General features: G+C 50.2%; 1 protein-coding gene across 3 annotated transcripts; it reads right to left on the bottom strand.

Moving 5' to 3' along the window:
* Positions 1-10,072: 10,072 nt before the first annotated feature.
* On the bottom strand, positions 10,073-121,413 carry LOC137325565 (uncharacterized protein KIAA1614-like). Of its 3 annotated transcripts, XM_067990814.1 has the most exons (11): positions 121,042-121,406; positions 117,271-117,413; positions 115,134-116,225; positions 107,093-107,165; positions 68,895-69,035; positions 64,332-66,334; positions 50,098-50,317; positions 26,756-26,996; positions 18,789-18,910; positions 15,481-15,674; positions 10,073-11,207 (listed from the first exon to the last, which is right to left on the bottom strand). In XM_067990814.1, the coding sequence occupies exons 3-11, from the start codon at positions 116,170-116,172 to the stop codon at positions 11,002-11,004; spliced, it is 4,239 nt and encodes a 1,412-aa protein (XP_067846915.1). In that variant the 5' UTR covers positions 116,173-116,225; positions 117,271-117,413; positions 121,042-121,406; the 3' UTR covers positions 10,073-11,001. The 3 variants fall into 3 exon arrangements, with proteins under 3 accessions (XP_067846915.1, XP_067846916.1, XP_067846917.1); XM_067990815.1 differs by lacking the exon at positions 117,271-117,413; XM_067990816.1 differs by lacking the exons at positions 10,073-11,207; positions 15,481-15,674; positions 26,756-26,996 and having other exon boundaries at positions 18,802-18,910; positions 121,042-121,413.
* Positions 121,414-144,179: the final 22,766 nt, after the last annotated feature.

A 144,179-nucleotide genomic window follows, 5' to 3' on the forward strand; every position in this document is an offset into this window, starting at 1 on the left:
CACTATTACTCTAGGTCCCATTAATCACTATTACTGTATGCAACTGTGTCTATTAATCACTATTACTGCATACAATAGTGCTCATTAATCAAGATTATATTTCACAGTGCCCATTATTAACAATTACTGTACACAGCAGTGTCCATTATTCACGGTTACTATACAAGGCAGCATCCATTAATCCTGATTACTGTTCACGGCCATGTCCATTATTTACGTTTACAGTGCATGGCAGCATCCATTATTCTTGATTACTGTTCACAACAATGCCCAATAGTCACGATTACTGTACGCAGCAGTGCCCATTAGTCATAATTATTGTACACTGCAGTGCCCATGATTCACGATTACTGTGCACAGCAGTGCCCATGATTCATGATTACTGTACACTGCAGTGCCCAATTATCACTATTACTCTAGGGCCCATTAATCACAATTACTGTATACAACAGTGTTCATTAATCACAATTACTGTACACAGTTGTGCCCATTAACAATTACTGTACGCCATTGTTCATGATTATTGTACACTGCAGAGCCCATTATTCACGATTACTGTGAATAATGCAGTGCCCATTATTCACAATTACTGTACACAGCAGTGCCCATTATTCATGTGTACCGTACACAGCAGTGCCCATTATTCACGATCATTGTACACAGCAGGGCCTATTATTCACGATTACTGTACACAGCAGGGCCCATTATTCACAATTACTGTACACAGCAATGCCTATTAATTATTTCTGTATACAGTAATGCCTATTAATCACTATACAGTAGTGCCTATCAATCACTATTACCATATACTGTAGTGCCCATTAATCACTATTACTACATACAGGTGTGCCCAATTATTATTATTACTCTAGGTCCTATTAATCACTTACTGTATACTAGTGTCTATTAATCACTATTACTGTATACAGTAGTGCTCATTAATCACAATTACAGTACACCGTGGCCATTATTAACAATCACTGTACACAGCAGTGTCCATTATTCACGGTTACTATACAAGGCAGCATCCATTAATACTGATTACTGTTCACGGCAATGTCCATTATTCACGATTACTGTACACAGCAGCATCCATTATTCACAATTACTGTACACGGCAGCATCCATTAATCGTGATTACCGTACACGGCAGCGTCCATTATTCACAATTACTGTACACAACAGGACCTTTATTTACAATTACTGTACACAGTATTGCCAATTAATCACTTACTGTATACAGTAAACACTTTCTGAATACAATCGTGCCCATCAATCTCTATTACTATAAACAGCAGTGCCCAATTATCACTATTACTCTAGGGCCTATTAATCACTATTACTGTAAACAACAATGCCCATCAATCACGATTACTGTAAACAGCAATGTTCTTTAATCACTATTACAGTATATAGTAGTAGCCATTAATCACTATTATGTGTACAGTTGTACCCATTAATCACTATTACTGCATACAGCAGTGCCCATTAATCACTTATATACAGTAGTGCCCATTAATCATTATTATTGTATACAGCAGTGCCCATTAATTACTATTAATCTATACAGCAGTGTCCATTAATCACTATTACTGTATTGGGCAATGCCCGTTAATCATAATCACTGCATACAGCTGTGTCCATTAATCATGAGTACTGTATACAGCAGTGTACATTAATCACTATTACGTGTACAGTAGTACACATTAATCCCTATTACTGCATACAGTAGTGCCCATTAATCACTATTACTATATACAGTAGTGCCCATTAATCACTATTACTATATACAGTAGTGCCCATTACTCACTATTATTGTATACAGCAGTGCCCATTAATCACTATTACCATATACAGTAGTGCCCATTAATCACTATTACCATATACAGTAGTGCCCATTAATCACTATTATTGTATACAGCAGTGCCCATTAATCACTATTACTATCTACAGTAGTGCCCATTAATTACTATTAATCTATACAGCAGTGCCCATTAATTACTATTAATCTATACAGCAGTGTCCATTAATCACTATTATTGTATACAGCAGTGCCCATTAATCACTATTAATCTATACAGCAGTGCCCATTAATCACTATTACTATATACAGTAGTGCCCATTAATCATTATTATTATACACAGCAGTGCCTATTAATCTATACAGCAGTGTCCATTAATCACTATTACTGTATTGGGCAATGCCCGTTAATCATAATCACTGCATACAGCAGTGTCCATTAATCATAAGTACTGTATACAGCAGTGTACATTAATCACTATTACTGTATTGGGCAATGCCCGTTAATCATAATCACTGTATATAGCAGTGTCCATTAATCACTATTACTGTATTGGGCAATGCCCGTTAATCATAATCACTGTATATAGCAGTGTCCATTAATCACGAGTACTGTATACAGCAGTGTCCATTAATCACGAGTACTGTATACAGCAGTGTCCATTAATCACGAGTACTGTGTACAGCAGTGTCCATTAATCACGAGTACTGTGTACAGCAGTGTCCATTAATCACGAGTACTGTGTACAGCAGTGTCCATTAATCACGAGTACTGTGTACAGCAGTGTCCATTAATCACGAGTACTGTATACAGCAGTGTCCATTAATCACGAGTGCTGTATACAGCAGTGTCCATTAATCACGAGTACTGTATACAGCAGTGTCCATTAATCACGAGTACTGTATACAGCAGTGTCCATTAATCACTATTGCTATAGACCGCAGTGCCCATTAATTACTATTACTGTACAAGAGGCCAGAATTGGAGGAGCGCATAGATTGCGGAGAGTTGTTGGGCTGGAGGAGGTTACAGAAATAGGGAGGGGCGAGGCCATAGAGGGATTTGAAAACAAGGATGAGAATTTTAAATTCTTTTAATTCACAGGGGTGATGGGTGAACGGGACTTGGTGCGAGTTAGGATACAGGCAGCAGATTACGATTCAGTGACTTCAGGAGAGCTGGGGAAGGGAGTGGCGCACTTACACCCATCAATACAGCAATACTAGGGTAGTTCACGAGCTTCCTCACACCAGGCCCAACACTGCTCCTGGAAAGGGCCCAATGTCTTCATGACAGGATTGAGCTCCCGGACTATGGTGTACGCTTGGACTCACCCAGTCTCCAGAGAACCAGACATCAGAGGCGGACGATGGGAATCTGCCAGACCTGCTTGAAGCCCATCTGCGTGGTGCGGAGCAGGCACCGTCTGGTCAGCTCCTGTTGGCTCAGTGCCGCCATGTCAAAATCCTACCTCTTTGACCAAGCTTTTGGTCACCTGTCCTAATGGCTCCTCCTTTGGCTCAATGTCAATTTTTCTCTGATTACGTTCCTGTGAAGTGCCTTGGGACATTTTACTACGTTAAAGACGCTTTATTAAGAGTGTTTGCGTACACTATTTAAAAGAGCGTTTGTGTGCACCATTTAATGGATATCTGCATGTACACCATTTAATGGAGAGTTTGTGTACATTATTTAATGGATATCTGTGTGTACACCATTTAATGGAGAGTTTGTATGCACCATTTAAGAGAGAGTTTGTGTATACTGTTTAATGGATATCTGCATGTACACCATTTAAGAGAGAGTTTGTGTACATTATTTAGTGGATATCTGTGTGTACACCATTTAAGAGAGAGCTTGTGTACACCATTTAATGGATATCTGTGTACACTATTTAATAGTTTGTGTACACCATTTAAGAGAGTTTGTATACATCATTTAAGAGAGAATTTGTGTACACCATTTAAGAGTTTGTGTACACCATTTAATGGATATCTGTGTGTACGCCATTTAAGAGAGAGTTTGTGTACACTATTTAAGAGAGAGTTTGTGTACCCCATTTAAGAGAGAGTATATGCCCACTGTTTACAGAGAACATAGTTGTTTCAACAATTTCTGGGATTTACAAATGCTGCAGGGATCTTGGAACAGCAGCACGCGAAGGGTTAACACTGAACCAAAGAACCATGGCTTCTGCCAATGACATCAGTGCCTGAAATGAAAGTTCCTCTGACAGCAGGTGAGGGCGGATTTGAAAAGCATCAGGACCCTTTAATCCCCCTGGGCGGAATCGACAATCGGCAGCTGGGATTCAGAAACCCCCCCTCCCTCTCCAGGGACAGCAAGACAAGCTGTCAGACCAGCTGGGTTCATTAGCATTGCAATGCAGTCGGAGGGGGGAGGCTCAGGCAGCCTGCATGGGATTAGCTGAGGGGCCTTTCACTGATACTCAAGCCTCTGACCCTAGGACATTGCCAGTGTCCCTTCGCTCCCTGCACCTGGGGCTCTGCACATCTGTCACCCACATCCTTTTCATGATTGGGTGTCAATGTACCTGGACCAAGAGAACTTTAATCATACAATTGCATAGAATGTACAGCACAGAAACAGGCCATTCGGCCCAACTGGTCTATGCCAGTGCTTATACTCCACACGAGCTTCCTCCCTCCCTACTTCATCTCACCCTATCAGCATATCCTTCTATTCCTTTCTCCCTCATGTGTTTATCCAGCTTCCCCTTAAATGCATCTATGCTATTCACCTCAACCACTCCTTGTGGTAGTGAGTTCCACATTCTAACCACTCTCTGGATAAAGAGGTTTGTCTTGAACTCCCTATTTATTAGTGACTAGCTTATATTTCTGGTCTCCCCCGCAAGTGGAAACATCTTCTCTACGTCTACCCTATCAAACCCTTTCATAATCTTAAAGACCTCTGTCAGGTCACCCCTCAGCCTTCTCTTTTCCAGAGAAAAGAGCCCCAGCCTCTTCTCGGGTCTTTTAATTATTTCCAAATAACGGCATATGCATGTGAACTTTAACCTTTTTGTGCGTTTGTTGGTACAATGATCAGATGAAAAGCAGAGTGTGTGAGGGGTGACCTGATCGGGGTCTTTAAGATTATGAAAGGGTTTGATAGGATAGATGTAGAGAAGATGTTTCCACTTGTGGGGGAGACCAGAACTAGGGGCCAGAAATACAAAACAGTCACTAATAAATCCAATAGGGATATGGGGATCTGGCAGGAAAGTAGAGTTGAGGTCAAAGATCAGCCATGATCTGATTGAATGGCGGAGCAGGCTCGAGGGACCATATGGCCTACTCCTGCTCCTATTTCTTCATGTTCTTGTGTTCTTATGAGTATTTTTTGATCGTTCAGAGTGTTAAGTTCCTTGGTTACTCCTTATTGGTTATCTGCTAAAATGGTGTGTAACACGGGTGAAAATGGTGTGTAACACGGGTGAAAATTCCGGACTACAGCACCATGGAAACACAAACACCATTGGAGAGAGCAGGGGTCATCATCGCCAGCTTGATCAATCAGAATAACCGCTCCGGGCCAGCAGAAGAAAGCAAGTTCAACCAACAATGAGCAGCTTCAACAGGACAAAGGACAAGGAGCAACCAATCATGTTCTAGAGGGAGAGTGGGGTCTGGAGGGAGAGCGGGGGTAGAGGATCTGGAGGGAGATCTGGAGGGAGAGCGGGGGTAGAGGATCTGGAGGGAGAGCGGGGGTAGAGGATCTGGAGGGAGATCTGGAGGGAGAGCGGGGGTAGAGGATCTGGAGGGAGAGCGGGGGTGGGGATCTAGAGGGAGAGAGGGGGACATCTGGAGGGAGAGCAGGGGTGGGGACATCTGGAGGGAGAGCAGGGGTGGGGATCTGTGGGGAGAGCGGGGGTGGGGATCTGGAGGGAGATCGGGGGTGGGGATCTAGAGGGAGATCTGGAGGGAGAGCGGGGGTGGGGATCTGTGGGGAGAGCGGGGGTGGGGATCTGGAGGGAGATCGGGGGCGGGGATCTAGAGGGAGATCTGGAGGGAGAGCGGGGGTGGGGATCTGGAGGGAGAGCGGGGGCGGGGATCTAGAGGGAGATCTGGAGGGAGAGCGGGGGTGGGGATCTGGAGGGAGAGCGGGGGCGGGGATCTAGAGGGAGATCTGGAGGGAGAGCAGGGGTGGGGATCTGGAGGGAGAGCGGGGGCGGGGGATCTGTGGGGAGAGCGGGGGTGGGGATCTGGAGGGAGAGCGGGGGTGGGGATCTGGAGGGAGAGCGGGGGCGGGGATCTAGAGGGAGATCTGGAGGGAGAGCAGGGGTGGGGATCTGGGGGGAGAGCGGGGGCGGGGGATCTGTGGGGAGAGCGGGGGTGGGGATCTGGAGGGAGAGCGGGGGTGGGGATCTGGAGGGAGAGCGGGGGTGGGGGATCTGGGGGGAGAGCGGGGGCGGGGGATCTGGGGGGAGAGCGGGGGCGGGGATCTGGGGGGAGCGCGGGGGGCGGGGATCTGGGGGGAGAGCGGGGGCGGGAGAGCGGGGGCGAGAGAGCGGGGGCGGGGATCTGGGGGGAGCGCGGGGGCGGGGGATCTGGGGGGAGAGCGGGGGCGAGAGAGCGGGGGCGGGGATCTGGGGGGGAGAGCGGGGATCTGGAGGGAGAGCGGGGGTTGGGATCTGGCCTAGCTTCACTAACATGGCCTGGCCAGTGTGAACTGGCACAGGGAACGATCCTTACACCGGAACAGATCGGCCAAGGGCCCACCTGATATTGGGCCTCATTTACATCAGACCAGCGAGCTACAAACACCTTCTCGCCTTCTCCAGGGATTTGGGCGTCGCTGGCCAGGCTGGTATTTATTGCCCATCCCTAATTGCCCTTGAGAAGGTGGTGGTGAGCCTGCCTTCTTGAACCGCTGCAGTCCGTGTGGTGAAGGTTCTCCCACAGTGCTGTTAGGAAGGGAGTTCCAGGATTTTGACCCAGCGACGATTTCAAAAGCCTTGTCTTCATCTGCTGGTCCCACCACGGCCTCATCCCTCCCTTCCTCTGTAACCTCTTTCTTGCCCAATGTTCCTGCAGGCGTTCTCACTCTGGCCTCCTTTGTATCTCCCCCTCCCCTCCGCACTCCCACCTTTGACCCCCGCCCCCGGAGCCTTTAGCTGTTTCACCCCCTCCATCAGATAAGCTTCTTAAAGGATAATTGCATGGGTTTGTGTCGTTATGGACACAAACTGAGATTGATAGATTTTTGTTAGGCAGGGGTATTAAGGGTTACGGAACCAAGGCGGGTAGGTGGAGTTAAGATACAGATCAGCCATGATCTAATTGAATGGTGGAACAGGCTCGAGGGGCTGAATGGCCTAATCCTGCTCCTATGGCCGTATGGCTCTTGTGTTGTATGAAATTACCTCAGTGGCCAATGGAGGGGAATTTCAACAAAGTCTTCAGCCCAGGTTGTTTTGGGAATTCTAGAAACTTCTCAACACTTGGGAACAAAAACTCCCCAATACAAAGGGGTCCATTAAATAACCAATTAGCTGAATAAGTATGAGGAAGTGGTCCATTTATTGGTGACCTGATAGAGGTCTTTCAAATTATGCAGGGTTTTGATAGAATAGACGTAGAGAAAATGTTCCCACTTGTGGGACAGACCAGAACTCGGGGCCATAAATATAAGATAGTCACCGATAAATCCAATAAGGAATTCAGGAGAAACTTCTTTACTCAGAGAATGTGAAACTCACTACCACAAGGTGCAGTTGAGGCGAATGGCGTAGATGCATTTAAGGGGACGCTCGATAATCACATGAGGGAGAAAGGAATAGAAGGCTCGTGTGGAGCACAAACACCAGAATAGACCTCTTGGGCCAAATGGCCTGTTTCTGTGCTGTACATTCTATGCAATTTATAGACATGAACAGGCTTCTGCTATTAACCTCTCCTCGCTGTGCTGATACCTCCACTTAATCAGTCACTGCCAACTATTGCTGTGAGATTTGGCTGCAACTGGTAAATTGGGGCGCAGAGTAACACCAGCGGAGGCTGGCAGCTGATGTGAAAATGCACGTGTGTTAACTGCAAGCACAGTCTTCCTGCACTGACCCAAAGCAGGCCAAGTGTAGACGGCGCTACTGTACAGCAACGGCACCCTGTGACGCGAGTGACTATTGTACCAACAAACAGCTCTGGCTCTATGAGGGGACTCCATGATTCCATACTTCCAGCAGGAAGCCGTGTTCACAGCGAGCTGAGCTCGGAGATAAAGCTACAGAAAAGTATAACCCCCTTCCCTCGTGGGGTTGCCATCTGCAGTTGGGTGAATACCTGGAGGTTTCATCACGTGACTTCCTGCCTTCAACCGCGCCCCCCACCCCCACATTCCCGCCATTAGTCCGTCCTCCAGGCCCACTGCCTTCCCACGGCCAATTGGAAAGGGAACGGACTCTTGGTTACCCAATTGGATTAATCTTGACTGTTAATGAAACAGCCTTTTTGCCCCATCTCCAATATTTTTATAACTAATAAATAAAAAGCGTTCGAAGAAAATTTAAAAAACCCACAGTTTTATTTAACGACCCTGTGATTTTTCTCCCGGGTTTTTGCTCGCAGCAGGAGATTAATTTTCAATTCCTGGAGACTCCAGGTCAATCCTGGAGGGTTGGCAACCCCACCCTCCCGTCGTGTCTGCTGTGTTGGCTCTTTACTACAGAACTAATCCCACTGCCCCGCGCTCTCCCCGCAGCCCTGTATCGTCCGCTTCAAATGTTTATCTACCCATCCCTTAACAAATGCAATGGTTTCTCCTTCAACCACTCCATGCTCCAACAAACATCTGTGGGAAGAAATGTCTCCTAACCGCTCTCCCCACTCTGCTAGCGACAGTTTTAAATGGAAGCACCCACCTCATCACTGACTTCCCCAACCAGAGGAAATAGTCTTTCCCTATTCACTCGACTAAAATCCTTAAAAACCTCGATTAAATCTCCTCAGCCTTCTCTGCTCCAGTGGAAGTATAGAATCATACAGCACAGAAGGAGGCCTTTCGGCCCATCGTGCATGTGCCGCCTCTTTGAAAGAGCTATCCAATTAGTCCTACTTCCCTGATCTTTCCCCATTAGCCCTGCAAATTTTTCCTTTTCCAGTATTTATCCAACTCCCTTTTGAAAGTTACTACTGAATCTGCTTCCACCATCCATTCCACTCGCGGTGTAAAAACATTTCTCCACATCTCCTGCCTGGCTTTTTTGCCGATGATCTTAAATCTGTGTCCTCTGGTTACTGACCCTCCTGCCAGTGGGAACAATAGTTCCAGTATCTCAAGTCTCTCCTTCTATCAATAGTTTCCCATCCTTGGCACCATCCTGGTGAATCTACGCTATGCGCTCACTATGGTTTTGATGTCCCTTCTATAATGGAACATTCGAATCTGTGCACAGTACTCTAACCCTGGCCTAACCACATCCTTTCACAAATTTACCATTACCCCTTTACACTTGGGGGGCAAAATTGGCAACCCATTTTACACCCCATCAATTTTCTTTTCCGTTGACTTCAATAGACAAGTAAATTGGGTGGTGTGTAAAATGGTCTGCCATTTCACTTTCACCAGTTTTGCACTACTGCCCAAACCCAGTTTCACTCTCTTGTACTCAATGGCCCAACTTATAAAACCCAAAACACTATTAGCCTTTTTTTATGACTTTATCTATCTGCACTCGCACTGTCGAAGATTTACGATGTTTGAACCTCAAGGTTTACTCTCTTCGTCCACTCCCTTCATTGGTTTTCTAATCCTGTTCCTTGCTTTTCTTCCCAAAATGCATGACCTCGCCCTTCTCCACATTAAACTGCACCTGCCACCTGTCTGCTCAATTCCTAAGGTGTCTATGTCCTCCTCAAATCTTCTACAGTCCTCCACCTTGCTTCTCAAACCTTCTACTTTTGTCTTGTCAACAAATTTGGATATCGTGCTTCCTACGCCCGAGTCCAAATCATCTACATGTACCAAGAGTGCTTGGAAATACCAGTAATAGGTTTGAAGCCTTTCAGAAAGGTCCAATTCAGGGTTCAGTTAAGCAATATAATTTTTGTCCATGGAACTCCATGTTACTAGGGGAGAAAACTGAAAGGGGGAATGAAGGAAAAAGACCAGCACTGATTAGGGTTTGTGTAAATCTCCCTACATTACAACAGTGGCTACACCTTTGGAAGTCCTGAGGTTGTGATAGGCACTGTATAAATGCAAGTTTTTCTTTCCTTTCTTTAAATAAGAGGCTGTCGCCTGTGCCGTTAAATAAATAGTGATTTTATTCCAGGAGTAATGCTTCCGTGATGAAATTTCATAAAACATTATTGTGAAGGAAACACAGGTGAGGCAGTTCAGTTAATGAAACCTCTCCAACTGCAGCTGTTGTTGGTGTCAAGGAGCAAGGTTCGAAGATGAGAGTGTGAGGAACTCCGATTTTATCATCATTTTCAAAAGGGTGGCACAGCGACGGCTCGACAGCAACTCAACGACCCTTACTGACCGGGTGGGAGCCCGATACTTCGGTCCGGCTGTAAACCCCCAATTAGTTTGGTAGTTGGTGCCGAGTTTCACGCAGTTCGTGAGGAAATGACAATCCCGGTCCGTGCTGCGTTTGAGACTCTCAGCATATTGCTTCATGAAACTCCCCATATTCAACCATCTACGCTTCCGACAAGTGCCAATCTCCTGTGCCAGGGAATAACAGGAGGTTTGCTTGGTAAATAAAAGGGCCAGAAAAAGCCCAATTTCTACAGAATCAGAGAAAGGTGTCCAACAATCAGAACCGTCAACTCAGAACTGTGTCCAATCAGGCAGATGTTCAGGAAGGGAGTCACTTCAGCTACCTGCGTGAATGGAGGTTTTACAACTCAGTACCACGGCGACCGGGTCGCAGATGGAGTTTGGTTGACAAACAAAGTCATACGTGACAAGGACACTCAGCATTGATACCACCCAATGACCTCGCCTTTGATAGGCCACCAAGACAGGCAACTGTTACTGTCCTGTGCCCACGTCCTGGGCATGTGATTTAATGCACATAAATATCGGATCTAGAACACCACAATGCCCAGTCTGGTCCGAGGAGCTCTTGTACACTTGTGAGTCTGCGAGTCGTAAACACTGAAAGTACTTTGAACGAACAGCTGGCAGTGTCTGTGAACCCGATTCACGGGCCGGTGGGTAACGGCCGTTAGCCTTCCTGTTGCCGCGTGGTGCTATTATGTCTTCTGACCCTAATGGACACCGTGCTGCCCTGTAACATCATACTGCTGACCTCATTGAAGCTGAGACCATCAACACGTTTCCCGTTTACCTCCAGAATTTCATCCCCCAGTTCCAGCAATCCAGCGTAGAGTTTCTCAGCGTTCCTGTCTGCCATTTGGTGAATAAATATACCTAAAGGCAAAAGAAACAAAACACAAGTTAACTTTGTAAAAACAGTTAGTCCATCTGTGCCTCATACTAGAGTTTGGAATGCTCCTGCTTGCCTGTGTCATGGTAAACGTATCTGCAATGGAGATTGATGACTGGATTGAACTACGAGATCAATTCAATAAGAGCCTGATGAAAATCTGGTTGGGAGCTGAATTTAAGGGTTATAAGGAAAAGTACCGATCGCTAATACCAAATGGAATATGGTGCCTGAATTCCTGGGTGTATTACAATTTCACACTATGGGAGGCAACCAGTCAATAATGAATGGCTTTAGATGTAAAGGTAGATAGATAATCACGGACACCCAGATGAAAATTAAATGGTTAGTCTAGAGTTCATGATAGGGGAGAGTGTACATGGTGTGTGGAGGGAGATTAAATGGGTGGGTAGAGTCCATGATAGGGGAGAGTGTACATGGTGTGTGGAGGGAGATTAAATGGGTGGGTAGAGTCCATGATAGGGGAGAGTGTACATGGGGTGTGGAGGGAGATTAAATGGGTGGGTAGAGTCCATGATAGGGGAGAGTGTACATGGTGTGTGGAGGGAGATTAAATGGGTGGGTAGAGTCCATGATAGGGGAGAGTGTACATGGTGTGTGGAGGGAGATTAAATGGGTGGGTAGAGTCCATGATAGGGGAGAGTGTACATGGGGTGTGGAGGGAGATTAAATGGGTGGGGAGAGTCCATGATAGGGGAGAGTGTACATGGGGTGTGGAGGGAGATTAAATGGGTGGGTAGAGTCCATGATAGGGGAGAGTGTACATGGTGTGTGGAGGGAGATTAAATGGGTGGGTAGAGTCCATGATAGGGGAGAGTGTACTTGGAGTGTGGAGGGAGATTAAATGGGTGGGTAGAGTCCATGATAGGGGAGAGTGTACATGGTGCGTGGAGGGAGATTAAATGGGTGGGTAGAGTCCATGATAGGGGAGAGTGTACATGGTGTGTGGAGGGAGATTAAATGGGTGGGGAGAGTCCATGATAGGGGAGAGTGTACATGGTGTGTGGAGGGAGATTAAATGGGTGGGTAGAGTCCATGATAGGGGAGAGTGTACATGGTGTGTGGAGGGAGATTAAATGGGTGGGGAGAGTCCATGATAGGGGAGAGTGTACATGGTGTGTGGAGGGAGATTAAATGGGTGGGTAGAGTCCACGATAGGGGGAGGTCATTGGATAGCTCTCAGGAGTGGATACGCTGGCTAATTTTTCCCTTCCTAGCCCAGGGGCGGTGTGGCCAATGTAGGCTCCAACAACATTCCTGGCTAAGATCAACTTGTTCACCATAGACTGGGAATCAAACACAGGATCCTTCTGGTCTTGTGGCTCAGTTACACATTCCCTTTACCAACTGGGCATTGGGGGAGTTGCACACTTTTAAGTCTTATTTTTCCACACACCATACACTCCCCCAAAGAGCTGTTGAGACTGGGGGTCAATTGAAAATTTCAAATCTGAGATTGATAGATTTTTGTTGGGAAGGGTATCAGGGGAGATGGAAGCAAGGCAGGTAGATGGAGTTAAGATACAGATCAGTCACAATCCGATTGAATGGCGGAATAGGCTCGAGGGGATGAATGGCCTCCTCCTGTTCCTATGAGGCACCTGGTAGTAAAGGGCACCTTGTGGAGTTCAGCATAAGCGAGCGCCTTTGGGAACAGAAGGGAGGAAACCGGAAGGGAAAGAAAATAATTTTCAATCGGGTATTTCTGCTGACTGAACACAGCAAACTCAACAGTGGCTTCACCTGTAGCATGGCGTAGTCCGTCGGCTGGATTTGAGGGACACAAACGATCCAACGACATTACTGGGAGAAGAGCAAGGAGATCTCCAGTGTCATGGCCAACATTTCTCCCCCAACTAAGACCACCAAAACTAGTTTAACTGGTCATTAGCCTCAGTACTGTTTGTGGAGTGTTGCTGGTGACACATTTGCCTACATCACCACAGTGACTTCACTTAAAAATAAATTGATTGTGGTGAGCCCCTTGAGATGTTTCTATGTGAGGTATATAAGTTCAAATATTATATACATTCTCGGGCTGTGGGCGTCGCTGGCGAGGCCGGCATTTATTGCCCATCCCTAATTGCCCTTGAGAAGGTGGTGGTGAGCCGCCTTCTTGAACCGCTGCAGTCCGTGTGGTGAAGGTTCTCCCACAGTGCTGTTAGGAAGGGAGTTCCAGGATTTTGACCCAGCGACGATGAAGGAACGGCGATATATTTCCAAGTCGGGATGGTGTGTGACTTGGAGGGGAACGTGCAGGTGGTGTTGTTCCCATGTGCCTGCTGCCCTTGTCCTTCTAGGTGGTAGAGGTCGCGGGTTTGGGAGGTGCTGTTGAAGAAGCTTTGGCGAGTTGCTGCAGTGCATCCTGTGGATGGTACACACTGCAGCCACGGTGCGCCGATGGTGAAGGGAGTGAATGTTTAGGGTGGTGGATGGGGTTCCAGTCAAGCGGGCTGCTTTGTCCTGGATGGTGTCGAGCTTCTTGAGTGTTGTTGGAGCGGTACTCATCCAGGCAAGTGGAGAGTATTCATCACACTCCTGACTTGTGCCTTGTTGATGGTGGAAAGGCTTTGGGGAGTCAGAAGGTGAGTCACTCGCCGCAGAATACCCATCCTCTGATCTGCTCTTGTCGCCACAGTATTTATGTGGTGGTTCAGTTGAGTTTCTGGTCAATGGTGACCCCCAGGATGTTGGTGGTGGAGGATGCGGTGATGATAATGCCGTTGAATGTCATGGGGAAGTGGTTAGACGTCATTAAATGGTCATTGTAGCAAAAGGCCTCACAAAGATCTGGACAGATGCAGGTTGATTTGGACCATTCAAGTTCCTCCCCTCCCGTCACGGTTCCTTGCCTGTATTCCATGTCTCCTCATTCAGGGCCACATAGTCAAACACGAATTCCAATGCCAATATAACTCTGTGCTCCACTGCAGGCAGCACCATTGTCCCTGAGCTGAGTTGAAGTACCAGCTTTCCCAGTTCAATAGGACACGTGAGCAATTGAAGCACAAGGAGAACTTTGAATGTTTAAATGCAAGGAATATTTCCACCAAGTTCTAAGAGTGGTGAGTATATCCAATTGTTGTATGAAGTTTATGAGACGTTAAACCGAGGCCTCATCTGCCCTCTCAGGTGGGTGTAAAAAATCCCACGGCCACTATTCAAAGAAGAACAGGGGAGTTCTCCTTGGTGTCCTGGCCAAATTTATCCCTCAACCAACATCACTAAAACAGATTATCTGGTTATTTATCTCATTGTTGTTGGTGGGATCTTGCTGTGCACAAATTGGCTGCCGCATTTGCTACATTACAACAGTGATTACACTTCAAAAGTACTTCACTGGCTGTAAAGCACTTTGGGATGTCCTGAGGTCGTGAAAGGTGCTATATAAATGCAAGTCTTTTATTGTTTGTAACTGACTGTGTACATACTCCCCCTATCTGCCTTGACAGATCTGTGTCAGTTAGCACAAGGGTAAGGTTGCATGTTACGAACTGTGTTATGTTTGATATGATGAGCATGGATTCCGCACAGCTTTAGAATGTAGACTTGGTACTCAGTTCTTTAAAGGCAGGATAGGCAGGTATCCCAGGGCGCAATGAGGCCCATAGCTTGGCGTTGGGACATGCCCACTTCAAGAAGTGTCAGGCTGTGGATTTTAGACCTTGATTCCCCTCAAAGCAAGGTCCTGATCTCAGCCAGGTCAATCAGAAGAGGTACTTCCCATAAAAGGTGGGGGGTGGTGGTGGTGGGTGGGGGGAGAGGCCAGAATCATATCACGAGCCAAAAAGCTGAGAGATTCTGGGAGGAGGTCCTTCTCTAGGTTGGGAATAGTATGTGTTACAAGGCGACCTGAGAGAGAAGACATAAAATAACCAGAACAATGGTGGCGGGTGGGGGGGAGCGGGATGTTAGCGGGGGCAGACTTTTACCCGAAATTTCCTCGGAATGTTCTCAGAACTGTAAACTTCGCTGGAAGAGATACGGAAACCCCATTTACGCATGTTCTAATTGAATGACGGAACAGGCTTGAGGGGCTGAAGAGCCGTAACCTGCAGGGCTACGGACCAAGTGCTGGAAAGTGGGATTAGACTGGGTGGCTCATTTTCGGCCAGCGCAGACACGATGGGCCGAATGGCCTCCTCCTGTGCCGTAAATTTTCTATGATTCTATGGTGAAAGCCGAAATAAACCCTTAGATCATTAACCGAGACTAAACTCCTGATCCAGTACTCACCTCCGCAAGATTTGCCACTCTGTCGGGAGATGAAGAACCCAAAAGGTCCATGGGCCGGCTTGGACAGTTCAAGCATGAAGCTGGCATCAGGGAATGTCTGACTTACACGACCAATAACCCTGGGCTGATTGGGGCACCCTATGTCTTCCACGCTGAGGGATCTCATGGGCCTACGGCCAAAAGGCTTGGACTCACTGCCAACAATGAAAGAAAGAATGTTGTACAGAACTTACACATCACGACGCAACTGCGCAAACCTCCATTTCCCCAAGACGATAGTCCCGACTAAACACTCTCTTGTTGTGAGACAGACCCACACACAGGTGCTCTTAGAGCATTCCCGCAGTCACGTGGATGGAGGACGCGAGCTCACTCTACCACAGTTTCTCTCACGCCTCAACCCTGCCGCTGGAATTCCAAGGGGACAACGGGGAGGAACTGTCAGACGAGCGACTGCCCCTTATCCAATTCCCCAGTGATGTTAACAGCAGTCACTGGGCAAAAAATCGACAGAAAGTCAGAAAACGTAAATCCTTACTGCTCAGGTTTGGCTCAGTGGGTATCACTCTCGCCTCTGAGTCAGAAGGTCGTGGGTTCAGTCCCCACTCCACGACTCGATCACATAATCCAGGCTGACACTCCCAGTGCTGAGATGAGATGTTAAACCGAGGCCCCATCTGCCCTCTTCAGGTGGATGTAAAAGATCCCACGGCCACTATTTGAAGAGCAGGGGAGTTCTCCCAGGCGTCCTGGCCAATATTTATCCCTCAACCAACATCACTAAAAAATTATCTGGTCGTTATCATATTGCTGTTTGTGGGATCTTGCTGTGTGCAAAATGGGCTGCCGTGTTTCCTACTATAGGAGAAGTTATTAAAGTGAATAGTCATTGTGAGCTGATCAGGGCTGGGCTGCTCCTGCCTTTCATTAAATAAAGGGACTTTCTGAGAGTGTCAGCTGGGTGCTGATTTTACCAGAGTCCTGTACCCAGCCTCACAGACAGCAGCTGGGGGCTCCTCCAATCTTTATGTGGAGGCAAGATCCCACAAACAGCATTGTGATAATGACCAGATAATCTGTTTTTTTAGTGATGTTGGTTGTGGGATAAATATTGGCCAGGACACCGAAGGGGGCCTCAGTTTAATGTCTCTGAAAGGCAGCGCCTCCGACAGTGCAGTGCTCCCTCAGTACTGACCCTCCGACAGTGCAGTGCTCCCTCAGTACTGACCCTCCGACTGTGCAGCACTCCCTCAGTACTGCCCCCCTGACAGTGCAGTGCTCCCTCAGTACTGACCCTCCGACAGTGCGGCGCTCCCTCAGTACTGACCCTCCGACAGTGCAGCACTCCCTCAGTACTGACCCTCCGACAGTGCGGCGCTCCCTCAGTACTGACCCCCCTGACAGTGCAGCACTCCCTCAGTACTGACCCTCCGACAGTGCGGCGCTCCCTCAGTACTGACCCCCCTGACAGTGCAGCACTCCCTCAGTACTGACCCTCCGACAGTGCGGCGCTCCCTCAGTACTGACCCCCCTGACAGTGCAGCACTCCCTCAGTACTGCCCCCCTGACAGTGCAGCACTCCCTCAGTACTGACCCTCTGACAGTGCAGCACTCCCTCAGTACTGCCCCCCTGACAGTGCAGCACTCCCTCAGTACTGACCCCCCGACAGTGCAGCGCTCCCTCAGTACTGCCCCCCTGACAGTGCAGCACTCCCTCAGTACTGACCCTCCGACAGTGCAGCACACCCTCAGTACTGACCCTCCGACAGTGCAGCGCTCCCTCAGTACTGACCCTCCGACAGTGCAGCACTCCCTCAGTACTGACCCTCCGACAGTGCAGTGCTCCCTCAGTACTGCCCCCCTGACAGTGCAGCACTCCCTCAGTACTGACCCTCCGACAGTGCAGCGCTCCCTCAGTCCTGACCCTCCGACAGTGCAGCGCTCCCTCAGTACTGCCCCCCTGACAGTGCAGCGCTCCCTCAGTACTGACCCTGGACAGTGCAGCGCTCCCTCAGTACTGACCCTGGACAGTGCAGCGCTCCCTCAGTACTGACCCTGGACAGTGCAGCACTCCCTCAGTGCCGACCCTCCGACAGTGCAGCTCTCCCTCAGTACTGCACTGGGAGTGTCAGCCTGGATTATGCACTCAGGGCTCTGGAGTGGGACTTTGAACTCATACCTTTCTGACTCAGAGGCAAACTCGCTATCCACTGAGTGACGGCTGACACCATCACCATGGAGCACTCGGAGGAGGAAGGCAATGAAGGCACTGAAGTCTCAGTCTAACGGAGCTTGAATATACTCCAGCTAGATATATGCCAAGGAAATGTACCCCCAGTTAATATGTACCTCAGGGACATACACAACTGGGAAATATACCTCAGGGAAATTTCCCAGGAAAATATCCCTCAGGGAAATATCCTGCTCCAAGTAAATATCAAGTAAAAAAGATCAAAGAAAATTCCTCCAGGGAAATATACTGCGAAATGTAAACCCCGGAGCTCAGGTGGAGATCCTCCTGGACTCACAAAAATAAAAGTTGGCGGTTTCTGAGCAGTCCCTTTAAGGACCGTAGGTCACGGTCACTCAACGCCGGTACAGACGGGCGGAGCGCACGGCGTGTTACGACTCACCTCTCGCCTGATACAGGCAGGCACTCCGGGCACCCATCCAAAGGACCCCTATGCAAGATGGTGGCGGCTGTAGCGATTACATTACGGGCACAGCAAGTGATTCAAATGATTAAAGGATTTGACAGGGTGGATACGGAGAAACTATTTCCTCTGGTGGGGGAGCCCAGACCTTAAAATTAGAGCTCGGCCGTTCAGGGGTGATGTCAGGAAGCACTTCTTCACACAAAGGGGAGTGGGAATCTGGAACTCTCTCCCCCAGAAAGCTGTTGAGGCTGGGGGTCAATTGAAAATTTCAAAACTGAGATGGATAGATTTTTGTTGGGTGAGGGTATTGAGGGATATGGAGCAAAGGCAGGTAAATGGAGTTAAGATACAGATCAACCATGATCTAACTGAATGGCGGTACAGGCTCGAGGGGCTGAATGGCCTCCTCCTGTTCCTAATGTTCCTAAAAGTCGTGCTCACGACCCTATCATTCCGGTCATAGACTTTCAGGGGACTGACCGACTGACCCGAGATGTCATTGGAGCTCAGTACCCAAGCCCAGCCAGAATCGGACCGCAGAGCCAATGGCACTTCACTTGTGCCTCTGGTGGGCTTTGGGTCCCTGTAAGGGTCCTACTTCAGCCCATCCGCCCTCCACCCCCACTGCCCTGACTGCCATCACCGACCTACCTGCCTCCCGAGCCCGTCTCTGCCGTCTCCCCTACCAGGTACGAGCTGCAACGCTGCTTCTTCTTCTGGGAGTGAAGAGATTGGAAGGACGAGGCTTTCCTCAACTCGGCCAACGGGGACACCTAGCAGGAGATAACGGAACTGCACTTACCAGGCCGTCCCATGCAATTTCACTGTTGACACCAAAACTCTTTTCTGGTTACATATATACAAAAAAAAAAGGAGCCCCAGCCTCAATAATGCTTATTATCCACTCGACAGTGAAACCCCCTCCACCCCAGGTCTCCACTCGCTAGTGATGCTAATTCTTCGGAGCGACCACAATACAAAGAGAAAATCCCTGTCAAGAAAAGCTCTGGCAAATTCCTCCTTGACTCGCTAACTTAATCAAGCAAGACTCCAGGAGACCTTGGTTACCCATCACAAAATGCACATAAATTAATACCCTTCCTCCCTGCCCCAAACGTCCCCATTTCCTTTGGAATCAGAGACTGCACAAGACCAGAGGTGACCATCTTCATTCATCGCTCATAGACTTCCCACTTTACCTCTCATAAAACAAAGAAAGGATTTGCATTTTTATAGCGCCTTTCACAACCTCAGGACATCCCAAAGCACTTTACAGCCGTTGAAGGACTTTCGAAGTGTAGTCATTGTTGTAATGTAGGGAAAGGCAGCAGCCAAGCAAGATCTCACAAACAGCAATGTGATCATAGAATCATGGAAAGTTACGGCACAGAAGGGGGCCATTCGGCCCATCGTGTCCGTGCCGGCCGAAAAAGAGCTATCCAGCTTAATCCCACATTCTAGCACTTGGTCCGTAGCCCTGTAGGTTACGGCACTTCAAACACACATCCAAGTACTTTTTAAATGAGTTGAGGGTTTCTGCCTCTACCACCCTTTCAGGCAGTGAGTTCCAGACCCCCACCACCCTCTGGGTGAAAAAATATCTCCTCAGCTCCATTCTAATCCTTCAACCAATTACTTTAAATCTAAGCCCCCTGGTCACTGACCCCTCTGCCAAGGGAAACAGGTCCTTCCTATCCAGTCTCTCTAGTCCCGTCATCATTTTATTCACCTCAATTAAATCTCCCCTCAGCCTCCTCTGTTCCAAAGAAAACAACCCCAGCCTATCCAATCTTTCCTCATAGCTAAAATTCTCCAGTCCTGGCAACATCCTCATAAATCTCCTCTGCACCCTCTCTAGTGCAATCACATCTTTCCTATAATGTGGTGACCAGAACTGTACACAGTACTCAAGCTGTGGCCTAACTAGTGTTTCATACAGTTCTAGCATAACCTCCCTGCTCTTATATCCTGTGCCTCGACTAATAAAGGAAAGTATCCCGTATGCCTTTTTAACCACCTTATCTACCTGTCCTGCTACCTTCAGGGATCTGTGGACATGCACTCCAAGGTCCCTCTCTTCCTCTAACCTTTCAGTATCCTCCCATTTATTGTGTATTCCCTTGCCTTGATTGCCCTCCCCAAATGCATTACCTCACACTTCTCCAGATTGAATTCCATTTGCCACTTCTCTGCCCACCTGACCAGTCCATTGATATCTTCCTGCAGTCTACAGCTTTCCTCCTCACTATCAATCACACGGCCAATTTTTGTATCATCTGCAAACTTCTTGATCAAGCCCCCCACATTCAAGTCCAAATCATTAATATATACCACAAAAAGCAAGGGACCCAGTACTGAGCCTTGCAGAATCCAACTGGAAACAGCCTTCCAGTTGCAGAAACACCTATTGACCACTGAGCCAATTTTGGATCCAAACTAGCCACTTTCCCTTGGACTTTTACTTTTTTGACCAGATAATCTATTTTTAGTGGCATTGGTTGATGGATAAATATTGACCAGGGAACTGGGGGGGAACACCACAGCTCATTCTTTGAATAGTGCAATGGGATCTCTTGTGTTTCTGGCCTTAGTTTAACATCTCAGCTGAAAGATGGTACCTTCAACACTGCAGCACTCCCTCAGTACTGCACTGGAGTGACAGCCTAGATTTTGTACTCAAGTTTCTGGAGTGGGACTTGAACCCATTACCTTCTGACTCAGCAAGCAATAGTGCTATCCACTGAGCCACGGCTCTAATCTTTCAATCTGCCAAAAATGTATCCATCCACCCCTTGAAATTTACAACACCCTCCTTTTCCACTAGCTCCACATATTCACCCTCTACATGCAGCAAGTTAGATTTTAACTGTGTATTCACCTTTTCTGATCTGAGATTGAATCCCATTGTCCTTGAGCTTGTGTTAATATTGAACATCTTTCTGGGATCCAGTTTGCTTGTTCCCTCAAAGATTTCCTCTAAGCCCTCTTTCCCCAAATTCAAACACCGAACAGCCTTGGCCTTTCCTCACACCCCTAGTGCCCAGTTCTACTCAGCAACTTAGTTGCCCTTGTTTGTAGCAGGACTCGAGGACATAATCTCGGCTGGCATTTCAGAGCAGTACTGAGGGAGATGCTTTACTGATGGATGTGCCATCTTCCAAATGAGACACAGAATTACATAGAATCTACAAAACAGAAACAGGCCGTTCGGCCCAACTGGTCCATGCTGGTGTTTATACTCCACACAAGCCTCCTCCCACTCTAATTATCTCTTCCCATCCTGTCCCAGAATCCCTGTACTCCCTTCTCCCTCATGTATGCATCAAGCCTCCCCTTAAATCCATCGATGCTATCTGCATCTACCACTCCATGTGACAGCGAGTTCCACATTCTCACCACTCGCTGTGTAAAGAAATCCCTCCTAATTTCTTTATTGGATTTATTAGTGACTATCTTAAATTTACACCTCTTTGTTCGGGACTCACCCACAAGTGGGATACATCTTCTCTACGTCTTCCCTATCGAACTCCTTCGTAATTTTAAAGACCTCTATCAGGACACCTCTCAGTCTTCCCTTTTCCAGCCTGCTCAGTCTTCCCTGATTGTTGCATCTTCTCAATTCTGGTAACATTCTCGTAAATCTTTTCTGCGTTTTCTCCAGTCCTTCTATATCCTTTTTTGTGGTATGGAGACCCGAACTGCACACAGTTCTCCAAGTCTGACCAATGCTCTTTATAAATCTAACATTGCCTCCCTGCTGTAAACTGTGGCCCCTGCCTTCTCAGGTGCACATAGAACAGGGTGCTATTTGAAGAAGAGCAGGGGGGTCTCTCAGTGTCCTGGCCAACATTCTCTCCTCAACCAATGCCACCAAATAAGAAAATACAGATTAATTGGTCATTTATCTCACTCGCAGTTTGTGAGATCTTGCTGTGCTCAATGAGCTACATTACAACAGTGACTTCGCTTCAAAAGTAAGCCCTGGAGTGTTCTTAGGGCATGACGGGGTGCTATATCAATGCAAGTTCTTTCTTTCTTTACTTCTCCAAAGTCAGGATGTTTTTCCTCCCCCTTCTCATGGTACGATGCCCAGAGCTATACAGCACACCCAACATGAAGGCAGACCAGAGCTTTGTACTAGTCACTTTCTGTTGCTTTATCCCTGGAGCTCTGCATCTGACAACACCAATGGCCTTCAATTCTATTTGACATCGATAACATCTCAAGGTACTTCACAGAGACGTAGGGGGAATAAAATGGGAGCCCGGACAAAGAAGGAGACATTAGGAGGGGCGATCAAAAGCTTGGTCAGAGGTGGGTTTTAAGAAGAGTCGGAAAGGAGGAGAGGGAGCTGGAGAAGTAGAGTTGTATAGGGAGGGAATTCCAGAACATGATGCCTAGGCAGCTGAAGGCACGGCCGCCAATGGTGGGGCGAAGGGAGGAGGGTTTGGGGAGGTTCCAGAGGTAAGGACAGAAAAGGCTATTTAAACACAAGGATGAGAATTTTAAAATCGAGGCGTTCCCAGACCCGGAGCCAATGTAGATCAGCGAGCACAGCGGTGATGGGAGAACGGGACTTGGTGCGAATTAAGATACGGGCAGCAGAGCTTTGGATGAACTCAAGTTTACAGAGGGTGGAAGATGGGAGGCCGGCCAGGAGAGCATTGGAATAGTTGAGTCTAGAGGTAACAAAAGCACGGATGAGGGTTTTCAGCAGCAAATGGGCTGAGGCAGGGGCGGAGACGGACGATGTTATGGAGGTGGAAGTAGGCGGTCTTGGAGATGGAGAGGCCTGTCTCCAAATTGACTCAGTTAAGGGTTTGGTGCAGAAATTGGACATTGTTTACTGCCCATCCTTGTTACCCTGAGGGCATAAAGAGTCAACCACATCGTGTGGGACTGGAGTCATGTCGGCCCAGACTGAGTATTGGCGGCAGAGTTCCCTTCCCTGAAGGACCATTTGGGTTTTTACAATGATCCAGCAGCCCACAATCATTAGATTATTGAATTCAATTTGTCGTGATTTGAACTCACAACCTCTAGTTGCCAGTCTAGTGCCATAACCACTACACTATCACACCCTTCTTACAGTGGACCTGCACTGCAACATCAGTGTGGCTGTTCTTGACATACCCACCAGGTGGAGCTCACGTGCTATTTATACACCTCGTTCATTGCTCTGAATGTAACAGGTTCGCCAGTATTACATAGGATTACATAGAATGTACAGCACAGAAACAGGCCATTCGGCCCAACTGGTCTATGCTGGTGTTTATGCTCCACATGAGCCTCCTCCCACCCTACCTCATCTCACCCTATCAACATACCCTTCTATTCCTTTCTCCCTCACGTATTTATCTAGCTTCCCCTTAATTGCACTCCCTGGATAAAGAAGTTTCTCCTGAATTCCTTATTGGATTTATTAGTATCCATCTAAGGTGGGTAGATAGAGTTAAGATACAGATCAGCCTTGGTCTAATTGAATGGCAGAACAGGCTCGAGGGGCTGAATGGCCTTCTCCTGTTACTATATTCCTATCTTATATTTATGACCTCTCGTTTTGGTCTCTCCCACAAGTGGAAACATTTTCTCTACATCTACCCTATCAAACCCTTTCATAATCTTAAAGACCTCTATCAGGTCACCCCTCAGTGTTCTCCTTTCTAGAGAAAAGAGCCCCAGCCTGTTCAATCTTTCCTGATAGGTAAACCTCTCAGTTCTGGTATCATCCTTGTAAATCTTTTTTGCACCTTCTCTAGTGCCTCCATATCCTATTTATAATATGGAGACCAGAACTGTGGGCAGTACTCTAAATGTAGTCTAAATAAGATTCAATACATTTATGCATTTAAGGGGAAGTTAGATAAATACATGAGGGAGAAAGGAATAGAAGGATATGTTGATAGGGTGAGATGAAGAGGGGAGGGAGGAGGCTCGTGTGGAGAATAAATGCTGGTATAGACCCGTGGGGCCGAATGGCCTGTTTCTGTGCTGTACATTCTATGTAATTCTGTGTAACGTAACTTCTCTGCTTTTAGGAACATAGGAACATAGGAACAGGAGTAGGCCATTCAGCCCCTCGAGCCTGTTCCTTTATATAATGAGATCTTAGCTGATCTGTATCCTAACTCCATCCACCCGCCTTGGCTCCATGTCCCTTATTACCCGTGGCTAGCAAAAATATATTGATCTCAGATTTTAAATTATTAATTGATCTATCATCTACTGGAGAGAGTTCCACACTTCCACCACCCTTTGCGTGAAGAAATGTTTCATAACTTCTCTCCTGAATGGCCTGGCTCTGATTTTAAGGTTATGTCCCCTTGTCCTAGACTCCCCCACCAGCGGAAAAAGTTTCTCTCTCTCTACCCTATCAAGTCCTTTCAAAATCCTAAAAACCACAATCAAATCAACCCTTAACCTTCTATATTCCAGGGAATACAAGTCTAGTTTATGTAACTTCTCCTCATAATCTAACCCTTGGAGCCCTGGTGAATCTGCACTGCACTCCTTCCAAAGCCAATGTATCCTTTCTAAGGTGCAGTCCAGAACTGTACACAGTACTCCAGATGTGGTCTAACCAGGGCTTTGTGTAGCTGCAGCAAAACTTTCTCCCCTTTATATTCCAGCTCTCCAGCTCTCCAGATATAAAGGCCTTTTTGATTATTTTTTATGCCTGACCACTACATTTTAGTGATCTGTGTACATGGACCCCTAAATCTCTTTGGACCTCCACTGTTCCTAGCTTTTCATCATTTATAAAATACTCGGATCGATCCTTTTTTGGTCCATAATGGACGACCTCACACTTACCTGTGTTGAAATCCATATGCCACAGTTTTGCTCACTCACTTAATCTATCAATGTCTCTTTGTAATTTTATGCTTCCATCTACACTACTTACAATGCCACCAATCTTTGTATCATTAGCAAACTTGGATATATGGCTCTCTATTGTGTTATCTAAGTCTTTAATAAATAGTGAATAGTTGTGGCCCAGCACAGATCCTTGTGGGACACCACTAGTCACTTCCTTCCAATTTGAGTACATACCCATTATCCCTACTCTCTGTCTTCTACCGCCTAACCAATCTCCTAACCAGGTCAATAATTTGCCTTCAATTCCATGAACTTTAATTTTAGCTAACAGTCTCTTATGTGGAACCTTATCAAATGCTTTCTGGAAGTCCATATAAACTACATCTTTAGACATTCCCCTGCGTCTACTACTTTAGTTACTTCCTCAAAAAATTCAATTAGGTTTGTTAGACATGACCTACCCTTTACAAATCCATGTTGGCTCTCTCTAATCAGCTCAAATTTCCCTAAGTACTCAGACACTCTGTCCTTAATTATAGATTCCAATAACGTTCCCACAACAGATGTTAGACTAACAGGTCTATAATTTCCTGGTTTCTCTCTCACACCTTTCTTAAATAGCAGAGTTACATTTACAATTTTCCAATCTAAAGAGACAATTCTTGAATTGAAAGAGCATTGGAAGATTATGGTTAAAGCATCTGCAATTTCCTCACCTACTTCCTTTAAAACCCTGGGGTGGAAACTATCAGATCCTGGAGATGTGTCAGTTTTTAGTGCCATCATTTTTTCTAATACTGTTTACTTGCTTACGTTAACTTTAGTGAGTTCCAGTCCTTGATTCATTATTAGTTTCCCTGGAATGTCAGGTATATTATCCTTTCTCTACTGTGAAGGCTGACACAAAGTAATTATTCAACAAGTCTGCCATTTCCTTATTTTCATTTCCAATATTACCCACACCTGTTTTTAAAGGGCCCACATTACCCTTGACTGCCCTTTCTCTTCTAATATAATTGTAAAAAATTTTTGTGTTAATCTTGATATTCTTCGCAAGTTCCTTTCCATATTCCCTTTTTGCAGCTCTTACTATCTTCTTTGTCTTCCTTTGCTGTTCTTTATATCTCTCCCACTCCCCTGGATCTACTCTAATTCTTTGCACTTTTGAATGCTCTTTCCTTTAGTTTTATGTTCTCTCACCTCTTTTGTCGACCATGGCTGTTCTATTTGGTAAGAACTCTTGCCCTTAGGGGTATATACTGGGTCTGTATTAAGCTAAATTATTTTTTGAACACCTCCCACTGTTCATCTGTAGTTTTACCCGATCACAGCTTTGACCAGTTTGCTGTCGTCAGTCTTAGTCTCATCCCACTAAAGTTAGCCTTACTGAAATCTAGAATCTTAGGAACTGTATTAAGTTTCTCCTTTTCAAACCTAAACATTGAATTCAATCATATTATGATCACTATTAGTTAATAATCTAACAGTAAGGGAACATATATCTAAGTCTGGCTCATCACTAAATCTGGTATAGCCTGCCCTCTTGTTGGTCCTAGAACATATTGCTCCAGAAAACTATCTTGAATGCACTCAAGAAATTCACTACCTTTCTGACTTGAGCTACTCTGCTCTTTCCAATCTATATGAAAATTGAAGGCCCATTAAAACGACTCTGCTTTTGCTACAAGTCTCTCTAATCTCTGAATTAGACATTCTGCCACTTCATTGCTGCTGTCAGGAGGACTGTAGACAGAATTCAATCCCTGTCGAAAGGAAGCCCAGTAGTTCAGAGTACGCACCAGCCCGAGTGATTGTAGGGAGGGAGTCTTCCTCAGCCTCCCTCGGGTCTGCTCAGACCGCAGTTCCCCAGACGTGTCTGCCGTGGACCGGCTGTTAATCTGCTCCATACTTGACGAGCGGAGTCTGCTCAGTTTACTGACCGCGCTGTGACCAATCGTAGAGAAGAAGGACTTCAGGGAAGATCTGGACTTGTGTTGGCTGCCTCTCAAGTGCTGAGCTCCAGGTTGGCTCTCAGACGCGCTGGACAAGAAGGCAGGATGTCATTCACACTGCGGTCACTCACAGCTCATCAGTATTTTATATTATAGACTAGAAAAGCTGATTCCACAATCCCTTGCTGCCAGCAGAGGAACATACATAGGAACATAGGAACAGGAGTAGGCCATTCAGCCCCTCGTGCCTGCTCCGCCATTTGATAAGATCATGGCTGATCTGTGATCTAACTCCATATACCTGCCTTTGGCCCATATCCCTTAATACCTTTGGTTGCCAAAAAGCTATCTATCTCAGATTTAAATTTAGCAATTGAGCTAGTATCAATTGCCGTTTGCAGAAGAGATTTCCAAACTTCTACCACCCTTTGTGTGTAGAAATGTTTTCTAATCTCGCTCCTGAAAGGTCTGGCTCTAATTTTTAGACTGTGCCCCCTACTCCTAGAATCCCCAACCAGCGGAAATAGTTTCCCTCTATCCACCCTATCTGTTCCCCTTAATATCTTATAAACTTCGATCAGATCACCCCTTAACCTTCGAAACTCCAGAGAATACAACCCCAATTTGTGTAATCTCTCCTCGTAACTTAACCCTTGAAGTCCAGGTATCATTCTAGTAAACCTACACTGCACTCCCTCCAAGGCCAATATGTCCTTCCGAAGGTGCTGTGCCCAGAACTGCTCACAGTACTCCAGGTGCAGTCTAACCAGAGTTTTGCATAGCTGCAGCATAACTTCTGCCCCCTTGTACTCTAGTCCTCTAGATATAAAGGCCAGCATTCCATTAGCCTTATTGATTATTTTATGTACCTGTTCATAACACTTCAATGATCTATGTACCCAAACCCCTAAGTCCCTTTAGACATCCACTGTGTTTAACTTTTTACCATTTAGAAAGTACCCTGTTCTATCCTTTTTTGATCCAAAGTGGATGACCTCACATTTGTCTACATTGAATTCCATTTGCCACAGTTTTGCCCATTCACCGAATCTATCATAGAATCATAGAATCATAGAAGTTACAACATGGAAACAGGCCCTTCGGCCCAACATGTCCATGTCGCCCAGTTTATACCACTAAGCTAGTCCCAATTGCCTGCACTTGGCCCATATCCCTCTATACCCATCTTACCCATGTAACTGTCCAAATGCTTTTTAAAAGACAAAATTGTACCCGCCTCTACTACTGCCTCTGGCAGCTCGTTCCAGACACTCACCACCCTTTGAGTGAAAAAATTGCCCCTCTGGACCCTTTTGTATCTCTCCCCTCTCACCTTGAATCTATGCCCCCTCGTTATAGACTCCCCTACCTTTGGGAAAAGATTTTGACTATCGACCTTATCTATGCCCCTCATTATTTTATAGACTTCAATAAGATCACTCCTTAACCTCCTACTCTCCAGGGAAAAAAGTCCCAGTCTGTCTAACCTCTCCCTGTAAGTCAAACCATCAAGTCCCGGTAGCATCCTAGTAAATCTTTTCTGCACTCTTTCTAGTTTAATAATATCCTTTCTATAATAGGGTGACCAGAACTGTACACAGTACTCCAAGTGTGGCCTCACCAATGCCCTGTACAACTTCAACAAGACATCCCAACTCCTGCATTCAATGTTCTGACCAATGAAACCAAGCATGCCGAATGCCTTCTTCACCACCCTATCCACCTGTGACTCCACTTTCAAGGAGCTATGAATCTGTACTCCTAGATCTCTTTGTTCTATAACTCTCCCCAACGCCCTACCATTAACGGAGTAGGTCCTGGCCCGATTCGATCTACCAAAATGCATCACCTCACATTTATCTAAATTAAACTCCATCTGCCATTCATCGGCCCACTGGCCCAATTGATCAAGATCCCGTTGCAATCCCAGATAACCTTCTTCACTGTCCACAATGCCACCAATCTTGGTGTCATCTGCAAACTTACTAACCATGCCTCCTAAATTCTCATCCAAATCATTAATATAAATAACAAATAACAGCGGACCCAGCACCGATCCCTGAGGCACACCGCTGGACACAGGCATCCAGTTTGAAAAACAACCCTCTACAACCACCCTCTGTCTTCTGTCGTCAAGCCAATTTTGTATCCAATTGGCTACCTCACCTTGGATCCCATGAGATTTAACCTGATGTAACAACCTACCATGCGGTACCTTGTCAAATGCTTTGCTGAAGTCCATGTAGACCACGTCTACTGCACAGCCCTCATCTATCTTCTTGGTTACCCCTTCAAAAAACTCAATCAAATTCGTGAGACATGATTTTCCTCTCACAAAACCATGCTGACTGTTCCTAATTAGTCCCTGCCTCTCCAAATGCCTGTAGATCCTGTCCCTCAGAATACCCTCTAACAACTTACCCACTACAGATGTCAGGCTCACTGGTCTGTAGTTCCCAGGCTTTTCCCTGCCGCCCTTCTTAAACAAAGGCACAACATTTGCTACCCTCCAATCTTCAGGCACCTCACCTGTAATTTTATGTTTTCATTTACACTGCTTATAATGCCACCAATCTTTGTGTCATCGGCAAACTTAGATATGAGACTTTCTATGCCTTCATCTAAGTCATTAATAAATATTGTGAATAATTGAGGCCCCAAGATAGATCCCTGCGGGACTCCACTAGTCACATCCTGCCAATGTGAGTACCTTCCCATTATCCCTACTCTCTGTCGCCTTTCGCTCAGCCAACTTCCTAACCAAGTCCGTACTTTTCCCTCGATTCCATGGGCTTCTATCTTAGCTAACAGTCTCTTATGTGGGACCTTATCAAATGCCTTCTGGAAGTCCATATAAATAACATCCATTGACATTCGCCTGCCCACTACTTTAGTCACCTCTTCAAAAAATTCAATCAGGTTTGTCAGGCACGACCTACCTTTCACAAATCCATGCTGGCTCTCTCTGATTAACTGAAAATTCTCAAGGTGTTCAGTCACCCTATCCTTAATTATAGACTCCAGCAATTTCCCCACAACAGATGTCAGGCTAACTGGTCTATAATTCCCTGGTTTCCCTCTCTCTCCTTTCTTAAAAAGCGGACATGTGCAATTTTCCAATCTAGAGGGACAGTTCCTGAATCTAGAGAACTTTGAAAGATTATAGTTAGGGTATCTGCAATGTGCTCACCTACTTCCTTTAAAACCCTGGGATGGAAACCATCTGGTCCTGGAGATTTGTCACTCTTTAGTGCTATTATTTTCTTCATTACTGTTGCTTTACTTATATTAATTTTATCGAGTCCCTGTCCCCGATTCAATATTAGTTTTCTTGGGATTTCCGGCATGCTATCCTCTTTTTCTACTGTAAATACTGACGCAAAGTAATTATTCAACATGTCCGCCATTTCCCCATTGTCAATGACAATATCCCCACTTTCAGTTTTTAAGGGGCCAACACTGCTCCTGACCACCCTCTTTTTCCTAGTGTAACTATAAAAGTTCTTCGTATTGGTTGTGATATCTATTGGAAGTTTCTTTTCATACTCTCTTTTTGTAGCTCTTACTAACTGTTTTGTGACCCTTTGTTGATCTTTGTATCTTTCCCATTCGCCAGGATCTGTGCCATTTTTTGCCTTTTTGTATGCCCTTTCCTTATGTCTTATACTGTCCCTTACCTCTTTAGTTTTCCATGGCTCAGGGGTATAAACTGATTCTGTATCACGTTAAATGTTTCTTTAAACATTTCCCACTCATCATCAGTCGTTTTACCCATTAACAGATTTGCCCAGTTTACTGTGGACAGTCTCTGTCTCATCCCATTGAAGTCGGCCTTACCAAGTCAAGAATCTTCGCAGCTGATTCACTTTTTACCCTTTCAAACACTACATTGAACTCGATCATGTTATGATCGCTAATGGATAGATGTTCACGCACAGTTAAGCTGTTAACTAAATCTGGTTCATTATTCATTACTAAATCTAGTATGGCTTGCCCCCTTGTTGCCTCCAGGACATACTGCTGTAGAAAACTATCCCAAACACACTCAGGAAATTCACTACCTATCTGACAGTTGCTAGTCTGCTTTCCCCAATCTATGTGAAGGTTAAAGTCCCCCATTAAGACCACTATGCCTTTCTTACACACTTGTCTAATCTCTGCATTGATACAATCTAGCACTTCAGAGCTGCTGCCAGGGCTCCAAAATACAACCCCCACTAAAGTCTTAGATCCTTTCCTATTTCTCAATTCAACCCATAAGGTCTCTGTTGCCTGCTTACCTCTCGTTATATCCTCCTTTATCATTGAAGTTACACACACAGTGAGTGTGAGATCAGGGGGTGGGTGACACACACAGGGAGTGTGAGATCGGAGGGTGGGTTACACACACAGGGAGTGTGAGATCAGGGGGTGGGTTACACACACAGAGAGTGTGGGATCGGAGGGTGGGTTACACACACAGGGAGTGTGGGATCAGGGGGTGGGTTACACACACAGGGAGTGTGGGATCAGGGGGTGGGTTACACACACAGGGAGTGTGGGATCGGGGGGTGGGTTACACACACAGGGAGTGTGGGATCAGAGGGTGGGTTACACACACAGGGAGTGTGGGATCAGGGGGTGGGTTACACACACAGGGAGTGTGGGATCAGGGGGTGGGTTACACACACAGGGAGTGTGAGATCAGGGGGTGGGTTACACACACAGGGAGTGTGGGATCAGGGGGTGGGTTACACACACAGGGAGTGTGAGATCGGGGGGTGGGTTACACACACAGGGAGTGTGAGATCGGGGGGTAGGTTACACACACAGGGAGTGTGGGATCGGGGGGTGGGTTACACACACAGGGAGTGTGAGATCAGGGGGTGGGTTACACACACAGGGAGTGTGAATTCAGGGGGTGGGTTACACACACAGGGAGTGTGAATTCAGGGGGTGGGTTACACACACAGGGAGTGTGGGATCAGGGGGTGGGTTACACACACAGGGAATGTGGGATCAGGGGGTGGGTGACACACACAGGGAGTGTGAGATCGGGGGTGGGTTACACACACAGGGAGTGTGGGATCAGGGGGTCGGTTACACACACAGGGAATGTGGGATCAGGGGGTGGGTAACACACACACAGGGAGTGTGAGATCGGGGGTGGGTTACACACACAGGGAATGTGGGATCGGAGGGTGGGTTACACACACAGGGAGTGTGGGATCAGGGGGTGGGTTACACACACAGGGAGTGTGGGATCAGGGGGTGGGTTACACACACAGGGAGTGTGGGATCAGGGGGTGGGTTACACACACAGGGAGTGTGGGATCAGGGGGTGGGTTACACACACAGGGAATGTGGGATCAGGGGGTGGGTAACACACACACAGGGAGTGTGGGATCAGGGGGTGGGTTACACACACAGGGAGTGTGGGATCGGGGGGTGGGTTACACACGCAGGGAGTGTGGGATCAGGGGGTGGGTTACACACACAGGGAGTGTGGGATCAGAGGGTGGGTTACACACACAGGGAGTGTGGGATCAGGGGGTGGGTTACACACACAGGGAGTGTGGGATCAGGGGGTGGGTTACACACACAGGGAGTGTGAGATCAGGGGGTGGGTTACACACACAGGGAGTGTGAGATCAGGGGGTGGGTTACACACACAGGGAGTGTGGGATCGGAGGGTGGGTTACACACACAGGGAGTGTGAGATCGGGGGGTGGGTTACACACACAGCGAGTGTGGGATCAGGGGGTGGGTTACACACACAGGGAGTGTGAGATCGGAGGGTGGGTTACACACACAGGGAGTGTGGGATCAGGGGGTGGGTTACACACACAGGGAGTGTGGGATCAGGGGGTGGGTTACACACACAGGGAGTGTGGGATCAGGGGGTGGGTTACACACACAGGGAGTGTGAGATCAGGGGGTGGGTTACACACACAGGGAGTGTGGGATCAGGGGGTGGGTTACACACACAGGGAGTGTGAGATCGGGGGGTGGGTTACACACACAGGGAGTGTGGGATCAGGGGGTGGGTTACACACACAGGGAGTGTGGGATCAGGGGGTGGGTTACACACACAGGGAGTGTGAGATCGGGGGGTGGGTTACACACACAGGGAGTGTGGGATCGGGGGGTGGGTTACACACACAGGGAGTGTGGGATCGGGGGGTGGGTTACACACACAGGGAGTGTGAGATCAGGGGGTGGGTTACACACACAGGGAGTGTGAGATCGGGGGGTGGGTTACACACACAGGGAGTGTGAGATCAGGGGGTGGGTTACACACACAGGGAGTGTGAATTCAGGGGGTGGGTTACACACACAGGGAGTGTGGGATCGGGGGGTGGGTTACACACACAGGGAGTGTGAGATCAGGGGGTGGGTTACACACAGGGAATGTGGGATCAGGGGGTGGGTTACACACACAGGGAGTGTGAGATCGCAGAGTGGGTTACTCACACAGGGAGTGTGGGATCGGAGGGTGGGTTACACACACAGGGAGTGTGAGATCAGGGGGTGGGTTACACACACAGGGAGTGTGGGATCGGAGGGTGGGTTACACACACAGGGAGTGTGAGATCAGGGGGTGGGTTACACACACAGGGAATGTGGGATCGGGGGGTGGGTTACACACACAGGGAGTGTGGGATCAGGGGGTGGGTTACACACACAGGGAATGTGGGATCAGGGGGTGGGTTACACACACAGGGAGTGTGAGATCGGAGGGTGGGTGACACACACAGGGAATGTGGGATCAGGGGGTGGGTTACACACACAGAGAGTGTGGGATCAGGGGGTGGGTTACACACACAGGGAGTGTGGGATCAGGGGGTGGGTTACACACACAGGGAGTGTGAGATCAGGGGGTGGGTTACACACACAGGGAGTGTGAGATCGGGGGGTGGGTTACACACACAGGGAGTGTGGGATCAGGGGGTGGGTTACACACACAGGGAGTGTGAGATCGGGGGGTGGGTTACACACACAGGGAGTGTGGGATCAGGGGGTGGGTTACACACACAGGGAGTGTGGGATCGGGGGGTGGGTTACACACACAGGGAGTGTGGGATCGGGGGGTGGGTTACACACACAGGGAGTGTGAGATCAGGGGGTGGGTTACACACACAGGGAGTGTGAATTCAGGGGGTGGGTTACACACACAGGGAGTGTGGGATCGGGGGGTGGGTTACACACACAGGGAGTGTGAGATCGGGGGGTGGGTTACACACACAGGGAGTGTGAATTCAGGGGGTGGGTTACACACACAGGGAGTGTGGGATCAGGGGGTGGGTTACACACACAGGGAGTGTGGGATCAGGGGGTGGGTTACACACACAGGGAGTGTGGGATCAGGGGGTGGGTTACACACACAGGGAGTGTGAGATCAGGGGGTGGGTTACACACACAGGGAGTGTGAATTCAGGGGGTGGGTTGCACACACAGGGAGTGTGAATTCAGGGGGTGGGTTACACACACAGGGAGTGTGGGATCAGGGGGTGGGTTACACACACAGGGAATGTGGGATCAGGGGGTGGGTTACACACACAGGGAGTGTGGGATCAGGGGGTGGGTTACACACACAGGGAGTGTGGGATCAGGGGGTGGGTTACACACACAGGGAGTGTGGGATCAGGGGGTGGGTTACACACACAGGGAGTGTGGGATCAGGGGGTGGGTAACACACACACAGGGAGTGTGGGATCAGGGGGTGGGTTACACACACAGGGAGTGTGGGATCGGGGGGTGGGTTACACACGCAGGGAGTGTGGGATCAGGGGGTGGGTTACACACACAGGGAGTGTGGGATCAGGGGGTGGGTAACACACACACAGGGAGTGTGGGATCAGGGGGTGGGTTACACACACAGGGAGTGTGGGATCGGGGGGTGGGTAACACACACACAGGGAGTGTGGGATCAGGGGGTGGGTAACACACACACAGGGAGTGTGGGATCAGGGGGTGGGTTACACACACAGGGAGTGTGGGATCGGGGGGTGGGTTACACACGCAGGGAGTGTGGGATCAGGGGGTGGGTTACACACACAGGGAGTGTGGGATTGGGGGTTGGGTTACACACGCAGGGAGTGTGGGATCAGGGGGTGGGTTACACACACAGGGAGTGTGAGATCAGGGGGTGGGTTACACACACAGGGAGTGTGAGTTCAGGGGGTGGGTTACACACAGGGAATGTGGGATCAGGGGGTGGGTTACACACACAGGGAGTGTGAGATCGGAGGGTGGGTTACACACACAGGGAGTGTGGGATCAGGGGGTGGGTTACACACACAGGGAGTGTGAATTCAGGGGGTGGGTTACACACACAGGGAGTGTGGGATCAGGGGGTGGGTTACACACACAGGGAGTGTGAGATCAGAGGGTGGGTTACACAGACAGGGAGTGTGGGATCAGGGGGTGGGTTACACACACAGGGAGTGTGGGATCAGGGGGTGGGTGACACACACAGGGAGTGTGGGATCAGGGGGTGGGTTACACACACAGGGAGTGTGGGATCAGGGGGTGGGTCACACACACGGGGAGTGTGGGATCAGGGGGTGGGTTACACACACAGGGAGTGTGGGATCGGGGGGTGGGTTACACACACAGGGAGTGTGAGATCGGGGGGTGGGTTACACACACAGGGAGTGTGAGATCGGGGGGTGGGTTAAACACACAGGGAGTGTGGGATCAGGGGGTGGGTTACACACACAGGGAGTGTGAGATCAGAGGGTGGGTTACACACACAGGGAGTGTGGGATCAGGGGGTAGGTTACACACACAGGGAGTGTGGGATCAGGGGGTGGGTTACACACACAGGGAGTGTGGGATCGGAGGGTGGGTTACACACACAGGGAGTGTGGGATCAGGGGGTGGGTTACACACACAGGGTGTGTGAGATCAGGGGGTGGGTTACACACACGGGGAGTGTGGGATCAGGGGGTGGGTTACACACACAGGGAGTGTGGGATCAGAGGGTGGGTTACACACACAGGGAGTGTGGGATCAGGGGGTGGGTTACACACAGGGAGTGTGGGATCGGAGGGTGGGTTACACACACAGGGAGTGTGAGATCAGAGGGTGGGTTACACACACAGGGAGTGTGGGATCGGGGGGTGGGTTACACACACAGGGAGCGTGGGATCAGGGGGTGGGTTACACACACAGGGAGTGTGGGATCAGGGGGTGGGTTACTCACACAGGGAGTGTGGGATCAGGGGGTGGGTTACACACACAGGGAGTGTGGGATCAGGGGGTGGGTTACACACACAGGGAGTGTGGGATCAGGGGGTGGGTTACACACACAGGGAGTGTGGGATCGGAGGGAGGGTTACACACACAGGGAGTGTGAGATCGGGGGGTGGGTTACACACACAGGGAGTGTGAGATTAGCAGGTGGGTTACACACACAGGGAGTGTGGGATCAGGGGGTGGGTTACACACACACGGAGTGTGGGATCAGTGTGGGTTACACACACAGGGAGTGTGAGATCAGGGGGTGGGTTACACACACAGGGAGTGTGGGATCAGGGGGTGGGTTACACACACAGGGAGTGTGGGATCAGAGGGTGGGTTACACACACAGGGAGTGTGGGATCGGAGGGTGGGTTACACACACAGGGAGTGTGGGATCGGAGGGTGGGTTACACACACAGGGAGTGTGGGATCAGGGGGTGGGTTACACACACAGGGAGTGTGAGATCAGAGGGTGGGTTACACACACAGGGAGTGTGGGATCGGAGGGTGGGTTACACACACAGGGAGTGTGGGATCAGGGGGTGGGTTACACACACAGGGAGTGTGAGATCAGGGGGTGGGTTACACACACAGGGAGTGTGGGATCAGGGGGTGGGTTACACACACAGGGAGTGTGGGATCAGAGGGTGGGTTACACACACAGGGAGTGTGGGATCAGAGGGTGGGTTACACACACAGGGAGTGTGGGATCGGAGGGTGGGTTACACACACAGGGAGTGTGGGATCGGGGGGTGGGTTACACACACAGGGAGTGTGGGATCAGGGGGTGGGTTACACACACAGGGAGTGTGAGATCAGGGGGTGGGTTACACACACAGGGAGTGTGAGATCGGGGGGTGGGTTGCACACACAGGGAGTGTGGGATCAGGGGGTGGGTTACACACACAGGGAGTGTGGGATCAGAGGGTGGGTTACACACACAGGGAGTGTGGGATCAGGGGGTGGGTTACACACACAGGGAGTGTGGGATCGGAGGGTGGGTTACACACACAGGGAGTGTGAGATTAGCAGGTGGGTTACACACACAGGGAGTGTGGGATCGGGGCGTGGGTTACACACACAGGGAGTGTGGGATCAGGGGGTGGGTTACACACACAGGGAGTGTGAGATCGGGGGGTGGGTTACACACACAGGGAGTGTGAGATCGGAGGGTGTGTTACACACACAGGGAGTGTGAGATCAGGGGGTGGGTTACACACACAGGGAGTGTGGGATTAGCAGGTGGGTTACACACACAGGGAGTGTGGGATCGGGGCGTGGGTTACACACACAGGGAGTGTGGGATCAGGGGGTGGGTTACACACACAGGGAGTGTGGGATCAGGGGGTGGGTTACACACACAGGGAGTGTGGGATCGGAGGGTGGGTTACACACACAGGGAGTGTGAGATTAGCAGGTGGGTTACACACACAGGGAGTGTGGGATCGGGGCGTGGGTTACACACACAGGGAGTGTGGGATCAGGGGGTGGGTTACACACACAGGGAGTGTGAGATCGGGGGGTGGGTTACACACACAGGGAGTGTGAGATCAGGGGGTGGGTTACACACACAGGGAGTGTGGGATCAGGGGGTGGGTTACACACACAGGGAGTGTGAGATCGGGGGGTGGGTTACACACACAGGGAGTGTGAGATCGGAGGGTGTGTTACACACACAGGGAGTGTGAGATCAGGGGGTGGGTTACACACACAGGGAGTGTGGGATCAGAGGGTGGGTTACACACACAGGGAGTGTGGGATCAGTGGGTGGGTTACACACACAGGGAGTGTGGGATCGGAGGGTGGGTTACACACACAGGGAGTGTGAGATTAGCAGGTGGGTTACACACACAGGGAGTGTGGGATCGGGGCGTGGGTTACACACACAGGGAGTGTGGGATCAGGGGGTGGGTTACACACACAGGGAGTGTGAGATCGGGGGGTGGGTTACACACACAGGGAGTGTGAGATCGGAGGGTGTGTTACACACACAGGGAGTGTGGGATCAGGGGGTGGTTTACACACACAGGGAGTGTGGGATCAGAGGGTGGGTTACACACACAGGGAGTGTGAGATCGGAGGGTGGGTTACACACACAGGGAGTGTGGGATCAGGGGGTGGGTTACACACACAGGGAGTGTGGGATCAGGGGGTGGGTTACACACACAGGGAGTGTGGGATCAGGGGGTGGGTTACACACACAGGGAGTGTGGGATCAGGGGGTGGGTTACACACACAGGGTGTGTGAGATCAGGGGGTGGGTTACACACACGGGGAGTGTGGGATCAGGGGGTGGGTTACACACACAGGGAGTGTGGGATCAGAGGGTGGGTTACACACACAGGGAGTGTGGGATCAGGGGGTGGGTTACACACAGGGAGTGTGGGATCGGAGGGTGGGTTACACACACAGGGAGTGTGAGATCAGAGGGTGGGTTACACACACAGGGAGTGTGGGATCGGGGGGTGGGTTACACACACAGGGAGCGTGGGATCAGGGGGTGGGTTACACACACAGGGAGTGTGGGATCAGGGGGTGGGTTACACACACAGGGAGTGTGGGATCAGGGGGTGGGTTACACACACAGGGAGTGTGGGATCAGGGGGTGGGTTACACACACAGGGAGTGTGGGATCAGGGGGTGGGTTACACACACAGGGAGTGTGGGATCGGAGGGAGGGTTACACACACAGGGAGTGTGAGATCGGGGGGTGGGTTACACACACAGGGAGTGTGAGATTAGCAGGTGGGTTACACACACAGGGAGTGTGGGATCAGGGGGTGGGTTACACACACACGGAGTGTGGGATCAGGGTGGGTTACACACACAGGGAGTGTGAGATCAGGGGGTGGGTTACACACACAGGGAGTGTGGGATCAGGGGGTGGGTTACACACACAGGGAGTGTGGGATCAGAGGGTGGGTTACACACACAGGGAGTGTGGGATCGGAGGGTGGGTTACACACACAGGGAGTGTGGGATCAGGGGGTGGGTTACACACACAGGGAGTGTGAGATCAGAGGGTGGGTTACACACACAGGGAGTGTGGGATCGGAGGGTGGGTTACACACACAGGGAGTGTGGGATCAGAGGGTGGGTTACACACACAGGGAGTGTGGGATCAGAGGGTGGGTTACACACACAGGGAGTGTGGGATCGGAGGGTGGGTTACACACACAGGGAGTGTGGGATCGGGGGGTGGGTTACACACACAGGGAGTGTGGGATCAGGGGGTGGGTTACACACACAGGGAGTGTGAGATCAGGGGGTGGGTTACACACACAGGGAGTGTGAGATCGGGGGGTGGGTTGCACACACAGGGAGTGTGGGATCAGGGGGTGGGTTACACACACAGGGAGTGTGGGATCAGAGGGTGGGTTACACACACAGGGAGTGTGGGATCAGGGGGTGGGTTACACACACAGGGAGTGTGAGATTAGCAGGTGGGTTACACACACAGGGAGTGTGGGATCGGGGCGTGGGTTACACACACAGGGAATGTGGGATCAGAGGGTGGGTTACACACACAGGGAGTGTGAGATCGGGGGGTGGGTTACACACACAGGGAGTGTGAGATCGGAGGGTGTGTTACACACACAGGGAGTGTGAGATCAGGGGGTGGGTTACACACACAGGGAGTGTGGGATCAGAGGGTGGGTTACACACACAGGGAGTGTGGGATCAGGGGGTGGGTTACACACACAGGGAGTGTGGGATCGGAGGGTGGGTTACACACACAGGGAGTGTGAGATTAGCAGGTGGGTTACACACACAGGGAGTGTGGGATCGGGGCGTGGGTTACACACACAGGGAGTGTGGGATCAGGGGGTGGGTTACACACACAGGGAGTGTGAGATCGGGGGGTGGGTGACACACACAGGGAGTGTGAGATCAGGGGGTGGGTTACACACACATGGAGTGTGGGATCAGGGGGTGGGTTACACACACAGGGAGTGTGAGATCGGAGGGTGTGTTACACACACAGGGAGTGTGAGATCAGGGGGTGGGTTACACACACAGGGAGTGTGGGATCAGAGGGTGGGTTACACACACAGGGAGTGTGGGATCAGGGGGTGGGTTACACACACAGGGAGTGTGGGATCGGAGGGTGGGTTACACACACAGGGAGTGTGAGATTAGCAGGTGGGTTACACACACAGGGAGTGTGGGATCGGGGCGTGGGTTACACACACAGGGAGTGTGGGATCAGGGGGTGGGTTACACACACAGGGAGTGTGAGATCGGGGGGTGGGTTACACACACAGGGAGTGTGAGATCGGAGGGTGTGTTACACACACAGGGAGTGTGGGATCAGGGGGTGGTTTACACACACAGGGAGTGTGGGATCAGGGGGTGGGTTACACACACAGGGAGTGTGAGATCGGGGGGTGGGTTACACACACAGGGAGTGTGAGATCGGAGGGTGGGTTACACACACAGGGAGTGTGGGATCAGGGGGTGGGTTACACACACAGGGAGTGTGGGATCAGGGGGTGGGTTACACACACAGGGAGTGTGGGATCAGGGGGTGGGTTACACACACAGGGAGTGTGGGATCAGGGGGTGGGTTACACACACAGGGAGTGTGGGATCAGGGGGTGGGTTACACACACAGGGAGTGTGGGATCAGGGGGTGGGTTACACACACAGGGAGTGTGGGATCAGGGGGTGGGTTACACACACAGGGAGTGTGAGATCAGGGGGTGGGTTACACACACAGGGAGTTTGAGATCAGGGGGTGGGTTACACACACAGGGAGTGTGGGATCAGGGGGTGGGTTACACACACAGGGAGTGTGAGATCGGAGGGTGGGTTACACACACAGGGAGTGTGAGATCAGGGGGTGGGTTACACACACAGGGAGTGTGAGATCGGAGGGTGGGTTACACACACAGGGAGTGTGGGATCGGGGGGTGGGTTACACACACAGGGAGTGTGAGATCGGAGGGTGTGTTACACGCACAGGGTGTGTGGGATCAGGGGGTGGGTTACACACACAGGGAGTGTGAGATCAGGGGGTGGGTTACACACACAGGGAGTGTGAGATCGGGGGGTGGGTTACACACACAGGGAGTGTGAGATCAGGGGGTGGGTTACACAGACAGGGAGTGTGGGATCAGGGGGTGGGTTACACACACAGGGAGTGTGAGATCGGGGGGTGGGTTACACACACAGGGAGTGTGGGATCAGGGGGTGGGTTACACACACAGGGATCGTGGGATCAGGGGGTGGGTTACAAACACAGGGAGTGTGAGATCAGGGGGTGGGTTACACACACAGGGAGTGTGAGATCGGAGGGTGGGTTACACACACAGGGAGTGTGAGATCAGGGGGTGGGTTACACACACAGGGAGTGTGGGATCAGGGGGTGTGTTACACACACAGGGAGTGTGGGATCGGAGGGTGGGTTACACACACAGGGAGTGTGAGATCGGAGGGTGGGTTACACACACAGGGAGTGTGGGATCAGGGGGTGGGTTACACACACAGGGAGTGTGAGATCGGAGGGTGGGTTACACACACAGGGAGTGTGAGATCAGGGGGTGGGTTACACACACAGGGAGTGTGGGATCAGGGGGTGTGTTACACACACAGGGAGTGTGGGATCAGGGGGTGTGTTACACACACAGGGAGTGTGGGATCGGAGGGTGGGTTACACACACAGGGAGTGTGAGATCGGAGGGTGGGTTACACACACAGGGAGTGTGGGATCAGGGGGTGGGTTACACACACAGGGAGTGTGGGATCAGGGGGTGGGTTACACACACAGGGAGTGTGGGATCAGGGGGTGTGTTACACACACAGGGAGTGTGGGATCAGGGGGTGTGTTACACACACAGGGAGTGTGGGATCAGAGGGTGGGTTACACACACAGGGAGTGTGGGATCAGAGGGTGGGTTACACACACAGGGAGTGTGGGATCAGGGGGTGTGTTACACACACAGAGAGTGTGGGATCAGGGGGTGTGTTACACACACAGGGAGTGTGGGATCGGAGGGTGGGTTACACACACAGGGAGTGTGAGATCGGAGGGTGGGTTACACACACAGGGAGTGTGGGATCAGGGGGTGGGTTACACACACAGGGAGTGTGAGATCGGAGGGTGGGTTACACACACAGGGAGTGTGGGATCAGGGGGTGGGTTACACACACGGGGAGTGTGAGATTAGCGGGGTGGCTATACACACTGATAGCATTTTATTCTTTAAATGTTACTTTAATTTACCTCAGAAGTTTGACAAATCTCTGGTTCGGTTGGTATGTGTTGGACCAATTTTATTATTGCCCAATTGGAAGTGAGACCTGCCGACAGGCCACATACATCAGAAAACAGTGGGATCAGTGCCCACCAGTTCCAGATGTGGCTGGTCAGAGTGCAAAGGTCCCCGCCAGGGAAGGACATTTGCACGATCGGCCCTCTTGTGTCAGTGCATTTATTTTACACGGAAGTGTCAGCCGTGATTCAGTGAGTGTCACTCTCGCCTCGTGTCGTGGTTCTGTTACTGGACTAGCAACCCAGAGAATCATGAGTTCAAATCCCACTGTGGCAGTTTGTGAATTTGAATTCAGTTAAAAACAAACCTGGAATAAAAAGCTGGTGTCAATAGAAGTGACCGTGAAGCTGTCGGATCGTCGTAAAAACCCAACTGGTTCACTGATGGCCTTTTGGGAAGGAGACCTGCCGTCCTTACCCGGTCTGGGCCTATATGTGACTCCAGTCCCACACCAGCCTGGTTGACTGTTAACTGCCCTCTGAAGTGGCCCAGGAAACCGCTCAGGTGAATCATACCCACTGCCAGTGGTTCGAGAAGCAGGCCCACCACCACCTTCTCAGGGCAAGTGGGGATGGGCAATAAACGCAGCCTCGCCAGCGATACCCACATCCCCAGAATGAATGTTAAAAAAATGTGAACACTGGGTGGTGAAATCGAGCGCAGAAACAAAGTGTGTTCCTGTGATCGAAGGCTCTGTACGATATTATTATCATTGGAACATGCTCACATCGAATGGCGCTCTCTGCCAGTGTAATGGAGGCGATAGCCCATTTAAATGACAATAGTTGGGTTCGCCCTTCCAGAATTACAGTGAGCGGAGTTATATGGTCCAATTGCTCACTCGATAACATCAAACAGCATCATTTCCAAGTGATTCACAGACCCCTGATGGAGTCGGTCACTTTCCATACGTTGATGGGGGAGGGATGAAAATGTGGAAGAATTGAGGAATTTCCCATTGTGCAGGCCTCGATTTAATGATTACTTGTCATTCAGATGAGACGTTAAACCGAGGCCCCGTCTGTCCTCTCAGGTGGATGTAAAAGACCCCATGGCCACTACCTTGAAGAAGAGCAGGAGAGTTATCCCCGGTGTCCTGGGCCAATAATCATCCTTCAACTAACATCACTAGCAGATTATCTGGTCATTATCACATTGCTGTTTGTGGGATCTTGCTGTGCGCAAATTGGCTGCCGCGTTTCCTACATCACGACAGTGACTACACTTCAAAAGTACTTCATTGGCTGTGAAGCAAGTCCTGTCTTTCTTTATATCTTTCATTGCCTTTCGCACCTCAGGGCTGGAACTCTGACCCATTGCCTGACCAGAGGAACATGTCTACCACTGCGGAGGGCTACACTGACCAGGGGAACATGTCTATCCCTGCGATGGGTACACTGACCAGGGGAACATGTCTACCCCTGCGATGGGCTACACTGACCAGGGGAACATGTCTATCCCTGCGGAGGGCTACACTGACCAGGGGAACATGTCTACCCCTGCGATGGGCTACACTGACCAGGGGAACATGTCTACCCCTGCGGTGGGCTACACTGACCAGGGGAACATGTCTATCCCTGCGGAGGGCTACACTGACCAGGGGAACATGTCTACCCCTGCGGTGGGCTACCCTGACCAGGGGAACATGTCTACCCCTGCGGAGGGCTACACTGACCAGGGGAACATGTCTACCCCTGCGGTGGGCTACACTGACCAGGGGAACATGTCTACCCCTGCGGAGGGCTACACTGACCAGGGGAACATGTCTACCCCTGCGGTGGGCTACCCTGACCAGGGGAACATGTCTACCCCTGCGATGGGTACACTGACCAGGGGAACATGTCTACCCCTGCGGAGGGCGACACTGACCAGAGGAACATGTCTACCCCTGCGATGGGTACACTGACCAGGGGAACATGTCTACCCCTGCGGAGGGCTACACTGACCAGGGGAACATGTCTACCCCTGCGGTGGGTACACTGACCAGGGGAACATGTCTACCCCTGCGGTGGGCTACACTGACCAGGGGAACATGTCTACCCCTGCGGAGGGCTACACTGACCAGGGGAACATGTCTATCCCTGCGATGGGTACACTGACCAGGGGAACATGTCTACCCCTGCGGTGGGTACACTGACCAGGGGAACATGTCTACCCCTGCGGTGGGCTACACTGACCAGGGGAACATGTCTACCCCTGCGGAGGGCGACACTGACCAGAGGAACATGTCTACCCCTGCGGAGGGCGACACTGACCAGGGGAACATGTCTACCCCTGCGGAGGGCGACACTGACCAGAGGAACATGTCTACCCCTGCGGTGGGCTACACTGACCAGGGGAACATGTCTACCCCTGCGGAGGGCGACACTGACCAGGGGAACATGTCTACCCCTGCGGAGGGCTACACTGACCAGGGGAACATGTCTACCCCTGCGGTGGGCTACCCTGACCAAGGGAACATGTCGACCCCTGCGGAGGGCTACACTGACCAGGGGAACATGTCTATCCCTGCGATGGGTACACTGACCAGGGGAACATGTCTACCCCTGCGATGGGTACACTGACCAGGGGAACATGTCTACCCCTGCGGAGTGCTACACTGACCAGGGGAACATGTCTACCCCTGCGATGGGTACACTGACCAGGGGAACATGTCTACCCCTGCGATGGGCTACACTGACCAGGGGAACATGTCTATCCCTGCGATGGGCTACACTGACCAGAGGAACATGTCTACCCCTGCGGTGGGCTACCCTGACCAGGGGAACATGTCTACCCCTGCGGTGGGTACACTGACCAGGGGAACATGTCTACCCCTGCGGTGGGCTACCCTGACCAGGGGAACATGTCTACCCCTGCGATGGGTACACTGACCAGGGGAACATGTCTACCCCTGCGATGGGCTACACTGACCAGGGGAACATGTCTACCCCTGCGATGGGCTACACTGACCAGGGGAACATGTCTACCCCTGCGGAGGGCTACACTGACCAGGGGAACATGTCTACCCCTGCGGTGGGCTACACTGACCAGGGGAACATGTCTACCCCTGCGGAGGGCTACACTGACCAGGGGAACATGTCTACCCCTGCGGTGGGCTACCCTGACCAGGGGAACATGTCTACCCCTGCGATGGGTACACTGACCAGGGGAACATGTCTACCCCTGCGGAGGGCGACACTGACCAGGGGAACATGTCTACCCCTGCGGTGGGCTACACTGACCAGGGGAACATGTCTACCCCTGCGGTGGGTACACTGACCAGGGGAACATGTCTACCCCTGCGGAGGGCGACACTGACCAGGGGAACATGTCTACCCCTGCGGTGGGCTACACTGACCAGGGGAACATGTCTATCCCTGCGATGGGCTACACTGACCAGGGGAACATGTCTATCCCTGCGGAGGGCTACCCTGACCAGGGGAACATGTCTACCCCTGCGGAGGGCTACACTGACCAGGGGAACATGTCTACCCCTGCGGAGGGCTACACTGACCAGGGGAACATGTCTACCCCTGCGGTGGGCTACACTGACCAGGGGAACATGTCCACCCCTGCGGTGGGCTACCCTGACCAGGGGAACATGTCTACCCCTGCGGTGGGCTACACTGACCAGGGGAACATGTCTACCCCTGCGGTGGGCTACACTGACCAGGGGAACATGTCTACCCCTGCGATGGGTACACTGACCAGGGGAACATGTCTACCCCTGCGATGGGCTACACTGACCAGGGGAACATGTCTACCCCTGCGATGGGCTACACTGACCAAGGGAACATGTCTACCCCTGCGGAGGGCTACACTGACCAGGGGAACATGTGTACCCCTGCGGAGGGCTACCCTGACCAGGGGAACATGTCTACCCCTGCGGAGGGCTACACTGACCAGGGGAACATGTCTACCCCTGCGGAGGGCTACACTGACCAGGGGAACATGTCTACCCCTGCGATGGGTACACTGACCAGGGGAACATGTCTACCCCTGCGGTGGGCTACACTGACCAGGGGAACATGTCTACCCCTGCGATGGGTACACTGACCAGGGGAACATGTCTACCCCTGCGATGGGTACACTGACCAGGGGAACATGTCTACCCCTGCGGAGGGCTACCCTGACCAGGGGAACATGTCTACCCCTGCGGTGGGCTGCCCTTACCCAGGTGTACTAAGGCGATAGTCGCCATTCACATAAACGCCGAGACTCTGACTCAGACTCGAGGGGCTAGATTCAGAGGCCAGTTCCCCGTGAAATTAGAGTGGATGAACTTCAGTACTGATGATGCAGGCCGGTCTCCCTGCCCCTTAGTCCCTCTAGAACTTAGTAAGTAAGTACGTTTGCTTGGGTATACTGGATTCACTGACAGTGGGAAAGAGAAGAAGAAAGACTTGCATTTATATAGCACATTTCATGACCTCAGGACATTCCAAAACGTTTCACAGCCAATGAAGTACTTTTGAAGTGTAGTCACTGTTGTAATGTAGGAAACACGGCGGCCAATTTGCGCACAGCAAGATCCCACTCAGAGGCAAGTTGCTACCACAGAGCTATAGCTGACATAAGAACATAAGAAATAGGGGCATGAGTAGGCCGTACAGCCCCTCGAGCCTGCTCTTCCATTCAATCAGATCATGGCTGATCTTCAACCTCAACTCTACTTTCCTGCTCTATCCCCATATCCCTTGATTCCCCTAGTGTCCAAAAATCTATCGATCTCTGTCTTGAATATACTCAACGACTCAGCATCCACAGCCCTCTGGGGTAGAGAATTCCAAAGATTCACAACTCTAAGTGAAGAAATTCCTCCTCATCTCAGTCCTAAAGGCCGACCCCTTATCCTGAGATTATGCCCCCTAGTTCTGGACTCTCCAGCCAAGGGAAAACAGCCTCTCAGCATCTACCCTGTCAAGCCCGCTAAGAATTTTATACGTTTGAATGAGATCAGCTCTCATTCTTCTAAACTCCAGAGAGTATAGGCCCATTCTACTCAATCTCTCCTCAAAGGACAATTCTGTCATCCCAGGAATCATTCTAGTGAACCTTCGTTGCACCCCCTTTAAGGCAAGTTTATCCTTCCTTAGGTAAGGAGACCAAAAGAATTTTGGTACAGTACTCCAGGTGTGGTCTCCTCAAAGCCCTATAATTGCAGCAAGACCTCCTTACTCATACTCCAATCCCCTTCCAATAAAGGCTAACATACCATTTGCTTCCTAATTTCCTGCTGTACCTGCATGTTAATTTTGTGTGATTCATGCACCAAAATCCCTCTGAACACCAACATTTCTTAGTCTCTCAGATTTTAAAAAATATTCTGCTTTTCTATTCTTCCTATCAAAGTGAATAACCTCACATTTCCCCACATTATACTCCATCTGCCACCTTCTTGCCCACTCACTTAATCTGTCTATATCCTTTTGCAGACTCTTTGTGTCCTCCTCACAGCTTACTTTCCCATCTAGCTTTGTATCGTCAGCAAACTTGGATACATTACACTCGGTCCCTTCATCTAAGTCATTAATATAGATTGTAAATAGCTGAGGCCCAAGCACTGATCCTTGTGGCACCCCACTAGTTACAACCTGCCAACCCGAAAATAACCCATTAACCCTACTCTCTGTTTTCTGTCCGTTAACCAATCCTCAATCCATGCTAATATATTACCCCCAATCCCACGAGCCCTAATCTTGCATAACAATCTCGTGTGGCACCTTATCGAATGCCTTTTGAAAATCCAAATATATTACATCCACTGGTTCCCCCTTATCTACTCTGCTATTTACATCCTTAAAAAGCTAATGGATTTGTCAAACACGATTTCCCTTTCATAAAACCGTACTGACTCTGCCTAATCATATTATGATGTTCTAAGTGCCCTGTTACCACATATACCACATAGATTCTAGCATTTTCCCGACGACTGATGTCAGGCTAACTGGCCTGTAGTTCCCTGTTTTCTCTCTCCCTCCTTTCTTGAATAGCGGGGTTACATTTGCTATCTTCCAATCCACTGGGACCATTCTAGAATCTAGGGAATACTGGAAGATCACAACTAATGCATCCACTATCTCTTCAGCCACCTCTTTTAAAACCCTAGGATGTAGGCCATCAGGTCCAAGGAATTTGTTGGCTTTTAGTCCCATTAATTTCTAGAGTACTATTTCTTTACTGATATTAATTGCTTTAATTTCCTCACTTTCATTAGCCCCTTTGTTCCCCACTATTTCTGGTATGTTTTTTGTGTCTTCTACTGTGACGATAGGAACAAAATATTTGTTTAACATCTCTGCCATTTCCTTATTCCCTATTATAATTTCTCCTGTCTCTGTCTCAGAGGGACCAATGTTTACTTTTGCTACTCTCTTCCCTTTTACATACTTGTAGAAACTCTTACAATCTGTTTTTATATTTCTTGCCAGGTTACTTTCATATTCTATGTTCTCCCTCTATCAATTTCTTGGCCATCCTTCGCTGATTTCTAAAACCCTCCAAATCCTTAGGGTTACTACTTCTTTTGGCAACATTGTAAGGCTCTTCTTTTAATCTAATACTATCCTTAACTTCTTTAGTTAGCCACGGTTGGATCACTTTTCCTGTGGAGTTTTTTATTCCTCAAGGGAATGTATGTTTTTTGAGAATTATGAATTATTTCTTTCAATGTTCGCCATTGCTTACCCACCATCATATCTTTTAATCTAATTTCCCAATCTACCGTAGCCAACTCCCCCCTCTTACCTACATAATTGGCTTTGCTAAATTTAAGTCCCTAGTTTCAGACTTATCTACATCACTCTCAAACTCAATATGAAATTCTATCATATTATGATCACTCTTCCCCAGAGGATCCTTAACTATAAGATTACTAATTAACCCTCTCTCATTACGCAATACTGGATCCAAAATAGCCTGTTCACTAGTTGGTTCCTCGACAGATTGTTCTAGAAAATTGTCTCGAATACATTCCATGAACTCGCCCTCCAAACTACTTTTACCAATTTGGTTTGCCCAGTTTATATGAGGATTAAAGTCCCCCACGATTATTGCATTACCCTTGTTACAATCTCCTCTAATTTCCTGATTAATACTCTATCTAACATTATAATTACTATTAGGGGGCCTATAAACTACTCCCACCAGTGTTTTCTGCCCCTTGTTATCTCTTAGCTCCACCCAGACTGATTCTATATCCTGATTTTCTGAGTTAAGATCCTTTCTCACTGCTGCTGTTATCTCATCCTTTATTATCAGGGCTACCCCCCACCCCCACCCTTTTCCATTTTGCCTATCTTTTCTCCCCCAGTCTTCTGAAGCTGCTCACTTTCACTGAGATGTGTTTCCCACAGGCAATGGGCATTCTCCAGTACCTCGGTCAAGTAGCCACCCTCCACCTGTCAGCGCAGACGCTGAGTGTCAGCAGTCTGTTCAACCATGAAGTGCATCCCAACTGAGTCCACTCCACTCCAGTCCAGTCCAGGTGACCTTTCAGGTGGGGCCACTGAACAGCAATCAGGAACTGCAGCTGGTTATTTCTATTCCCCTCCCTGCCCCCCCCTCTCCTTCCGTCTAACCCAGGGCCAATATCAGCACACCAACGGCTTCCAGGCCGGGCTCGACTGACTCAGGACACACCGGGGATCGAGCCTGAGGCCGGCTGGTGACGCGGGGCTGCAGAGAGTGAACAGAGCTGAGACTCACGCTGGCCCCCGATCGCCCTCCGCAGGCCCGCTCTCCGGGAGGTAGGTGGGCCTCTCTCCGCAACTCGTTGGCAGCAGCTGCTCGCTGTCCTTGGGTCCCGTCTGAGGAGGCCGTGCCGAGTCCCAGTGCTCCCCTGGGGCCGAGGCCGCGATTGGAGCCGGCTGCTCCCGACTGGAAGTGTTGTCCTGGGGCCGTTTCTTCACCGTCTCTGGCCGGGTTTCTTTTAAAAGAAAAGAGGGAGAACGTAACAGCGTGTGACCTGAATCCCAAAGCTTTAACATTGCACAGAATGAGACTACGTCACGGATTGGAGGCATTTTAAAACCGTGTCTGAGTAACACTTGATGCACAAAGTAAACCTCTGGGTCACTTCCACCTCTCACTCGGGGTTGCCAACTCTCGGTGGACATATTCCTGGAGGTTTCATCACATGACCTCCCGCCCCGCCCCGCCACTCCCGCCATTGGTCGCCCAACATGTCCATCCTCACGAAGCCCCACCGTCCCACGGCCAATCAGAAAGCAAACAGACTTTTCAATGCCCAATTTTTTAATGACCCTGTGACTTTTCTCCCGGGTTTTTTTGCTCTTAGAAGTGTCCTGGAGATTAATCTTCAATTCCTGGAGACTCCAGGGCAACCCTGGAGGGTTGGCGACCCTACCTCCTACGTCATTGTGAGTATTTATAATGGCGGATTTCTGGTAACACAGGGATTCTTTTTAAGTGAGCAATTAAGCAAAGTATCAGAAGTTGACTGGCGGTAAAATGAACTGTACCTCAGCCGGAGCCAAATGGGGGAATGGGGGAAGAGATTGAGGGATTTCTGAATCATTGGACACATTCACTCTGTACGTGAATGGGCAGAACTTTCTCTAAAAGACCTCCCGCTTAGAATGATCTGTAGCTGATTAGGTGGACCTGGGACTCTTGCCAGCAATCTGTGCTGTGACTACTTCAGTACTAATTGCAACACAGAATTTGTAATTTAGATTAACATTTAGCAACACTGCCTCAGATGAGCTGCTAATGAAGATTACACCTGTCACATCAGACTCTGTTCTTCATTAAATGTATATACTGCTCGGGTTCACTAACCCGACTAACCATCTGAATACACGATGAGCTTAGTGGCTGCTTTTTATTTCAAAGACATCCTCCCTTTTTACAGACTAAGGCTTTGACATTCAACGGCATTACCATCGCCGAATCCCCCCGCCGCCCCCCACCCCCCATCAACGCCTTGAGGGTCACCATTGACCAGAAACTTAACTGGACCAGCCACATAAATACTGTGTCTACAAGAGCAGGTCAGAGGCTGGGTATTCTGCGGCGAGTGACTCACCTCCTGACTCCCCAAAGCCTTTCCACCATCTACAAGGCACAAGTCAGGAGTGTGATGGAATACTCTCCACTTGCCTGGATGAGTGCAGCTCCAACAACACTCAAGAAGCTCAACACCATCCAGGACAAAGCAGCTCGCTTGATTGGCACCCCATCCACCACCCTAAACATTCACTCCCTTCACCGTGGCTGCAGTGTGCACCATCCACAGGATGCACTGCAGCAACTCGCCAAGGCTTCTTCAACAGCACCTCCCAAACCCGCGACCTCTACCACCTAGAAGGACAAGGGCAGCAGGCACATGGGAACAACATCACCTGCATGTTCCCCTCCAAGTCACACACCATCCCGACTTGCAAATATATCGCCGTTCCTTCATCGTCGCTGGGTCAAAATCCTGGAACTCCCTTCCTAACAGCACTGTGGGAGAACCTTCACCACACGGACTGCAGCGGTTCAAGAAGACGGCTCACCACCACCTTCTCAAGGGAAATTAGGGATGGGCAATAAATACCAGCGACGCCCACATCCCCAAAATGAATAAAGAAAACAGCTGATGGGTAACTCAGATTGCAGGTCTCGGGAGGAAAACATCAGCATAAGAACATAAGAAACAGGAGCAGGAGTAGGCCACAAGGTCCCTCGAGCCTGCTCCGCCATTCAATCGGATCATGGCTGATCTTCGACCTCAACTCCATTTTCCTGCCCGATCCCGATATCCCTTGATTCCCCTAAGGTCCAAAATACTATCGATCTCAACCTTGAACATATTGAACGACTCAGCATCCACTGCCCTCTGGGGTAGAGAATTCCAAAGATTCACAACCCTCTGAGTTAAGAAATTCCTCCTCATCTCACTCTTAAATGGCCAATCCCTTATCCTGAGACCATGCCCTCTAGTTCCAGACTCTCCAGCCAGGGGAAAAAACTTCTCAGCCTCTACCCTGTCAAGCCCCCTCAGAATCTTGTATGTTTCGATGAGATCACCTCTCATTCTTCTAAACTCCAGAGAGTATAGGCCCATTCTACTCAATCTCTCCTCATAGGACAACCCTCTCATCCCAGGGATCAATCTAGTGAACTTTTGTTGCACCGTCTCCAAGGCAAGTATATCCTTCCTTAGATAAGGAGACCAAAACTGTACACAATACTCCAGGTGAGGTCTCACCAACGCCCTGTACAATTGCAGCAAGACTTCCTTACTCCTGTACTCCAATGCCCTTGCAATAAAGGCCAACATGCCATTTGCCTTCCTAATTGCTTGCTGTATCTGCATGCTAATTTTTTGTGTTTCTTGTACCAGGACACCCAAATCTCTCTGGACACCAACATTTAATAGTTTCTCACCATTTAGAAATATTCTGTTTTTCCATTTTTCCCAGTAAAGTGACTAACCTCACATTTCCCCACATTATACTCCATCTGCCACTTTCTTGCCCACTCACTTAACCTGTCTATATCCCTTTGCAGACTCTATGGGCACAATTTTAAAACAAACCTCCGGGTGCGTTGGGGGCGGGGGAGCAAAGAAACTCATGTTTTGAGGAGTGGTCCGAAATCGCGGCTCCAACACGCTGAAGAATGTACACGACCCAGAGTCCCCTGGGCGCACGCACAATTCCCGAACCCGGAAGTCCTGCCATTAATTAAAGCTGGCGGGACGATATTTAAAGCAGCAATTGAACTGGTTGAAGTAGTTTAAAAATGAATAAATGCAATTTACAATGAAGGCGAGTGATTTCAACGCTGCCTCAGCGTGTTTCCCGTGCTGCGTGAAACACGCCATGGGGAATGAGCCGCGTTTCAGTCGGCAGCCATTTGGATATTTCAATCCCTGTTTGACAGATGGGGATAAAAGGTCAGTTATGGTAGCAGGGCACTCAGTTCTCTCAGACAAACTTTTGGCTGGGAGATCTTTGTATTTAGATTGAAAATTCTTGGTTTCCACTCAGAATTAAACTGTTTACACATATTTACCAACTTTTCAGACCCCCTCACACTCAGACCGTCAGGATGGGGGGGCCGCCATGGCTGCATTCATCACTACATCCGAGGACGAGCAACATCACCAGCCTCGCCAGACACTGAGTCCACCTCCGCCACGTGGAGCTCCACAACACAGTGCTGCACCACAGGGACCTGCACAAGAGCACGGAGGGCAACAACAGAGAGAGCGACATCGCAGGAGGCACTACCCTCGCCACAGGGTCTACAGACCGAGGCTCAGCTTCCTGGACCTCTCTGAGGAGCAGTGCATACGGAGGCTCAGAGTCAGTCTCCAGGTAGTCGCAGACATCTGCAGCCTCCTTCATGCTGAGCTGCCCCCGGCTGGCCCGAGTAGCTCTCATCACCTGTCGCTGTCAAAGTCACCACTGCCCTCAACTTCTTCGCCTCCGGATCATTCCAGGGTCCCACCGGGGACATCGCCGGGGTCTCTCAGTCGTCTGCACACAAGTGCATAAGGCAGGTCACCGATGGCTTGTTTCGCAGGGCCTCGCAGTACGTCAACTTCCCCATGGACGACCTCAACCAGACGGAGAGAGCAGTCGGATTCCACTCTGTGGCTGGCTTCCCACGGGTGCAGGGTGCATGTATAGCAATACGAGCACCTCCACACGAGCCAGGACTGTTCATCAACAGGAAGGGCTATCACTCCATCAACACTCAGTACGTTTGTGACAACCGCTAAAGATTCCTTCACGTGTGCGACGGATTCCCTGGCAGCTGCTACGATTCGTTCATTCTGAGGAAATCCAACATCCCGGGCCTCTTCCACGCACCGAACGCACTTAAGGGCTGGCTCCTCGGGGACAAGGGATACCCCCTGCACACGTGGCTCATGACACTTCTGAGGAACTCCATCAGCGAGCAGCAGCGTTGATACAAGGACAGCCACATCGCCACCAGGTCAGCGATAGGGCTGCTGAAGATGCGATTTAGGAGCCTCGATCGTTCTGGGGGAGAGTTTCAATATGCGCCAGTGAGAGTGGGTCACATTATAATAGTGCGTTGTGTCCCGCACAACATGGCGCAACAGAGAGGGGTACCAGTTAAGGAGGCCCCATCCCCTCATCCACCATTCACACCTGCCATCCCCATTGAGGAGGAGAAGAAACCCATGAGCACAGCAGCGGCTCACCTGGCTGCTCGTGAGGCCAGGGAGTCACTGATATGTGACTGGTTCTCATAAGATCAGAAAGTGTGAAGAGTCCAGTCCTCAACCACCTGGAATGACCAGCGCCAACACCACCCCCACCCCACCCCCGATCCCCTGCACAAAAACTGTCCTGCAACTACACATACACCCACTGTACAGTGACCCAATGGGTGGGATCAAGTGTCACCGTTCATGGTGAAGCTCATGAAAGGGCCCTATCACAAAAGCCAGTCAAGAATGGGCAAGATGTGGCAGTAGTGGTGAGAATGATAACATTTAATGTGACTTTAACAAAAACCAAATATAAATGAAAAACTTCACAGTCTGTCAAACACCCTTGTGCAAACCCTTCATGATCACAAAACCTGCGCCTTCCTCTTCTGACTACTCCCACGTGGTGCCTCCCCTGTGGCTGCAGCAGAGGTAGAGGCAGGTTGCTCTTGTTCATGCCCTGACTGATTAGATGCTTTGGGCCTATGCCCTCTGGGTTTTGGTGCCCGTGAGGGCCCCTCCAAAGACTGCTCCACCTGCACCCGTGCAGGGGCAGACTCGGCCACCTGGAGAGGAGGCAGCATTGCGGGTACTGGTTGAGAGGGGGGGCAACGGGTGAGAGGTGGGAGCGCTTTGAGTGGCGTCCCCACTTCCATGTCCCCTTTGGCCATCTTCCCTCCCCTGGGCCAGGCCCACACCACTCCTCCACCCTGCTGGAGAACAGTTTGGAGGACATGTATGATGCCTTGAAAGCCCAGTTGTAAAGTTTCTGTCTACCTGTTTAAGGCGGCAGAATGTTGTTCACCATGAGTCCAAACGGCCATTGTCAGGGCCTGAATGGACTCATTTGTGAGCCGTGCTTGAAGCTCAACAGAGACTAGCCTTCCCTCCATCGCAGACATTCCCGCACTTACCTGCGACACTATCTCAGACATTTTTATTTTTTTATTTTTTTTTTATTCGTTCACGGGATGTGGGCGTCGCTGGCAAGGCCGGCATTTATTGCCCATCCCTAATTGCCCTCGAGAAGGTGGTGGTGAGCCGCCTTCTTGAACCGCTGCAGTCCGTGTGGTGACGGTTCTCCCACAGTGCTGTTAGGAAGGGAGTTCCAGGATTTTGACCCAGCGACAATGAAGGAACGGCGATATATTTCCAAGTCGGGATGGTGTGTGACTTGGAGGGGAACGTGCAGGTGGTGTTGTTCCCATGCGCCTGCTGCCCTTGTCCTTCTAGGTGGTAGAGGTCGCGGGTTTGGGAGGTGCAGTTACGCGCGACACTATCTCATGTCCCAGTCACACTATCTCAGAGATTCCCTCACGTCCCTGTGACACTATCTCAGAGATTCCCTCACGTCCCTGTGACACTATCTCAGAGATTCCCACACGTCCCTGTGACACTATCTCAGAGATTCCCTCACATCCCTGTGACACTATCTCAGAGATTCCCTCACGTCCCTGTGACACTATCTCAGAGATTCCCTCACGTCCCTGTGACACTATCTCAGAGATTCCCTCACGTCCCTGTGACACTATCTCAGAGATTCCCTCACATCACTGTGACAGTATCTCAGAGATGCCCTCACGGTCCTGTGACACTATGTCAGGGATTCCCTCACGTCCCTGTGACACTAGCTCAGAGATTCCCTCACGTCCCTGTGACACGAGCTCAGAGATTCCCTCACGTCCCTGTGACACTATCTCAGAGATTCCCTCACGGTCCTGTGACACTATCTCAGAGATTCCCTCCCGTCCCTGTGACACTAGCTCAGAGATTCCCTCACGTCCCTGTGACACTAGCTCAGAGATTCCCTCACGTCCCTGTGACACTATCTCAGAGATTCCCTCACGTCCCTGTGACACTAGCTCAGAGATTCCCTCACGTCCCTGTGACACTATCTCAGAGATTCCCTCATGTTCCTGTGAAACTATCTCAGAGATTCCCTCACGTCCCTGTGACAGTATCTCAGAGTTGCCCTCCCGTCCCTGTGACACTATCTCAGAGTTGCCCTCCCGTCCCTGTGACACTATCTCAGAGTTGCCCTCACGTCCCTGTGACACTATCTCAGAGATTCCCTCATGTCCCTGTGACAATATCTCAGAGATTCCCTCACGTCCTGGTGACACTATCTCAGAGATTCCCTCCTGTCCCTGTGACAGTATCTCAGAGATTCCCTCACGTCCCTGTGACAGTATCTCAGAGATTCCCTCATGTTCCTGTGACACTATCTCAGAGATTCCCTCCCGTCCCTGTGACAGTATCTCAGAGATTCCCTCACGTCCCTGTGACAATATCTCAGAGATTCCCTCATGTTCCTGTGAAACTATCTCAGAGATTCCCTCCCGTCCCTGTGACAGTATCTCAGAGATTCCCTCCCGTCCCTGTGACAGTATCTCAGAGATTCCCTCACGTCCCTGTGACACTATCTCAGAGATTCCCTCACGTCCCTGTGACAGTATCTCAGAGATTCCCTCACGTCCCTGTGACAGTATCTCAGAGATTCCCTCACGTCCCTGTGACACTATCTCAGAGATTCCCACACGTCCCTGTGACACTATCTCAGAGAGTCCCTCACGTCCCTGTGACACTATCTCAGAGATTCCCTCACGTCCCTGTGACACTATCTCAGAGATTCCCACACGTCCCTGTGACACTATCTCAGAGATTCCCTCACGTCCCTGTGACACTATCTCAGAGATTCCCTCACGTCCCTGTGACACTATCTCAGAGATTCCCTCACGTCCCTGTGACACTATCTCAGAGATCCCCTCACGTCCCTGTGACACTATCTCAGAGATCCCCTCACGTCCCTGTGACACTATCTCAGAGATCCCCTCACGTCCCTGTGACAGTATCTCAGAGATTCCCTCACGTCCCTGTAACACTATCTCAGAGATCCCCTCACGTCCCTGTGACACTATCTCAGAGATTCCCTCACGTCCCTGTGACACTAGCTCAGAGATTCCCTCCCGTCCCTGTGACACTATCTCAGAGATTCCCTCACGTCCCTGTGACAGTATCTCAGAGATTCCCTCACGTCCCTGTGACAGTATCTCAGAGATTCCCTCACGTCCCTGTGACAGTATCTCAGAGATTCCCTCACGTCCCTGTGACAGTATCTCAAAGATTCCCTCACGTCCCTGTGACACTATCTCAGAGATTCCCTCACGTCCCTGTGACACTATCTCAGAGATTCCCTCACGTCCCTGTGACACTATCTCAGAGATTCCCTCACGTCCCTGTGACAGTATCTCAGAGATTCCCTCACGTCCCTGTGACAGTATCTCAGAGATTCCCTCACGTCCCTGTGACAGTATCTCAGAGATTCCCTCACGTCCCTGTGACAGTATCTCAGAGATTCCCTCACGTCCCTGTGACACTATCTCAGAGATTCCCTCACGTCCCTGTGACACTATCTCAGAGATCCCCTCACGTCCCTGTGACACTATCTCAGAGATCCCCTCACGTCCCTGTGACAGTATCTCAGAGATTCCCTCACGTCCCTGTAACACTATCTCAGAGATCCCCTCACGTCCCTGTGACACTATCTCAGAGATTCCCTCACGTCCCTGTGACACTAGCTCAGAGATTCCCTCCCGTCCCTGTGACACTATCTCAGAGATTCCCTCACGTCCCTGTGACAGTATCTCAGAGATTCCCTCACGTCCCTGTGACAGTATCTCAGAGATTCCCTCACGTCCCTGTGACAGTATCTCAGAGATTCCCTCACGTCCCTGTGACAGTATCTCAAAGATTCCCTCACGTCCCTGTGACACTATCTCAGAGATTCCCTCACGTCCCTGTGACACTATCTCAGAGATTCCCTCACGTCCCTGTGACACTATCTCAGAGATTCCCTCACGTCCCTGTGACAGTATCTCAGAGATTCCCTCACGTCCCTGTGACAGTATCTCAGAGATTCCCTCACGTCCCTGTGACAGTATCTCAGAGATTCCCTCACGTCCCTGTGACAGTATCTCAGAGATTCCCTCACGTCCCTGTGACACTATCTCAGAGATTCCCACACGTCCCTGTGACACTATCTCAGAGATTCCCTCACGTCCCTGTAACACTATCTCAGAGATTCCCTCACGTCCCTGTGACACTATCTCAGAGATCCCCTCACGTCCCTGTAACACTATCTCAGAGATCCCCTCACGTCCCTGTGACAGTATCTCAGAGATTCCCTCATGTCCCTGTGACAATATCTCAGAGATCCCCTCACGTCCCTGTGACACTATCTCAGAGATTCCCTCACGTCCCTGTGACACTAACTCAGACATTCCCTCCCGTCCCTGTGACAGTATCTCAGAGATTCCCTCACGTCCCTGTGACAGTATCTCAGAGATTCCCTCACGTCCCTGTGACACTATCTCAGAGATTCCCTCACGTCCCTGTGACACTATCTCAGAGATTCCCTCACGTCCCTGTGACACTATCTCAGAGATTCCCTCACGTCCCTGTGACACTATCTCAGACATTCCCTCACGTCCCTGTGACAATATCTCAGAGATCCCCTCACGTCCCTGTGACACTATCTCAGACATTCCCTCACGTCCCTGTGACAATATCTCAGAGATTCCCTCACGTCCCTGTGACACTAGCTCAGAGATTCCCTCCCGTCCCTGTGACACTATCTCAGAGATTCCCTCACGTCCCTGTGACAGTATCTCAGAGATTCCCTCACGTCCCTGTGACAATATCTCAGAGATTCCCTCACGTCCCTGTGACACTAGCTCAGAGATTCCCTCCCGTCCCTGTGACACTATCTCAGAGATTCCCTCACGTCCCTGTGACAATATCTCAGAGATTCCCTCACGTCCCTGTGACACTATCTCAGAGATCCCCTCACGTCCCTGTGACAGTATCTCAGAGATTCCCTCACGTCCCTGTGACAGTATCTCAGAGATTCCCTCACGTCCCTGTGACACTAGCTCAGAGATTCCCTCCCGTCCCTGTGACACTATCTCAGAGATTCCCTCACGTCCCTGTGACAGTATCTCAGAGATTCCCTCACGTCCCTGTGACACTATCTCAGAGATTCCCTCACGTCCCTGTGACACTAGCTCAGAGATTCCCTCCCGTCCCTGTGACACTATCTCAGAGATTCCCTCACGTCCCTGTGACAGTATCTCAGAGATTCCCTCACGTCCCTGTGACACTATCTCAGAGATCCCCTCGCGTCCCTGTGACACTATCTCAGAGTTGCCCCCATATCCCTGTGACAGTATCTCAGAGATTCCCTCACGTCCTCCATCCTCTGCGTGATTGTGGAGAGTGCGCGTGGCACCTGTTCCAGTACCTCGGAAATGTGCTGCTGCCCCTCCATCATTCTGCTTTTAAAGGTCGGCCCCCAGGGTTCAGCATCTGTCTCCAGCTGAGCAGAGCCTGGAGAGGAGTGCTCCCACCGACACGGACTCTCCACAGCTGCCCCTGCCGCCAGTGTCTGCTCGTGCTCACTTGTGTGTGGTGACTCACCATGTGCGACCCCAACTAACTCACTACTAGGACCCATCGAGGTGTGAGTATCTGCGCTGGTGGATGGCTCACTAAGATGTGACGTTGCCCCCTCAGAGGCCGGGAGCTCCTCTGAGGAATCGTCTTCTGCCATCACTGCGGTGGTTGAAGGGCCTTTAAGAGAACAGAAGGCAATATTAAGCATCATCACAGATGTATCATGTTGCGATGAGCATTCAGAGGTGTTCAACATGCCAATCATTGTTAACGTCAATTCATGTTGTGTGTGATGAATGTTAAAGTTGTGTCACCAGACGTTTGTGGGGTGCCAGTCTCGCTGCCCCCGACGGACAGGCACTCGAGGGTGTGGCTGATCTGCAGCGACTCCTCCTCCATGTCTATGAGGACCACGATTTGTTGCGGCCCCCCTCCAGTCCTCATCCTCTCACGTGTATTTTGTGCTCTCTTCTAGAATGGGAGAAAGTACAGGGAGTGAATGAGTGATGGTGAAGTGGCCAACCGATGAATGCATTGCTTTGGGTGAGGCCGACCGTGAGAGAGATGCATCAGAGGGTGAGTATGAGACTGAGCCATAACATTGTATGAGGATTGGGGTGAGTGGTAGTGGTGGGGTGAGTAATGGGGAGGTGAGGAAGTGCTGAGGAAGTGCAGGTAAGTTGAGGATGAGGTTTGAGTGGGTGCGAGGAATGATGTGATAGAGTAGTGTTGGCAGTGCAGAATGAGCTGGGGGGTGGGGGCGGTGATGTGGAAGACGGAGTGTCGGAGAATGAGTAAGTGTACTCACTTTGACTGACCTAGTGAGGTCATTGAAGCGCCTCCTGCACTGGATCCAGGTGCGGGAGACGTTGCTGCTGCTGGTGACCTCCTCTGCCACCTCGAGCCAGGCCTTCTTGGCGGCAGAGGCAGGGCGCTTCCTCCCGTCCGCCGGGTAAAATAGTTCCCTCCTCCTCCTCACCCCGGCCAGTAGCAGCTGAAGCGAGGCATCGCTGTATCGTGGAGCAGCCTCGCCCCTGTGCTGCTCCACTGGGTCTTCTGGTTCTTTGCTCCAGCAAAATCCACTGGAGCAATGGCCCTTTAAATACAGACACTCCAGCGGACGGCCTGTCATGGGGCGCACAGTCCGCCCACTGCGCAGCGTTCGGACGGCAAACCAGGAAACAAGGTTAAGGAGCACGAGCAATTGCCTGGGGAACGGTAAGATTTTATTAGTTGGGTTTGCCGCGCACCCATTGACCCCTCCCCCCACCCACCGCTGCCATCCCACAGCCCTTTTAAAATCGAGCCCTTTGTGTCCCGCTCACAGCTTAATTTCCCACCTAGCTTTGTATCGTCAGCAAACCCGGATACATTACACTCGGTCCCCTCATCTAAGTCATTAATATAGATTGTAAATAGCTGAGGCCCAAGCACCGATCCTTGTGGCACCCCACTAGTTACAGCCTGCCAACCTGAGAATGACCCATTTATCCCTACTCTCTGTTTTCTGCCTGTTAACCAATCCTCTGTCCATGCTAATATATAACCCCCAACCCCATGAGCCCTTATCTTGTGTAACAACCTTTTAGATGGCACCTTATCGAATGCCTTTTGAAAATCCAAATATACGACATCCACTGGTTCCCCTGCTAGTTACATCCTTAAAAAACTCTAATAAATTTCTCAAACACGATTTCCTTTTAATAAAACCATGTTGACTCCGCCTAATCATATTATGATTTTCTAAGTGCCTCGTTACCACTTCCTTAATAATGGATTCCAGCATTTTCCCGACGACTGATGTCAGGCTAACTGGCCTGTAGTTCCCTGTTTTCTCTCTCCCTCCTTTCTTGAATAGGGGTGTTACATTTTCTACCTTCCAATCCTCTGGGACCGTTCTAGAATCTAGGGAATTTTGGAAGATCATAACCAATGCATCCACTATCTCTACAGCCACCTCTTTTAGAACCCTCGGATGTAGGCCATCAGGTCCACGGGATTAATCAGCTTTTAGACCCATTAGTTTCTCAAGTACTTTTTCTCCACTGATATTAATTACTTTATGCCCCTCGCTCTCATTAGCCCCTTGGTTCCCCATTATATCTGGTATGCTTTTTGTGTTTCCTACTGTGGAGACTGATACCGAATATTTGTTTAACATCTCTGCCATTTCCTTATTCCCCATTATAATTTCTCCTGTCTCGGCCTCTGAGGGACCAACGTTTACTTTTGCTACTCTCTTCCTTTTTACATACTTGTAGAAGCTCTTACAATCTGTTTTTATATTTCCTGCTAGTTTTCTCTCATATTCTATTTTCTCCCTTTTTATCAATTTTTTGGTCATCCTTTGCTGGTTTCTAAAACTCTCCCAATCCTCAGGCTTATTACTCTTCTTCACAACATTATAGGTCTCTTCTTTTAATCTAATACTATCCTTAACTTCTTTAGTTAGCCACGGATGAATCACTTTTCCCGTGGAATTTTTATTTCTCAATGGAATGTATATTCGTTGAGAATATTGAAATATTTCTTTAAATGTTTACCATTGCTTATCTACCGTCATACCCTTTAATAGACTTTCCCAATCTACCTTCGCCAACTCATCCCTCATACCTATGGAATTGGTTTTATTTAAGTTTAAGACTTAGATCTTAAGTATGTCACTCTCAATTTGAAATTCTATCATATTATGATCACTCTTCCCCAGAGGATCCTTTACTATGAGAATACTAATTAACCCAGTCTCATTAAACAATTCATGATCTAAAATAGCCTGTTCCCTGCTTGGTTCCATGACGTATTGTTCTCGAAAACCGTCTCGAATGCATTCCATGAACTCGTCCTCCAGATTGCCTTTGCCAATGTGATTTGTCCAGTCTATATGAAGATTAAAGTCATGGAATCATAGAAAATTTATGGCACAGAAGGAGGCCATTTGGCCCATCGTGTCCGCGCCAGTTGAGAAACGAGCCACCCAGCCTAATCCCACTTTCCTGCATTTGGTCCGTAGCCCTGCAGGTCACAGCTCTTCAGGTGCACATCCAGGTATGTTTTAAATGAGTTGAGGGTTTCTGCCTCTACCACCCTCTCATGCAGTGAGTTCCAGACCCCCACCACCCTCTGGATGAAAAAAATTCTCCTCATTTCCGTTCTAGTCCTTCTACCAATCACTTTAAATCTACGCCCCCTGGTTATTGACCCCTCTGCTAAGGGAAATAGGTCTTTCCTATCCACTCTCTCTAGGTCCCTCATAATTTTGTACACCTCAATTAAATCACCCCTCAACTTCCTCTGTTCCAAGGAAAACAGCCCCAGCCTGTGCAATCTTTCCTCATAGCTAAAATTCTCCAGTCCTGGCAACATCCTCATAAATCTCCTCTGCACCCTCTCTAGTGCAATCACATCTTTCCTGTAATGTGGTGACCAGAACTGTACACAATACTCAAGCTGTGGCCTAACCAGTGTTTTATACAGTTCTAGCATAACCTCCCTGCTCTTATATTCTATGCCTCGGCTAATAAAGGAAAGCATTCCATATGCCTTCTTAACCACCTTATTTACCTGTCCCACTACCTTCAGGGATCTGTGGACATGCACTCCAAGGTCCCTCACTTCCTCTAACCTCTCAGTATCCTCCCATTTATTGTGTATTCTCTTGCCTTGTTTGCTCTCCCCAAATGCATTACCTCACACTTCTCTGGATTGAATTCCATTTGCCACTTTTCTGCCCACCTGACCAGTCCATTGATATCTTCCTGCAGTCTACAGCTTTCCTCCTCATTATCAACCACACGGCCAATTTTAGTATCATCTTAATCATGCCCCCTACATTTAAGTCTAAATCATTGATATATACCACAAAAAGCAAGGGACCCAGTACTGAACATTGCAGAACCCCACTGGAAACAGCCTTCCAGTCACAAAAACACCCGTCAACATTAGCCTTTGCTTTCTGCCACTGAGCCAATTTTGGATCCAACTTGCCATTGTCCCTTGGGTCCCATGGGCTTTTACTTTTCTGACCAGTCCACCATGTGGGACCTTGTCAAAAGCCTTGCTAAAATCCATGTAGACTACGTGGATTTGTCTTGCCTACACGAATATGGCGGGCGGCGCACTCCTGGCTCGTAATGAGCATGCACTTCCTGCCCACCATATTGGAGGCTTAGGGGGCAGTTCAGCGCCTGAAAAACGGGTGCTGTGTGATCGAATTTCTCGGCCGTGAGCTCCATACAGCTACTGCACTGACCTTTCACAGCAGGTGAAAGGCAGTAGATATCAATCGCCCGCTTACCTATTTTGTCACTCTGTTTCTCAGCACTATGTTTGGAAACCAACCAAAGGCCGCTCTGTTCAGACGAGGAGACAGCCTCGGGACTCGGACTGGTAGGACAAGTAGGACAGTTCCCGTTCGTGGGTACGATGGGTTCGTGGTGCTCAGGAGGCAGCAGCCCGCCATTTGGATCTGTGAGTTGGTTGGCGGCCTGTGAGCTTCTCCCGACCTCTGACCCATGGCTCTCTGAACTTTGACTGCCGCCGTTGGTCAATGTGTTCCTCGGCAGTCGAAGGGCGGAACTCAACGGGCCGTGAGCAGCAGGGCCGGGAGCGTGCGACGTACGCGCGCGGCCATTTGGTGGTTGTTGGTCAGGACCACCAGGACCGCGCTGGGGTGGAAGAGAAGAAGTTTCTAGAAATGCATGGGAATCAGACAGACTTCCATCGCTCTCCTGTGGCTCTAAATGAATGAGCCGATACTGTGGAGAAGGGCAGGTACCGAGGTGTGTCAGAGGATTGAACTTCAGGATTGGCGGCACTGCACACGGCTGGGAATTGGACGGGCTTTTCAGGTTGCATTTCCTGATCATTAGACTCCTGGGAAGAGGATGTTGAGTGAAAGTCTTTTCCATAAACTTTGGGGGAAGTGTTGGGTGTGAGGCGGGCGTCCCGGATCTGTTTTGGGCACGGGAAGAAGAAGGGGTGTCTTTGAGCTGACCACTTCCGAGAGACCTTGTGCCCTTTTGCTGAGGAAGAGATGGGCCTTGGAAGGTGGAGCTCTCCCTCATCTGCTTGGAGCTTTGATCCGACGTTGAGACTGGAGGCAGCGGAGTGGGTTGCTGCTCAGAGACAGGGGAAAGCTCTGTAACCCGCTCCGTGCTTTGACCCGTTATGTGATGGTCCCATGACACCGACGCACTGACCACGGGCTTGGAATCAGCAGGGCCCCTTGACTCTTGACCGTTGCTCTCAGGATCCTCTCTTTGGCACTGAATGAGTTGGACACAGTGTCTCCTTCTCTCGACAGTTTTCCTTCTAGACTTCGATTTGCAGTCAGCCGCAGTGCTTACTGGTTCTATGACCAGACTGTTCTCTCCGATGCATCTTCTTGGCTGATCTATGCCTTTGGCATGCAGTTCAATACTATCTGCAGTCCTTCCATTGCTCCCTGACACCATGGCATCGCAGTGAGCCGAGTCCTTGGCACCCGTGGTATCTTTCATCTTAGCACTATTGTCTTGGAAAGAAGCATCAGTATCTCCAGCTTCGATCACAGATACCCCATCAATGGAGGTCACCTCCCCAATGTATGTTTCCTTGATGGGTTCAATTCTGATCCTGTGCTGTGAGGGGAGAACCCAGCAGGGTATGACTCTGAGAGGCAGCGAGCCAACATCTGGAGCCTCCGCGTTGAGGTTGGTCCTCACCCCCATCGCAGTATCTACAGGAAGTTCATGTCGGTTTGGCGTGTAGGGTTTCCTGCCTTGGGGGACAAGGCCAACATCTGGAAATTCATAAGAAGGAGGGTCAAGGCCACAGGTTTTGGGATCTGCAATGATGTAAGAGCCGCAACAGCTGCACTTCCCATCGACGCAGATTGCAGTGTGGACGTTACGTGGCCTCTCTCCAGCCTCTCCATTGGTAACGGCATTCGCTCTACTCCTCCAGCTCTCGGTCCCCCGCACTTGTGTATTTTTACAGTAAGGTGCGCCGGCATCTCCCGAGTCAGCCTTCAGCGCCCGCTCCTTCCCGGGAAACCCGTAGGCCGGAAGACCGGGCTTCGATATTGAGCCCCTGGGGCCACGTCGGACGGAGGACTCGAGGCCGCATTTCCTGCGTAACTGGTAGCGGACCTCAGCCTCCTGGGTGGACTCGTCCTCAAACCTCACCCGGCTCGGGGACTGGCTCCGTTTCTTGCGCAGTCCGCAACGTGACTCGCCGCTGGAGGAGTCGCTGAGGTTACCGCCGTCTCCAGAGAATGGACCTTTCTTTGGTGAAGAGATGCCATCGCCGTTGGTTTCCCTGAGGAGCGAGGAGACACGGGCAGTTATTTTACAAGGCTGCATCTTTACGAAACCGAGACTTCCACCCGCTGAAGAGCCTAGGCCAATTGATGGCATAACATGGGCACTATCAGTTCTCATGGTTACCCCTACGTCAAGCTCCTGGTCCTCTCCTGGACAGGCATGGGTCAACTGAGACTCGGCATTTCTCTAATGGAAGGGTGAATCAATAGCCAGGGTATTATTGCCTATGTATGCCATGGCTCAGTGGGTAGCACCCGCCTTGGAGTCAGAAGGTCATGAGTTCAAGTGCCCCTCCAGAGACTTGAGCCCATAATCCAGGCTGACACTCCCAGTGCGGTACTGAGGGAGTGCTGCACTGTCGGAGGTGCCGCTGTTTGGATAATACGTTAAACCAAGGGCCCCGTCTGCCCTCTCATGTGGATGTAAAAGATCCCACGGCACTATTTCGAAGACCAGCAGGGGAGTTCTCCCTGATGTCCTGGCCAATATTTATCCCTTAACTAACATCACTAAAACTGATTATCACATTGCTGTTTGTGGGATCTTGCTGTGTGCAAATTGGCTGCTGCATTTCCTACATTACAACAGTGACTACACTTCAAAAGTACTTCATTTTAAAAAAAGGGGAGGGGATTTAAACTAATAAAGATGGAGTGCGTTATCAGTCATGTCTGACAGCAGGTGTTATAATTCATTTTTACCCTGTATGGGGAGAAGCTTTAGGAGCCAATTCGTTCAAACGATTTCAATCATTCAGTGATTCAAAAGAGATTCCTGGTTTCCGCAGACTGACCAGTTTAATGATCACATCGCTCCCACCTTCAGTCCTATACTGACAGAAATCACAGAGTGAGAAGCCAGGTTAGAGCTCGGAGATCAGTCCACCAAGGCCACAGGACTGAACTCTGTCTCCGCCACCGTAATCTGAGTAACCTTTAAAGCATTCTTTCCTCTGTTTACAGGTGAGCTCGTGTGAAAGCAGGATCCTTTCTAATCCAGGGGAACCATTGCGATGAAAAACTTTTCTTGGTGCGAGGGACCAATACTGAGATTGAGGAACAGAGATGTAGGGGTGGAAAGTACAATTGGCACTGGGGCCAATTTCCACATTAACGCAGCAGGTCTTAACACAAGAGGCCCTCACCGATAATAATTTCTATTGTCTCATTTTAAATCTATTAATGTAAGTATTAAAACCATCCCTTTTCTGTTTTTCTGCCCAGCTCACACAGTAAGTGCTGCCTTGTGGAGGTTAGCCAGCCCAGCAGAGTGAGAGTGATGAATTGAATGAGACGCCACGAGTGAGTGATGTGAAGAACCCCAGGGGTCACTATTGGTTTTAATTAAACTCCCTCACACGGTAGGACTCAGTAACCACTCACAGCCAGTTCCCTTGCACTGTCGCTGCTACTCACTGTTCAAACAGAAACAATTCATTTCAATCAGGGAAAAAATGGACAGAAATCAAAATTAATACAATCCACTTGTGAGGTCAGGGGTCAGCCCGGCCTATGTAACTCAAAGCCATGCTACAAGGTTCATTAACCCAGTCAGCCATCAGGCAAGTCGCATCCGTGCTCGGGGCCCACTTTCAAATCCTAGATTGCCACACAGATTTGGCAATGTCCAGCGAGCAAATCAGAGTCTTTGAGGGGCAAACTGTTAGATGATGCATTTATATAGTGCTTTCGACAAACTCAGGTCGTCATTACAGCCAATGAAGGTCTTTCTGAAGTGTAGTCACTGCCGTAATGTAGGAAACGCAACAGTCAATTTTCGCACAGCAAGATCCCACGAACAGCAATGAGATAAATGACCGGACAATCTGTTTTTTTTTTACTGATGTTGGTTGAGGGATAAATATTGGCCAGGACACCGGGGAGAACTCCCCTGCTTTTCTTCGAAATCGTGCCATTAAAAGCCAGCGCCCGCACTCTGCTCAGCTTCACAGTGACGGGGACACTCACAGGGGGTCTCACTGCACTGCGTGACATAGCAGCTCTTGTGCAAGGACTCGGTGCAGCCGTGTGCCTTTGGTGGATCTTTGATGTCCACCCGAGGAGGCAGACGGGAGCCTCAGTTTAACAAAGCTCATTAATCAGAATTTCCACCCTGCAGTCTCTGTGTTGATACAACAGCACCTTTATAGTGGTCACAAATAGAAGCACAGAATCATACAGCACAGAAGGAGGCCATTCGACCCATCGTGCCTGTGCCGGCTCTTTGAAAGACTCTCTCCCCCAAAAAGCTGTTGAGGCTGAAAATTTCAAGGTAAGGGTATTAAGGGTTACGGAACCAAGGCAGGTAGATGGAGTTAAAATACAGATCAGCCATGATCTAACTGAATGGCGGAACAGGCTCGAGGGGCTGAATGGCCTCCTCCTGTTCCCATGTTGCTATGATCCTAAGTGAATATATGAGAGGTAGTTTAGATTTAGCTTGCAGTTAACTTTAGGCCTACTGACGTTGGGGGCCCCTGTTAATCTTCAGGTCTATTCCTCTGCTCAGGGTTTGTTTTTTGATTGTTGGTGAAGAAAGCTATAAGTGGCACTTACAGAGGGCTCCTCTCTACGGGCAGAATGCTGTGGTCGGCTTTGAGCGGGCTGGCTCGGGCCTTCATCCGAGCTCTCTCCAGCAGTCGCTTCGCCTGCTCGTGCCTGGGACTCAGCGGCAGCTGGCTGGTGGACACAAAGGCTCTGTCGGGTAGATTAGGAACACACAGTGATTAGTGGAGTTAACGAGGCTACAGGGCAGCACACGCGCGCACACACACACGCACACACAGACACGCACACACACAGACACGCACACACACAGACACGCACACACACAGACACGCACACACACAGACACGCACACACACTGTCTCGACAAACCTTTGTTACATGCGCAAGCGAGCCAAAGAAAGGATCGGGCAGGCCTCACGTTGGAGAAAGTGAACGAGGTTTTAGTTGGGAATAATGGTTATTTATTCAAATAAACAAAGTGAGAGGGTCGAAGGGAACAAGTCAGTGAACAGCCAAACCCTTCACTAATCCAGGCCACAGGCTGTGCAAGATGTTCATTACTCTGGCAGATTTCTATTGGCTGACACTTTAAACCCCCCCCCCCCCCCGCCCCCCGACCCCAGCAATCTCTAATTCAGGCACCACGGCCTCGCCTGCTGATTTCTCTGTAAACTGGAAGGGCTCGATTTATGAGTGGGGCACACAAGGTGTTCATTTCGCAGCTAGCACCCCCTCCCACCGCCCTCACTGCGCCACCCCCCTCCCCCCCCGCAACCCGAACCCCACCATTTACACCCTCTCCCATTTACACCCTCTCCCATTTACACCCTCTCCCATTTACATCCAGTCCCATTTACACCCGGTCCCATTTACGCTCAGTCCCATTTACACCCGATCCCATTACACTCAGTCCCATTTACCCCCGGTCCCATTTACACCCGATCCCATTTACACCCGATCCCATTTACACTCAGTCCCATTTACACCCGATCCCATTTACACCTGATCCCATTTACACTCAGTCCCATTTACACCCGGTCCCATTTACACCCGATCCCATTTACACCGGATCCAATTTACACTCAGTCCCATTTACACTCAGTCCCATTTACCCCCGGTCCCATTTACACCCGATCCCATTTACACCCGGTCCCATTTACACCCGGTCCCATTTACACCGGATCCAATTTACACTCAGTCCCATTTACACTCGGTCCCATTTACACCCGGTCCCATTTACATCCGGTCCCATTTACACTCAGTCCCATTTACACCCGATCCCATTTACACCCGATCCCATTTACACCCAATCCCATTTACACCCGATCCCATTTACACCCGATCCCATTGACACTCGGTCCCATTTACACCCGGTCCCATTTACACCCAGTCCCATTTAAACCACACCCCATTTATCCCCGGTCCCATTTACACCAATCCCATTTACACCCGGTCCCATTCACACTCAGTCCCATTGACACCCGGTCCCATTTACACCCGGTCCTATTTACACACCAGCCTATTTACACCCGATCCCATTTACACCCGATCCCATTTACACCCTATCCCATTTACACCTGATCCCATTTACACCCTGCCCCATTTACACCAATCCCATTTACACCCGGTCCCATTTACACCCGGTCCCATTTACACTCAGTCCCATTGACACCCGGTCCCATTTACACCCGGTCCTATTTACACACCAGCCTATTTACACCCAATCCCATTTACACCCAATCCCATTTACACCCGATCCCATTTACAACCAGTCCCATCTGCACCCGGTCTCATTTAAACACCAGCCTATTTAGAACTGGTCCCATTTACACCCCTGCCTATTTCCACCTGGTCCCATTTACACCCGGCTCCATTTGGACCCGGTCCCATTTACACCCGGCCCCATTTACACCCAGACCCACTTACACCTGGTCCCATTTACACCCGGCCCCATTTACACCCGGCCCCATTTACACCCAGACCCACTTACACCTGCTCCCATTTACACCTGACCCCAATTACACCCGGTCCTGTTTACACCCGGCCCCATTTAGACCCAGCTCCATTGAGACCTGTTCCCATTTACACACGGCTCCATTTAGACCCGGTCCCATTTACACCCGGCCCCATTTACACCTGCTCCCATTTACGCCTGTCCCCAATTACACCCGGTCCTGTTTACACCCGGTCCCATTTACACCCTCTCCATTTACAACCAGTCCCGTATACACCCGGACCCATTTACACCAGGACCCATTTACACCTGATCCCATTTACCCCCGGTCCCGTTTACACCTGGTCCCGTTTACACCCGGTCCCATTTACAGCCCAGCCTATTTACACCCGGTCCCATTTACCCCCGGTCCTGTTTACCCCTGGTCCCATTTACACCCCAGCTTATTTACACCCGGTCCCATTTACACCCGGTCCCATTACACCCCAGCCTATTTGCACCCGGTCCCATTGACACCCGGTCCCATTTACACTCGGTCCCATTTACACCCGGTCCCATTTACACTCGGTCCCATTTACACCCGATCCCATTTACACCTGATCCCATTTACACTCAGTCCCATTTACACCCGGTCCCATTTACACCCGATCCCATTTACACCGGATCCAATTTACACTCAGTCCCATTTACACTCAGTCCCATTTACCCCCGGTCCCATTTACACCCGATCCCATTTACACCCGATCCCATTTACACCCGGTCCCATTTACACCGGATCCAATTTACACTCAGTCCCATTTACACTCGGTCCCATTTACACCCGGTCCCATTTACATCCGGTCCCATTGACACTCAGTCCCATTTACACCCGATCCCATTTACACCCAATCCCATTTACACCCAATCCCATTTACACCCGGTCCCATTTACACCCAGTCCCATTTAAACCACACCCCATTTATCCCCGGTCCCATTTACACCAATCCCATTTACACCCGGTCCCATTTACACTCAGTCCCATTGACACCCGGTCCCATTTACACCCGGTCCTATTTACACACCAGCCTATTTACACCCAATCCCATTTACACCCGATCCCATTTACACCCGATCCAATTTACACCCTATCCCATTTACACCTGATCCCATTTACACCCTGCCCCATTTACACCAATCCCATTTACACCCGGTCCCATTTACACCCGGTCCCATTTACACTCAGTCCCATTGACACCCGGTCCCATTTACACCCGGTCCTATTTACACACCAGCCTATTTACACCCAATCCCATTTACACCCAATCCCATTTACACCCGATCCCATTTACACCTGATCCCATTTACACCCTGCCCCATTTACACCCGATCCATTTACACCCGATCCCATTTACAACCAGTCCCATCTGCACCCGGTCCCATTTAAACACCAGCCTATTTAGAACTGGTCCCATTTACACCCCTACCTATTTCCACCTGGTCCCATTTACACCCGGCTCCATTTGGACCCGGTCCCATTTACACCCGGCCCCATTTACACCCAGACCCACTTACACCTGGTCCCATTTACACCCGGCCCCATTTACACCCGGCCCCATTTACACCCAGACCCACTTACACCTGCTCCCATTTACACCTGACCCCAATTACACCCCTCCCCATTTACAACCTGTTCCATTTACACCCTCTCCATTTACAACCGGTCCCGTATAAACCCGGTCCCATTTACACCCCAGCCTATTTACACCCGGTCCCATTTACACCCGGTCCCATTTACACCCAGCCTATTTACACCTGGTCCCATTTACACCCGGTCCCATTTACACCCAATCCCATTTAAACCACACCCCATTTATCCCCGGTCCCATTTACACCAATCCCATTTACAACCAGTCCCATTCACACCCGGCCCCATTTACAACAAGTACCATCTACACCCAATCCCATTTACACGCAGTCCTATTTACACCCGGTCCCATTTACACCCAAGCCCACTTACAACCAGTCTCATCTACACCCGGTCCCATTTACACCCGATCCCATTTACACCCGGTCCCATTTACACCCAATCCCATTTACATCCCAGCTTATTTACACCCGGTCCCATTTAAACACCAGCCTATTTAGAACTGGTCCCATTTACAACCCTGCCAATTTACACCTGGTCCCATTTACACCCTCTCCCATTTACACCCGGCCCCATTTACACCCGGCCCCATTTAGACCCAGCTCCATTGAGACCTGTTCCCATTTACACACGGCTCCATTTAGACCCGGTCCCATTTACACCCGGCCCCATTTACACCTGCTCCCATTTACGCCTGTCCCCAATTACACCCGGTCCTGTTTACACCCGGTCCCATTTACACCCTCTCCATTTACAACCAGTCACGTATACACCCGGACCCATTTACACCCGGACCCATTTACACCTGATCCCATTTACCCCCGGTCCCGTTTACACCTGGTCCCGTTTACACCCGGTCCCATTTACAGCCCAGCCTATTTACACCCGGTCCCATTTACCCCCGGTCCTGTTTACCCCTGGTCCCATTTACACCCCAGCCTATTTACACCCGGTCCCATTTACACCCGGTCCCATTACACCCCAGCATATTTGCACCCGGTCCCATTAACACCCGGTCCCATTTACACTCGGTCCCATTTACACCCGGTCCAATTTACACCCGGTCCCATTTACATCCAGTCCCATTAACACTCAGTCCCATTTACACTCAGTCCCAATTACACTCAGTCCCATTTACCCCCGGTCCTATTTACACTCAGTCCCATTTACACTCAGTCCCATTTACACTCAGTCCCATTTACACTCAGTCCCATTACACTCAGTCCCATTTACACTCAGTCCCATTTACCCCCGGTCCCATTTACACCCGATCCCATTTACACCCGATCCCATTTACACTCAGTCCCATTTACCCCCGATCCCATTACACTCAGTCCCATTTACACCCGATCCCATTTATACCCGATCCCATTTACACCCGATCCCATTTACACTCGATCCCATTTACACCCGATCCCATTTACACCCGATCCCATTTACACTCGATCCCATTTACACCCGATCCCATTTACACCCGGTCCCATTTACACCCGATCCCATTTACACTCAGTCCCATTTACACTCGGTCCCATTTACACCCGGTCCCATTTACATCCGGTCCCATTTACATCCGGTCCCATTTACACTCAGTCCCATTTACACCCGATCCCATTTACACCCGATCCCATTTACACCCGATCCCATTTACAACCAGTCCCATTTACACTCATTCCCATTTACCCCTGGTCCTATTTACACCCGATCCCATTTACACCCGATCCCATTTACACTCGGTCCCATTTACACCCGGTCCCATTTACACCCAGTCCCATTTAAACCACACCCCATTTATCCCCGGTCCCATTTACACCAATCCCATTTACACCCGGTCCCATTTACACTCAGTCCCATTTACACCCGGTCCTATTTACACACCAGCCTATTTACACCCAATCCCATTTACACCCGATCCCATTTACACCCGATCCCATTTACACCCTATCCCATTTACACCTGATCCCATTTACACCCTGCCACATTTAAACCCGATCCATTTACACCCGATCCCATTTACAACCAGTCCCATTTGCACCCGGTCCCATTTAAACACCAGCCTATTTAGAACTGGTCCCATTTACACCCCTGCCTATTTCCACCTGGTCCCATTTACACCCGGCTCCATTTGGACCCGGTCCCATTTACACCCGGCCCCATTTACACCCAGACCCACTTACACCTGGTCCCATTTACACCCTCTCCCATTTACACCTGGCCCCATTTACACCCAGACCCACTTACACCTGCTCCCATTTACACCTGACCCCAATTGCACCCCTCCCCATTTACAACCTGTTCCTTTTACACCCTCTCCATTTACAACCGGTCCCGTATACACCCGGACCCATTTACACCCGGACCCATTTACACCCGATCCCATTTACACCCGGACCCAATTACACCCGGTCCCATTTACACCCCAGCCTATTTACACCCGGTCCCATTTACACCCGGTCCCATTTACACCCCAGCCTATTTACACCCGGTCCCATTTACACCCGGTCCCATTTACACCCAATCCCATTGAAACCACACCCCATTTATCCCCGGTCCCATTTACACCAATCCCATTTACAACCAGTCCCATTTACACCCTCTCCATTTACAACCGGTCCCGTATACACCCGGACCCATTTACACCCGGACCCATTTACACCCGATCCCATTTACACCCGGACCCAATTACACCCGGTCCCATTTACACCCCAGCCTATTTACACCCGGTCCCATTTACACCCGGTCCCATTTACACCCCAGCCTATTTACACCCGGTCCCATTTACACCCGGTCCCATTTACACCCAATCCCATTTAAACCACACCCCATTTATCCCCGGTACCATTCAAACACCAGCCTATTTAGAACTGGTCCCATTTACACCCCTGCCTATTTATACCTGGTCCCATTTACACCCGGCTCCATTTGGACCCGGTCCCATTTACACCCGGCCCCATTTACACCCAGACCCACTTACACCTGGTCCCATTTACACCCTCTCCCATTTACACCCGGCCCCATTTACACCCAGACCCACTTACACCTGCTCCCATTTACACCTGACCCCAATTACACCCCTCCCCATTTACAACCTGTTCCTTTTACACCCTCTCCATTTACAACCGGTCCCGTATACACCCGGACCCATTTACACCCGGACCCATTTACACCCGATCCCATTTACACCCGGACCCAATTACACCCGGTCCCATTTACACCCCAGCCTATTTACACCCGGTCCCATTTACACCCGGTCCCATTTACACCCCAGCCTATTTACACCCGGTCCCATTTACACCCGGTCCAATTTACACCTTCTCCCATTTAAACCACACCCCATTTATCCCCGGTCCCATTCACACCAATCCCATTTACAACCAGTCCCATTTACACCCAGTCCCATTTACAACCAGTCCCATTCACACCCGGCCCCATTTACAACCAGTCCCATCTAGACCCAATCCCATTTACACGCAGTCCTATTTACACCCGGTCCCATTTGCACCCAAGCCCACTTACAACCAGTCTCATCAACACCCGGTCCCATCTACACCCGGTCCCATTTACACCCGATCCCATTTACACCCGGTCCCATTTACACCCAATCCCATTTACATCCCAGCTTATTTACACGCGGTCCCATTTAAACACCAGCCTATTTCGAACTGGTCCCATTTACACCCCTGCCAATTTACACCTGGTCCCATTTACACCCTCTCCCATTTACACCCGGCCCTATTTACACCCGGCCCCATTTAGACCCAGCTCCATTGAGACCTGTTCCCATTTACACACGGCTCCATTTAGACCCGGTCCCATTTACACCCGGCCCCATTTACACCTGCTCCCATTTACACCTGACCCCAATTACACCCGGTCCTGTTTACACCCGGTCCCATTTACACCCTCTCCATTTACAACCAGTCCCGTATACACCCGGACCCATTTACACCCGGACCCATTTACACCTGATCCCATTTACCCCCGGTCCCGTTTACACCCGGTCCCGTTTACACCCGGTCCCGTTTACAGCCCAGCCTATTTACACCCGGTCCCATTTACCCCCGGTCCTGTTTACCCCTGGTCCCATTTACACCCGGTCCCAATACACCCCAGCCTATTTGCACCCGGTCCCATTTACACCCGATCCCATTTACACCCGATCCTATTTACACTCGGTCCCATTTACACCCGGTCCCATTTACACTCAGTCCCATTTACATCCAGTCCCATTCACACTCAGTTCCATTCACACTCAGTCCCATTTACCCCCGATCCTATTTACACTCAGTCCCATTTACACCCGATCCCATTACACTCAGTCCCATTTACACTCAGTCCCATTTACCCCCGGTCCCATTTACACCCGATCCCATTTGCACCCGATCCCATTTACACTCAGTCCCATTTACACCCGATCCCATTTACACTCAGTCCCATTTACACCCGATCCCATTACACTCAGTCCCATTTACCCCCGGTCCCATTTACACCCGATCCCATTTACACCCGATCCCATTTACACCCGATCCCATTTACACTCAGTCCCATTTACACCCGATCCCATTTACACCCGATCCCATTTACACTCAGTCCCATTTACACCCGATCCCATTGACACCCGGTCCCATTTACACCCGATCCCATTTACACCCGATCCCATTCACACTCAGTCCCATTTACACTCGGTCCCATTTACACCCGGTCCCATTTACATCTGGTCCCATTTACACTCAGTCCCATTTACACCCGATCCCATTTACACCCGATCCCATTTACAACCAGTCCCATTTACACTCAGTCCCATTTACCCCCGGTCCTATTTACACCCGATCCCATTTACACCCGGTCCCATTTACACCCGGTCCCATTTACACCCAGTCCCATTTAAACCACACCCCATTTATCACCGGTCCCATTTACACCAATCCCATTTACACCCGGTCCTATTTACACACCAGCCTATTTACACCCAATCCAATTTACACCCGATCCCATTTACACCCGATCCCATTTACACCCGATCCCATTTAAACCCTATCCCATTTACACCTGATCCCATTTGCACCCTGCCCCATTTACACCCGATCCATTTACACCCGATCCCATTTACAACCAGTCCCATCTGCACCCGGTCCCATTTAAACACCAGCCTATTTAGAACTGGTCCCATTTACACCCCTGCCTATTTCCACCTGGTCCCATTTACACCCGGCTCCATTTGGACCCGGTCCCATTTACACCCGGCCCCATTTACACCCAGACCCACTTACACCTGCTCCCATTTACACCTGACGCCAATTACACCCCTCCCCATTTACAACCTGTTCCATTTACACCCTCTCCATTTACAACCGGTCCCGTATACACCCGGTCCCATTTACACCCCAGCCTATTTACTCCCGGTCCCATTTACACCCGGACCCAATTACACCCGGTCCCATTTACACCCCAGCCTATTTACACCCCAGCCTATTTACACCCGGTCCCATTTACACCCCAGCCTATTTACACCCGGTCCCATTTACACCCGGTCCCATTTACACCCAATCCCATTTAAACCACACCCCATTTATCCCCGGTCCCATTTACACCATTCCCATTTACAACCAGTCCCATTTACACCCAGTCCCATTTACAACCAGTCCCATCTACACCCAATCCCATTTACACGAAGTCCTATTTACACCCGGTCCCATTTGCACCCAAGCCCACTTACAACCAGTCTCATCAACACCCGGTCCCATCTACACCCGGTCCCATTTACACCCGATCCCATTATATACCAGGTCCCATTTACACCCAATCCCATTTACATCCCAGCTTATTTACAACCGGTCCCATTTAAACACCAGCCTATTTAGAACTGGTCCCATTTACACCCCTGCCAATTTACACCTGGTCCCATTTACACCCTCTCCCATTTACACCCGGCCCCATTTACACCCGGCCCCATTTAGACCCAGCTCCATTGAGACCTGTTCCCATTTACACACGGCTCCATTTAGACCCGGTCCCATTTACACCCGGCCCCATTTACACCTGCTCCCATTTACACCTGACCACAATTACACCCGGTCCTGTTTACACCCGGTCCCATTTACACCCTCTCCATTTACAACCAGTCCCGTATACACCCGGACCCATTTACACCCGGACCCATTTACACCTGATCCCATTTACCCCCGGTCCCGTTTACACCCGGTCCTGTTTACACCCAGTCCCATTTACAGCCCAGCCTATTTACACCCGGTCCCATTTACCCCCGGTCCTGTTTACCCCTGGTCCCATTTACACCCCAGCCTATTTACACCCGGTCCCATTTACACCCGGTCCCATTACACCCCAGCCTATTTGCACCCGGTCCCATTTACACCCGGTCCCATTCACACCCGATCCTATTTACACCCGGTCCCATTTACACACCAGCCTATTGACACCCGGTCCCATTTACACCCAACCCCACTTGCAACCAGTCTCATCTACACCCGGTCCCATCTACACCCGGTCCCATCTACACCCGGTCCCATTTACACTCAGTCCCATTTACACCCGGTCCTATTTACACCCGGTCCCATTTACACCCTGCCCCATTTACACCCCAGCCTATTTATACCCGGTCCCATTTACACCCAATCCCATTTACACCCGGTCCCATTTACATCCCAGCTTATTTACACCCGGTCCCATTTAAACACCAGCCGATTTAGAACTGGTCCCATTTACACCCTCTCCCATTTACACCTTCTCCCATTTACACCCTCTCCCATTTACACCCGGTCCCATTTACACCCGGTCCCATTTACACCCGGTCCCATTCACACACGGTCCCATTTACACCCGATCCCATTTACACCCGATCCCATTTAAACCACACCCCATTTATTCCCGGTCCCATTTACACCAATCCCATTTACACCCGGTCCCATTTACACTCAGTCCCATTTACACCCAGTCCCATTTACACCCGGTCCTATTTACACACCAGCCTATTTACACCCGATCCCATTTACACCCGATCCCATTTACACCCGATCCCATTTACACCCGATCCCATTTACACCCTGCCCCATTTGCACCCGATCCATTTACACCCGATCCCATTTACAACCAGTCCCATCTGCACCTGGTCCCATTTAAACACCAGCCTATTTAGAACTGGTCCCATTTACACCCCTGCCTATTTACACCTGGTCCCATTTACACCCGGCTCCATTTGGACCCGGTCCCATTTACACCCTGCCCCATTTACACCCAGACCCACTTACACCTGCTCCCATTTACACCTGACCCCAATTACACCCCTCCCCATTTACAACCTGTTCCATTTACACCCTCTCCATTTACAACCGGTCCCGTATACACCCGGACCCATTTACACCCGGACCCATTTACACCCGATCCCATTTACACCCGGACCCATTTAAACCTGGTCCCATTTACACCCCAGCCTATTTACACCCGGTCCCATTTACACCCGGTCCCATTTACAGCCGGTCCCATTTACACCCCAGCCAATTTACACCCGGTCCCATTCACACGCAGTCCTATTTGCACCCGGTCCCATTTACAACCCAGCCTATTTACATCCGGTCCCATTTACACCCGGTCCCATTTACACCCCAGCCTATTTACACCCCAGCCTATTTACACCTGGTCCCATTTACACCCAATCCCATTTACACCCAATCCCATTTACATCCCAGCTTACTTACACCCGGTCCCATTTAAACACCAGCCTATTTAGAACTGGTCCCATTTACACACTTGCCAATTTACACCTGGTCCCATTTACACCCTCTCCCATTTACACCCGGCCCCATTTAGACCCGGCCCCATTTAGACCCAGCTCCATTTTGACCTGTTTCCATTTACACACGGCTCCATTTAGACCCGGTCCCATTTACCCCCGGCCCCATTTACACCTGACCCCAATTACACCACTCCCCATTTACAACCAGTTCCATTTACACCCTCTCCATTTACAACCAGTCTCGTATACACCCGGACCCATTTACACCCGGTCCCATTTACACCCCAGCCTATTTACACCTGGTCCCATTTACACCCGGTCCCATTACACCCCAGCCTATTTGCACCCGGTCCCATTTACACCCGGTCCCATTTAAACCCGGTCCCATTTACACCCAGTCCCATTTACACCTGATCCCATTTACACCCGATCCCATTTACACTCAGTCCTATTTACACCCAGTCCTATTTACACCCGGTCCCATTTACACCCCAGCCTATTTACACCCGGTGCCATTTACACCTAACCCCACTTGCAACCAGTCTCATCTGCACCCGGTCCCATCTACACCCGGTCCCATCTACACCCGGTCCTATTTACACTGGTCCTATTTACACCCGGTCCCATTTACGGCCTGCCCCATTTACACCCCAGCCTATTTACACCCGGTCCCATTTACACCCAATCCCATTTGCACCCGGTCCCATTTACATCCCAGCTTATTTACACCCGGTCCCATTTAAACACCAGCCTATTTAGAACTGTTCCCATTTACACCCCTGCCTATTTACACCTGGTCCCATTTACACCCGGCTCCATTTGGACCCGGTCCCATTTACACCCGGCCCCATTTACACCCAGACCCACTTCCACCTGCTCCCATTTACACCTGACCCCAATTACACCCCTCCCCATTTACAACCTGTTCCATTTACACACTCTCCATTTACAACCGGTCCTGTATACACCCGATCCCATTTACACCCGGACCCATTTACACCCTGTCCCATTTACACCCGGTCCCATTTACACCCCAGCCTATTTACACCCGGTCCCATTTACACCCGGTCCCATTTACACCCCAGCCTATTTACACCCGGTCCCATTTACACCCAATCCCATTTAAACCACACCCCATTTATCCCCGGTCCCATTTACACCAATCCCATTTACAACCAGTCCCATTTACACCCAGTCCCATTTACAACCAGTCCCATTCACACCCGGCCCCATTTACAACCAGTCCCATCTGCACCCAATCCCATTTACTTGCAGTCCTATTTACACCCGGTCCCATTTACACCCAAGCCCACTTACAACCAGTCTCATCAACACCCGGTCCCATCCACACCCGGTCCCATTTACACCCGGTCCTATTTACACCCCAGCCTATTTACACCTGGTCCCATTTACACCCAATCCCATTTACACCCAATCCCATTTACATCCCAGCTTACTGACACCCGGTCCCATTTAAACACCAGCCTATTTAGAACTGGTCCCATTTACACCCTTGCCAATTTACACCTGGTCCCATTTACACCCTCTCCCATTTACACCCGGCCCCATTTAGACCCAGCTCCATTGAGACCTGTTCCCATTTACACACGGCTCCATTTAGACCCGGTCCCATTGACACCCAGCCCCATTTACACCTGCTCCCATTTACACCTGACCCCAATTACACCCGGTCCTGTTTACACCCGGTCCCATTTACACCCTCTCCATTTACAACCAGTCCCGTATACACCCGGACCCATTTACACCCGGCCCCATTTAGACCAGGCCCCATTTAGACCTGTTCCCATTTACACACGGCTCCATTTAGACCCGGTCCCATTTACACCCGGCCCCATTTACACCTGCTCCCATTTACACCTGACCCCAATTACACCCGGTCCTGTTTACACCCAGTCCCATTTACACCCTCTCCATTTACAACCAGTCCCGTATACCCCCGGTCCTGTTTACCCCTGGTCCCATTTGCACCCCAGCCTATTTACACCCGGTCCCATTTACACCCGGTCCCATTACACCCCAGCCTATTTGCACCCGGTCCCATTTGCACCCGGTCCCATTTACACCCGGTCCCATTTACACCCGATCCTATTTACACTCGGTCCCATTTACACCCGGTCCCATTTACACTCAGTCCCATTTACATCCAGTCCCATTGACACTCAGTCCCATTTACACCCGGTCCCATTTACACCCGGTCCCATTTACACCCGGTCCCATTTACACTCGGTCCCATTTACACTCGGTCCCATTTACACTCAGTCCCATTTACCCCCGGTCCTATTTACACTCAGTCCCATTTACACCCGATCCCATTACACTCAGTCCCATTTACACTCAGTCCCATTTACCCCCGGTCCCATTTACACCCGATCCCATTTACACCCGATCCCATTTACACCCGATCCCATTTACACCCGATCCCATTTACACTCAGTCCCATTTACACCCAATCCCATTTACACTCAGTCCCATTTACAACCGATCCCATTACACTCAGTCCCATTTACCCCCGGTCCCATTTACACCCAATCCCATTTACACCCGATCCCATTTACACCCGATCCCAATTACACCCAATCCCATTTACACCCGATCCCATTTACACTCGGTCCCATTTACACCCGGTCCCATTTACATCCGGTCCCATTTACACTCAGTCCCATTTACACCCGATCCCATTTACACCCGATCCCATTTACACTCAGTCCCATTTACAACCAGTCCCATTTACCCCCGGTCCTATTTACACCCGATCCCATTTACACCCAGTCCCATTTGCACCCGGTCCCATTTACACCCGGTCCCATTTACACCCGGTCCCATTTACACCCAGTCCCATTTAAACCACACCCCATTTATCGCCGGTCCCATTTACACCAATCCCATTTACACCCGGTCCCATTTACACTCAGTCCCATTTACACCCGGTCCTATTTACACACCAGCCTATTTACACCCAATCTCATTTACACCCGATCCCATTTACACCCGATCCCATTTACACCCGATCCCATTTACACCCGATCCCATTTAAACCCTATCCCATTTACACCTGATCCCATTTACACCCTGCCCCATTTACACCCGATCCATTTACACCCGATCCCATTTACAACCAGTCCCATCTGCACCCGGTCCCATTTAAACACCAGCCTATTTAGAACTGGTCCCATTTACACCCCTGCCTATTTCCACCTGGTCCCATTTACACCCGGCTCCATTTGGACCCGGTCCCATTTACACCCGGCCCCATTTACACCCAGACCCACTTACACCTGCTCCCATTTACACCTGACCCCAATTACACCCCTCCCCATTTACAACCTGTTCCATTTACACCCTCTCCATTTACAACCGGTCCCGTATACACCCGGACCCATTTACACCCGATCCCATTTACACCCGGACCCAATTACACCCGGTCGCATTTACACCCCAGCCTATTTACACCCCAGCCTATTTACACCCGGTCCCATTTACACCCCAGCCTATTTACACCTGGTCCCATTTACACCCTCTCTCATTTACACCCGGCCCCATTTACACCCGGCCACATTTCGACCCAGCTCCATTGAGACCTGTTCCCATTTACACACGGCTCCATTTAGACCCGGTCCCATTTACACCCGGCCCCATTTACACCTGCTCCCATTTACACCTGACCCCAATTACACCCGGTCCTGTTTACACCCGGTCCCATTTACACCCTCTCCATTTACAACCAGTCCCGTATACACCCGGACCCATTTACACCCGGACCCATTTACACCCGATCCCATTTACACCCGGACCCATTTACACCCTGACCCATTTACACCCTGACCCATTTACACCCCAGCCTATTTACACCCGGTCCCATTTACACCCGGTCCCATTTACACCCCAGCCTATTTACACCCGGTCCCATTTACACCCGGTCCCATTTACACCCAATCCCATTTAAACCACACCCCATTTATCCCCGGTCCCATTTACACCAATCCCATTTACAACCAGTCCCATTTACACCCAGTCCCATTTACAACCAGTCCCATCTACACCCAATCCCATTTACACGCAGTCCTATTTACACCCGGTCCCATTTGCACCCAAGCCCACTTACAACCAGTCTCATCAACACCCGGTCCCATCTACACCCGGTCCCATTTACACCCGATCCCATTATATACCAGGTCCCATTTACACCCAATCCCATTTACATCCCAGCTTATTTACACCCGGTCCCATTTAAACACCAGCCTATTTAGAACTGGTCCCATTTACACTCCTGCCAATTTACACCTGGTCCCATTTACACCCTCTCCCATTTACACCCGGCCCCATTTACACCCGGCCCCATTTAGACCCAGCTCCATTGAGACCTGTTCCCATTTACACACGGCTCCATTTAGACCCGGTCCCATTTACACCCGGCCCCATTTACACCTGCTCCCATTTACACCTGACCCCAATTACACCCGGTCCTGTTTACACCCGGTCCCATTTACACCCTCTCCATTTACAACCAGTCCCGTATACACCCGGACCCATTTACACCCGGACCCATTTACACCTGATCCCATTTACCCCCGGTCCCGTTTACACCCGGTCCTGTTTACACCCGGTCCCATTTACAGCCCAGCCTATTTACACCCGGTCCCATTTACCCCCGGTCCTGTTTACCCCTGGTCCCATTTACACCCCAGCCTATTTACACCCGGTCCCATTTACACCCGGTCCCATTACACCCCAGCCTATTTGCACCCGGTCCCATTTACACCCGGTCCCATTCACACCCGATCCTATTTACACCCGGTCCCATTTACACACCAGCCTATTGACACCCGGTCCCATTTACACCCAACCCCACTTGCAACCAGTCTCATCTACACCCGGTCCCATCTACACCCGGTCCCATTTACACTCAGTCCCATTTACACCCGGTCCTATTTACACCCGGTCCCATTTACACCCTGCCCCATTTACACCCCAGCCTATTTACACCCGATCCCATTTACACCCAATCCCTTTTACACCCGGTACCATTTACATCCCAGCTTATTTACACCCGGTCCCATTTAAACACCAGCCTATTTAGAACTGGTCCCATTTAGACCCTCTCCCATTTACACCTTCTCCCATTTACACCCTCTCCCATTTACACCCGGTCCCATTTACACCCGGTCCCATTTACACCCGGTCCCATTCACACACGGTCCCATTTACACCCGATCCCATTTACACCCGATCCCATTTACACCCGATCCCATTTACACCTGGTCCCATTCACACCCGATCCCATTTACACCCAGTCCCATTTACCCCCAGTCCCATTTACCCCCAGTCCCATTTACACCAGGTCCCATTTACACCCGGTCCCATTTAAACCACACCCCATTTATTCCCGGTCCCATTTACACCAATCCCATTTACACCCGGTCCCATTTACACTCAGTCCCATTTACACCCAGTCCCATTTACACCCTGCCCCATTTACACCCGGTCCTATTTACACACCAGCCTATTTACACCCAATCCCATTTACACCCGATCCCATTTACACCCGATCCCATTTACACCCAATCCCATTTACAACCGATCCCATTTACACCCTGCCCCATTTGCACCCGATCCATTTACACCCGATCCCATTTACAACCAGTCCCATCTGCACCTGGTCCCATTTAAACACCAGCCTATTTAGAACTGGTCCCATTTACACCCCTGCCTATTTCCACCTGGTCCCATTTACACCCGGCTCCATTTGGACCCGGTCCCATTTACACCCGGCCCCATTTACACCCAGACCCACTTACACCTGCTCCCATTTACACCTGACCCCAATTACACCCCACCCCATTTACAACCTGTTCCATTTACACCCTCTCCATTTACAACCGGTCCCGTATACACCCGGACCCATTTACACCCGATCCCATTTACACCCGGACCCATTTACACCTGGTCCCATTTACACCCCAGCCTATTTACACCCGGTCCCATTTACACCCGGTCCCATTTACACCCCAGCCTATTTACACCCGGTCCCATTCACACGCAGTCCTATTTGCACCCGGTCCCATTTACAACCCAGCCTATTTACACCCGGTCCCATTTACACCCGGTCCCATTTACACCCCAGCCTATTTACACCCCAGCCTATTTACACCCCAGCCTATTTACACCTGGTCCCATTTACACCCAATCCCATTTACACCCAATCCCATTTACATCCCAGCTTACTTACACCCGGTCCCATTTAAACACTAGCCTATTTCGAACTGGTCCCATTTACACCCTTGCCAATTTACACCTGGTCCCATTTACACCCTCTCCCATTTACACCCGGCCCCATTTAGACCCAGCCCCATTTAGACCCAGCTCCATTTTGACCTGTTTCCATTTACACACGGCTCCATTTAGACCCGGTCCCATTTACGCCCGGCCCCATTTACACCTGACCCCAATTACACCACTCCCCATTTACAACCAGTTCCATTTACACCCTCTCCATTTACAACCAGTCCCGTATACACCCGGACCCATTTACACCCGGACCCATTTACACCCGGTCCCATTTACACCCCAGCCTATTTACACCTGGTCCCATTTACACCCGGTCCCATTACACCCCAGCCTATTTGCACCCGGTCCCATTTACACCCGGTCCCATTTAAACCCGGTCCCATTTACACCCGACCCCATTTACACCCAGTCCCATTTACACCCGATCCCATTTACTCCCAGTCCCATTTACACCCGATCCCATTTACACCCGATCCCATTTACACTCAGTCCTATTTACACCCAGTCCTATTTACACCCGGTCCCATTTACACCCCAGCCTATTTACACCCGGTGCCATTTACACCTAACCCCACTTGCAACCAGTCTCATCTGCACCCGGTCCCATCTACACCCGGTCCCATCTACACCCGGTCCTATTTACACTGGTCCTATTTACACCCGGTCCCATTTACAGCCTGCCCCATTTACACCCCAGCCTATTTACACCAGGTCCCATTTACACCCAATCCCATTTGCACCCGGTCCCATTTACATCCCAGCTTATTTACACCCGGTCCCATTTAAACACCAGCCTATTTAGAACTGGTCCCATTTACACCCCTGCCTATTTACACCTGGTCCCATTTACACCCGGCTCCATTTGGACCCGGTCCCATTTACACCCGGCCCCATTTACACCCAGACCCACTTCCACCTGCTCCCATTCACACCTGACCCCAATTACACCCCTCCCCATTTACAACCTGTTCCATTTACACACTCTCCATTTACAACCGGTCCTGTATACACCCGATCCCATTTACACCCGGACCCATTTACACCCTGTCCCATTTACACGCGGTCCCATTTACACCCCAGCCTATTTACACCCGGTCCCATTTACACCCGGTCCCATTTACACCCCAGCCTATTTACACCCGGTCCCATTTACACCCGGTCCCATTTACACCCAATCCCATTTAAACCACACCCCATTTATCCCCGGTCCCATTTACACCAATCCCATTTACAACCAGTCCCATTTACACCCAGTCCCATTTACAACCAGTCCCATTCACACCCGGCCCCATTTACAACCAGTCCCATCTGCACCCAATCCCATTTACTTGCAGTCCTATTTACACCCGGTCCCATTTACACCCAAGCCCACTTACAACCAGTCTCATCAACACCCGGTCCCATCGACACCCGGTCCCATTTACACCCGGTCCTATTTACACCCCAGCCTATTTACACCTGGTCCCATTTACACCCAATCCCATTTACACCCAATCCCATTTACATCCCAGCTTACTTACACCCGGTCCCATTTAAACACCAGCCTATTTAGAACTGGTCCCATTTACACCCTTGCCAATTTACACCTGGTCCCATTTACACCCTCTCCCATTTACACCCGGCCCCATTTAGACCCGGCCCCATTTAGACCCAGCTCCATTGAGACCTGTTCCCATTTACACACGGCTCCATTTAGACCCGGTCCCATTTACACCCAGCCCCATTTACACCTGCTCCCATTTACACCTGACCCCAATTACACCCGGTCCTGTTTACACCTGGTCCCATTTACACCCTCTCCATTTACAACCAGTCCCGTATACACCCGGACCCATTTACACCCGGCCCCATTTAGACCCGGCCCCATTTAGACCCAGCTCCATTGAGACCTGTTCCCATTTACACACGGCTCCATTTAGACCCGGTCCCATTTACACCCGGCCCCATTTACACCTGCTCCCATTTACACCTGACCCCAATTACACCCGGTCCTGTTTACACCCGGTCCCATTTACACCCTCTCCATTTACAACCAGTCCCGTATACACCCGGTCCCGTTTACACCCGGTCCCATTTACAGCCCAGCCTATTTACACCCGGTCCCATTTACCCCCGGTCCTGTTTACCCCTGGTCCCATTTACACCCCAGCCTATTTACACCCGGTCCCATTTACACCCGGTCCCATTACACCCCAGCCTATTTGCACTCGGTCCCATTTGCACCCGGTCCCATTTACACCCGGTCCCATTTACACCCGATCCTATTTACACTCGGTCCCATTTACACCCGGTCCCATTTACACTCAGTCCCATTTACATCCAGTCCCATTCACACTCAGTCCCATTTACACCCGGTCCCATTTACACCCGGTCCCATTTACACTCGGTCCCATTTACACTCAGTCCCATTTACCCCCGGTCCTATTTACACTCAGTCCCATTTACCCCCGGTCCCATTTACACCCGATCCCATTTACACCCGATCCCATTTACACCCGATCCCATTTACACTCAGTCCCATTTACACCCGATCCCATTTACACTCAGTCCCATTTACAACCGATCCCATTACACTCAGTCCCATTTACCCCCGGTCCCATTTACACCCAATCCCATTTACACCCGATCCCATTTACACCCGATCCCATTTACACCCGATCCCATTTACACCCGGTCCCATTTACATCCGGTCCCATTTACACTCAGTCCCATTTACAACCTGTCCCATTTACACTCAGTCCCATTTACCCCCGGTCCTATTTACACCCGATCCCATTTACACCCAGTCCCATTTGCACCCGGTCCCATTTACACCCGGTCCCATTTACACCCGGTCCCATTTACACCCAGTCTCATTTAAACCACACCCCATTTATCGCCGGTCCCATTTACACCAATCCCATTTACACCCGGTCCCATTTACACTCAGTCCCATTTACACCCGGTCCTATTTACACACCAGCCTATTTACACCCAATCCCATTTACACCCGATCCCATTTACACCCGATCCCATTTACACCCGATCCCATTTAAACCCTATCCCATTTACACCTGATCCCATTTACACCCTGCCCCATTTACACCCGATCCATTTACACCCGATCCCATTTACAACCAGTCCCATCTGCACCCGGTCCCATTTAAACACCAGCCTATTTAGAACTGGTCCCATTTACACCCCTGCCTATTTCCACCTGGTCCCATTTACACCCGGCTCCATTTGGACCCGGTCCCATTTACACCCGGCCCCATTTACACCCAGACCCACTTACACCTGCTCCCATTTACACCTGACCCCAATTACACCCCTCCCCATTTACAACCTGTTCCATTTACACCCTCTCCATTTACAACCGGTCCCGTATACACCCGGACCCATTTACACCCGATCCCATTTACACCCGGACCCAATTACACCCGGTCGCATTTACACCCCAGCCTATTTACACCCCAGCCTATTTACACCCGGTCCCATTTACACCCCAGCCTATTTACACACGGTCCCATTTACACCCGGTCCCATTTACACCCAATCCCATTTAAACCACACCCCATTTATCCCCGGTCCCATTTACACCAATCCCATTTACAACCAGTCCCATTTACACCCAGTCCCATTTACAACCAGTCCCATTCACACCCGGCCCCATTTACAACCAGTCCCATCTACACCCAATCCCATTTACACGCAGTCCTATTTACACCCGTTCCCATTTGCACCCAAGCCCACTTACAACCAGTCTCATCAACACCCGGTCCCATCTACACCCGGTCCCATTCACACCCGATCCCATTATACATCAGGTCCAATTTACACCCAATCCCATTTACATCCCAGCTTATTTACACCCGGTCCCATTTAAACACCAGCCTATTTAGAACTGGTCCCATTTACACCCCTGCCAATTTACACCTGGTCCCATTTACACCCTCTCTCATTTACACCCGGCCCCATTTACACCCGGCCACATTTAGACCCAGCTCCATTGAGACCTGTTCCCATTTACACACGGCTCCATTTAGACCCGGTCCCATTTACACCCGGCCCCATTTACACCTGCTCCCATTTACACTTGACCCCAATTACACCCGGTCCTGTTTACACCCGGTCCCATTTACACCCTCTCCATTTACAACCAGTCCCGTATACACCCGGACCCATTTACACCCGGACCCATTTACACCCGATCCCATTTACACCCGGACCCATTTACACCCTGACCCATTTACACCCTGACCCATTTACACCCGGTCCCATTTACACCCGGTCCCATTTACACCCCAGCCTATTTACACCCGGTCCCATTTACACCCGGTCCCATTTACACCCAATCCCATTTAAACCACACCCCATTTATCCCCGGTCCCATTTACACCAATCCCATTTACAACCAGTCCCATTTACACCCAGTCCCATTTACAACCAGTCCCATTCACACTCGGCCCCATTTACAACCAGTCCCATCTGCACCCAATCCCATTTACTTGCAGTCCTATTTACACCCGGTCCCATTTACACCCAATCCCATTTACACCCGGTCCCATTTACATCCCAGCTTATTTGCACCCGGTCCCATTTAAACACCAGCCTATTTAGAACTGGTCCCATTTACACCCTCTCCCATTTACACCCTCTCCCATTTACACCCGGCCCCATTTACACCCGGTCCCATTTACACCCGATCCCATTTACACCTGGTCCCATTTACACCCGATCCCATTTACACCCAGTCCCATTTACACCCAGTCCCATTTACACCCAGTCCCATTTACACCAGGTCCCATTTACACCCGGTCCCATTTAAACCACACCCCATTTATTCCCGGTCCCATTTACACCAATCCCATTTACACCCGGTCCCATTTACACTCAGTCCCATTTACACCCGGTCCCATTTACACCCTGCCCCATTTACACCCGGTCCTATTTACACACCAGCCCATTTACACCCAATCCCATTTACACCCGATCCCATTTACACCCGATCCCATTTACACCCGATCCCATTTACACCCGATCCCATTTACACCCTGCCCCATTTGCACCCGATCCATTTACACCCGATCCCATTTACAACCAGTCCCATCTGCACCCGGTCCCATTCAAACACCAGCCTATTTACACCTGGTCCCATTTACACCCGGCTCCATTTGGACCCGGTCCCATTTACACCCGGCCCCATTTACACCCAGACCCACTTACACCTGCTCCCATTTACACCTGACCCCAATTACACCCCTCCCCATTTACAACCTGTTCCATTTACACCCTCTCCATTTACAACCGGTCCCGTATACACCCGGACCCATTTACACCCGGACCCATTTACACCCGGACCCATTTACACCCGGTCCCATTTACACCCCAGCCTATTTACACACGGTCCCATTTACACCCGGTCCCATTTACACCCCAGCCTATTTACACCCGGTCCCATTCACAGGCAGTCCTATTTGCACCCGGTCCCATTTACAATCCAGCCTATTTACACCCAGTCACATTTACACCCGTTCCCATTTACACCCCAGCGTATTTACATCCCAGCTTACTTACACCCGGTCCCATTTAAACACCAGCCTATTTAGAACTGGTCCCATTTACACCCTTGCCAATTTACACCTGGTCCCATTTACACCCTCTCCCATTTAAACCCGGCCCCATTTAGACCCGGCCCCATTTAGACCCAGCTCCATTTTGACCTGTTTCCATTTACACACGGCTCCATTTAGACCCGGTCCCATTTACACCCGGCCCCATTTACAACCATCCCCAATTACACCACTCCCCATTTACAACCAGTTCCATTTACACCCTCTCCATTTACAACCAGTCCCGTATACACCCGGACCCATTTACACCCGGACCCATTTACACCCAGACCCATTTACACCCGATCCCATTTACACCCGATCCCATTTACACCCGATCCCATTTACCCGGGTGTAAGTAGGCTGGGATGTAAATGGGATTGGGTGTAAATGGGATTGGGTGTAAATGGGACCAGGTGTAAATAGGCTGGGGTGTAAATCGGCTGGGGTATAAATAGGACCGGGTGTAAATGGGACCGGGTGTAGATGGGACCGGGTGTTGATGAGACTGGTTGTAATTGGGCTTGGGTGTAAATGGGACCGGGTGTAAATAGGACTGCAAGTAAATGGGATTGGGTGCAGATGGGACTGGTTGTAAATGGGGCCGGGTGTGAATGGGACTGGGTGTAAATGGGACTGGTTGCAAATGGGACTGGTTGTAAATGGGATTGGTGTAAATGGGACCGGGGATAAATGGGGTGTGGTTTAAATGGGATTGGGTGTAAATGGGACCGGGTGTAAATGGGACCGGGTGTAAATAGGCTGGGGTGTAAATGGGACCAGGTGTAAATGGGACCGGGTGTAAATAGGCTGGGGTGTAAATGGGACCGGGTGTAAATGGGACAGGGTGTAAATGGGATCGGGTGTATACGGGACCGGTTGTAAATGGAGAGTGTGTAAATGGAACAGGTTGTAAATGGGGAGGGGTGTAATTGGGGTCAGGTGTAAATGGGACCAGGTGGAAGTGGGTCTGGGTGTAAATGGGGCCGGGTGTAAATGGGACCGGGTCCAAATGGAGCCGGGTGTAAATGGGACCAGGTGTAAATAGGCAGGGGTGTAAATGGGACCAGTTCTAAATAGGCTGGTGTTTAAATGGGACCGGGTGTAAATAAGCTGGGATGTAAATGGGACCAGGTGCAAATGGGATTGGGTGTAAATGGGACCGGGTGTAAATAGGCTGGGGTGTAAATGGGGCAGGCTGTAAATGGGACCGGGTGTACACCCGGTCCTGTTTACACCCGGTCCCATTTACAGCCCAGCCTATTTACACCCAGTCCCATTTACCCCCGGTCCTGTTTACACCCGGTCCCATTTACACCCCAGCCTATTTACACCTGGTCCCATTTACACCCGGTCCCATTACACCCCAGCCTATTTGCACCCGGTCCCATTTACACCCGGTCCCATTTAAACCCGGTCCCATTTGCACCCGATCCCATTTACACCCAGTCCCATTTACACCCGATCCCATTTACACCCGATCCCATTTACACTCAGTCCTATTTACACCCAGACCTATTTACACCCGGTCCCATTTACACCCCAGCCTATTTACACGCGGTCCCATTTACACCTAACCCCACTTGCAACCAGTCTCATCTGCACCCGGTCCCATCTACACCTGGTCCCATCTACACCCGGTCCCATCTACACCCGGTCCCATCTACACCCGGTCCTATTTACACCCGGTCCCATTTACAGCCTGCCCCATTTACACCCCAGCCTATTTACACCCGGTCCCATTTACACCCAATCCCATTTGCACCCGGTCCCATTTACATCCCAGCTTATTTACACCCGGTCCCATTTAAACACCAGCCTATTTAGAACTGGTCCCATTTACACCCCTGCCTATTTACACCTGGTCCCATTTACACCCGGCTCCATTTGGACCCGGTCCCATTTACACCCGGCCCCATTTACACCCAGACCCACTTCCACCTGGTCCCATTTACACCTGACCCCAATTACACCCCTCCCCATTTACAACCTGTTCCATTTACACACTCTCCATTTACAACCGGTCCCGTATACACCCGATCCCATTTACACCCTGTCCCATTTACACCCGGTCCCATTTACACCCCAGCCTATTTATACCCGGTCCCATTTACACCTGGTCCCATTTACACCCCAGCCTATTTACACCCGGTCCCATTTACACCCGGTCCCATTTACACCCAATCCCATTTAAACCACACCCCATTTATCCCCGGTCCCATTTACACCAATCCCATTTACAACCAGTCCCATTTGCAACCAGTCCCATTTACACCCAGTCCCATTCACACCCGGCCCCATTTACAACCAGTCCCATCTGCACCCAATCCCATTTACTTGCAGTCCTATTTACACCCGGTCCCATTTACACCCAAGCCCAATTACAACCAGTCTCATCAACACCCGGTCCCATCTACACCCGGTCCCATTTACACCCGGTCCTATTTATACCCCAGCCGATTTACACCCCAGCCTATTTACACCTGGTCCCATTTACACCCAATCCCATTTACACCCAATCCCATTTACATCCCAGCCTACTTACACCCGGTCCCATTTAAACACCAGCCTATTTAGAACTGGTCCCATTTGCACCCTTGCCAATTTACACCTGGTCCCATTTACACCCTCTCCCATTTACACCCGGCCCCATTTAGACCCGGCCCCATTGAGACCCAGCTCCATTTAGACCTGTTCCCATTTACACATGGCTCCATTTGGACCCGGTCCCATTTACACCCGGCCCCATTTACACCTGACCCCAATTACACCACTCCCCATTTACAACCTGTTCCATTTACACCCTCTCCATTTACAACCAGTCCCGTATAAACCCGGACCCATTTACACCCGGACCCATTTACACCCGATCCCATTTACCCCCGGTCCCGTTTACACCCGGTCCTGTTTACACCCGGTCCCATTTACAGCCCAGCCTATTTACACCCAGTCCCATTTAACCCCGGTCCTGTTTACACCCGGTCCCATTTACACCCTCTCCATTTACAACCAGTCCCGTATACACCCGGACCCATTTACTCCCGGACCCATTTACACCCGATCCCATTTACACCCGGACCCATTTACACCCTGACCCATTTACACCCGGTCCCATTTACACCCCAGCCTATTTACACCCGGTCCCATTTACACCCGGTCCCATTTACACCCCAGCCTATTTACACCCGGTCCCATTTACACCCGGTCCCATTTACACCCAATCCCATTTAAACCACACCCCATTTATCCCCGGTCCCATTTACACCAATCCCATTTACAACCAGTCCCATTTACACCCAGTCCCATTTACAACCAGTCCCATTCACACCCGGCCCCATTTACAACCAGTCCCATCTGCACCCAATCCCATTTACTTGCAGTCCTATTTACACCCGGTCCCATTTACACCCAAGCCCACTTACAACCAGTCTCATCAACACCCGGTCCCATCTACACCCGGTCCCATTTACACCCGGTCCTATTTATACCCCAGCCTATTTACACCCCAGCCTATTTACACCTGGTCCCATTTACACCCAATCCCATTTACACCCAATCCCATTTACATCCCAGCCTACTTACACCCGGTCCCATTTAAACACCAGCCTATTTAGAACTGGTCCCATTTGCACCCATGCCAATTTACACCTGGTCCCATTTACACCCTCTCCCATTTACACCCGGCCCCATTTAGACCCGGCCCCATTTAGACCCAGCTCCATTTAGACCTGTTCCCATTTACACACGGCTCCATTTGGACCCGGTCCCATTTACACCCGGCCCCATTTACACCTGACCCCAATTACACCACTCCCCATTTACAACCTGTTCCATTTACACCCTCTCCATTTACAACCAGTCCCGTATAAACCCGGACCCATTTACACCCGGACCCATTTACACCCGATCCCATTTACCCCCGGTCCCGTTTACACCCGGTCCTGTTTACACCCGGTCCCATTTATACCCCAGCCTATTTACACCCGGTCCCATTTACACCCGGTCCCATTACACCCCAGCCTATTTGCACCCGGTCCCATTTACACCCGGTCCCATTTAAACCCGGTCCCATTTACACCCGATCCCATTTACACCCAGTCTCATTTACACCCGATCCCATTTACACCCGATCCCATTTACACTCAGTCCTATTTACACCCAGTCCTATTTACACCCGGTCCCATTTACAACCCAGCCTATTTAAACCCGGTCCCATTTACACCTAACCCCACTTGCAACCAGTCTCATCTACACCCGGTCCCATCTACACCCGGTCCCATCTACACCCGGTCCCATTTACACCCGATCCCATTTACACCCGATCCCATTTACACTCAGTCCTATTTACACCCTGCCCCATTTACACCCCAGCCTATTTACACCCGGTCCCATTTACACCCAATCCCATTTGCACCTGGTCCCATTTACATCCCAGCTTATTTACACCCGGTCCCATTTAAACACCAGCCTATTTAGATCTGGTCCCATTTACACCCTCTCCCATTTACACCCTCTCCCATTTACACCCGACCCCATTTACACCCGGCCCCATTTACACCCGGCCCCATTTACACCCAGTTCCATTTACACCCGACCCCATTTACACCCGGCTCCATTTACACCCGGCCCCATTTACACCCGGTCCCATTTACACCCGGCCCCATTTACACCTGATCCCATTTACCCCCGGTCCCATTTACCCCCGGTCCCATTTACACCTGGCCCCATTTACACCCGGTCCCATTTACACCCGGCCCCATTTACACCCGATCCCATTTACCCCCGGTCCCATTTACACCCGGTCCCATTTATTCCCGGTCCCATTTACCCCTGGTCCCATTTACCCCCAGTCCCATTTACATCCCAGCCTATTTACACCCGGTCCCATTTACACCCGGTCCCATTTACACCCAGTCCCATTCACACCCGATCCCATTTACACCTGGTCCCATTCACACCCAGACACATTTACACCTGATCCCATTTACACACAATTCCATTTACACCCGACTCATCGACACACGGACCCATTTACATCCAGCCAATTTACACCTGGTCCATTTACACCCAGTCCCATTTACACCCGGCCCCATTTACACCCGATCCCATTTACCCCCGGTCCCATTTACACCCGGTCCCATTTATTCCCGGTCCCATTTACCCCCGGTCCCGTTTACCCCCAGTCCCATTTACATCCCAGCCTATTGACACCCGGTCCCATTTACACCCGGTCCCATTTACACCCGGTCCCATTCACACCCGATCCCATTTACACCTGGTCCCATTCACACCCAGACACATTTACACCTGATCCCATTTACACCCAATTCCATTTACACCCGACTCATCGACACACGGACCCATTTACATCCAGCCAATTTACACCTGGTCCATTTACACCCAGTCCCATTTACACCCGGCCCCATTTACACGCGGTCCCATTTACACCCTCTCCATTTACAACCAGTCCCGTATACACCCGGACCCATTTACTCCCGGACCCATTTACACCCGATCCCATTTACACCCGGACCCATTTCCACCCTGACCCATTTACACCCGGTCCCATTTACACCCCAGCCTATTTACACCCGGTCCCATTTACACCCGGTCCCATTTACACCCCAGCCTATTTACACCCGGTCCCATTTACACCCGGTCCCATTTACACCCAATCCCATTTAAACCACACCCCATTTATCCCCGGTCCCATTTACACCAATCCCATTTACAACCAGTCCCATTTACACCCAGTCCCATTTACAACCAGTCCCATTCACACCCGGCCCCATTTACAACCAGTCCCATCTGCACCCAATCCCATTTACTTGCAGTCCTATTTACACCCGGTCCCATTTACACCCAAGCCCACTTACAACCAGTCTCATCAACACCCGGTCCCATCTACACCCGGTCCCATTTACACCCGGTCCTATTTATACCCCAGCCTATTTACACCCCAGCCTATTTACACCTGGTCCCATTTACACCCAATCCCATTTACACCCAATCCCATTTACATCCCAGCCTACTTACACCCGGTCCCATTTAAACACCAGCCTATTTAGAACTGGTCCCATTTGCACCCATGCCAATTTACACCTGGTCCCATTTACACCCTCTCCCATTTACACCCGGCCCCATTTAGACCCGGCCCCATTTAGACCCAGCTCCATTTAGACCTGTTCCCATTTACACACGGCTCCATTTGGACCCGGTCCCATTTACACCCGGCCCCATTTACACCTGACCCCAATTACACCACTCCCCATTTACAACCTGTTCCATTTACACCCTCTCCATTTACAACCAGTCCCGTATAAACCCGGACCCATTTACACCCGGACCCATTTACACCCGATCCCATTTACCCCCGGTCCCGTTTACACCCGGTCCTGTTTACACCCAGTCCCATTTATACCCCAGCCTATTTACACCCGGTCCCATTTACACCCGGTCCCATTACACCCCAGCCTATTTGCACCCGGTCCCATTTACACCCGGTCCCATTTAAACCCGGTCCCATTTACACCCGATCCCATTTACACCCAGTCTCATTTACACCCGATCCCATTTACACCCGATCCCATTTACACTCAGTCCTATTTACACCCAGTCCTATTTACACCCGGTCCCATTTACAACCCAGCCTATTTAAACCCGGTCCCATTTACACCTAACCCCACTTGCAACCAGTCTCATCTACACCCGGTCCCATCTACACCCGGTCCCATCTACACCCGGTCCCATTTACACCCGATCCCATTTACACCCGATCCCATTTACACTCAGTCCTATTTACACCCTGCCCCATTTACACCCCAGCCTATTTACACCCGGTCCCATTTACACCCAATCCCATTTGCACCTGGTCCCATTTACATCCCAGCTTATTTACACCCGGTCCCATTTAAACACCAGCCTATTTAGATCTGGTCCCATTTACACCCTCTCCCATTTACACCCTCTCCCATTTACACCCGACCCCATTTACACCCGGCCCCATTTACACCCGGCCCCATTTACACCCAGTTCCATTTACACCCGACCCCATTTACACCCGGCTCCATTTACACCCGGCCCCATTTACACCCGGTCCCATTTACACCCGGCCCCATTTACACCTGATCCCATTTACCCCCGGTCCCATTTACCCCCGGTCCCATTTACACCTGGCCCCATTTACACCCGGTCCCATTTACACCCGGCCCCATTTACACCCGATCCCATTTACCCCCGGTCCCATTTACACCCGGTCCCATTTATTCCCGGTCCCATTTACCCCTGGTCCCATTTACCCCCAGTCCCATTTACATCCCAGCCTATTTACACCCGGTCCCATTTACACCCGGTCCCATTTACACCCAGTCCCATTCACACCCGATCCCATTTACACCTGGTCCCATTCACACCCAGACACATTTACACCTGATCCCATTTACACACAATTCCATTTACACCCGACTCATCGACACACGGACCCATTTACATCCAGCCAATTTACACCTGGTCCATTTACACCCAGTCCCATTTACACCCGGCCCCATTTACACCCGATCCCATTTACCCCCGGTCCCATTTACACCCGGTCCCATTTATTCCCGGTCCCATTTACCCCCGGTCCCGTTTACCCCCAGTCCCATTTACATCCCAGCCTATTTACACCCGGTCCCATTTACACCCGGTCCCATTTACACCCGGTCCCATTCACACCCGATCCCATTTACACCTGGTCCCATTCACACCCAGACACATTTACACCTGATCCCATTTACACCCAATTCCATTTACACCCGACTCATCGACACACGGACCCATTTACATCCAGCCAATTTACACCTGGTCCATTTACACCCAGTCCCATTTACACCCGGCCCCATTTACACGCGGTCCAATTTACACCTGGTCCATTTACACCCAGTCCCATTTACATCCGGCCCCATTTACACCTGGCCCCATTTACACCCGGCCCCATTTAGACCCAGCACCCTTGACACCCCATCTCATTTACACCCCATCCCATTTACACCCGGCCCCATTTAAACCACGCCCATTTACACCCGGTCCATCTACACCCAGCACCCTTTTACACCCCATCCCATTTACACCCCATCCCATTTACAACCGGCCCCATTCATACCCGGTATATTTACACCCCTTCCCATTTACACCCGGCTGAGAATAAGACCTGACAGGGTGTAAAATGGCCGACCGAACCAAACCTGTCAAAGTTACGTCGGGTGGGTTAGGTCAAAATTAGCCCCATAATCTGAAGTAAACATTCGCACAGTGTGAAGGCTACCTTTCAGGGCCCACCGCTACTCAGCCCAGTGTCTTGCTAAGACTTGGCCCACTGATACTCAGTCCTTGCTAAGACTTGGCCCACTGACACTGAGTCTTTGCTAAGACTTGGCCCACTGACACTCAGTCCTTGCTAAGACTTGGCCCACTGACACTCAGTCCTTGCTAAGACTTGGCCCACTGACACTCAGTCCTTGCTAAGACTTGGCCCACTGACACTCAGTCCTTGCTAAGACTTGGCCCACTGACACTCAGTCCTTGCTAAGACTTGGCCCACTGACACTCAGTCCTTGCTAAGACTTGGCCCACTGACACTCAGTCCTTGCTAAGACTTGGCCCATTGACACTCAGTCCTTGCTAAGACTTGGCCCACTGACACTCAGTCCTTGCTAAGACTTGGCCCACTGACACTCAGTCCTTGCTAAGACTTGGCCCACTGACACTCAGTCCTTGCTAAGACTTGGCCCACTGACACTCAGTCCTTGCTAAGACTTGGCCCACTGACACTCAGTCCTTGCTAAGACTTGGCCCACTGACACTCAGTCCTTGCTAAGACTTGGCCCACTGACACTCAGTCCTTGCTAAGACTTGGCCCAGTAACACTGATACGAACCTATGAAAATGAAGGCCAGGAAAAGAGCAGCAGGTCCATCGAGCTTGTCCCATGCTGTTATGGTGCAACTTCTGCACACCTGGGAGAGGCAAAAACACGGAGAAAGAAAGGCGACCAAACATGTTCGGGGAGACCATGGTGACTGGGACACACATACCCCATTACCCGCCTACCTTCTATAATGGATGCTAAACAGCGGAAGCAACATGCTATAGACAGAGCTAAGCGATTCCACAACCAACGGATCAGATCAAAGCTCTGCAGTCCTGCCACATCCAGTCGTGAATGGTGGGGGACAATTAAACAACTAACGGGAGGAGGAGGCTCTGTAAACATCCCCATCCCCATCATCACTGATGGCAGAGTCCAGCACGTGAGTGCAAAAGACAAGCCTGAAGTGTTTGCAACCATCTTCAGCCAGAAGTGCCGAGTGGATGATCCATCTCAGCATCTTCCTGATATCCCCACCATCACAGAAGCCAGTCTTCAGCCAATTCGATTCACTCCACGTGATATCAAGAAACGGCTGAGTGCACTGGATACAGCAAAGGCTATGGGCCCCGACAACAACCCGGCTGTAGTGCTGAAGACTTGTGCTCCAGAACTAGCTGCGCCTCTAGCCAAACTGATCCAGTACAGCTACAACACTGGCATCTACCCGACAATGTGGAAAATTGCCCAGGTATGTCCTATCCACAAAAAGCAGGACAAATCCAATCCAGCCAATTACCGCCCCATCAGTCCACTCTCAATCATCAGCAAAGTGATGGAAGATGTCGTCAACAGTGCTATCAAGCGGCACTTACTCACAAATAACCTGCTCACCGATGCTCAGTTTGGGTTCCGCCAGGACCACTCGGCTCCAGATCTCATTACAGCCTTGGTCCAAACATGGACAAAAGAGCTGAATTCCAGAGGTGAGCTGAGAGTGACTGCCCTTGACATCAAGGCAGCATTTGACCGAGTGTGGCACCAAGGAGACCCAGTAAAATTGAAGTCAATGGGAATCAGGGGGAAAACTCTCCAGTGGCTGGAGTCATACCTAGCACAAAAGAAGATGGTAGTGGTTGTTGGAGGCCAATTATCTTAGCCCCAGGGCATTGCTGCAGGAGTTCCTCAGGGCAGTGTCCTAGGCCCAACCATCTTCAGCTGCTTCATCAATGACCTGCCCTCCATCATAAGGTCAGAAATGGGGATGTTCGCTGATGATTGCACAGTGTTCAGTTCCATTCGCAACCCCTCAAATAATGAAGCAGTCCGAGCCCACATGCAGCAAGACCTGGACAACATCCAGGCTTGGGCTCATAAGTGGCAAGTAACATTCGCGCCAGACAAGTGCCAGGTAATGACCATCTCAAATAACAGAGTGTCCAACCACCTCCTCTTGACATTCAACGGCATTACCATCGCCGAATCTCCCACTATCAACATCCTGGGGGTCACCATTGACCAGAAACTTAACTGGACCAGCCATATAAATACTGTGGCTATAAGAGCAGGTCAGAGGCTGGGTATTCTGCGGCAAGTGACTCACCTCCTGACTCCCCATAGCCTTTCCACCATCTACAAGGCACAAGTCAGGAGTGTGATGGAATACTCTCCACTTGCCTGAATGAGTGCAGCTCCAACAACACTCAAGAAGCTCGACACCATCCAGGACAAAGCAGCCCGCTTGATTGGCACCCCATCCACCACCCTAAACATTCACTCCCTTCACCACCGGCGCACTGTGGCTGCAGTGCGTACCATCCACAGGATGCACTGCAGCAACTCGCCAAGGCTTCTTCGACAGCACCTCCCAAACCCGCGACCTCTACCACCTAGAAGAACAAGAGCAGCAGGTACATGGGAACAACACCACCTGCACGTTCCCCTCCAAGTCACACACCATCCCGACTTGGAAATATATCGCCGTTCCTTCATCGTCGCTGGGTCAAAATCCTGGAACTCCCTACCTAACAGCACTGTGGGAGAACCTTCACCATACGGACTGCAGCGGTTCAAGAAGGCGGCTCACCACCACCTTCTCAAGGGCAATTAGGGATGGGCAATAAATGCTGGCCTTGCCAGTGACGCCCACATCCCATGAACAAATAAAAAAAAAACGTCAGCCACTCTCAGGATCTCGCCCAGCTTCCTTTTGAACGTTTGCAGCGAATTCACACTCGCCTCAGGAGCTGGCGACTTGTTCGAGAGGCTCAGTAACACGGAGTACGTCCTGGTGACTGACCTGGCTCTATGTCCACATAACTTACACACAAGCACCCTGGGCCGAGCCTGAATAGCCGATTCTAATGGGCTGAGTCCAATCCTTATATTGTGTGAAAGACCTCAATGGAAGCTCCCCGAAGTCTACTCTTTGCTAGAATAAAAAGCCCCATCTCTCTAAGCTTATCGTGGCCTTTAAAGTAGGTATTAATCTAGTGGCCATCCTCTGAACCTTTACCCGGGCCTCTCTATCAGCTACGATGTGAGAGGGCCCAAACTGGGAAACAGTATCCTGGATGAGGCCTAACCAAGGCCTTTGTACCAAGACAGCTTAACCGTCCTTGTTTTGTATTTAATATTTCTGGCAATACATCCGAACACTCAATTTTCTTTTTACAATCGCCTCATGGCACTGCTCGAGAACCTTCAGTAATTCATGTCTTATATCATTCTGGTCATTCTCCTGTTCAGCACACTACATTTATCCACATTAGATAATGACATCTACCAGATGTGGGCCCATCACACCTCGATCTATTTTCCTCATTTAAGGCCCTAATATCCGCACAAATCTTCGTATCATCTGTGAATCTGCGGACAGTTCTCCGGATACCTTCATCCATTGACCATCGATAAAGGCGACGAGGAGCGATGGTCCCCGACAGTAATCCCTGAAACTGATCCCTAAAACTGATCCCTGAAAACGATCCCTGAAACCGATCCCTAAAACTGATCCCTAAAACTGATCTCTGACTCCGATCCCCGACACCGATCCCCGACACCGGTCCCCGACAGTAATCCCTGAAACCGATCCCTGAAACCGATCCCAGACTCCGATCCCAGACTCCGATCCCAGACTCCGATCCCAGACTCCGATCCCTGACGCCGATCCCTGACGCCGATCCCTGACGCCGATCCCTGAAACCGATCCCTGAAACCGATCCCTGACTCCGATCCCTGTCTCCGATCCCAGACTCCGATCCCAGACTCCGATCCCAGACTCCGATCCCTGAAACTGATCCCTGACTCCGATCCCAGACTCCGATCCCAGACTCCGATCCCTGACACCGATCCCTGAAACTGATCCCTGACTCCGATCCCAGACTCCGATCCCTGTCTCCGATCCCTGAGGCCGATCCTTGAAACCGATCCCTGACACCGATCCCTGAAACTGATCCCTGACTCCGATCCCTGTCTCCGATCCCTGAGGCCGATCCCTGTCTCCGATCCCTGACTCCGATCCCTGACTCCGATCCCTGAGGCCGATCCCTGTCTTCGATCCCTGACTCCGATCCCTGACTCCGATCCCTGACACCGATCCCTGTCTCCGATCCCTGTCTCCGATCCCAGACTCCGATCCCAGACTCCGATCCCAGACTCCGATCCCTGAAACTGATCCCTGACTCCGATCCCAGACTCCGATCCCAGACTCCGATCCCTGACACCGATCCCTGAAACTGATCCCTGACTCCGATCCCAGACTCCGATCCCTGTCTCCGATCCCTGAGGCCGATCCTTGAAACCGATCCCTGACACCGATCCCTGAAACTGATCCCTGACTCCGATCCCTGTCTCCGATCCCTGTCTCCGATCCCTGAGGCCGATCCCTGTCTCCGATCCCTGACTCCGATCCCTGACTCCGATCCCTGAGGCCGATCCCTGTCTTCGATCCCTGACTCCGATCCCTGACTCCGATCCCTGACACCGATCCCTGTCTTCGATCCCTGTCTCCGATCCCTGACGCCGATCCCTGAGGCCGATCCCTGAAACCGATCCCTGACTCCGATCCCTGACTCCGATCCCTGTCTCCGATCCCTGACTCCGATCCCTGACTCCGATCCCTGTCTCCGATCCCTGACACCGATCCCTGACTCCGATCCCTGACTCCGATCCCTGACGCCGATCCCTGACTCCGATCCCTGACTCCGATCCCTGAGGCCGATCCCTGAAACCGATCCCTGACTCCGATCCCTGACTCCGATCCCTGTCTCCGATCCCTGACTCCGATCCCTGACTCCGATCCCTGTCTCCGATCCCTGACACCGATCCCTGACTCCGATCCCTGTCTCCGATCCCTGACTCCGATCCCTGACTCCGATCCCTGACTCCGATCCCTGACACCGATCCCTGACTCCGATCCCTGACTCCGATCTCTACAAGCCTCCACTAGTAACCGATCCCCACGCACAGCTACCGCCGTAAACTTCAGCTCACTAAAACTCTGCTGCCCATATCCTAACTCGCACCAAGTCCCGTTCACCCATCACCCTGGGTTCACTGACCTACACTGGCTCCCAGTTCTCGATTTTAAAATTCTCATCTTTGTTTTCAAATCCCTCCATGGCCTCGCCCCTCCCTATCTCTGTAACCTCCTCCAGACCTACAACCCTCCGAGATCTTCGCACTCCTCCAATTCTGGCTTCTTACACATTCCCGATTTTAATCGCTCCACCATTGGCGGCCGTGCCTTCAGCTGCCCAGGCCCTAAGCTCTGGAATTCCCTCCCTAAACCTCTCCGCCTCTCTCTCCTCCTTTAAGATGCTCCTTAAAACCTACCTCCTTGACCAAGCTTTTGGTCACCTGTCCTAATATCTCCTTCTGTGACACGTGTCAAATTTATGTTTGATAATCGCTCCTGTGAAGCACCTTGGGATGTTTTACTACATTAAAGGCGCTATATAAATGTAGGTTATTGGTGGTGTTTATAACAACCTTCTGTCTACGAGAATGAAACCAATTCCTCATCTAACCCAAGAGCTGGCCGCGAACCATACAGGATCTAATCTTATTAAGCAGCCCATTGTGTGTCTAAAACTGACCACCTCAGTTCATACCCAGGCCTCAACAACTTCAAACGTGAATTATGTAACCCTATCGAAAAGCCTCACTCTTCAGTGCAAGTCTTTACTCCAGCGACAGGGAATTTACTTTCCAAGTTAAGTGTGGTCCTAGTCCCCCCGCTGTCCAGTCACCCCTGCAAGTCTGTGGACATTGGGTGAGCGCAGGATAGGGCTTGGCCGTGATGCCTCCTGACAGTGGAATAGCCCGCCGGCACCAATTGTCGAGGCTCGCACGTTAAAACTGGCCATTTGGTGTGAAACCCCGATGGCCCCAGGGACCATGGACCTGTACCCCAGTGTGAGCCAGCTTCAGAATGGAAGAGGGGAAAAAAACCACTGGGGAAAGAAATTGAATATATTTAAAACAATGCTGACGGAGGCCGATTCTCAGTATGAAAACACTGGCTCCCCTCGTGGAGGAGGTATAACCTTTATATTACACCACGGCATCATCGAACTGTGCTTTTGACTCAGAAACTAGCTCAGTGGGCTCGGAACTATTTGGACTTTTTTCTGATTATTTGAAAAAAAAAATGGCAGCTCAAACATCAGAAATATGTGGTGTTTTATAAAACGACTATATGTTTAATTTTAATACAGTTAAAATAAGGAAAGAATTGTACAGAAGATTCAGGTTGTGATCTAATCGAGGTGTTTAAAATGATGAACTGATTTGATAGGGTAGATAGAGAGAAACTATTTCCTCTGGTGGGGGAGTCCAGAACAAGGGGACATGACCTTAAAATTAGAGCTCGACCGTTCAGGGGTGATGTCAGGAAGCATTTCTTCACACAAAGGGGAGTGGAAATCTGGAACTCTCTCCCCCAAAAAGCTGTTGAGGCTGGGGGTCAATTGAAAATATCAAAACTGAGATCGATCGATTTTTGTTGGGTGAGGGGATTGAGGGATATGGATCAAAGGTAAATGGAGCTGAGGTACAGGCTCGAGGGGCTGAATGGCCTACTCCTGTTGCTATATGTGACCCCAATGCCCAGCAGATAGTGCCTCAGTCACCAGTCCCAGCAAACCTCATGAACAGGTCAACAGCTTCACACGCCTTACCTCGTCCCACGATCCGACTCCTGCAGTGAAATCCCTGAATCCCAGTCACTGTCACTCTGCGCCCTCCCGCGGCCTGGGAAAAGGACACGGAGAAACAAATCATTCAAATCGATGACTCGGACTCGGGAAAAGGGAGCGCGATGTCAAAATTTACTGACGGCACAAAAGTAGGCGGTAACTTCACAAAAGAGTGAGGGAAAGCGGGGGGGGGGTAAAAGACTTCAGGAGGACAGAGACGGGTTGGGGAACGGGCAGGCAGCTGCAAGTTAATGAGGAAAAGTGTACACTCAATGGAAAGACGGGTGTGGATGAACCGAGAGACCCAGGGGGTCAACTGCATGGGGGTAGAAATTGGTATGAGTTGCGCCCGCTTTTTTTCGGGCACGAATCGGGCACTGCGTTGTCTAATTTAGCAGTGGGATGTCCTGCATCCAATCTACACAGGCCTCGGCCCACTGCTGAATTCGCCGGGCCCATTTTATAGGCGTCCCGTGCCTTCAGCCGCCTAGGCCCTAAGCTCTGGAATTCCCTCCCTAAACCTCTCCACCCCCCCCCCTCTCCTCCTTTAAAACACTCCTTAAAACCCACCTTCCTAATGTCTCCTTTGGCTCGGTGTCAATTTTTGTCCGATTTTGCCTCTCGGGTGGTTTACTACATGAAAGGCGCCATGTAAATGCATGTTGCTATTGACTTCCTACTTTTGTTCTCCTTCAGGACCCCGATCGACATTTTGAAGGTGAAAGGGAGTTTGGGAACAAGGGGGCTCTGACGGAGGGTCTTCACCCCCTTACCCCACGCCCCACACCTCAGCTCCTCTCTTCGCTCTGCCGAGACTCGCTCACCCGCTGAGCGTTTTCAGTGCTTTCTGTTTTGATTTTAGGGAAACACAAGGATTCCTTTAGCTGACAAAAAACAGCTTCGAAGATGAAAGTTTTCCAACCTTGGCAGATGCAACTGGGTCAATTTTTGTTGCATTTTTACATGTCAAAACAAGGAAAAGGCCTGCTGATTGAACAGATTAAGCAAGAGCTGGCATAGTCTAGATGATAACCCTGCCTCCAGGAGTTGACAGGTTGTCAGTAAGTACAGACTGTTTTTTTAGCAGGAAGGATATATCGGCCTTGGAGGGGGTGCAGAGCAGATTCACCAGAATGACACCGGGGCTAAAAGGCTTAAATTATGAGGACAGGTTGCGTAGACTAAGCTTGTACTCCCTTGAGTTTGGAAGATTAAAGGGGTGATCTGAATACGAACGTACAAACAATGACGGAGAAGAGGAGACCCTCTGGTCCATCCAGCCTGTCTCACACAATCGTGATACCTTGTGGATCACAAGAAACTCTCCCCACCCCACCCGAGACCATGGGCTCAATTTTAAAAGGGTGGTGGGATGGCAGCAGGGTGGGGGCTGGGGTCAATGGGCGCACGGCAAACCCGAACAAAAAAAACGTACCTTTCCCACGTGATCGCCAGGTCATTGATGCTCATTAATCTTGTTTCCAGGTTTGGTGCCCAGCAGCCAGCCTGATTGACAGGCTGAGGTGGGGGGAGGAGAAAGAGAGAGAGAGAGCTCATCGGGGACTGGCCAGAGAGTGGGAGGGGCACAAAGATCGGGGGGGCACAAAGTTCGGAGTGGGGGGGGGGACAAAGATCAGAGTGGGCGACAAAGATCGGAGGAGGGACACAGATCGGAGGAGAGGGACACAGATCGGAGTGGGGGCACAAAGATCGGAGGAAAGGGACAAAGATCGGAGGAGAGGGACAAAGATCATTGGGGGGGGACAAAGATCGGAGGAGAGGGACAAAGATCGGAGGAGGGGGACAAAGATCGGAGTGGGGGGGACAAAGATCGGAGGAGGGGGACAAAGATCGGAGGAGGGGGACAAAGATCGGAGTGGGGGGGACAAAGATCGGAGTGGGGGGGACAAAGATCGGAGTGGGGGGGACAAAGATCGGGGGAGGGGGGCAAAGATCGGAGTGGGTAGGACAAAGATCGGAGTGGGGGGGACAAAGATCGGAGTGGGGGCGACAATGATCGGAGTGGGGGGGACAAAGATCGGAGGAGGGGGACAAAGATCGGAGGAGGGGGACAAAGATCGGAGTGGGGGGGACAAAGATCGGAGGAGGGGGACAAAGATCGGGGGAGGGGGGCAAAGATCGGAGGAGGGGGGCAAAGATCGGAGGAGGGGGACAAAGATCGGAGTGGGGGGGACAAAGATCGGAGGAGGGGGACAAAGATCGGGGGAGGGGGGCAAAGATCGGAGGAGGGGGACAAAGATCGGAGTGGGGGGGACAAAGATCGGAGTGGGGGGGACAAAGATCGGAGGAGGGGGACAAAGATCGGAGTGGGGGGGACAAAGATCGGAGTGGGGGGGACAAAGATCGGAGTGGGGAGGACAAAGATCGGAGTGGGGAGGACAAAGATCGGAGGAGGGGGACAAAGATCGGAGGAGGGGGACAAAGATCAGAGTGGGGGGGACAAAGATCGGAGGAGGGGGACAAAGATCGGAGCGGGGGGGACAAAGATCGGAGGAGGGGGACAAAGATCAGAGTGGGGGGACAAAGATCGGAGGAGGGGGACAAAGATCGGAGGAGGGGGACAAAGATCAGAGTGGGGGGACAAAGATCGGAGGAGGGGGACAAAGATCGGAGGAGGGGGACAAAGATCAGAGTGGGGGGCGACAAAGATCGGAGGAGGGGGACAAAGATCGGAGTGGGGGGACAAAGATCAGAGTGGGGGGCGACAAAGATCGGAGGAGGGGGACAAAGATCGGAGTGGGGGGACAAAGATCAGAGTGGGGGGCGACAAAGATCGGAGGAGGGGGACAAAGATCGGAGTGGGGGGACAAAGATCGGAGTGGGGAGGACAAAGATCGGAGGAGGGGGACAAAGATCGGAGGAGGGGGACAAAGATCGGAGTGGGGGGACAAAGATCGGAGGAGGGGGGCAAAGATCGGAGGAGGGGGACAAAGATCGGAGTGGGGGGGACAAAGATCGGAGTGGGGAGGACAAAGATCGGAGGAGGGGGACAAAGATCGGAGGAGGGGGACAAAGATCAGAGTGGGGGGACAAAGATCGGAGGAGGGGGGCAAAGATCGGAGGAGGGGGACGAAGATCGGAGTGGGGGCGACAAAGATCGGAGGAGGGGGACAAAGATCGGAGTGGGGGGACAAAGATCGGAGGAGGGGGGCAAAGATCGGAGGAGGGGGACAAAGATCGGACTGGGGGGGACAAAGATCGGAGTGGGGGGACAAAGATCAGAGTGGGGGGGACAAAGATCGGAGTGGGGAGGACAAAGATCGGAGGAGGGGGACAAAGATCGGAGGAGGGGGACAAAGATCAGAGTGGGGGGACAAAGATCGGAGGAGGGGGGCAAAGATCGGAGGAGGGGGACAAAGATCGGAGTGGGGGGGACAAAGATCGGAGGAGGGGGATAAAGATCAGAGTGGGGGGCGACAAAGATCGGAGGAGGGGGACAAAGATCGGAGTGGGGGGACAAAGATCAGAGTGGGGGGCGACAAAGATCGGAGGAGGGGGACAAAGATCGGAGTAGGGGGACAAAGATCAGAGTGGGGGGCGACAAAGATCGGAGGAGGGGGACAAAGATCAGAGTGGGGGGACAAAGATCGGAGGAGGGGGGCAAAGATCGGAGTGGGGGGACAAAGATCGGAGGAGGGGGACAAAGATCGGAGTGGGGGGACAAAGATCGGAGGAGGGGGACAAAGATCGGAGTGGGGGGACAAAGATCAGGGGAGGGGGGCAAAGATCGGAGGAGGGGGGCTAAGATCGGAGTGGGGGGGACAAAGATCGGAGGAGGGGGACACAGATCGGAGTGGGGGGGACAAAGATCGGAGGAGGGGGACAAAGATCGGAGGAGGGGGACAAAGATCGGAGGAGGGGGCAAAGATCGGAGGAGGGGGACAAAGATCGGAGTGGGGGGGACAAAGATCGGAGGAGAGGGACAAAGATCGGAGTGGGGGGGACAATGATCGGAGGAGGGGGACAAAGATCGGAGGAGGGGGACAAAGATCAGAGTGGGGGCGACAAAGATCGGGGGAGGGGGGCAAAGATCGGAGGAGGGGGACAAAGATCGGAGTGGGGGCGACAAAGATCGGAGTGGGGGGCGACAAAGATCGGAGTGGGGGGGACAAAGATCGGAGTGGGGAGGACAAAGATCGGAGTGGGGGGCGACAAAGATCGGAGGAGGGGGACAAAGATCGGAGTGGGGGGACAAAGATCAGAGTGGGGGGCGACAAAGATCGGAGGAGGGGGACAAAGATCGGAGTGGGGGGACAAAGATCAGAGTGGGGGGCGACAAAGATCGGAGGAGGGGGACAAAGATCAGAGTGGGGGGACAAAGATCAGAGTGGGGGGCGACAAAGATCGGAGGAGGGGGACAAAGATCGGAGTGGGGGGACAAAGATCGGAGGAGGGGGGCAAAGATCGGAGGAGGGGGACAAAGATCGGAGTGGGGGGGACAAAGATCGGAGTGGGGAGGACAAAGATCGGAGGAGGGGGACAAAGATCGGAGGAGGGGGACAAAGATCAGAGTGGGGGGACAAAGATCGGAGGAGGGGGGCAAAGATCGGAGGAGGGGGACGAAGATCGGAGTGGGGGCGACAAAGATCGGAGGAGGGGGACAAAGATCGGAGTGTGGGGACAAAGATCGGAGGAGGGGGGCAAAGATCGGAGGAGGGGGACAAAGATCGGACTGGGGGGGACAAAGATCGGAGTGGGGAGGACAAAGATCGGAGGAGAGGGACAAAGATCAGAGTGGGGGGACAAAGATCGGAGGAGGGGGGCAAAGATCGGAGGAGGGGGACAAAGATCGGAGTGGGGGGGACAAAGATCGGAGGAGGGGGATAAAGATCAGAGTGGGGGGCGACAAAGATCGGAGGAGGGGGACAAAGATCGGAGTGGGGGGACAAAGATCAGAGTGGGGGGCGACAAAGATCGGAGGAGGGGGACAAAGATCGGAGTGGGGGGACAAAGATCAGAGTGGGGGGACAAAGATCAGAGTGGGGGGCGACAAAGATCGGAGGAGGGGGACAAAGATCGGAGGAGGGGGACAAAGATCGGAGTGGGGGGGACAAAGATCAGGGGAGGGGGGCAAAGATCGGAGGAGGGGGGCTAAGATCGGAGTGGGGGGGACAAAGATCGGAGGAGGGGGACACAGATCGGAGTGGGGGGGACAAAGATCGGAGGAGGGGGACAAAGATCGGAGGAGGGGGACAAAGATCGGAGGAGGGGGACAAAGATCGGAGGAGGGGGACAAAGATCGGAGTGGGGGGGACAAAGATCGGAGGAGAGGGACAAAGATCGGAGTGGGGGGGACAATGATCGGAGGAGGGGGACAAAGATCGGAGGAGGGGGACAAAGATCAGAGTGGGGGCGACAAAGATCGGGGGAGGGGGGCAAAGATCGGAGGAGGGGGACAAAGATCGGAGTGGGGGCGACAAAGATCGGAGTGGGGGGCGACAAAGATCGGAGTGGGGGGGACAAAGATCGGAGTGGGGAGGACAAAGATCGGAGTGGGGGGGACAAAGATCGGAGGAGGGGGACAAAGATCGGAGGAGGGGGACAAAGATCGGAGTGGGGGGGACAAAGATCGGAGGAGAGGGACAAAGATCGGAGTGGGGGGGACAATGATCGGAGGAGGGGGACAAAGATCGGAGGAGAGGGACAAAGATCGGAGTCGGGGGACAAAGATCGGAGGAGAGGGACAAAGATCGGAGTCGGGGGACAAAGATCGGAGGAGGGGGACAAAGATCGGAGGAGAGGGACAAAGATCGGAGTCGGGGGACAAAGATCGGAGGAGGGGGACAAAGATCGGAGGAGGGGGCGACAAAGATCGGAGTGGGTGGGACAAAGATCGGGGGAGGGGGACAAAGATCGGAGGAGAGGGACAAAGATCGGAGTGGGGGACAAAGATCGGAGGAGGGGGACAAAGATCGGAGTGGGGGACAAAGATCGGAGTGGGGGACAAAGATCGGAGGAGGGGGACAAAGATCGGAGTGGGGGGGGACAAAGATCGGGGGAGGGGGACAAAGATCGGAGGAGGGGGCAAAGATCGGAGGAGGGGGACAAAGATCGGAGTGGGGGGGACAATGATCGGAGAGGGAGGGACAAAGATGGGGGGGGACATCGGACATCAGAGGAGGGGGTGCAGGTGACATCGTTTGAAAGGTCGGTTTATTTATTTTTTAACTTTGTGAAATGTTATTTTATTTAATTTATTTAGTTTATTTTTGCCTGAACCTGGTTTCACAAGGCGTGAATCGGAAGCCGCCCAAGTAAGTTGAAAATCGTTGCAACTACCTACTATGTAACAAATAAAGAACCTTTACATTTGCTTCTTTCAATAACATCCCACCGGCTTTAATTGCCGGCAGGATTTCCGGATTCCAGAACCATATCTGTGTGAGACACGGGAGTCGGTGGGTTGGAGCCGGGTTCCGTACCCGCTCCGGATTTTACCGATTATCGCTGCCTCGCCCCTCCCAATGCACCTGGACATTCATTTGAAAATCGAGCCCTGTGTGAGGTTTTTGTAAATGAGGTGTTTAAGATGATTAAAGGATTTGATAGGGTCGATAGAGAGAAACTGTTTCCTCTGGTGGGGGGAGTCCAGAACAAGGGGACATCACCTTAAAATTAGAGCTCGGCCGTTCAGGGGTGATGTCAGGAAGCATTTCTTCACACAAAGGGGAGTGGAAATCTGGAACTCTCTCCCCCAAAAAGCTGTTGAGGCTGGGGGTCAACTGGAGCTTTCAAAACTGAGATCGATGGATTTTTGTCAGGTGAGGGTATCAAGGGATAGGGAACCAAGGCGGGTAAATGGAGTTAAGATACAGATCAGCCATGATCCAATTGAATGGTGGTACAGGCTCGAGGGGCTGAATGGCCTCCTCCTGACCCTATGTTCCTCTGTAGGAGAATAGTGCTCCTTATATCCTGCTAAGGGCAGAGATTCTTGGGTGTTGGGCTGAGGGAGATGCAGCTACATGTTCCCACCGACAAGGAGACTGACTGTCCCCACCAGAGCGAAGCCCGACAATCACCAGAGTGAGCCTTGGCTGCGGATGGGACAGGATGGCAGGGCGCCAGACGAACTACTCAAAGGGTGCCAGCCGTGACTCAGTGGGGAGCACTCTCACCTCTGAGTCAGAAGGTCTGTGGTGTTCGAGTCCCACTCCAGAGACTTAAGCACAGAATCCAGGCTGACACTCCCAGTGCAGTACTGAGGGAGCGCTGCGCTGTTGGAGGTGCCGTCTTTCAGATGAAATGTTTAACCGAGGCCCCTGTCTGGCCTCTCAGGTAAAAGATCCCATGGCACTATTTCAAAGAAGAGCAGGGGAGTTCTCCCTGTGTCCAGGCCAATATTTATCCCTCAACCAACATCACTGAAGAAACAGATGATCTGGTCATTATCACATTGCTGTTTGTGGGATCTTGCTGTGTGCCAATTGGCTGCTGCATTTCCTACATTACAACATTGACTAGACTTCAAAAGTACTTCATTGGCTGTAAAGTGCTTTGGGAGGTCATGAAGAGCGCTCTATAAATGCAAGTCTCCCTTTTAAACGAGGAGACAACTCTGGAGGGATGAGTCAATGGATTCAGTGACTCGATAATGACTGAAAAATGTCACAACACAAGAGCAAAATCCAAACAAACTCGTCTCTTCGAACAGACCACACATACAGTTAGATCTTCAACTTGCTGCCTGTTATAGAACCCGCCCCATTTTAATGTCCATAATCAGCCCTCTCGTGGACCCTCTCTGGTTTATTTAAGGCCCTGAGGGATGGTGAATGTTGGCAGCGAATTCCAAACTGGCTCAGATCAGAACCGTGTAGTGATGATGCCTTCCCTGCAGTGCTAGCTGGGGAATCCCATGATACTGACCCATACCAAGGTAATGAAATGACCACATGAAAGAAGTACAGTGAAAGTACCGTGCAAAATAAAAAAGAGAATCCATTTAACGAGGAGGAGAATGTTGCCGAAACTTTTCAGCACCGTGTAGGGAAGAGTTTACCTTGTGTGAGCCACTTGTTCCCAGGGAAGATGTCACCCAGTATGTTGTGTTGGAGTCTGCAGGCAGGTGGTGCATGATTCTCCTGGGACACACTTTCAACGCCGACCCCGGGCCCCGGCTGGAGATGAGAAGGGGTCAGCGTCCGTTTGAGGTTAGAACGGTTGAGCTCCACCCTTTCTGTCAGAGATAACAAGCTGCCGTTACTGCTGACGCTCTCCCAACTGTCTGTCCTCCAAAGGCCCCCCAGATGGCCAACCCTGGATCCACTGTATTTCCCCGCAGTCCATTCTCCACACCTCAGTCTGCTGTCGGCCTTCGATAGCTCCTCTGATGGGCCCCTTGGCCCGGGGACGTTGCTGCAATCCACACTGGGATTCTCCGAGCCACTAACGTTATAAGTTTCACTCCGAAGAATCTCGTCTTCAAAAGCGTCTGCCCCATCGTCCGACGCCAAGTCTTCCCTTCCGAGAACCTTCCAGAATCCTCTCGGAGGACTCCAGCCCTTTGCTTTGCATTTTTCAGGAGGATTCTCTCCATTCGGCCAACGAGGGATTTCGGAGATGACCGTTTCTGTTGCCCTTCTCGACAGACCCTGTTTGGTGCATTTGCCTGAGGTATTCCCGCCCCCGTCGAATTGTCCCTCCTCACGTCTCAGGATCCTATCCGTTAAGTAGGTGTGTATCTGTAAACCAGAGCTCAGCTCTTCCTCGTGCCCTGAGTCTCCCCGGCCATCCCCCGAACGGATGGAGTCTCTCGGTTCACACCGCTGGCGGCAGGCTCTCCTCTCCGACTCTTGGCCAGCTGCTCTGCCTGATGGCCCGCGTCCTTTCGTGGTCTGGAGGATCGAGGCACTCGGATCCGGTGGCCGCCGACAGATTTCGAGGGGCTGCCTTCTGGAGAGCTCAGGGTACACGTTCGCCTCCGACTCAGGGGCGGAATTTTTCGCACTCTTTTCTTTGCGGGGAGCGGCCCCAACGTTATCGTGACGATCACGTGACCTTGAAAGCCGTCCGTCACGCGAGGGACCATTTTCTGCCATGTTGCTATCCTACGGTCACTTCTAATAAATGGCTTGCAACGACTTAAATGTATCTGGAAAAATCACAGACAGAATATCAGACACAGGTAAAGAAAAGTACTTCCTAAACTCCAACTTGTCATAATTATTAAATGTCCAGAACAGCAGAACCAGGGGACTTGCACTTTTTTTTTATTCGTTCATGGGATGTGGGCGTCGCTGGCGAGGCCGGCATTTATTGCCCATCCCTAATTGCCCTTGAGAAGGTGGTGGTGAGCCGCCTTCTTGAACCGCTGCAGTCCGTGTGGTGAAGGTTCTCCCACAGTGCTGTTAGGAAGGGAGTTCCAGGATTTTGACCCAGCGACAATGAAGGAACGGCGATATATTTCCAAGTCGGGATGGTGTGTGACTTGGAGGGGAACGTGCAGGTGGTGTTGTTCCCATGTACCTGCTGCTCTTGTCCTTCTAGGTGGTAGAGGTCGCGGGTTTGGGAGGTGCTGTTGAAGAAGCCTTGGCGAGTTGCTACAGTGCATCCTGTGGATGGTACACACTGCAGCCACAGTGCGCCGGTGGTGAAGGGAGTGAATGTTTAGGGTGGTGGATGGGGTGCCAATCAAGCGGGCTGCTTTATCCTGGATGGTGTCGAGCTTCTTGAGTGTTGTTGGAGCTGCACTCATCCAGGCAAGTGGAGAGTATTCCATCACACTCCTGACTTGTGCCTTGTAGATGGTGGAAAGGCTTTGGGGAGTCAGGAGGTGAGTCACTCGCCACAGAATACCCAGCCCCTGAGCTGCTCTTGTAGCCATTGTGTTTATATGGCTGGTCCAGTTAAGTTTCTGGTCAATGGTGACCCCCAGGATGTTGATGGTGGGGGTAAATTAAAAACTAATCTGCGGAAACAATATCTCAGTGAGTGAGTGGTCAGTCTGTGGGTCAGGGTCCCGAGGGAAACGGTGGAATCAGTTCGTGTTGATACATTCAAATACAGAAAATAACTTTTTGGGATACGGTATATGAGTAATTTGAGACTTGATGTGGTGAGTGTAACAGGACTGGGAGGAACAGGTGACTTTGGACCTATGGTTCCCAAATCTCTCCACCACTGGGGGTTTTCCTCACCTCATGTCTGGGTGTGTTGTAGACTCATTGATATAGACTGATTGCTACAATTAATCAACAACTCCATTATCATTGTATCATGCGACTTCCAGGATGGTAGAAGGCCAACTAGATGGACCTCGGTCTTTCTCGTCTAGCAATTCCTATGTAAACAAAAAAATTAGGATTTAAAGGGGGACTGTTTTGGCGAGAGAAAGCTTAGTGTTGATTTCATTATAACATCACATAAAAACAATGCAGATGGAAGATTTTCTCTGTGTTTTCTGCAGTGATCTGTAAGCCTCATCTTTACAAGTGTGTTTAGGGTTCTCCCATACATAGTGCGCAGAGGAAGTATTCCCTTTGCTGTGATATCAGTCGTGGCTCAGTGGGTTGCACTCTCGCCTCTCAGCCTTAAGGTTGGTTCAAGTCCCTCTCCACAGATGTGAGCACAAAATCCAGGCTGACAGTGGGGGAGTGCTGCACTGTCGGAGGTGCCGTCTTTCAGATGAGACGTTAAACCGAGGCCCCGTCTGCCCTCTCAGGTGGATGCAAAAGGTCTCATGATGCTATTTGAAGTAGAGCAGGGAGAGTTCTCCCTGATGTCCTGGCCAATATTTATCCCTCAATGAACATCACTAAAAACAGATTATCTGGTCATTATCACGTTGCTGTTTGTGGGATCTTGCTGTGCGCAAATTGGCTACACTTCAAAAGTACTTCATTGGCTGTGAAGTGCTTTGGGACGTCCTGAGGTTGTGAAAGGCGCTATATAAATGCACGTTCCTTCTTTCTTTCCACTGATCCACGCACGCTAATTCCCCATAAGATCTAAAGAACAACCTTTTATTCCTAGTCACAGATTGGAGACACTTTCCTTTCTCACCATTCTGCCTCACTGATCTCAGGTCCATGAAGTCAATCACATTGGTTACTCGACGACCAGTTTGGGTCAGGTCGATGGGCAAGGCCCAGTGACTGGACTGACTGCTGACAGTGGTGACCCACACAGGCCAAGGAGCTCCTACATTCAAACCCCAGGCCCAGCGTGAGCCAGGGGGGGGGCATTAGTCTGAGTGCCAGAGTCGGCCTGCTCCTGGTCACTACCCAGTGGTCAGGACTGCGGAGTGTCTACGGGCGGGTTGGGGGAAGCTGGATCGGGACCAAGCTGTCGGACAGTGAGTCGGCCCTTGCTGCCGAGGCTCGGACATGAATAGGTCACAGGCAAAGAGCTGGAGGGCATCTGGTGCCTGTGGAATGTGAACATAGTGCCAGTTACAGGCACGGTGGGGCAGCGGTTATGTTACTGGACTAATAATCCAGAGAACATGAGTGCAAATCCCACCATGGGCGTTCGCAAATTTAAATTCAATTATAAAAAAGACTGGTGTCAGTAAAAGTGTCCATGAATCTGTTGGATTGTTGTAAAAACCCAACTGGTTCACTAATGCCCCTTTTAGGGGAGGAAGCCTGCCGTCTTTACCCAGTCTGGGCCTGTATGTGACTACAGTCTCGTACCAAACATGCTTGACTCTTAACTGCCCTCTGAAGTAGCCTGTCTCATCAGTTCAAGAAGGAGGCCCACCACCACCTGCTCAGGGCATCCAGGGACGGGCAATAAATGCCGGCCTCGCCAGCGACGCCCACATCCCGAGAATGAATTAAAATAAAACTCACTGCCTTCGGCAGGGGAGAAAGTGGGAAGAAAACAAACAACAATCGGATAAGTGGACGCTCGGGCCCTGATTATACACGGCTGGTATTTAGTCAGTTAGTTTATTGCTGAAATAAGTTATTTCCCGACAGCTGGAGCCAGAAAGCCTGATGACTCAGAGCTGCAAGAAAGCAAAATATAGCTGATTGGTTTAGTGGCTAGACTGCGTCATTTAAACACAACGGCCCAGAATTTCCTATAAATTTGCGCCAAAAATAACAATGGTGCAATGGTGGTGTAATTACAACCATCTCCTGTGCAGCCGATCGAGGAAATTCGGGTGTAAGTGACACATGCCTTGTTTTTACGCTTTGCGCGAATGTCCTCGATTCAGTGCTATCCCCGCCTTCCCCTGCAGCTCATGTGAACCTCCTGAACTCACGCCAGCTCTGAACAGGCTGTAAATTTGCGCCCAAAATCTTTAGGCTCAACAGCATCCCAAGTCACATTTCTGGTCTTTCATGTCGATTTATGTTTTTTTTATTTCTCCTCACTACGATATATTTTCTGTACCTTTGAAAGCAGCTTTATGGCATCAGAAAGACTCGCGTTGAAAATTGACAAACCTCCGTGATTGTATTTTCTTACAGGTGCTGTACCTAATGTGAGTAAATGGTGGTTTGAGAGTCCAAACTTAGATCTCCAAGCAGAAAGAGGGACTAGACGAAGGAATGTGGCGTCAGTTTGGCGATTTCTTTGGGCCCTGATGATTTACGCTTGTTTCACACGGGTTTTTTTTAACATTTCTGCGTATGCTAATGACGTTCTCAGGCCTGAGGCCCAAATTTAAGGCCAGCCTCGGGCCTCCTGGTTCAGGCCCTGATGAATTTCTACCTCTTTCTCTTCAGGGGGTTCTTTAAATGCAACTTAAACGTTGAACCCCAGAAATAAATACTTGCCTTTATATAGCAGCTTATCGGTGTTGAAAGGTCTCAGAGAGTGGGGTGAATTTTGACTTCTAATGCCAGGTATAAAGTTAACAGATTGGCCGCCTGTTACACACCCTGCCCGGCTTACGTTTCCTTTGACTTCAGTCCAATGACCTACTTTTACCAGAATGCCCAAGGCCGGCTTGAAATTTGGGCCTCAGGCCACACTAATATTAATGGAGTGAGCTGTCAGTGCCTGTCGCACCTCCACAGACAGCTCGTCCCATTTGAAGTGATGAAAGGTAGGTCCCATGTGGAGTGGCAATGATGGGGGTGGAGGGGGGATGGGGGGAGGGACACTGTGGAGTTGGGGGATCACTCCTGCTCCTCCTGACTCTACAGCAACGATGTACTTACCTTTCAATGGCCTTCGCCCAGCGACCGTTTGTGAATCCCGAGCAGAACAGGCCCGGCTCCTGTGATATCGAATATCGCGAGTGGGCCTAAAACAGGAGTTGGGCCCCTCGTTTACATATATAAGGGGCGTGTTTTAGGCCCCGGCCAGGAAAGGCTGAAAAATGGCCCGGCTCCATAGCAGATCAGGTCATGAAATGAGCACAACAAAATCCAGTTTACCTCAAAATGTTCCCACCAAACTCTGCCTTTAAAATTCAGAAATTTTAAATCCCCCCCCCCCATGACCTCACCCCTCCCGATCTCTGTAACCTCCTCTAACCCTACAACCACCCTCCTCCCTCCCCTCCCCTCCCCAAACTCTTCATTCGTCTGACTCGGGCCTCCTGTGCACCCGTTCCCCGCCGTCACCCCACCATGCCTTCAATCGACCGGGTCCCACTCACTGGAATTCCCTCCATCAAACCCCTCCACCTCCCTCTCCCCCCTTTAAGACCCCCCCCCCTTGAATGTCACCTCTTCGACCGAGCTTTTAGTTGGCCCTTCCTAATATCCCCTCCTTTGGCATGGGTGTCCTTTTTACGTCTCATTAAATTTCTGTGGAGCTCCTCAGGACTTATTTCTACATTAAAGGCACTTTATAAATGCAAATTGTGGGGGATCATTAGACACACTTGTACTTATTTAGTGACTGTGATTAAAGACGTACAATATTTGACCACGCGCTGCCTCACTCGGTCGCATTTACTTTAACTACGAGTACCTTTGTTAAAAAAAGATACACAAACTCTTTACCTGAGCCCTGTGTTGTTGCGGTGAGACGTCAGGTGCTGCTGACTCCCTTATCGTGAGACAGAAGTATTCACCCATATCTGATTAACAGCAGGTTAGCCATTTGCTAAATCAACTCACACAAGCTGCTGACGTATGCTCATAGCTTTCAGTCCAAATATTTCACTTTGCAGCTTCCTCCTCGTGTCTGCTCGAACACACACACACACCTGGGTAAAACCCACCCCCTCTCCAGTTCACATACCCGGCCATCTTTTAAGTAGATCGCTAACCATTACCAAGAGCTTTCTCTCAAACTTTTCTTCCAATCACTGCAGGCACGCAGTGTGCGTGTGTGTGACTACATGAGAGAGTGGCTGTATTAGTTCAAGCTGCATACCAGCGTACCCAACCAATACCCAAAGGGAGAAGTCTACTGACTATAAAAGGCAAAAATGTGTGTAAATCTAACTGGTCTCCATGACGACAGGCAAAACTGACACAGGCAGGGGATTGGACGCAGACCAGTGTAAGCTTGAACAGATCAGCTGCCAGTTTATTTCCTGAAACTGGTGAGGTTCAGTTTAAGAAACTGCAAAGTGAAATGTTTGGAGTGAAGGCTATGAGCATACGTCAGCAGCTTGTGTGAGATCTATACCTGAATACAGAGCTTGCTGCCGGGAAAATCGAAAGAGTCAGGGTTACATATTGAGATTGATATCCTCCTGTAGATTAATCTGGTTGTTTTCCTTGGAACAGCGGAGACTGAGGGGAGATTTAATTGAGGTGTATAAAATTATGAGGGGCCTAGAGAGAGTGGACAGGAAGGACCTGTTTCCCCTAGCAGAGAGGTCAATAACCAGGGGGCATAGATTTAAAGTAATTGGTAGAAGGATTAGAGGGGAGCTGAGGACAAACGTTCTCCCCCAGAGGGTGGTGGGGGTCTGGAACTCACTGCCTGAAAGGGTGGTGGAGGCAGAAACCCTCAACTCATTTAAAAAGTACCTGGATGTGTACCTGAAGTGCCGTAACCTACAGGGCTACGGACCAAGTGCTGGAAAGTGGGATTAGGCTGGGTGGCTCATTTCTCAGCTGGCGTGGACACGATGGGCCGAATGGCCTCCTTCTGTGCTGTAAATTTTCTATGACTCTATGATTCTATGAATCCTTCCTCAGCCCGAGCAGAGTTTTTGCAATTCAGGTGTTGAAGGCTCTCACTTTCCTTTCTACTTGTCGTCCTCATCTGTAAATAGTGTTGCCAACTCTCCAGGATTATCCAGGAGTCTCTGGGAATGAAAAACTAATCTCCCCCGGACACTGATGCGAGCAAAAAACCCGGGAGAAAAATCACTGGGGCATTGATAAAATAATTGTGTGTTTCTAAAAAATATTTTCTTTGAACGCTTTTGTTTGTTAGCAATAAAAATATCAGAGATGGGGGGAGAAAGCTGTTCAACCAGGGGGGGGGGGTGCAGTTGGACGTCATGTGATGAAACCTCCAGGAATACGTCCAAACAGAGTTGGCGACCCGGGCTGTAAATCAATGACCAGCTCGGTAATGTGCCTTTTAAATGTTAGCTACACTTAACAAGTACACATCAGTTCTCATGTACCTTACCCAGGGGGTCTCAGACACTATACGAACCTGTGTGCACAGGAAACCCTGCTTAATATTTGGCCAGCACAGGGACAGTCCCTCCCAGGCCTCCAGTGTTCTACTGTCACATGCAAGCATCCCTCTGCTCTACAGGTGCCTGCTTTTATCAGAGCAAATTAACTGAATAATAGATGGCACTGAAACCTACATTACTAATTTCATTAGTTTTTAGTACAATAGTGTCAGTCTTGGCTCAGTGTCTACGCTCTTGCCTCCTGAGTCAGAAGGTCTATGAGTTCGAGTCCCACTCCAGGGACTTGAGCCCATAATCCAGGCTGACACTCCAGTACAGCAATGACGGAGTGCTGCACTGTCAGAGGTACCATCTCTCGGATAAGACGTTAAACGAGGCCCTATCTGCCCTCTCAGTTGGACACAAAAGATTCTGTGGCACTATTTCGAAGAAGAGCAGGGGGAGTTCTCCTGGCCAACATTTATCCCTCAACCAATATCAGATTATCTGGGTCATTATCACATTGCTGTTTGTGGGATCTTGCTGTGCACAAATTAGCTGCCATATTTTCCTACATTACAACAGTGACTACACTTCAAAAGTACTTCATTGGTTGTAAAACGCCATGGAACGTCCTGAGGTCGTGAAAGGCGCTATATAAATGCAAGTCTTTCTTTCTTGCTGTCTATACAATGATGATGAGCCAAGAGCACGGTTAACACTATTCCCTCGAAGGGACCTCTTTGTCTGTTGTCAGATACACAATGTGACAGCCTTCCTCTGGATTCAAATTTCATTTTAAGAAAGGAACCAAAATATCAATTAAATCACACAATATAACCATTCAAAGGCAGGAGTTACTACTACTACTACTACTACTACAATAACTTGCATTTATATAGCGTCTTTAACATAGTAAAACATCTGAAGGCGCTTCACAGGAGTGATTATCAAACAAAATTTGGGACCAAGTCAAATAAGGAGGTATTAGGACGTGACCAAAAACTTGGTCAAAGAGGCATGTTTTAAGGAGCGTCTGGTGTGAGTCACGATATGGGCAGCAGAGTTTTGGATGAGCTCAAGTTTACGGAGGGTGGAAGATGGGAGACCAGTCAGGAGAGCATTGGAATAGTCCAGTCTGGAGGTAACAAAAGCATGGATGAGGGTTTCAGCAGCAGATGAACTGAGGCAGGAGCGGAGACGGGCGATGTTACAGAGGTGGAAGTAGGCGGTCTTGGTGATGGAGCGGACATGATGTCAGAAGCTCATCTCGGGGTCAAATAGGACACCAAGATTGCGAACGGTCTGCTTCAGCCTCAGACCATGGCCAGAGAGAGGGATGGAGTCAGTGGTTAGGGAACAGAGTTTGTAACGGGGACCAAAGACAATGGCTTTGGTCTTCCCAATATTTAGTTGAAGGGAATTTTTGCTCATCCAGTACTGGATGTTGGACAAGTGGAGGGGTTGAGAGAGGTGGTGGTGAGGTAGAGCTGGATAGTATTAGATCCAAAGAGGAGGCATATAAAATTGCCAGAAAAAGCGGCAAGCCTGAGGATTGGGAGCAGTTCAGAATTCAACAAAGGAGGACAAAGAGATTGATTAAGAGAGAAAAATAGAGAATGAGAGTAAACTAGCAGGGAACATAAAAACTGACTGTAAAAGCTTCTATAAATATGTCAAGAGAAAAAGATTAGTGAAGACAAATGTAGGTCCCTTACAGTCAGAAATGGGGGAAATTATAATGGAGAACAAAGAAATGGCAGAACAATTAAACACATACTTTGGTTCTGTCTTCACAAAGGAGGACACAAATAACCTGCCGGAAATGTTAGGGAACCAAGGGTCTAGTGAGGGATTGTAAACAATTTTACAACACCAAGTTATAGTCCAGCAATTTTATTTTAAATTCACAAGCTTTCGGAGGCTTCCTCCTTCCTCAGGTAAATGTGAGGGAGGAACTGAAGGAAACCAGTATTAGTAAAAAAATAGTGCTAGGGAAATTAATGGGGCTAAAGGCTGACAAATCCCCAGGGCCTGATAATCCACATCCCAGAGTACTAAAGGAAGTGGCCCTGGAAATAGTGGATGCATTGGTGATCATCTTCCAAAATTCTATAGACTCTGGAACAGTTCCTACAGATTGGAGGGTGGCAAATGTAACCCCACTATTGAAAAGAGGAGGGAGATAAAAAACAGAATTACAGACCAGTTAGCCTAACATCAGTAGTGGGGAAAATGCTAGAGTCTATTATAAAAGATGTGATAACAGAACACTTGGAGGGCATTTACAGGATTGGACAAAGTCAGCATGGGTTTATGAAAGGGAAATCATGCTTAACAAATCTACTGGAGTTTTTTGAGGATGTAACTAGTAGAATAGATAGGGGAGAACCAGTGGATGTGGTGTATTTGGATTTTCAGAAGGCTTTTGATAAGGTCCCACACAAGAGGTTAGTGTGCAAAATTAAAGCCCATGGGATTGGGAGGAATATACTGGCATGGATTGAAAATTGGTTAACAGACAGGAAACAGAGAGTAGGAATAAACGGGTCTTTTCCCGGGTGGCAGCCAGTGACTAGTGGGGTACCGCAGGGATCAGTGCTTGGGCCCCAGCTATTCACAATATATATCAATGATTTGGATGAGGGAACTAAATGTAACATTTCCAAGTTTGCAGACGACACAAAGCTGGGGTGGAATGTGAGCTGTGAGGAGGATGCAAAGAGGCTCCAATGTGATTTAGACAAGTTGGGTGAGTGGGCAAGAACATGGCAGATGCAGTATAATGTGGATAAATGTGAGGTTATCCACTTTGGTTGTAATAACAGAAAGGCAGATTATTATCTGAATGGTGATAGATTGGGAAAAGGGGAGGTACAACGAGACCTGGGAGTCCTTGTACACCAGTCGCTGAAAGCGAGCATTCAGGTGCAGCAAGCAGTTAGGAAGGCGAATGGTATGTTGGCCTTCATTGCAAGAGGGTTTGAGTACATGAGCAGGGATGTCTACTGCAGTTGTACAGGGTCTTGGTGAGACCACATCTGGAAATTGTGTGCAGTTTTGGTCTCCTTATCTGAGGAAGGATGTCCTTGCCATGGAGGGAGTGCAACAAAGGTTTACCAGACTGATTCCTGGGATGGCAGGACTGACGTATGAGGAGAGATTGGGTCGACTAGGCCTGTATTCACTGGAGGTTCGAAGAATGAGAGGTGATCTCATCGAAACATATAAAATTCTGACAGGACTAGACAGACTAGATGCAGGGAGGATGTTCCCGATGGCTGGGGAGTCCAGAACCAGGGGTCACAGTCTCAGGATACGGGTTATGCCATTTAGAACTGAGATGAGGAGAAATTTCTTCACTCAGAGGGTGGTGAACCTGTGGAATTCTCTACCACAAAAGGCTGTGGAGGCCAAGTCATTAGATGTATTCAAGGAAATAGATATATTTCTTAATGCTAAAGGGATCAAGGGATATGGGGAAAAAGCGGGAACAGGGTACTGAGTTAGACAATCAGCCATGATCATTTTGAATGGCGGAGCAGGCCCGATGGGCCGAATGGCCTACTCTTGCTCCTATTTTCTATGTTTCCATGTTTCCATGAACTCATCCTCCAGATTACCTTTACCAATTTGATTTTGTCCAGTCTATATGAAGATTAAAGTCCCCCACAATTATTGCATCTTTGTTACAAGCTCCTATTATTTCTTGATTAATTCTCTGTCCAACGGTATTGCTACTATTAAGGGGCCTATAAACTACTCCCATCAGTGTTCTCTGCCCCTTGTTATTTCTTATCTCCACCCAGACTGATCTACTTCCTGATCCTCTGAGCCAAGGTCCTTTCTCACCACTGTCCTTATGTCATCCTTTATTATCAGGGCTACACCCCCTCCTTTTCCATTCTGCCTGTCCTTTCTAAACGTCATGTACCCTGGAATATTTATTTCCCAACCTTGGTCACCTTGCCATGTCTCTGTAATGGCTATTAGGTCCAACTCATTTATCTCTATCTCTGCCATTAATTCATCTATCTTGTTACGAATGCTCCGTACATTCAGATAAAGAGCCTTTAATTTTGACTTCTTACCATTTTTCCCTGCTTTGACCTTATTCACTGATGCACTATTACCGCTAAACTCTCTGTCCCTTCCTGCCACACTCTGTTTATCTTTACCCAAATCACTACACTGCTCTGTTGCCTTGACTTTTCTCATTAGATTTCTAACTTTCCCCTCTTCTGACCCCTCCCCCTCCCCTCCTTCAATTATTAGTTTAAAGCCCTATCTACAGCCCTGGTTATTCGATTCGCCAGGACTCTGGTCCTAAGTGGATCCCGTCCCGTCGGAACAGCTCCCTCTTTCCCCAGTACTGGTACCAGTGCCCCATGAATCGAAAGATAAATACATAATCACATGAGGGAGAAAGGAATAGAAGGATATACTGATAGAGTGAGAGAAAGTAAAACACCATTGCTGGATGGACCAAGTCTCTGTGTTGGGATTTCTATCTAATTCTATTGATGTACAAATATTGGAGGTTGAAAAAACCCAGTGATATCCAGACACGAACAAAAAGAACGTGAGAAAATTGGGGAAGAGAGGAAATCGAGACAGCAAACAGTAAATGTAGCACGTGTGAGATTGTAGCAGAAAGTGTTAACAAATCAGGGTCCTCTAATCCCGAGAGAAAAGGGGGAGAGACTATTCGAAAGAACCCTTTCTATTTTACCATTTACCTGCCCCCCGTGTACAGTCTGACGGAGGGCTCCATCTGCACTGATTGAGAGGGAGGGCAGGTGAGTTGACCTCGCCAGGCCTCTGCCAGTCCTACTCCACAGCTGGTTGCGAGGATGCCTGTTGAGGGTCCAGTCCCAGGGGCCTGGCCTGCACTGCGCACTTCACCACAAGCAGCGGAGGGGAGAACTGGACATGCAGCTCCGCTGCTAAACCTCACTGCACTGCTCCATTCCAGGACTTGAGCACAAGGTCTACAATTCAGTGCAGTACTGAGGGAGCGCTGCACTGTTGGAGGGTCAGTACTGAGGGAGCACTGCACTGTCGGAGGGTCAGCACTGAGGGAGCACTGCACTGTCGGAGGGTCAGTACTGAGGGAGCACTGCACTGTCGGAGGGTCAGTACTGAGGGTGCGCTGCACTGTCGGAGGGTCAGTACAGAGGGAGCACTGCGCGGTCAGAGGGTCAGTACTGAGGGTGCGCTGCACTGTTGGAGGGTCAGTACTGAGGGAGCGCTGCAACGTTGGAGGGTCAGTACTGAGGGAGCACTGCACTGTCAGAGGGTCAGTACTGAGGGATGCTTCACGGTCAGAGGATCAGTACTGAGGGAGCGCTGCACTGTCGGAGGGACAGTACTGAGGGAGTGCTGCACTGTCGGAGGGTCAGTACTGAGGGAGCGCTGCGCTGTCGGAGGGTCAGTACTGAGGGAGCACTGTACGGTCAGAGGGTCAGTACTGAGGGAGCGCTGCACTGTCGGAGGGTTAGTACCGAGGGAGTGCTGCACTGTCGGAGGGTCAGTACTGAGGGAGCGCTGCACTGTCGGAGGGTCAGTACTGAAGGAGCACTGCACGGTCAGAGGGTCAGTACTGAGGTAGCACTGCACGGTCAGAGGGTCAGTACTGAGGTAGCGCTGCACTGTCGGAGGGTCAGTACTGAGGGAGTGCTGCAATGTCAGAGGGGCAGGACTGAGGGAGTGCTGCAATGTCGGAGGGGCAGGACTGAGGGAGTGCTGCAATGTCAGAGGGGCAGGACTGAGGGAGTGCTGCAATGTCGGAGGGGCAGGACTGAGGGAGTGCTGCAATGTCGGAGGGGCAGTACTGAGGGAGTGCTGCAATGTCGGAGGGGCAGTACTGAGGGAGTGCTGCACTGTCGGAGGGTCAGTACTGAGGGAGCGCTGCACTGTTGGAGGGTCAGTTAAGAGGGAGCGATGCGCTGTCGGAGGGTCAGTACTGAAGGAGTGCTGCACTGTCGGAGGGTCAGTACTGAGGGAGCGCTGCACTGTCGGAGGGTCAGTACTGAGGGTGCGCTGTACTGTCGGAGGGTCAGTGCTGAGGGAGCGCTGCACTGTCGGAGGGTCAGTACTGAGGGAGTGCTGCACTGTCGGAGGATCAGTACTGAGGGTGCGCTGCACTGTCGGAGGGTCAGTACTGAGGGAGCGCTGCACTGTCGGACGGTCAGTACTGAGGGAGCGCTGCACTGTCGGAGGGTCAGGACTGAGGGAGCGATGCACTGTCGGAGGGTCAGTACTGAGGGTGCGCTGCACTGTCGGAGGGTCAGTACTGAGGGTGCGCTGCACTGTCGGAGGGTCAGTACTGAGGGTGCGCTGCACTGTCGGAGGGTCAGTACTGAGGGAGCGATGCGCTGTCGGAGGGTCAGTACAGAGGGAGTGCTGCACTGTCGGAGGGTCAGTAAAGAGGGAGTGCTGCACTGTCGGAGGGTCAGTACTGAGGGAGTGCTGTACTGTCGGAGGGTCAGTACTGAGGGAGCGCTGCACTGTCGGTGGGGCAGTACAAAGGGACACTTCACAGTCAGAGGGTCAGTACTGAGGGAGCACTGCACTGTCGGAGGGGCAGTACTGAGGGAGTGCTGCACTGTTGGAGGGTCAGTACTGAGGGAGCGCTGCGCTGTTGGAGGGTCAGTACTGAGGGAGCGATGCGCTGTCGGAGGGGCAGTACTGAGGGAGTGCTGCACTGTCGGAGGTTCAGTACTGAGGGAGCGCTGCGCTGTCGGAGGTTCAGTACTGAGGGAGCGCTGCGCTGTCGGAGGTTCAGTACTGAGGGAGCTTGTGCGACCTTGCTGTGCGCAAAATTGGCTGCTGTGTTTCCTACATTACAACAGGGATTACACTTCAAAAATACTTCATTGGCTGTGAAGTGCTTTGGGACGTCCTGTGGTCGTGAATGACACTATATAAATGCCAGGCTTTCTTTCTATTCTGAAGATGTTTGATGTCTGCTGGGATCCATTGGCTGGCCGTGCGGTCCTCCGTGACCCATCTATGAGTGGATGCTCTGCTTCCCGGCCTGGACCGGCTCTGTGCCAAGATGGTGGCCGCACCATTGGATATCATTCGATAAGTGTGTGAGGGAGGGAGTTGCAGGAAGTACCACAATCTGGGTTTCTGGTGGCTGTGTTTTTGCTGCTATATTAAACACCATTGATTGCATCACGGGCTGTAACTCACTGCTTTTATCGTGATGGTAATCTGAAAGACTCAGATTGCAAACACTTCGAAAGAGGCTGTGAGAACACACCGATATACTGAGCTCCCGAGCTATCGTTCCCACACAGGGAGTCACAAGTTTCACCATGTCATCCCGGGAAGATGTGGTAAACAGGGGTCAGGTTACCATATCCAGGGGCTGCTATTGTGCATCTCCCAAATGTCTCGGTCAAGAGGACCACTGACAGAGGGTTGGGGTCAAATCAGCTGTCCAGCATTTTCGCTGAACTGGGACTAACTTGGGAAGAGGGGAAGATACATAAAAGAAGCTTAAAAAACAAAAAAAAAGCTCGCCCGCTGTTCTATTTGAGCAATGCTTGCAATGAGTGACCCTGAATACTAAAATAGAGCAGCTCATTATCTCTGGAATGTACAATGTTTATCTAATATAAACAGGCCTTGAATCCCATGGATTCAGCAGAGTGTGACCTTGCAGCTTCTATGGCTACTGAAGCTGCTCTCTAGAGCAGGAAATGAGGCTCCGGTAGTGTAGTGGGCATGTCACTAGATTAATAATCTAACGGCTACAAGTTCAAATCCCACCCAAGCAGTTTGAGAATTTCAATTCAATTTACTACAGAATTAAAAAGCTGGCCTTGGTGAAGCTGTTGGATTGTTGTTAAAAACTCAACCAGTTCACTAATGCCCTTTAGGGAAGGAAACCTGCCATCCTTACCCAGTCTGGCCTATATATGTCTCACAACCAGTGTGCTTAATACTTAACTGCCCTCTGAAGTGGCCCAGCAAGACACTCAATTGTATCAAACCACTACAGTGGGTCAAGACAAAGGCTCACCACCATCTTCTCAGGGCAACTAGGGATGGGCAATAAATGCCAGCCTTGCCAGTGATGCCCACATCCTGACAATTAGTTTTAAAAATGTATCGTTTTCCCTAACTTGGAAAGAATGAACTGTTGGGGTGAAGGTTCGAAGCTTGAATTGATTTGAGATCCTACAATCCCTGGGTTGTCCTCTGTGGGGCAGTGTTGATCTCTGACTGAGATCGGAGATACTGCTCCTGCAGTCATCAGCTTTAAGAAACGCCACATGTAGCCTTAAGGCAATTCATCGAGGCCATTTCTAACTAATTAAGAAGGATTGTGCACTCGCATCATACAGGACCCTCCATATCCATGTGCTTTTAAAAGCTTGCTTTTACTTTGTTTTCAGAACTGGTGGACAGGCCGGCCCTGAAATCCCTGAGGGTGGGGCGGGAGGGAGGGAGGGGAGGTAGAGTCTCCCTTTCTCCCAGCGTAACTTTGACAGGAGATTGGCAGAAGCTCAAAGGAAACAGCGTTAAAATGGCTAAAAACACACAGACACAGACAGTCACTTACACCCATTCCCTGGAGATTCCATCGGATTCTCAACCGAGGCCGGATAAAGTACCCCAGGACTTCAGGGCTCACCGTGTGTCCGCAGACTTCACTGTTTTCGTTCCAGACCTCCTCCGTCTGCGGGTTAATTCCTCCCCTATTTTCTTGCTTTTTATACTTTTTTGGGCCTTTTCACCATTTTAACAATTTGGACATTCTTTTCACCGTTGCCCTGAGTCGATCTTTTATATCGTCACACACTAGCCTGCCGTCCTATGAATAAGGTTTGCAGGTCTTTCAAACCCATTAACACCCTCTCTGTGTATGGATTTTGGGATCTTGCTGTGCACTGATTGGCAGCCGTGTTTCCCACATTGCAACAGTGACTACACATCAAAGTACTTCATTGGCTGTGAAATGCTTTGGGACATCCCGAGGTTGTGAAAGGCTGTATATAAATATAAGTTCTTTCTTTCTTTCTTTCATTGTTTGCCCCTCCCTGATTCTCTCTGTTTAACAACCTTACCGAAATTCTCACTTACCTTTTAGTTTTCCATCTGACGAAGGGGTTATAACCTGAAACATCAAAGCATCTTGAACAAAAAGGGAAATGTAGCAAGTACTGGGAGCCAGAAAGCGGTGGAGAGACTCGGGCCGTGAGGCTGCACTCGTCGAGAGAGCAGGCAGGGTGAGGATCCCGGTACAGGGAACCCTCCCTCACGACCAAAAGATACTGCAGATGAACAGCAGTTCAATAGGGACAGAACAAAGGGAAAGGGGGGAGTGGGGGGGAACAGACAAAGAAGGACCAAAGACACGGGTAAAGAAATAGAACGGCCTGTACAATGCTCGGATGGAGAACAGGAGATGGTTACATAGCAGGAGGGACCTGCACAGGAGACCAGAGGAGACACAATGGGTGGTCATTTTGACTTTGGGCAATAGCGTAAAGCAGCAATATTGATCCAGCTGCCCCTCCCGGTTTACATTTCCATGTAAGCAATATCGCCCGGTTTACACTATCGCCCAAAGACAAAATGACCCCAGTGAGAGGAACTAAAAGACGTATACAAGACACAGAGTGCGTGAACAGAGAAAGGGGGATCGGCAAACAGAATGAAGCAGCCCAGGGGTCTGTGGAAGAACAAAACAGGTGGACAGCAAGGGTGCGGACCCTCCTCTCCCGCCAGCATGGTGTTCCGACAGCGCGGGGGGGGAGTGGGAGTCCCCACCTCAAGAACCAACCCGCTCCCCTCCCCCATCCCAGGAATGTAGCAGGTGAACTGCTCAGTTTTTCAACATATAGATTCTTTTCCTCTCCAATTTACCTGAGCTGAAGCACAGAGCGGACGGAGTGTATTGCAAACCAAGTGGGAACTTGAGAGTTTGGTGAGAGGGGGAATTAGGTGCAGAGGGAGATGGACAGCGAACAGAGAGGAAGAGCTCTGAGAGACCTGGAATAAAAGAAAAGGTTAATCGGGGTAAGTAAACAGTAAGTAAATTAATAATAAGGGAGTTTACAAAAACAAAGGTTTCTAAATATAATGGACAGGCAGCTGAGACCCGATGCCTGCAGTTCCTGTGCCATGTGGAAACTTCAGGATGCTTCATGTGTCCTGGAGGGCCACATGTGCAGGAAATGCCTCCAGTTGCTCAAACTCAAGCTGAGGATTTCTGAGCTCGAGGGGTGGCTGGAGTCACTGTAGAGAATAAGGGAGGCTGAAGGTTTCCTGGATCGTACGTTCCAGGAGGTGGTCACCCTACAGTCACAGAGAGTTCAGGATAGTAACCGGTTGGCCATCTGAAAGGGTAGGAAGAGGCAGGCAGTGCAGGAATCTCCTGGGTGTGTGGCCGCTCTCAAACCAGTATCAGCGTTGAATACCAGTGAGGGTGACGACACCCCGAAGGAGTGCAGTCCTGAGCATGGCACCATGGGGAAAAGGACCGTACAGGGGGAACAGTGAAGTGTAGAAATGCAGTGGTCATAGGAGATTCGATAGTCAGAGGGACAGACAGGCGTTTCTGTGACTGTCGATGTGAGTCCCACATGGTGTTTTGCCTCCCTGGTGCCAGGGTAAAGGACATCACAGAGAGGGTGCAGAACATTCTGCGGGGGTAGGGGAACAGCCAGAAGTTATGGTCCATGTGGGTACCAATAACATAGGAAAGGAAAGGGATGAGGTCCTGCGGTCAGAGTTTCAGAAGCTAGGGAGGTTAATGAGTGGCCAGAGAGATAGTGCAGGAGGGAGGGCTTCAGATTCTTGGGGCACTGGGACCAGTTCTGGGGCAGGAGGGACCTGTTCACGACGGACGGGGTGCACCTCAACAGAGCTGGGACCAATGTCCTCACGGGGAGGTTCAGTAGTGCTGTGGGGGAGGGTTTAAACTAATTTGGCAGGGGGATGGGCACCAGGATGTAGCATTAGAGAGGAGAAACAAGGTGCACAAAGGATCGGGAAAGAAAGATAGCACTAGAGCAAGTAACAGTACAGTATTAGGTGGGATCAGACTAAGAGAGAGTACAAGAAGGTCTAAGACTGGTTTGTGGTGCATGTGTGTAAACACACAAAGTGTGGTAAACAAGGTTGGTGAGCTGCAGGCACAAATAGCCACATGGGAATATGATGTTGTGGCGATAACGGAGACCTGGCTCAAAAAAGGACAGGATTGGGTACTAAATATTCCTGGATACAAGGTGTTCAGGAAAGATCAGGAAGGAAAAAAAGGAGGGGGGGGCGGTGGCAATATTAATTAAGGAGAATATTGCAGTGCTGGAGGGGTCAAGGACAGAATCTATTTGGTTAGAGTTAAGAAACAATAGAGGTGCCATTACACTACTGGGTGTATTCTATAGGGCACCAACTAGTGGGAAGGATATAGAGGAGCAAATTTGCAGAGAAATTACAGAGAGATGCAAGAACTATAGAGTAGTAATAACGGGGGACTTCAACTATCCTAATATAGACTGGGATAGTAATAGTGTAAAGGGCAAAGAGGGGGAGGAATTTCTGAAGTGTGTTCAGGAGAAGTTTCCTGATCAGTATGTTTCCAGCCCAACGAGGAAGGAGGCATTGCTGGATCTGGTTCAGGGGAATGAAGTGGGTCAAGTGGAGCAAGTGTCAGTGGGGGACCATTCAGGGAACAGTGATCATAATATTATAAGGTTTAGATTAGTTATGGAAAAGGACAAGGAGCAATCTAGAGTAAAAATAATCAATTGGAGGAGGGCCAATTTCAGTGGAGTGAGAACGGATCTGGCCCGGGTAAATTCGAATCAAAGATTGGCAGGCAAAACTGTAATCAAACAATGGGCGGCCTTTAAAGAGGAGATGGTTTGGGTACAGTCTAGGTACATTCCCATGAGGGGGAAAGGTAGGGCAACTAAAGCCAGAGCTCCCTGGATGATGAAAAAGATAGAGAGTAAGATGAAGCAGAAAAAGGGGGCGTATGACAGATGTCAGGTTGATAATACAAGTGACAACCAGGCTGAATATAGAAAGTACAGAGAGGAAGTGAAAAAGGCAAAGAGAGAGTATGGGAATAGACTGGCGGCTATCATAAAAGGGAATCCAAAAGTCCGCTATAGGCATATAAAGAGTAAACGGGTAGTAAGAGGAGGGGTGGGGCCGATTATGGACCAAAAAGGAGATCTAGGCATGGAGGCAGAGGGCATGGCAGGGGTACTAAATGAGTACTTTGAGGTAACAGAGAGGGTTGATGAGGGCAATGTGGTTGATGTTGTGTATACGGATTTTCAAAAGGCGTTTGATAAAGTGCCACATAATAGACTTGTCAGCAAAATTGAAGCCCATGGAATAAAAGGGGCAGTGGTAGCATGGATGCGAAATTGGCTAAGTAACAGGAAACAGAGAGTAGTGGTGAACGGTTGTTTTTCGGACTGGAGAAGGTGTGCAGTGGTGTTCGCCAGTACTAGGTACTGCTTTTTTTGATATATATTAATGACTTGGACTTGGATGTACAGGCCACAATTTCAAAATTTGCAGATGACACAAAACTTGGAAGTGTAGTGAACAGTGAGGAGGATAGTGATAGACTTCAAGAGGATATAAACAGGCTGGTGGAATAGGCGGACACGTGGCAGATGACATTTAATGCAGAGAAGTGCGAAATGATACATTTTGGCAGGAAGAATGAGGAGAGGTAATATAAACTAAATGGTACAATTCTAAAGGGGGTGCAGGAACAGAGAGACCTGGGGGTATATGTGCACAAATCTTTGAAGGTGGCAGGACAGGTTGAGAAAGCAGTTAAAAAAGCATACGGGATCCTGGGCTTTTTAAATAGAGGCATAGAGTACAAAAGCAAGGAGGTTATGTTGAACCTTTATAAAACACTGGTCTGACCACAACTGGAGTATTGTCCCCAATTTTGGGCATCGCATTTTAGGAAGGATGTGAAGGCCTTAGAGAGGGTGCAGAAAAGATTTACTAGAATGATTCCAGGGATGAGGGACTTCAGTTATGTGGATAGACTGGAGAAGCTGGGGTTGTTTTTCTGAGGGCAGAGAAGGTTAATAGGAAATTTGATAGAAGTGTTAAAAATCATGAACAGTTTAGATAAAGTAAATAAAGAGAAAGTGCTCCCATTGGCGGTAAGGTCAAGAACCAGAGGACACAGATTTAAGGTGATTGGCAAAAGAACCAAAGGCGACATGAGGAAAAGCTTTTACACGCAGCGAGTGGTTATGATCTAGAACGCGATACCTGAAAGGGTGGTGGATGCAGATTCAATTGTGGCTTTCAAAAGGCATTGGATAAATACTTGAAGGGAAAAAATTTGCAGGGCTACGGGGAAAGAGCAGGGGAATGGGACTAACTGGATTGCTCTTACAAAGAGCCGGCACGGGCTCAACGGACCGAATGGCCTCCTTCTGTGCTGTAATGAATCTATGATTCTAGTCTATGATTTTCTGATTCTCTGCTGAAGGAGTCAATGTGATTGCTCATGCACTGTTCCACCATGGATAAGTCATCAGGCTGCAATAGATCGGGGATTATCTCCTCGATTTTAAAATTCTCATCCTCATGTTAAAATCCCTCCATGGTCTCTCCCCTACCTATCTCTGTAATCTCTTCCAGCCCTACAACCCTCCAAGATCTCTGCGCTCCTACAATTCTTGCCTCCTGCACATCCCCGATTTCCTTCGCTCCACCATTGGCGGCTGTACCTTCAGCTGCCGAGGCCCTAAGCTCTGGAATTCCCTCCCTAAACCTCTCCACCTCTCCACCTCTCTCTTCCTTTAAACCTACCTCTTTGACTAAGCTTTTGGTCACCTGTCCTAATGTGGCGGGGTGTCAAATTTCGTTTGATGATCGCTCCTGTGAAGCACCTTGGGACGTTTTACTACGTTAAAGGCGCTTTATAAATGCAAATTGTTGTTGTTGAGTCTGATCCTGTCTCCACCCGACTAGCGAGTCACTGGGCATCAATCGGGAGTAGCCAATAGGTCAAGATGTCAGCTGTGGCTCAGTGGCTATCACTCTCATGTTTGACATCAGAAGGTTGTGGGTTCAAGTCCCACTCCAGAGACTTGATCCCATAATCCAGTCTAACACTCCAGTGCAGTACTGAGGGAGCGCTGCACTGTTGGAGGTGCTGTCTTTCAGATGGGATGTTAAACAAAGACCTTATCTGTCCTCTCCAATGGATGTAAAAGATCCCATTGTACTACTTTGAGAGAAGAGCAGGGCAGTTCTCCCCAGTGTCCTGGGCCAATATTTATCTCTCAACCAACATCACCAAAACAGATTATCTGGTGATTATCACAGTGCTGTTTGTGGGATCTTGCTGTGTACAATTTGGCTGTGTGTGTTTCCCACATTACAACAGTGACTATACTTCAAAAATACTTGACTGACTGTAAAGGACTCTGGGATGTCCTGAGGAAATGAAGGGCAAGTCCTTTCTTTCAGATTATTTTAAATGTTTCTCTATTTGGAAAGAAACCACAGAAATTGTGATATTTCAAAGGTTACAAGACGGCACACAGCAGAATGACAGGTTTTATTACAGGAAACGTTTGATGGAGTATGAATTAATTTATGTTGTGCTGGAGGACACACAGTGTATTAGAGGGAGATACACTGTGATGAATGTATTTTTCTTAGTACATAAAGTGCACTGAATAACCCATCACCGGAAAAGCCATCTTGTCATTCTATTTTACCAGCTACATGATTGATCATTTATGTTCCAGTCAGATGTGCGTTTGATGTTTCCCAGCAGCCAGTGAATGCTATTCCCGTATTTGGGAGGCTCTTCTCTCCTCTAGTCTTCAAACCCTTTCTCAGTCACAACCTTTCTTGTCCCTCTTTATTGTATGGATACAACTACGGTCAGAGTCCTCCTCTTAGAATCACAGAATCATAGAATGGTTACATCACAGAAGGAGGTCGTTCGGCCCATCGGGCCTGTGCTGGCTCTTTGTAAGAGCAATCCAGTTTGTCCCATTCCCCCGCTATAGCCCTGCAAATTTTTTCCCTTCGAGTATTTATCCAATTCCTTTTTGAAAGCCACGATTGAATCTGCTTCCAACACCCTTTCAGGCAGTGCGTTCCAGATCATAACTACTTGCTGTGCAAAAAAGTTTTTCCTCATGTCGCCTTCAGTTCTCTTGCTCCTCTTAACTCCATGTTTGCATCCTACCTACATCATCAGTTTCTCTGTGCAATTCTTCACTCCTCTCTGTCTTTATTCACCTAAATCACTTTTTCCTGATTCTCCATTTCTTCTCTTTTAGTCCTTTCAGTCTTGGTGGTGTCCTGTGCTACGTATCTTGGCCTTCAACTCACATATCTGAAAGAACAGGCCATTAGATTTCTATCCACAGACACACAGGAGTCTGGAAAGGGTCCTTATACAATCATACAGCACAGGAGGAGGCCATTCGGCCCATTGTGCCTGTGCCGGCTCTTTGAAAGAGCCCACTCCCCCTGCTCTTTCCCCATAGCCCTGCAATTTTTCCTTTTCAAGTATTTATCCAATTCTCTTTTCAAAATTACTATTGAATCTGCTTCCACCGCCCTTTCAGGCAGAGCATTCCAGAAATTAACAACTCACTGTGTAAAAAAAAATTCTCCTCATCTCCCACCTGGTTCTTTTACCAATTATCTTAAATCTGCACCCTCTGGTTACTGACCCTCCTGCCAGTGGAAACAGTTTCCCCTTATTTACTCTATCAAAACTCTTCAGGATTTTGAACACCTCTAATAGATCTCCCCTTAACTTTCTCTGCTCTAAAGAGCACAAGTTGGGTTCCCACCATACAGCTGAACTGAGCCGTGTCGAGCTGGGTAGTGGAAGCTGCAGTGTCTCCCCCACAGGGAGAAGAGAAAATCAGATGGGGACGTCCTATCCGAGCAGGACCTATTGAGCTGGCAATAAAGTAGAATGTTATTCCACTACCTTAACACTATAGAAAAGGAGTGCAAGTAGATTTAAAGCCACAGGGGTAAATGACATAATGCCAATGATGGGGCAAGGGAGGGTGGGGGGAGGGGGAGATGCACAGAAGGCCGGAGTCAGAGGAACGGAGTGTTTGAGGGGGAGATATAGAGCCAGAGGAGGATGCAGAGATAGGGTGTGGTGAGGCCATGGAGAGATTTAAAGACAAAGATTTTAAGTCTAAGGCATTAGCGGATGCGGAGCCAGTTGCAGGTCAGTGAGGACAGGGTGAGCAGGACTTGGTGCGGGATAGGATAGGGCCAGCAGAGTTTTGGATGAGCTGAAGACTATGGAGAATGGAGGATGGGAGGCCAGCCAGAAGCGCACTGGAGTAGTTGAGTCTGGAGGTGACAAAGGCATGGGTGAAGGTCTTGGCAGCAGATGGGCACCGGTCAGAGCAGAGACGAATTCGTCAGCCTTGGTGATGAAGAGGATATGGCGTCTCAGGATCAAACAGGATACTTGGGTTGCGAACAGTCTGGTTCAGCCTCAGACAGTGGCCGGGGAGGAGGATGGAATCAATGGTCAGCGAGTGGAGTTTGTGGCAGGGGTAGTAGACAGAGGCTTCGGTCTTCCCAATGTAGAGGCGGTTCTGACTCACCCAATACTGGATGTTAGTCAAGCAGTCGGGCAGTACAGAGATGGGGGAGGGGTTGAGAGAGGTGGTGCCCAGGTAGAACTGGGCATCATTGCTATCTGTGTGAAAGCTGATGATGTCACCAAGAGGCAGTATTTAAATGAGGAAGAGGAGGAGTGGGGGCGGGGGGGTCAAGAAAAGATTCCTGGGGGACCGGAGATGACAGTGCAGTGGGGGAAACACAAGTTATTGCCGAAGTTGCTCGGGCATGTTGGGTAGGAATGGAGTCAAGCAAGGGCAGTCCCACGAAGCTGAGCAACGGAGGAGAGGCGTTGGAGGGAGATTGTACGGCCAACTTAAGCAAAGGTCCACTTACTGTAAACATTCTCCAGCCCCTGGTCAGACCAGGTCTAAGTTAAGACACTCAGCGTTAGTGCTGTGGCTGCAGGTTTTAAACACACTGAATGCTCAGAGACTCAATTGTTTGGACAGACTGGCGGAGGGGGGACGGGGGCAAGCGATCCCATTCTATAGCCCCGCTGGGGTCTCCAGTATTCTAGCCATCTGCTGCATCTTGCACAATTCTTCCATCCAGAGAAGCCATTCATTAGGAGGACCATGCTGAGCAACCTCAACCCCAGCAAAGAAGAGGAAACGGTCGGAGGCAGCTTGCAGCCAGGAAGTTTCGCATTTCAATCTCTGATTAACAGGACCATCACCTAAGTCTTCAATCTGACCCTTGCTCCTACATTCCTAGCCTATTGAACACAATAGGGTGGCCCTATGGATACCATGCCCCCCATTACAACCACCTCTACCTAAACTACCTTGAATACCCATCACCTGGTACCTCAATATGCTCCTTCTCGAAAGAGCTCTCAGGACTATGTTGAAATAAAGCAATCATTTTATTACCCCAAAAGTGTTTCCTAATGTATTGTTCCTGTTTGTTTCCCTGGTGCTTGCCTTTGGTGACAGCTTGGCGTGTGCTTTCCAAAAGAAAGAAAGAGCTTGTATTTCTATAATGTCTTTCATGACCTCAGGATGTCCCAAAGCGCTTTACAGCCAATGAAGTACTTTGTTAAGTGTCGTCACTCTTGTAATTTTGGAAATGCGGCAGCCAATTTGCGCACAGCAAGATCCCACAAACAGCGATGCGGTAAATGACCAGATAATCTGTTTTTAGGTGTTGGACGAGGGATAAATATAGGCCAGGTCACCGGGGAGAATGCTCCTGATCTTCTTTGAATAGTGCCATGGGATCTTTTACATCCACCTGAGAGGGCAGACGGGGCCTCGGTTTAACGTCTCATCCGCAAGACAACACCTCTGACAGTGCAGCACTCCCTCAGTACTGCACCGAAGTGTCGGTCTAGATTTTGTGCTCAAGTCTACCACCTAATCTAATGCTCCTTCGACGTACTAGCTCAGCGGGAGGAGTAACTGCGATGGCCGTTTTGCTGCTTGACAATGGGATAGTTCATGGGATGGATGCGATCGAGCACCCCTCCATTCTGGGTCTTGAGATGGCCCTGCAACTATAGCCAGCACATTCTGATTCTGCACTAGTCGGCTGCTCCTTCCTGCTACCGAGTACTCCTTTGAGGGGGCTAGCTGGGGCGTCCGGAGCGATGCCTGCCTCATCCGTGCCAGTCTGCCATGTTTGCTGCACACTGGCGTGTAGAGCAGGGTTATCCCCCACCCCCAAATATAGCTCGCGTCCTCTGCTGAGGCTCTTCCAGACTGTCCTCATCAAGACTGGGGGAGGTATTTCTGCCCACATTATCCTTTGCACCTTCCATTCCTACGCCTGCAGACTTGGAGCCCAATATTGGGCGAGCTTTAAGTGGGAGTTTAAGCAGCCCTTTAAGTGCTGCTGCTCCGTGGATATCGGCACCCCCGCCGACCATAGTTTGCATGAAAACCATGCAGAGAGCTTGTTCTAATTAAATTCATAATTTGCTGATTCCGGCAATGTCAACTAGCTGTTCTTGATGCGGAGTCTTGAGAGAGCCCCGAGAACCCCAGCGCCATTTTAAGAAGGGGTACAATAGTGTAGTTGGTTATGTTACTGGACTAGTAATCCAAAGGCCTGCACTAATGACCCAGAGAACGTGAGTTCAAATCCCAACGTGGCTGTTTGCGAATTTGAATTCAGTTTAAAAAATCCGGAAATAAAAATCTGGCGTTTGTAAAAGTGACCATGAAGCTGTTGGATTGAAGTTAAAAACCTATCTGGATTATTAATGTCCTTTAGGGGAGGAAACCTGCCGTCCTTAACCAGTCTGGCCTATACGTGACTCCAATCCCACACCAACTAGGTTGATTCTTAACTGCCCTCTGAAGTAGCCTGTCTCATCAGTTCAAGAAGGAGACCCACCACCACCTGCTCAGGGCATCCAGGGATGGGCAATAAATGCCGGCCTCGCCAGCGACGCCCACATCCTGAGAATGAATTAAAATAAAACTCATGCCTTCAGCAGGGGAGAAAGTGGGAAGAAAACAAACAACAATCGGATAAGTGGACGCTCGGGCCCTGATTATACACGGCTGGTATTTAGTCAGTTAGTTTATTGCTGAAATAAGTTATTTCCTGACAGCTGGAGCCAGAAAGCCTGATGACTCAGATCTGCAAGAAAGCAAAATATAGCTGATTGGTTTAGTGGCTAGACTGCAGTCCCACACCAACATGGGTGATTCTTACGTGCCCTCTGAAGGGGCCCTGAAGGACCTCCAGTTGTATCCAGGGCAACTAGGGGATGGGCAATAAATTCTGGCCTTGCCAACAACGCCCACATCCCGAGAATGAATGTTAACTGGAATCACTGAATTGGGCCTTGGACCCACAGCTTTGCAACAGCTCCCAGAAACAATTACCGTAGAAATTCTAGCAAACTCACATTGCCGCCACACGGGGCCTCTACAGTGTGCCTGTTTAGATGGGAATTTCTGGGCTTGCAATGCCATACGCGATCTTTTCAACTGCACATTTCATGTGTAAATGGTTGAAGAAGGAAAGCCATCTTCTGTCAGCTTTGACCCTGAGTGACAGGTCACTGCCAATAACAGTTCATCAGCTTGGGCCAGAAGATTACATCCCTGCAATAAATCACATGGTTACAAAGCTGGTCTCTCTCCAGCAGCAAGAGACTATTGCTATTCTATATAAAGAAGCCCTTTCATCCTTCTGTTAAATGATATTATGTGAGACCTGCTGATTTAGTATTATGGAAATCAAGATCAAGAGACAGCCCAAGCGGTAACATCATCGCCACTGCTCCCATCGATAGGATATCATTGTATCTTGGATTAAATTCCTTGATGCAGACTGACTTCCCCAATCAGAAATCAAAGGAGAAACTCAGTTTCAATTAGCAGTAGCAGTAAAAGCAAACTTTCACACCTTCCGTGAGTGTCAGTGAGCTCTACCACAAACCCACTGCCTCAATAGATACAATTTCAAACTTTTTTGTTAACCTCAAAAGTGCTGTTCACAGAATCGTTACAGCACAGAAGGAGGTCATTCGGCCCATTGAGTCGGTGCCGGCTCTTTGTAAGAGCAATCCAGTTAGTCCCATTCCCCCTGCTCTTTCCCCGTAGCCATGCACATTTTTTCCCTTCAAATATTTATCCAATTCCTTTTTGAAAGCCACGATTGAATCTGCTTCCATCACCCTTTCGGGCAGCGCATTCCAGGTCATAACCACTCGCTGCGTGTAAAAGCTTTTCCTCGTGTCGCCTTTGGTTCTTTTGCCAATCACCTTAAATCTGTGCCCTCTGGTTCTCGACCCTCCCGCCAATGGGAACAGTTTCTCTTTATTTACTTTATCTAAACCCTTCATGATTTTGAATACCTCTATCAAACTTCCTCTTAACCCTCTCTGCTCTAAGGAGAACAATCCCAGCTTCTCCAGTCTATCCACGTAACTCATCCCCAAGTCCCTAAATCTTTTCTGCACCCTCTCTAAGGCCTTCCTATCCTTCCCAAAGTGCGGTGCCCAGAATTGGACACAATACTCCAGTTGTGGCCGAACCAGTGTTTTATAAAGGTTCATCATGACTTCCTTACTTTTGTACTCTATGCCTCTATTTATAAAGCCCAGGATCCCATATGCTTTTTTAACCACTTTCTCAACCTGTCCTGCCACCTTCAAAGATTTGTGCACATTTACCCCCAGGTCTCTCTGTTCCTGCATCCCCTTTAGAATTGTACCATTTAGTTTATATTACCTCGCCTCATTCTTCCTGCCGTATCAGTTCACACTTCTCTGCATTAAATTCCATCTGCCACGTGTCCGCCCAGGCCACCAGCCTGTCTATATCCTCTTGAAGTCTATCACTATCCTCCTCACTGTTTGCTACACTTCCAAGTTTTGTGTCATCTGCAAATTTTGAAATTATGCCCTGTACACCCAAGTCCAAGTCATTAATATATATCAAAAAAAGCAGTGGTCCTAGTACCGAGCTCTGGGGAACACATTCCTCCATCTGAAAAACAGTTCACCATTACTCTCTGTTTCCTGTCACTTAGCCAATTTCGTATCCATGCTGCAACTGCCCCTTTTATTCCATGGGCTTCAATTTTGCTGACAAGTCTATTATGAGGCACTTTATCAAACGCCTTTTGAAAATCCATATACACAACATCAACTGCATTGCCCTCATCAACCCTCTCTGTTACCTTATCAAAAACTCAATCAAGTTAGTTAAACACAATTTGTCTTTAAAAAATCCGTGTTGGCTTTCCTTTATCAATCCACACTTGTCCAAGTGTCTATTAATTTTGTCCCGGATTATCGTTTCTAAAAGCTTCCCCACCACCGAGGTTAAACTGACTGTCCTGTAGTTGCTGGGTTTATCCTTACACTCTTTTTTGAACAAGGGTGTAACATTTGCAATTCTCCAGCCCTCTGGCACCATCCCCATGCCTAAGGATAATTGGAAAATTATGGCC

The sequence above is a fragment of the Heptranchias perlo genome, chromosome 9 (genome assembly GCF_035084215.1).
Source record: "Heptranchias perlo isolate sHepPer1 chromosome 9, sHepPer1.hap1, whole genome shotgun sequence".
Taxonomy (NCBI): Eukaryota; Metazoa; Chordata; class Chondrichthyes; order Hexanchiformes; family Hexanchidae; genus Heptranchias; species Heptranchias perlo.

Excerpts from the sequence above, each read along its gene's own strand:
- LOC137325565 (XM_067990815.1), bottom strand. The coding sequence starts at position 116,172 with ATGGCAGAAAATGGTCCCTCGCGTGACGGACGGCTTTCAAGGTCACGT. Across the intron at positions 107,166-115,133 it reads GAACAAGTGGCTCACACAAG|GCCGCGGGAGGGCGCAGAGT; the intron begins GTAAACTCTTCC and ends TCCTTTTCCCAG. Across the intron at positions 15,675-18,788 it reads GAGACGGGCTCGGGAGGCAG|TGAGTCCAAGCCTTTTGGCC; the intron begins GTAGGTCGGTGA and ends CATTGTTGGCAG.